General features: G+C 53.1%; 1 protein-coding gene across 1 annotated transcript; it reads left to right on the top strand.

The window, feature by feature from the left end:
- Positions 1-69,589: 69,589 nt before the first annotated feature.
- On the top strand, positions 69,590-138,762 carry SMAD6 (SMAD family member 6). Its single transcript, XM_036495590.2, has 4 exons — positions 69,590-70,926; positions 77,638-77,694; positions 80,752-80,829; positions 137,853-138,762. Exons 1-4 carry the CDS (start codon positions 70,125-70,127, stop codon positions 138,392-138,394), a joined length of 1,479 nt encoding a protein of 492 aa, XP_036351483.2. The 5' UTR covers positions 69,590-70,124; the 3' UTR covers positions 138,395-138,762.
- Positions 138,763-141,328: the final 2,566 nt, after the last annotated feature.

The raw sequence follows: 141,328 nt of genomic DNA, 5'->3' as shown, positions 1-141,328 counted from the left end.
TGATAAGTTCATTTTGGTGCCCAAAACTCTGGAATCCATGCATAATCTTTTCATCATGTTTCCATGAACATTTTTAAAAAATTTATTTGTATTTATTGGAAAGGCAGATCAGATTTACAGAGAGAAGGAAAGAGAGAAAGCTCTTCCATTCACTGGTCTACTTTCCAAATGACCACAGCAGCCAGAGCTGAGCTGATTTGAAGCTAGAAGCCAGGAACTTCTTCTGGGTCTCTCATGCACATACAGGGTCCCAAGGCTTTGGGCCGTCCTCAGCTGCTTTCGCAGGCCACAGGCAGGGAGTTGGATGGGAAGTGCAGCAGCCAGGACAGGAACCGGTATCCATATGGGATGCCGGTGCTTAGAGGTGGAGGATTAACCAGTTGAGCCGTCACTCTGGCCCTCCAATGAACTTTTTCAAGCCCTCCTGTGTTTTTCTGAGAGCTCCTGTCCACTCATGCAGTCCATTTCCTGCTGATGACAAAATGCTTTATGTGATCATATTCATCCTTTCTGTGGGTATCATTAACTGGCACATATTTTTTCCTCTTTAGCTTACGTTGTTCTATTTCTCTGTTTCTAAAATCTATGTAACAATGGCTATCAATATTCCCTTTTTAATGTCTGGTTTTCTTGCCTACTTGCCTTGGATTTTTAAGAAAATGGGTATGATTTTGAAAATAGAATTGGAGAGGCAGAGAGACAGAGACAAAAAGAGCTTGCAGTCACAGATCGCTTCCCAAAGTTTGGCCATAGCCAGAGCTGGGGGATGCCTGAGTCAGCAGCCTGGAACTCAGTCTGGATTTTATGGGCAGTAGGGATTAATCTGTGTGAGATTCCTCACCCAGGAAGCTGGGATCAGGAACTGGAGTTCAGAAAAAGTCAGGCAGTCTGCGAAGGGATGGAGGCCTCAGGACCAGTACCTCAGCTACCAGCAAAATGTCTGCCCTGGTGCTTGCATTTAAAAAACTTATAGAGATAAAGGAGGAGGCACACACACCTTCCGTCCATCGGTTTCTTCCTCACAGTTGGGCAGGGTCAGGCCAAGGCCTGGATCCAGGAACTTCTTCTGGGTGCAGGGATCCCAGGCACTTGGACCATCCTCCACTGCTTTCCCAGGCCCACTAACAGTAAAGCAGCCAGGACTCGAACCAGTGTCCATATGGGAAGCTGGTGCCATAGCTAGCAGCTTAACCCACGGCTCTACAATTTCAGCCCATTGCTTGCATTTCTCATCTTCAGCTCAGGGGACTGGAGATTTAGGGCAGAGTGGTTTTTACTGTTTGCCACTGATGAACGAGAGCCTCAGAGGGTCTGTCCTCGGCTGGGTCTGGTTATGCAGGTGCCACTGACGGACCATATGGGGTTGGAGAGAGAAGAACCAAGACCTTGCGCTCCTGACATTTGCCATGCCTTCCTCTTACCTCAGTCTCTCTAACTGTTGAGGGACGTTGGACTAAGTGCACTAATTCCCAGGTCACATCCTGCTTTAGCATTTGGCATGTCCAGACTATTCCTACATGGGGTGACCTCAGACAGGTGGCCACCACTCTCAGGCCTGATGCTGGGAGGAAGAAGAAGAGGCAGAGGTGAAGGGTCAGGTCCTGCCCAGCAAGAGGGATCAGGCTGAGCTTCCATACCTCTGGCAATCAGGCATGAATGGTGACTGATGCCTGGACCCTTCTAACGCCAGACTCCACCTTGGAGCTCCTAAACCAACACCAGAGGTTTAATAAGACCCAGGTCATCAACAAGACTCCTCGGGGGTCAAGACCTAACAGGGGTGAACATGGCCTGTGCCTTAGTCCCAGCCAAGGCAGCGCAGACTTGCCTGCATTCCTGGGCCAGCCTCTCTAGGGCTGCTCAGGCGAACACAGGCACTTTGAAAAGCCAGGATTGGTGGTGGGAGTGGGGTGGGGGTTGGGCACTGCTGCACCAGCTCTTTGATCATCCACTGATAGGATGGTTATGAGGTCACCAAGGCAAATCAAGACTGGGTCAGGTCACCCCCTCCCAGACCCCAATAAAGATGCTCCTTGAAATACAGACCCTGGCCCCCCCAGGTGATATCCGGGAGCAAATAGGATCACACTTTGGGGGTGCTGTTGCTTATACTTTGGAGATGCTTTCAGGGGGTAGGAAAGGGTGAAGGGGTCTGCCAATCTTGGTGAGGGCCCGTGAAGGATGGAAGTGGGCTTTGGATGGTGCCTGCTTCCTTGGCTTTATCACTGTGAGATTAAACAGCATGTAAGCCAAGTGACCAGGCTGGTACAGGTGTTCAAGCCAGTTTTGTCCGGCCCTTGCTGGGTCTGCCCGGGCAGGGAGGAGTGAGGAGATCTTAGTGCTGGGGTCTCATGTTGTATGTAGAGAGACCCACTCTGCTCCTTGTTAGCTGTGGAATGCATTGGTCAGTCTGTTTCATCAGGTGGTTCGACTGCACCAGCAGGGTTGCCACAAAGATGAAGCAAGGCCCAGAGTGTGAAGTTGGAGATAATCTCAGGTCCAAGTTCAGGCTGTGGGCAGTTGGTGAGGGGCAGGGACCCTGGTGCAGCAAGCAGGGTCACTTTGAGCCTGCCAGCCACTCAGCCAGCTTCCCGGTCTCCCATCCCTGAGAGCAGGCATTCCTGCGGGCTCTACCCATTTTGGGGGCAGCAGCCTCTTGGGACATCCAGGTTAGGGTTGGTGGGAGGGGCATGGCTGGGCTTTGATGTGAGAGTCTCCACGGTGGGCAGAGGAGTGAGGGAGCACTCTGCCTGTCTCGGAGCCTGGAGGACCTGGCAGCCTTTGGCCTCCCAAGATCCTCCCAAGATCCTCATGGCGTCCCCAAGTCATAGCATGCCTGTGATTCCCAGGGGAATGAGGGCTCCCTGACTCTGGTGACCCCCAGTAAGTGTGGCAAGACTGAGGTCCCTCCTGACCTGTTCTCATTGGAGTTTAAGGGGCAACCCCTTCCCTGGGACGAGCTTCACCTCTCGAAGGCCTGCTTCATGGGCGCAGCAGATTTCAGCAGAGTGAATGCAGGCTCATACGGATCAACTGGGTGTCTGTGCCCAAGCCAAGGGAGCAGGGATGATGAGTCAGCTCTTCACAGGCATGGGTTCAAATCCTGCCACTGGGCCTCCACTTCCCTATCTATGAGATGGGGGCATAGGAAGTTAGAATGCTGCCTGTGCCCTAGTGCATGCCAGGGAGGGGGTATGGACACCCTTGAGTGGTGTGGCCATTGTGGAAGCAGAGAAGGAGTGGGGATCTCTTTGGGATATTGGTGGTGGAATGCACCCCGATTGGAAGGCTGCAGGGGCAGGTGTGTTTGGCCCTTCATGATCCTTTTTCCAGATGGTGAGAAAAGCATCCAGGGGAGGGCCTTGCCCAGAGACTAGGGCAGCAGCAGCAGGGCTTGGCTCTAGCAGGCGCACCTGGTGTGGAGTCCTGCACAATCCAGGGAGCCTGCTTCACCCTCCCTGCATCTCGGCTTCTGCCTCTGTGGACTGAGGGGAGGAGTGGCTTCTGGACCAGGTGCACCATTTGTGTGCAACATGGTCCCTGTGAGGCAATGAGGCGACCCAAGGGTCCAAACAGGGGGGTCTGGTGGCTCTGGCCACATACTCAGCCTTTGAGGAAGGAGCCCCTTTGTCCCTTGTCCCTTTCTAGTTAGGATTCATCTTCCTCCAGGACCAGACATCAGCTGGGCTAGGCTAATGGGGGAGAGGTCAAACTGGGGAGTCCCTCTCAGCGAGTTCCAGGGGAATGAGAAGGTGGTGGGCTCTGGGGAGGGATAGTAGCCTTGTGCCTCTTGACTCCTGGAGACAAGGTGGTCTCAGGTCCTTGGCTTGAGAATTCCCCCAACCCCCTGATCAAGGCAACCAACCCCCAGGTGTTCTCTCAGGTGGGACCCGAGGCAAGGCAGGGCAGCCAGCCTGGTGGGAGGGGTGCCTGTGGTGGGGTAGAGGAGGAAGAGGAGGAGGGGGCAGGGACCGCTGCCAGCCAGGAAATGTCTGCGGGTTGGCATCAGCCATTCTCGAGCCAGCATGCTTCCTGCAGGCGGTACACACGGCCCCATGACCTCACCCCTCAGACATTCCAGGACAGCCCCCCATTTCGAGGAGCCCCATTGTCCCCAGGAGCGGCAACGACAGCGCCAACCTTTCTGCATGCAAACATCCATTCATAGCACAGTGTTTATTGAGCACCCACTCTGTGCGGGCACTCAGCCAGGCACTGCACGCGGGAGACTCTTGGAGCCGAGGAGGCTGATGGCATCTGCCCTGCCCCCCTCTGCTCCTGGGCCAGCTGCCATCCTGCCTGCTTACTGCTCTACTTGGGATTCTGAGATGGTTAGCATCGGGCCAGATGTGCCCCTATGGTCCTTGGATGCCGATGTGACCCCACTCACTCAGGGTTTGCAGTTAAGTTTTCCAGTTACTAAGACAGGGTCACCATCCCCCACTCACAGACAGGGAGGGGCCCTGAGTCTTGGGTACATGCTTCCTGCTGGTCTGTCTCAGGATTCAGACCCTGGTCTTTCCTGGACATCCAGTGAATGAGCACAGTGGCGTGAATGACCTCTGCTTGAATCTGTATTAAAAAGTTATTGGAGGGTAGTGTAGTAGACTAAGCCTCCACCTGCAGCACCAGCATCCCAGCTGCTTCACTTGCCATCTAACTCCTTGCCTGTGGCCTGGGAAAGTAGCAGAGGATGGCCCAAGTCCTTGGGACCCTGCACCCACATGGGAGACCTGGAAGAAATTACTGGCTTCGGACCAATCCAGCCTTGCCTGTTATAAACATTTGAGAAGTGAACCAGTAGGTGGAGGATCGCTATTTCTCTCCTTCTCTCTGTAACTCTGCCTTTCAAAAAAGAAATATTTATAATTAAAAAAAAAAAGTTACCGGAGAGGCAGGTAGACAGAGAGAGATGGCCTCCCTGCTGGTCACTCTCCAGTTGCCTGCAACAGCCAGGCCTGGGCCAGGCAGAAGCTTGTAACGAGGAACTCAGGCTGGGTCTCCCATATGGGACAGGGACCCAGGAGCTTGCGTTATCACATGCTGTTGCCTGCTCACCCACCACCACCACCCCAGGCCCACCACATTGTTTATCAGCAGAAAGTTGAAATTAAAAGCAGCACCGGTACTCGAACGCGGGCTTCTGGTGGGATGCAGGCAGCTCAAGCGGCATCTTAACCGTAGTGCCATATGCCTGGTCCACGTCTGCATCTTTTTTTTTTTTTTCAAAGATTCATTTGAAAGAGTTAAAGAGGTCTCCCATCTGCTTCTTCACTCTTCAGGTGATGGCAACAGCCAAGGCTGAATTTAGCTGAAGCCAGGAGCCAGGAGCTTCTTCTGGGTCCCCCATGTGGGCGCAGGAGGCCAAGGACTTGAGCTGTCTTCCATTGCTTTCCCAGGCACATTAGCAGGAAGCTGGCTCAGAAATGGAGCAGCCAAGACTCGAACTGGCCACCCCTATGGGGTGCTAGTAACACAGGTAACAATTTTACCTCCCCCTTGCATCTTTGTTTCAGCAGCCTAGTGGCTTTGAACATGCTACTTCCCGTTTCTCTCCTCTGGGCCTGTTTCCCATTCTGTACAATGTGGCTGATGGTTTCTCGTCCCTAAAGGGAATGTGGGAGGATGGAGGGAAAAATCCCTCCCTCGTGCCTTGGGAGGTTCCATTTCCCAGAATCCCTTGACCAGTCAGCACCTGGAGTGGGCCCTGTGCCTGGCCTCAGGGCATCATCCTGGGGCAGAAGCCGGAGAGGCCAGGGTACATTGCCCATGTGAGGGAAAGGCAGGGCAAGAGCCAGACACACCCCTTTCTCTCCTATACTCTAGGACCAGCTACTACCTTCGCACAGCTGCCGTGTGTGTGTGTGTGTGTGTGTGTGGGCACGTGTATATGTACACATGTGCACAGCCACACAGGCATCCAGGCTGCAGTGGACATCGACAACACTTCTGCCGCTGTGCCCCAGTGCCGCCGGTCACCAGGCTGGCTTCTCCGTGGGATCACAACAGCCAACCTGGGCACCTGCATGCTGAGAGTGCAGTGGGACCCTGTCAGAATCTTGGCTGCCGTCCTTAGGTTGGTGAGTTCAAGGCCACTGTGAGTATCTACTGTTCTCCAGGGAGGGCCAGGCGGATGGGATGGTGGCATGGGGGCCCAGTCTGGAACAGCCAGCATGGCGAGCTCGGCCTCCACATCCACCCACCCTCCTTCTGGGGAGGCACAACACTGTCCCACTCAGGGAGGGCATTGGAGAAAGAGAGGTAAGGAACAGACCTGGCTTTGTGAGGAAGGTCTGTGCACCAGCGGCAGAAAGCTGAGCTCAAAGTGGACTCTTTCTGGCCATGTGGTCCTCATCCAGTGAGGCTCCTCCTCTAAGCCGCAGTTGTCTCACCTGTAAAATGGGAACACAGTGCCAGCCTTCCAGGGTGAGGACCCTGCCCTCCCCAGGGGTGCCACTCACCTGCGAGGAGGGTCCTGTTCCCTGGGCAAAGGGAAGGGGGCTCCTGAGGAGGTGGGGCAGAGTTCTAAATAGTTCCAGACAGCAAATCAGCTGCCTTATCTCTTGCTCAGGGCACCAGTGGTTCAGACAGACCTGGAGAGAACCAGGCAGCTCTGCGAAGGGACAGGACTCCTTGGTTCTGGAGTGCCTAGGCCAGGACAGAAACAGGCCTACAGGTTGCAGCCAGGGCTCCTGCTGGTTGGCCTGCCTGCGTCCAGCTAGGTCAACGCGACCAAAATGCCCAGAGCTGCTGCTGCGTACAGGTGTTGTGCCTGGGACAGGGACACTGAGCCAGCACTGCAGATGCTCCCAGCTGCCAGAAGTGAACTAACGCTAACAAGCACACGCTGTCTCGGGAGCCAACACAGTTTGGTATGCAACAGGTGATCGGCCTGTCCCTGGACTCCACCCCTTCACTCCACAGAGGGCAAACTTGAAGCAGCAGGATGCTTTTATATGGGGTTTTGACGCCTGCCTAGAAGTCCCTTGCTCCCTCCATGGAGGCCAATAAAGACCATTGCAGACTAAGGTTGCAGCTTCTCCCCTCACAGTCTGAACACCCAGCCCTCGCAACCCTCACTGGAACTCTGAAGAGTCTACGGAAGTCAAGAGGAAGTGGCCGGGCTGAGGAAGACAGGCTCACTGCCAACTTCAGGGGGCGCGGGGCCGCCAGCACCGGGACCTGTTTACACGGCCGGGCAGACGGGCCGACAGAACTTGGCGGCAAACATGCTTCTGCCTCTGAGAACAGAAGGGGCTGGCCGAGCCGGGCTGGGTCGGGTGCCAAGGGGAAAGTCAAATCTAAAAAGTGCTTCCTCCCGGGCCAGGAGGCCCCGGCTTGCTGTCTGTGAGCAGTTCCTCCCGTGATTCATAATCAGCAGGAACTGAGACATAAACGGCACCTCGCTGACCTCCCAGCCCTGCTCTCCTGGGGGTCCTGGGGAGGGGATAGGCTGCAGGGGTGGGGGAAGAGCTGGGGAGACCTTGCAGGGACATGGGGCATCGAGCTGATGCTGGCAACAGGACAGGGGTGCTCTGGCCCATGGAGGGTTTGGAGCAATTGCCAGAAGTGAGTTTTTTTTAAACTAGAGAGAGCTCCAGACCAGAGCTGAGCCAGCCATCTGGAATGAGGCCGTGGCTGAAGCCTGAGTTTTCATTTGCTTCCCAGGACTGTAAGAGAGGACACCCGGAACAACTTAGAACCCACTGGAAATTTGAAATCACAGAACAGAGAATTCATGTACACCCTGCGGTCAGAATCGCAAACTGTTGATAGGGTGCTCCATGAGGCTTCGCAATTTTCTCTCATTCATGCAGCTATTTTTCCAGAACCATCTGCAAGTGGGCCTTCTGCATCCATGCCCCTGCAGTGTACGTTTCCAGAAACAGCCAGTGAGTGTTTGGATTTCTGCCTGCCCCCTTACTAAGCAGGTTGCAGGGCCCCCTGGTGCAGGCCCTCCCACCCTGCCCATCAGTGACATAGGTGAGGGTGCTCCTGGTGGGGAGGCCAAGAGAGGTCTGCTGTGGTAACAGTGATGGACACTGCTTACGGTAGGAAGCAAATAGCATATGTTATGGGTGATCCCCCTTCACGCCAGGTCCCCAGAAACCCTGTGGGAAGGAGCCCTTTCCGGGTCAGACCTGCAGCGGAGCTTTCTCGGAATTCTTCCCGCCACTTCTGGCTCCTGGCTCAGAACTCTTCTTGCAGGTTGTTTCTTGAAGTTCTGGAACCTGGAGGTCTCGAGAACTCCTGCAGTGGCAGGACGCCGTCACCAGATGGCGCCAGGCAGGCTGCGGGAAGGAGGTCCTGGTCGCCTCACCTCAACTGCTCCCCTCGGCGCACCCCCACAGCATCCTCCCCTCAGCCTAGGGTCCTGGCCAGGGAAACGAGCAGAAAGGCCTGCCACGGTTGCACGACCGCACTTGGCGCTTCCGAGGCGTTTACAGTCGTGGTTGAGCCAGGCTCCAGGTGAGATACATTCTGTTTTTGCTTTTGCCTGGGTGGGTTACAGAGGGCCTGGGTTTCCCGGGACTCAGTTTCCACTTTTGTATGTACAGGCAAGAGGGGAGCCTGGCTTTGTGCCTCTGCGTCCTCCTCTGCGAAGCTGCTCTCCTTAGGCCTGGGTCAGAATGTGTGGCTCAGCCCATCTCTGCGCATGGTGGGCTTCACACAGGGCATGAGCGGGAGGAGGCCCCAGGGCGCATTTCCCCTGAGCCTTCCCGGACTCCCAGAGAGGAAAGTAGGGTCCCTGCTGGATCCCTCCAGGAACCAGAATGCCAGCTCAGGAGCCAGCTGACCTTACCGCTGACAACAAGGAAGGTCCTGTGGGGGAAGGGCTCGTGTGGTAGGGCAGGTGTGGGCCCAGGAGTGACAAACAGTCCCTCCTTCTCCCCACACACCCCAAAGGTCACCCCTGGGCGCTCACTGGCCCACTCCCTGGGGGTTCTGTTTTTCCAAAGCAAACCCCCTCAGGGAACAGGCTGCATAGTGTTCCCACAGAGTCTCCAGGCTTATATTTACAGAATAAGCAGCCTTCTGTTCCCGGTTCATTAGTGGGCACCTATAAACCCTGCACCCCTAACTCAGGATGTAGGGGAGGGGTGGTGGGATGGGGGAATCAATAAAAATATAAAAATATGAAATTCCAAATACATTGGGTGGGCCTGCTTTCCTGCCTGGGACAAATGGCCCCACCTTAGTAACAGGTGCAGAGCCCTGGGCTGATTGACAAGGGTATTCTTGGAGGAGCAGGTCTGAAGGGGGGAGGAGAGAAGGGCAGGGCCCCGCTTGGCTGGGGGAAGGCAGAGGGTGGAGGAGAGGAGGAACAGGGCAGAGACCCCTGCCTGCCAGAGGAAGTGGTGGTGGGATTGCTGGTGTTTCTAGGGGAGGCTTGGGTTGTTGAGGTTGATAGACAATTCAGTTTCCTGGAGTTAGTCATGTAGGCGTCCCTGGAGAGAAAGCAAGGACCAAGTTGTTACCCAGTATTTCTGGTGAGGGGGCTGTCCTGTGAGCCCAGCTTTCCTATCTGTCTGCCAGCTTCCCTGGAGAAGGAACCCCATTTCTCTTTGGGCAGTCTGAGGTCCGGGAGAGAAAGGGATGTGTGTCACCAGGAGTTATTGCCAAATGCCTACAGGAACCAAGGCCTGCTAGTTCCTTTTTCATCCATGCTCTGTCCCTAACGGTAGAGTTACACAGAGAGAGAGAGAGAGGGAGAAAGATCTTCCATCTGCTGGCTCACTCCCCAAATGGCTGCAACAGCCAGGGCTGGGCAAGGCTAAAGTCAGGACCCAGGAGTTTTATCCCAGGCTCCGACGTGGGTGCAGTGGCCTAAGCATTTGACGCCATCTTCTGCTGCTTTCTCAGACACAATAGCAAAGAGCAGGATTGTTAGTGGAGCAGCCTGGACTCCAACTGGCAGCCACATGGGAATGCCCACTGGCTTCACCTGCTAGCTTCCACAGATGCCGACCTCATGGCACAGTTCTTCAACGATTTGGAGCCGTGAAGAATGGTGGGTGGGAGTCAGAAGCAGAAGCCAAGCCCGGCAGGGCATTGTAGGCCAAGCTGGGGCATCAGGCCCTGCTGGTCCATGGAGGGGCCTAACTGTGGCGGCCGGGCCTCGAGGGAGGCTCCCGGTGTCGCTGCTTCTGGCTGCCCCAGCGGCGCTGAGTTCTGTCCCCAGGGCCCCGGGCCTTCCTCAGGCCGCGTGCTCCACCCGCCTCTGTCTGGCGGCCAACTGAAGTAGATGTGGGGAATCTGAGGAATTCGAAAGGCAGAATGCAAATGCCACTCTCGCCTGCTGCTTTCCTGGAGAGCCTCCCACGGCCAGGCAGGCAGGGGGCGGTGGCGCGCCGGAGCCTCTGGGCCCCACACCCGCCGCGCTCGGGGCCCCACACTCGCCGGCCGGAGCCAGGCCCTGAGCCTCCGGGGAAGGCCGTCACCACCCGTCCGGAGCCCTGTGAGGGAGACCCCGGCCCCAGAGTGCGCCGCGGGCCCCGTCGCTGCCCGCCCGGTGCGCTCTATCTCCGCGGTCCGCGGCGTCTCCGAGTCACGGCCGCCTGAGCGCTGGGCGTTATCTGCGCCCGCCCGGCCTGGCCTCTTCCCGCCTGCCTGCCTGCCTGCCTGCCCGCTGGGCCGAGGCAGCTCCTGCCTTATCGGCCGCTCCTCGAGCCGGCGAGGGGCCCCGCGGGCGCCGGGGAGGAGCCGAGCCGGCCCGAGCCCTCAACCTCGGCCCGACCCCGACGGGGGGCCCAGGGCCGCCCCCTCCCCTGCAGCCTGCCCATCTCCTCAAACTACCTCGTGCACAGATGGCCTCTTCCTCCTGACAGGATTTCCCCTCCCGGAACTGTCCTCCACGACTCCCTGAGATGTCTCGAGCACCCCCTGCCCACAAGGTTCCTTCTCTGGCCAAGCTGCTGGGACCACTCACTGGGAAATATGTTTGGGATGTGTCCTTTCTTTAAAAGACAAGCCTAGCGACTCCTAATATCATCTTATTCGGCAGGGTTTCAACGATTTCACAAGAGAGGTGAAGTTTGGAGAAACAAAACACCCACGTGCCTCCCCCCCCCCCCCAGTGCAACACACATCCGCTGTGTGTCAGCTGACGGAAGGAGGAGCTGCCTGTCTGCCTAATCTCCCTAAGGTACTTCTGCCCCGGGGTTAGGATACCTGTCTGGGGACTGCTTGGACCTTCAGTGTCCTCCTCTGTGTCAATCTGCAGGACCTGACCCTCTGCACGGTGCCGCCCGCTGTGGAGAACAGGGGACAGGCCTTTGCAATAACAATTTGGCAATGGGGACCAGAGCGCATGAAAGTATTCATACCCTTTGTCTCCCTAATCCACTCTGGGAATGAATCCCAAGGAAACAGTTAAGGGACAGCAAAAAGAAAATACACACTACACACACACACACACACACACACACACACACACACACCTCTTCAGTAGGCTCTTGCACAGCCGGCCTGCCCACCTGCCCATCCTAACACCTTTCCAGGTGAAAGCGGGAGGGGTGACTCCTGGGAAATGGGCTTTGCACTCGGAGCAGTCATCTTCAAGTCCCCCTACCTCCTTCCCCCCAGTGGGCAGCTGTCCCGCCCCGCCTGGCCACCACCCAGTGTGGAAGGCAGACAGCTCCAGGGCACAGGCAGGGCAGCATTTAGCATGGAGGCTGGGCTGGACCTACCCCTGGCTCTGCCTCGATGCTTGTGGAACTGGGATGTGCTGGTTCTCACTGACGTATTTTGCACCAAAATAAACATTATCTTTGAATTTTATCTTTCATGAACTATTTAAAGGAATTTCATAGAACCTACCGAATACAGATTTTTTTTGTTGTTTTTGTTTGTTTGTTTTTGAAAGAAATGAGAGGCATCTTGCCATCTGCTGGTTTACTCCCCACATGCCTCTAGCAGCTGGGACAGGGCCAGGCCAAAGCCCAAAGCCAGTACTTCAGCTCGTCCACTCCGGTGGCAGGGGCTCCCGCACACCAGTGCCAACTGTAGCCTCGTCGAGGTGACCCCCAGTAACCCCCACGTGGCACAGCATTTAAAGAGAGATTTAGCCTCTGTGGAAACATGTATGAGGTATGTAGGGGGGAAAAAGCAAGTTGCAGCCATCTGGATAATGACCTATGGAGGAAAAGTTAGCTGGTCAAAGAACGTTTAAGGAAATCCCTGTTGCGTAGTCCTGAGAGCAGAGTGGACCTCCTTGGGCAGGTCAGAACCTAAGACCCTGTTGGATGGCCAGATGAACCTGCACAAAATGTGCAAATGTCCACTACAGCCAGGAGATTCCATAAATAAATGCTACAGGTGAGAAGAAATGTGTGTTATGCAGAAAAGGATGCTCACTAAAGTTCCTTCATGAAAAAGAAAAATGGAATTAAAATCATTCTATGTGGGGGGCAGGCATTCAGAGTGAAATTGCTATTTGGGTTAGCTGCATGCCAACCATATCCACATTACCTAGTCCGAGTCCTGGCCTAATGTCCCAGTTCCTGGGCCCCGTGTGGTAGCCTCATGCCTTGCATGAGCCAGCATCTCATATGCGCCAGTTTCATGTCCCAGAGACCCTGCTTCCCATCCAGCTCCCTGCTGTGGCCTGGGAAAGCAGTGGAGGATGACCCCAAACCCTTGGGACCCTGCACCCACATGGGGGATCCAGAAGAAGCTCCTGGCTTTGGATTGGCTCAGCTCTGGCCGTTATGGCCACTTGGGGAGTGAATCAGTGGACGGAAGATCTTCCTCTCTGTCTCTTCTCTCTGTATATCTGACTTTCCAATAAAAACAAATAAATCTTTTTTTAAAAAAAATTGCTCTCTCTGCCTTTCAAATAATTTTTTTGTGTGTGTCAAAAAATTTAAAAGCTATCCATAGGTTTCATATTCTATATTTTCTATGAATTATTTGAAGAGTCTTCATAGGTATGCCTTTTCTTCTTTTTTTTTTCCCAACAAATTAAATTTAACTTGGGGCTGGTACTGTGGCATGGCAGATTTGATTGTTGTTTGTGGTAGCTGTATGTCAGAATTCCTGGTGCTGTACTTCTGAGCCAGCTTCTACTGATAGGCCTGGGAATGGCCCAGATGCGCATGGGAGCCGTAGATGGAGTTCTAGGAGCCCGGCTTTGGCATGGCTCAGCCCCCACTGTTAAGGCATTTGGGGGAGTGCACCAGTGGATAGAAGATTTCTGTCTTTCTGTTTCACCCTTTTAAGGGAATACATCCTATTTCTTCGGCTGTGTCCTCTCTGTGTGCACCTGTAAGAGTGTGTGTGTGTGTGTGTGTGTGTGTGTGTGTGTGTTTGTTGGGCAGCAGGGAGTGGGCTCTGTCCTGTCCACCCTGGGAGTCATGGTGGGAGCGCAGGACTCATTGGATTAACATGCAGTGTTGGTAGAGCTGTCTGTGACGCCCTGGCAGAGAAAGGTGAAGAATGAGATTTTGTTTTAAGAAAAGTGGCCCGCCTTCAGGAAGGTAAATATGTTGGCTAGGTTTCTCTGTAGGATCCTAAAGAAAGGAGGATGCCTACAATGAATGAAAGCAGCAAGAGGTTTTGCTCATTCCCCACCCCCAAATTTATGTGTTTATATAACAGGCAGGAAGGAGAGGGAGAGAACCATATCTACTGAATCCCAAGATGTGCTCAGAGCTGAACCAAGGCTGAAACTGGGAGCTGGTCACTCAGTTCAAGTCTATGGGTGGACATGGGTGGCAGGAGCCCAGCAACTTGAGCATCACTGCTGCCGCCCCTTGACCTCACGGACAGGAAGCTGGAGTCAGGGGCCGCAGCTGGGACTTGAACTCAGCGCACAAGCATCTATATGTGGGTGCTTGCTTCTCACCTGCCTCCTGCCTGTTGTCTTGTCAGGCCACTTTCCCACACCTGATTGGGTGAGTACTGTGTACGGAGGATATGAGTTCTCTACTTCAAGATTGGCTCTGGCCAGGCCACCTTTCTCCCTACCCCTACTCCGTCCTTCCTTGGGTTGCCTGTCTGTCCCCACCTGTCTGTGATGTTGGGCTTACTGCAGTAGCACATGGGTTATGGGGTTTGGTGGGATGGGGCGCAGGATACAATTAGATAAAACTGATTATAGGTATCAAAGGCAGTGGCTCCCAGGAGTTTCTCGGTATTTGCAGACATGTGCGAAGGGCTGGGAGAGGTGTGTACCTGCTGGCCCCCTGGGTGTGCCTGGGCTGTGCTGTGTAGTAGACCACAGTGGGGCGAGAAGGGGAGGGGTGGGGAAGGGGGAGTTCAGGTTTTCACAGCTCCATTGTTGGTACTTTTCTCACAGTGAGCATTTTTTACTTCTGTAAGAGAACAAAACAATAGGCTATTTCCCCCTCAAGTATAAAGTGTGTTTGTGTGCTGGGATTGCCAGGAGGGAGTGTTGAGTAAAAACCAGGCGTCAGGTTAGTGTGAGGGCAGGATACGCCTTCCTGGCATTTTAAGGCCCCGGATTTCCTACCAAGTACATCCTGGGGACTGGCTGGGGTAAGCTGGGGTGGCAAGATGGGGTCCTCCCTTGGGGAGCACCTGTTAGAAAACAATGCACAGCTGACCCTGGCCCCAGCCCAACCCTGCCCAAACAAACCCTGTTTGTTCTTTCTGCTCTGTCTTCGGGGCCCCCTTCTTCTCCTCCCCTTCCCCACCCTCCTTCATATCCATCCTGGTGTTCCCCCTTTCTGCCTTCTCTTCTCTCCCCTCACCCCTATTCCGCCCCCTCCCCCATGTCTTCTTCTCTCCCTGCTTCCCTCCAACCCACCCAGGCCACATACCTAAAGCGACTTTGAAATGACATGGGGGCCCAGTCCTCCTGGCCCTGGTCCTTACAAAGGAGAAGAACGAAAGGGGGTAGCCTGTTGGGTCCCTGAGCAGGTGCCCTGTTCTGAGTGGTGGTGGCCCCCCGTTTCCTCCGATGGGCACACTGCAGCCTGGGAGGTGGGGTGGGTGGCGTACATCCAGCTGTGCTGCTCTGAGGTAGTAATTAGAGCTGGTGTGCCAGGAAGAAGTGCCTCCCATGGGTGTTCTAGAAGCATTCAACTTGCATCATAGTGAGGGTCATATTCAGTTACTCATTCTCCACACAGGAGCAGATGGCTCAAACTCAAAGGCACACGTGCTGTATGCCAGCCTGGCCCCTGCGCCCTGTGCAGGCTAGTGACTAAGTGTGCTGCCTGCCATTCTTTGTGCATGACAGCTAAGGCTGTGGTTTCTTTATTATAATTATCATTTTGTTATTTTTATTAGAAAGGCAGATTTGTAGACAGGAGGGACAGAGAAAGATCTTCCATCTGCTGGTTCACTCCCCAGGTGGCTATAACAGCTGGAGCTAAGATGGTCTGAAGCCAGGAGCGAGGAGATTCTTCTGGGTCTCCCACACGGGTGCCGGGTCCCAAGGCTTTGGGCCACCCTCCACTGCTTTCCCAGGCCACAAGCAGGGAGCTGGATGGGAAGTGGAGCAGCCGGGTTTAGAACTGGCGCTCATACCGGATGCTGGTGCTTGCAGGCAGAGGCTTAACCAGTTAGCCATCACACCTGCCCTCTAAGGCTGTGGCTTCTAAGGTGTCCCTGCTGCCTGCCCTCACAGGACTCCCACTGGGATTTCTGATACACATGGGGGACCGGACCATCCTGGGTGAGTCTGAGGGGCAGCGTAGCCTCCGACAACATCGCAGTGCACCCAATGCAAGGAAGGGCATTCCAGGGAGAAAGAGTGAACCAAGCATGAAGGTGACATCAGCTACCACAGCATCGGCTCAGCCTTAGAACTGCCAACGTAAGTAGGTGCTTCACTGAACCCTGTCCCCCCAAGTCCATGAGGCAGGCACCATTGTTACTTCCACCATCCAGGTGAGGTCGGTGAGGCTCGAAGAGGTTAGGTAAGCTGTGTGTAAGGACACACAGCCGGGGTGAGGACGGCGGTCTTGCCTGAGTCCTCCTTGGCCACAGGAGCTCTTTTCTCTTTTGTCTTAGAAGCTGGGCGGGGGTGGTGTGGTTAGGAGGGTCTTTTTCTGGTAAAAAGATAGCCCCTGGGGGATTGAGGGAAGAGGGCCTCTCCCAGATGTGTCTGTGAAATAACAACTCTGGTTAGTGTCCCTCCAGTTTGTCTCTGGAGATGACTACAGAAACTTCATAAGCTGAGCAACTGGGGCTGTTCCCAGCCAGCCCCTGGGTGGCTATGGTGGGCGGGTGTGGGCTTCTTGCTGCCTCGCTGTCCATCTCCAGGAGCTGCACAGATCAGCATGGGTGGGTGACCCGGGCAAAGAGCCCCTCCCTCACGACGTGGCCTTGGGCAAGTGGTTTACCCTCTTGGACCCATTTTACAGGTAGTTTGTGTGTGTGTGTGTGTGTGTGTGTAGCAACTGGCAGCAGGGCAAGGCTCACAGAGGAAACAACAAGTTTTACGATTCAACAAATCCTGGCAGATCCAGTAGGTGGCAGGTGCCATGTCACGTGCTGGGGAGAGCTGGATGGGTAAGTTACACCCCTTCTCTGCTCTCAGGTGCATGTGCTTGCTGTATCCTGAAGGCTTTTCAGGGCCACAGACCTGTTGGTGCCTAAGTGAGAATGTTGCAAACCACCTGGGACCACTGGGTCTCTCTGTTGTGTCTGGACACATAGCTAATTAAACAGGCCATGCCAGGAAGGTGAGGTGAAGAAATTGGGGGTGTCATAGATGGTGACTGGGGCTGTCCGGATTAACTCCTTATCCAGAGGGGTGGTGCTGTGTGACTTGGTCTCATGGTCTACAGTGCCAAAGCGCCCACCTGCCCATTGTACAGATGAGCAGACTGAGACCCAGTCTGCAAGCATCACATGGCTGCAGTGCTCTGCTTTGAGTGGCGAGGTCAGACCAGGTGTTCCTGCTTCTGCTCCAGGTGTCTGTGAGGAGGTGCTGCGTGTTTGTGTGCAGAGGGAGGAGGGCATGGGGGCTCGTCCTCCTGGGTCTTCCTCAAGCCACAGGGACTCTTGCTTGTAGTACAAGGTCTGCCAACACACCCCAGGGATCATTCCTCTTTAGCTGTCCCCTGGCTGTGTGCCCAGGGAGATTAGAATGGGCCTGCCTTGCAGCACTGGGGGCAGGGATGGTGGTGACACAGACTAGGGGGAAGGGAGATGAGGAGGGGCCTTGGCAAACACCTACTCCCCCCATATGTGTGGGATTCATCTGGACCAAGAAAGAGAGAAGCAGGGGTGGCAGAGGAAGATAGAGGGCAGGGCTGAGGCTAGGGCACACAGCTTCCCTCCTCCAAGCTGATCCCATATGCATCACCCCACCCCTGGGGCCTGTCCCTGCCTTGACACCTCCTCCTGGCCAGGCAAGGGAGCGCTCTGTCCTGTGAGTGCCTCTCTCGCAGGCAACCCAATTGCTGGGTCCAGGCACTACTGCCTGCCCACAGGGTGCCCCCTGTGCAGCTGGCTTGAATCTGGGACTCCTTTCTGGGAGGGGGAGTGTGGTTCTGGGAGCAGGACTTCACCGACCCCAGCCCAGAGCATCTCAGGGCAAGCCCAGCAGACAGGAATCTCTGCAGGGTTGGGCCTGGTTGGAGGTGGTGGGGGGACCTTGGCCTGCATAGCCTGTCCCTGGGGTGTTATCACCATTTGAAGATGTCCCAAGTGTTCATCTGGGGACACTCCCTGCCCCCAGAGTCTACACCTATTCTGTTCCAAGTCCTGGGGGGTCAGCCCCACCAAATAGAGACCCTGAGCTGCCTTCTGGGTACTGCCTCCTGCGGACATCCATGGACAGCACAGTGTGCAAGGAGAGAGCTGGGGTGGAAAGAGAAGCGGGCAGGCTGCAGGCAAGGGCCAGCCAGGAACTTCTTCCAGATCTCCCACATGGGGACAGGGGCCCAAGGTCCTGGGCCATCTTCTGCTGCTTTCCCAGGTACATTAGCAGAGGGCTGGATTGGAACTGGCCTAGGCCAGTTGGGATAAGAACTGGTCCTCATTTGGGATGCTGGTCTCAGGTGACAGCCTAATCCTCTATGCCACAATGCTGGTCCCATAATTTTATAATTTTGAAGCCTTTTTTATTTTTGAAACAATCCTGCATTACTTAGGTCACTGACAAAATATGCAGGCATGGCAGGCATTTAGAGCCCCTGTGTTGGGTCAGGAAAGTTTAATTCCGCAAAATATCACACCTGGCCTGTCCAGTCAATATCTGCCCTCCTCACCCAGTCACCCCTTGCCCAGGTCGCTGGGCTTAGTCCAGCTCCCAAAGCTTTGCTCCAAAATTAAGAATCAGAGGCTGGCGCCGTGGTGTAGCACAAAAAGCTGCTGCCTCCTGCAGCGGTATCCTAAATGGATACTGGTTCAAATCCCAGCTTCCCCACTTCCAATCCATCCCCCTGCTAATAATGTACCTGGGAAAGCAGCAGAGGCTGGCTCAAATTTTTGGGTCTCTTTACCCACATAAGAGACCCAGAAGAAGCTTCTGGCTCCTGGCTTTGGACTGGTCTTACTTCAGCCATTGTGGCCATTTGGGGAGTGACCTAGAGGATTGAAGATTCTCTCTCTTTCTCTCTCCCCTACCCCTAGTTTTTTCTGTTTTCTCTATAACTCTGCCTTTCCAATAAATAAATTAATTTAAAGGGAAAAGAAAGAAAATAAGGATCAAGACAGAAAGCTGATCCAGCCCAGCACTGCTGTGAGCTGACTGCTTTGTTTACTTAGGGGAGAGTAAGGGCCCTGGTCCAAAGATGCACAGCACACAGTGGCACTGCTGGGACAAGGGCTCAAGTCAGCACTCTTACCTATCAAATTCCCTGTTTGTCCTCTTGTCAGATTCCTCCCACCCATCAAATTTCCTGCCTCCCAGGAAGCCTTCCTGATGACCCTACAGGTTGCCTTCTCTCCCCTAAAGCTCACTGATAACAGACCTACTTGAACTGGGCACACTTCTTTCCTTTTAAAAAAATATTTAATTAAAAAAGATTTATTTATTTTTATTGGAAAATTGGATATACAGAGAGAAGAGACAGAGAGGAAGATCTGCCATCCACTGATTCACTCCTCAAGTGACTGCAACGGCTGGAGCTAAGCCGATCTGAAGCCAGAAGTCCAGAGCCTGGAGCCTCTTCTGGGTTTCCTATGTGAGTGCAGGGTTCCAGGAAGCTCCTGGTTTCTGGCTTCAGATCAGCTCAGCTCCAGCCAGTCTGGCCACTTGGGGAGTGAACCAGAGGATGGAAGACCTTTCTCCTGACTGTAACTTTGCCTTTCCAATAAAAATTAAATATCTAGGGGCCCAGTGAGGTAGCCTAGTGGCTAAAGTCCTCACCTTGAATGCGCCAGCATCCCATGTGGTCGCCGTTTCTAATCCTGGCTGCCCTGCTTCCCATCCTGCTCCCTGCTTGTGGTCTGGGAAAGCAGTGGAGGATGGCCCAAAGCCTTGGGACCCTACACCTGTGTGGGAGCCTTTAACAGGTTCCTGGCTCCTGACTTTGGGCTGACTCAGCTCTGGCTGTTGCAGCCATATGGGGAGTGAATCAGTGGATAGAAGACCTTTCTGTCTCTCTTTGACTCTGTCATACCTTCCTTTGTGGTAAAAATAATGAAATCTTAAACACACATACACAGAGTAAATTGCCCAAGATAAACAAGAATTACTTGGAACTGACCAGGTCCTGGCTACTGGCTTTAAAACTCAGGCCTTGGCCTTTTCTTGGCCCTCTGTCTCCCTGAGTGAGTAAGTCTCCAGGACCTCCCAGGAGTCTGGGCCATGACACCAGGAGCACTGGACTTAGAGTGACTCAGCTGGCTTCATGTTCCAGTCCTGCTGTTGTTGCTACTTGGTCCCAGGAGCTTGAGGGCACTGCGTCAGCACCTCTTTAGGCCTCGACTTTATCATGGGATAATGATGGGGGCTGGCGGCACCTGCAACACCAGCACTCCATATGAGTACTAGTTGGCATGCTGGCTGTTCCACTTCCAATCCAGCTCCCCACTAATGTGCTTTGGGAAAGCAGCAGAAGATGGACCAAGTCCTTGGAACTGCATCCCTGTGGGAGAACTGGAAAAAGCTCCTGGCTCTTGATCAGCCTGGTCCAGTTCTGGGGTTGTGGTCATTTGGGGAGTGAACCGGCAGATAGATTTCTCTCTCTGTCTCTTCTTCTCTTTGTAACTCTGCTTTGCAAGTAAATAAATCAAGAAATCTTGTTTTAAATGGGATCACATGTCTGTCTTGGCTGGGTCCCAGGCCTATGTGAAAACCGGGGAGGAAGGGTGTGTCAGACTGATGAAAGGGTTTGATCCCCAGTGGGAGGTCCTGGACTCCTGGCAGCACACAGCTTTGCCCAGGAAACAGGTTCAGTGTTGGCACGCAGTCTCTGCCCAGGGACCTGTTCCAGGACTTGGGAGTAGGCCCCCCCGCCAACCAGGTACCCTGAAGCCCCTCCTTCCCCTCCATGTCCCCACTGGGTGGGCCTACTCATGGTGGGCTCTGTGCTGGGTGCCAGGCCCAGATGGGGAAAGGGGGAGGGGTTGCTGTATCTGCTTGCCTCCTACTTGCAGGGCCTGGGGACTGACCCTGAACTTGGGGCAGGCACAGGCCTTTGCCCTCCAGAGGGGATTTTTGTGTGGTTTGGGAAAGACAAAGAATGCCGTTTGACAATGGGGCAGAAATTACACGGTGGGTATTCCTGGCAGGGGAGTGTGATGCTAGCCTACAGCCTGGCACAGGCTGCTCCGTGCCAGATAAATGTGCTTTTAATTACAGCATAGCCCACCCGCTGTTTTGTAGGATCCAGGCGGAAGGAATGTGAGCCAGCTCTTCTCACGGGGACCAGGGATGGGCTTGCAAGATTCTGACTGCCCAGGGACTGACCAACTGCTGGGTTTGAAGGGAGGGCTGGGAGTGGGGGACCAGGTTCCCCACCCCTCAGGGTGGAGGGAGGAGAATGTGTGATGTGAAGGAGGAGTTGGGGAGGGGAAGGGAGCAGGTGGACCTGCCCTGAGAGTATTCAGGTTGCCCTGGCCTTTGGCAACTGTTTCAGCCCCTGTGACTTCAAATGTGACAGAGCTCTGTGCTGGCCAGTACACAAGGCAAGCGTAGGTAACCTGCGCGAAGGATTGCCCCAGAACAGGAAAGAAAACCTCTATGCTCGGGGCAAGGAATCCAAAGGTGCATTTCTGTCATTTCTACAATTTTGGGACCAATTGCAATTTTGACTGCACAATAGTCATGGTCATGATACAAACACCAGCCTACAGAGATTTTTTTTTAAAACGTTACCGATAGTCTCTTTGCAAATGGTTTCTTATGATTGCCGTATATTGTCAGGGGTGGGACTTCTGGCCCCAGAAGTGGGCTGTTGGCCTCTGTCCTCTCCCACTACTCCCACTTGGCCACTGTGTGAGCTGCCACACTCCGCCACATGAGGGCGATGTAGAGGGAGGAGTTGCAGGTCCGCCCCAGACTTGGGGATGATGTGGGAAAGCTGTCTGTACTCCCAGGGGGCACTGGTCTCTGCCTGCAGGGGTGGCAGCGGCTGTTTCTGTGAGGCACAAGGAACTCAGGGTCTGGAGCCTCACAGGCAGACAAGTCACAGCTTTCAACCTGACTTTGACCCTGCTGGCACAGAGCATGTGAGGAGTGTTAAAAAAGAAAGGAGCTTTAAAAAGGATCAGAGCTTTGCCTGGCGTGGTAGCCTAATGGCTATGATTCTTGCCTTGCGTGCACCAGAATCCCATATAGGTGCTGGTTCTAATCCTAGTGGCCCCGCTTCCCATCCAGCTCCCTGCCTGTGGCCTGGGAAAGCAGTGGAGGGTGGCCTGGGAAAGCAGTGGAGGATGGCCCAAAGCCTTGGGATCCTGCACCCACATGGGAGACCTGGAGGAGGCACCAGGTTCCTGGCTTCGGATGGGTTCAGTTCCAGCTGTTGCGTCTGCTTGGGGAGTGAATCAATGGATGGAAGATCTTCCTCTCTGTCTCTCCTCCTCTTTGTATATCTGACTTTCCAATAAAAATAAAATAAATCTTAAAAAAAAAAAAAAGGATCAGAGCCAACTCCAGACCCTGCAGGCAGAGGCCACAGGGCTAAGTCGGTAGGAGGGGGCTTCCCTCCAGCCAGGCTCCAGCCAGCAGTGGGCGCATGTGTCTGTGCCCATGTCAGGGTGCCCTGGTAGGGTGAACCGTGGGACACCTAAGTGGAGCAGGGAAGAATGGAGCCACTGTGGACAGGACAGTGGGAGGTGGGTCTCCCCTGTGCAAACACGCTGAACTGTTCACCAGCGAGGCAGCATGGCTGAAGGGTGTTAGAGAGGCTTGGTTTTGAATCCTAGCCTGGGCATTCCAGCTACCTGGTAGGAGCCTGTTTTTCATGAGCCCCCTTTCCCCACATATTCTTTGCCTCATATTCCTCAATTATAAAACAGGACAGGACAGAAGCAGACCCTCCCTCACTGGGTCGCCTGGAGTTTAAATGAGCTCTTTCCTGTGCTGTCTGTTGCACAAGGGGCACAACGCACGCACACTGGGGCTCCGGGTGTTATCGTGGCTATCCTAACAACCAGCAGGGGCTGCTCCCAGGGCCACCGAAACAGCTTGGCCTGGTGGGCCTGGCCTCCGCTCTTTCACAGTCCCCTTTCTCTGGAGCTTTGCTGACCAACCTCACCCACCTTGCAGCGAGGGTTAAGGAAAGCAGCTGTCACCCTGGGTGTTTGGGGAGAAGGCATGAGAGGGCCGAGCCATGGTCCAGGTAAGCCAGCTGTCATCCTTGACCACCTCTGGTTTGTCACCCCCTTTCCAGCCAGAGCAGAGATGGAGAAACGGTTTTATCAACTGTTGGGTGGACCTTGCATCTCCTGGAAACAAGAGTACTACAGTGTGCGTCACTGTGCTACAGTGAAGTGAGGTGTTGTCGGCTGCTGCTGGAGGCTGGGCTGTGCCTCCTGGGGGTAACCCAGAGCATCTCCCTGACACAGGCAAGGCTCTGGCCACAAGCCCGGGTGCTGCAGCGCTGGAAACTTGCAGCACAGCCTCAGGCTCACCTGCCGCTCTTTCTAGAAGCTGCATGTCTGTGTAGAGGAGGAGCCTGAGGCCTAGAGAGAAGGGCTGGCTGCCCAGGGCCACATGGAGAGCCCCAGGCTCCCAGGGCCTGGCCTGACTGAGCCTCCCTGGCATCTCCATCCAGACTGTGCCCTGGCTGAGCAACTCCACAGAGGAACTGGAGCTGCTGGAGTCCCTGTGGGCAGGGAGAACCACAGCTGGGGAAATTGATTCAGCGAGCTTTGGAGAAAGTGACTCAGTGGGGGCCACATCTTCTGTTCTAAGCACCGAGACTTGTTTTGACTTTCTTCCCTCCCTCCTTCCCTTTCTTTCTCTCTCCCACCTCTTTCCCTTTCTTTCTTTCTTTCTTTCTTTCTTTCTTTCTTTCTTTCTTTCTTTCTTTCTTTCTTTCTTTCTTTCTTTCCTTCTTTCCTTCCTTCCTTCCTTCCTTCCTTCCTTCCTTCCTTCCTTCCTTCCTTCCTTCCTTCCTTCCTCCTTTCTTTCTTTCTCTCTTTTATTCTTGATAATGACCAGAGCTGGTCAAGGTCAGAGCTAGCAGCCAGGAGCTTCTTCCAAGTCTCCTACATGGGCACAGGGGCCGAAGAACTTGGAGTATCTTCTGCTGCTATCCTGGGTGCATTAGCAGGAAGCTGAATCAGAAGTACAGCAGTTGGTACTCAAGCCAGCACCCAAATGGGATGAGGCATTACAGATGGAGGCTTAATATACTCTGCCACAATACTGGTCCCCAGGGTAGGGATTTTTAACCCTGGGTTTTTGTTGTTTTGTTGTTGTTGTTAGAGATTTATTTATTTTTATTGGAAAGGCAGAGGTACAGAGAGCAAGATCTTCATTCACTGGTTGATTCACTCTCCAAGTGACGTAAATGGCCAGAGCTGAGTCCATTAGAAGCCAGGAGCCAGTAGCTTCTCTGGGTCTCCCATGTGGGTGCAGGGTTCCAAGGCTTTGGACCATCCTCTACTGCTTTCCCAGGCCACAAGCAGGGCTCTGGATGGGAAGAGAAGCAGCACCCATGTGGGATGTCAGCACTTGAAGGGGGAAGATTAGCCAACTGAACTATTGTGCTGGGCCCAACCCTGTTTTCCCTCCTGGGAAAGTGAGGCTCAGTACAGTCACTCCTCCCACCTGGGTGCCTGTTCCCAAACAGCAGGGGAAGACCTGGGACTCCAGAGGGAGCCAGAAAGGGCCCAGGCCCAGCCAGTGCGCCCTCCCCCAGCCCTCCTCTGCCTCTCTCTGTTGTTTCTGTGCAGAGCTGGCCCTGTTATCTTCCTCAGAGCCTGACGCCTAGAGCTTCCTGTTTAAAATCCACACTCTGGACTTTTCCTTTGGGGACGCTCTGTGTTTGTTTTATGTTTTGGATTCTCCATCAGCCCTCTATCTCCGCTATTTCAGGTCACCTCTGCTGTGCCCCAAACTTCTCAGGGCTCCAGAGCCCAAGGGAGTAAGGGGATGGGGTGCACCAAGCCCAGTGACCCCTTGATTGGCAGGAGACAGAGGCTGTCCTCCCTGGCACTCTGCTTCTGGCTGTAGCATCCAGAACCCACCAGCCCATGCTCCCTCTCTGGTCCCACCCCAAGCTGAAGGTCTTGGGGCTCCTAGCAGCACCTAGCTTTGAGCCCAGCACCACCCAAAGGATTTGCAGCTGGAGACCAGGGTCACCATGATGGTCACGCGTGGCCCATAGGGGAGTGAGTGCTGGATGCAGAGTCTGGAGTCCTGGCTGCCATCTTGTCCATCTACTTGGGCTGTGTGTGTTTGGGCACACTGCAGTCCTCTCTGAGCCTCTGCCTTCCAGGAGACTGGCCAGCTGACCCCCAGTGCCCTTCCAGCCTCAGATAAATTGTGATGGACAATTACTGTGAGAAGTGACTCGGGACTCCAGGTGGGGGCAACTGTAAGAGGTGTGTGAGTAGGGTGTGTTCAGACTTCCCACCCAATGCCCATACTGTTTTCTTTTCTTTTTTTTTTTTTCCAAAAAATTCAAAGGTTTTTTTTTTTTTGCATCAAAATAAACTTATATTTTAATCCCACTTTCTATGAACTTTCAAAAAAGATATTTATTTATGGAGACACAGAGAGACAGAGACTCCTAGCAAATGCCTGCCACAACAGGGAATGGGACAGAGCCAAAGTCAGGGCCAGGAATACAATTCACTCTCACATACGGGTGGCAGGAACCCCACTGCTTGAGCCCTTGCTTTTGCCTTGCGTGCAGGCAGGAGTCGGAGCCTGGAGCAGAGAGCGCCATGCAGCTCTCGCACGCAGGTGGCAGGCCTCAAGCCGTGGTGCTTCACCTGCGGCCTCCTGGATGCCTCAGCAGGCAGCTGTGTCACTCACAGAGGAGCCAACCCCTGAACGGGTGTTCTGAGGTGCAATGCAAACTTCTGGGGTGGTAGCCTCAGCTACTGCCACAGTGCCGTAAGAAAGTCATCTGAGCTGTGCCTTTTTTGTTTTCAAGAATTATTTATTTGAAAGGCAGAGTTAGAGAGATTGTCTATCCATTGGTTCTTTCTCCAAATGACTTCTTTTTGGGGCTGGGCCAAACTGAAGCCTAGAGCCAGGAACTCCATGCGAGTCTCCCACCCAGGCAATAGGGACCTGAGCCATCACCTGCGACCTCCTTGGGTGCCCATTAGCAGGGAGCTGAGATCAGAAGAGAGCTAGGACATACTGACATGGGGTACAGGCACCAAATGTCTGCCCCCTGTGCATGTTTCCATGTCTTTCCTCGTTACTCATTTTAGGACAAATCCAGCTGTTCTTTCCCTGTCTCTCAGGTCACAGAATTAGGTTTCAGTAGGACTTGGGAGAGGAATGGGGTTGAGGGTGGGAGGGTGGGCCTCGAGCTGGAGAATTGAATTTCAGCTTGACCTTGCTCATGGGCTGTGGAACACCGACTCTGCTCCCCTTCCAACTCCCCACCTCCTGCCATGCTCCCAGGAGGGTCCCTGAGACAACACCTGTCCTGGGGTGCATGGGGAGCCGAGAGGCCCCAGCGTGATGCAGGCTCCCATGGTGAGGCCTGTCTCCCGCTGACCAGGCCCTGCCACTGCCCCCAGCTGCCCCTGCTGCAGCCCCGCCGGCTGGGGCACTGGGCTCCCAGCAGCCTGCCGCCAGCTCCCCAGGCTGCCGTCTGCTCGCCCAGCCCAGCCCGCCAGGGTGGCTGAGGGCTGGAGCCGATGGAATCAGTGTGCCCTTCCCTCCTTTGTCTGTGGGCGCTTCCTTTCCTTCTCAGTGCACTAGCTTGTTTTCTGGTTTATCAGGCCCTGGGGAAAGCCGGGGGCCAGCCAGCCTCCCAGCCCAGCACCCTTGGGAGGCCGCCAGCCAGCCGGCCGGGAGGGAGCAGACATTCCTGTCCCCACCCCCTCCACCTGACACGGGCAGCTCCAGCCTGCCAGGCCAGGGCTTAACAACAACACAAGCTCTCTTTAGCATCAATGGTAGTGGTACTGGTGGGCACCTCAAAACCTCCCTGCTCCCCCTCCACCACCTCTTTCTTTTCAGGAGGGAGGAAACGGAGGCTCCGAGACAGGAAGTGCCTGGGAGAACCTGACCCCAGCGGGGGGGCTTCTTCACCACTTTTCATGGCCTGAAAGTTCAGCTGTGCTCTCCAGCCCTGAGTGAGGTGGCTCGGAGCTGGTCCTCACTTCATACATCTGTGCAATGGGAGCAGCAGCCTGTGTCATTGCCTGCCTTAGTGTGGTGGTTCTCAGTGGAAGTACTGTGACCCCTGAGAGGGCGTAGTTAGGAAGACAGTGTGAAAAGCCTTAAGTTACATGTGTATACATACACACACACTGCACAAAGTTCATGGAAATGTAAATGATGGATCAACTGTGCTGGGTTCGCAAACATTCCTGCACTAAAAATAAATCTCTCTTTGAAAAATTTATGCCTTTATTTATTTGTGAAGCAGAAGGAGAAAGGGACAGAGAGCTCATGTCTTCTGCAGATACCCTTGGGGCTGAGCCAGTGCCTCTGCCAGGAGCCGGGAGCTGCATCCAGGTTCCCCATAATGCGTGGGTGGCAGGGGCTGGGCTGCTTGAGTCATCACCACTGCCTCCCAGGGTGCACCTTAACGGGAAGCAGAATTGGGAACAGAGCTGGGACTGAAGTTAAGGCAACACTCGTGTGTGTGTGTGTGTGTGTGTGTGTGTGTGTGTGTGTGTGACATAGGTGGGTCCCATGGGCGCTTTGAGGTCTAGGCCAAATGCCTGCCTTGAATGTATCTTTAAACTTCATTTTCCTGAGGACTTGGGAAACATCCCATGCAGTCGTGCCAAGAGCTCTGCAGTGTGGCTGGAGGTTGCCATACCGGGAGCTGTCTACAAAGGCCCCTGTGGATGAGACAGTGGTTTGGGAAAGGCAGGGTGGGAGGCTGGCTACTCTGCCAGCTCAAGCTGTGCACTAAGATGGGCAGTCAAGTCAAAGTCTCCTAGAATGGGTGATGAAGTCATCCAAGTTGTTCATTTATTAGTTTATTTGCTGATATTGATCTGAGGTCACCATGCCACCTTTCAGCAGGATATAGGGTGAGTCCCCCCAGCCTCAGCTAAGTTTGCCCTGGAGGTGGGGCCAAGATATTTTGAGCAGGCCAGGTGGGGGTATGAGGCCACCAGAAGAAAGGCACACGGAGGCAGGCTTTGACAGACAGGTAGGAATTCTTGGGCACCATTTGGCAAGAGGCAGGCTCTGAGTAAAGATCCAGGAATGTGCACATGCGCCTTCCTGCCAAGGCACCTCATGGCTTCTGGAACAGGTGAACTTGGGGTGGGGTGGAGGGATGTCCTTGGACAGGGTGTGGACTTGTGGTTGGGTTTGTGTACTAAATCATATTCCTTTGGGCCTCCCAGGAGCCTCCCCAATCCTCCCGGTGGGAGACTCAAGTTCACTAGGGGGTGTGATTGTGGCCCTAGATGAGAGTGCAGAGTTGGAGAGAGCAGAGTGCCTTGGGGGGCCTCCTCTCTATATCTGGCTTGCCACATGCAGGGAGATTCGTGGCTTTGGCCTGGCTGTTACATCCATTTGTGGGAGTGAGCTAGCAGGTGGAAAGACCTCTCCTTTTCCCTCTATTTGTTTCTCCATCTTGAACATTTGATCAATAGTTTTAAGAAGAAGCTGATAGTGGGAATGTGCGGTGCCGTGTGAAGTGTTGTGAGCCCCTCTGTGTGCCCTGCCCCAGCCGGCCCCATGAGCTTCGGCTTCCTCTAGGGATGGATGATCACAACCTTCTCTCTCCACCATCCAGCTAACTCCAGAGCCCTCACCAACCCCATGCATTTGGAATGTGCCTAGACTTGTGTATCCAGGTCATACAGGGAAAGCCCTGGCCCATGGCGTGCTCTGGGACCCTGAGCAAGCCCACATCTGTCTGGAGGTCTCAGTTGCCTCATCTGTCACTGAAGGGGTGTGCCTGGCAAGAGGCGAGGACCCTCCATGTCTGCCTGTTTCTGTTGGTGGCATGTTTTGTCCTCCTTTGAGTCCAGGTCACATAGGCACATCAGGTGATCCCAGCTCTCTTTGAGGCCAGGGACTACTATCTTGGACAGGTGCACAGCAGGCCACCGCCCTGGGTCCCCACCTGCTCAGCTCCCCTGCCTTGTGTGTTAGGGAGGAGAGCCCAGGACTGTGCTGTATGTGCCAAGAGCAGGAAGCAGCAACACTCTCCCACCTTGCAAGCCCGCCAACCCGGAATGCCTCTTAGGTACTTGAGTTGGGGGGCCATGTCTTGAGGTCTTGTTTCTGGGGTGGGGTTGTAGCCAGAAGTTCCAATTCCAGGGGTGTCTCTGTTCTTGAAACGTTTTTGAAAGATTTATTTATTTCCTTTTTTTTTCTTATTTTATTTTTAATTTTATGGTACAATTCCATAGGGTCCTCCTCCCCAAATTCCCTCCCCCAACTGATTTCCCCATATTATTACAATAGTATACAGTTCTTCATAAGCGGTCATAAGACTTATGTTTTTGAAACTTTTGTAGGTCATCAGGGAAGACAGTGAGAGAGCTGGGGGTGTTGAGGAGGGACTCCCAGGGCACAAGATGGCAGAGCCCCTCCAGATCACTGCCACGTGGGTCTGCCCAGGTGGCATGAAGGTCTCTGGGCCCGTGGAGACAGTCCCATCATTCAAACAGGCCCCTCTGCTGCCCCAGCCTGGGATGATGCCACATTCTGTCCCTGAGCCAGAGGAGCCGGAAGTCAGGGGAGGCTTCCTGGAGGCGGGGGTGTCTCTGCACAGGACCAGTCCTTCTTCTTTTTCTTTCATTTTTTTAAAATTTCTTGGAAGGGAAGTTATTTATTTATTTTAAGACATATTATTTATTTGTCTTTTGATTTGAAAGAAAAAGAAACAGAAATGCATTTTCCATGTACTGCTGGTTTGCTGCCCAAATGCTAGTAACACAACAGCTAGGGCTGGGCCAGGCCAAATCCTGCAGCCAGGAACTGCATCCTGGTCTCCTGGTGCAGGGACTCCCACCCACCCCTTGCCTGCCTGTGGCTTCCCTGGGTGCATGTTGGCAGGAGGTGGGGTCAAGATTAAGTGGGGACACTAACGCAGATGCGCTGGTGTGGGATGTGGACCACACAGGCGGCCCCAGACTTGGTGCAGAGGCTGGTGGGGCACCTGGGACTCAGGTGGGAGAGGAGGTGCTGAGCAGGTGTGTGCTTAGAAAGGCAGTGGTTCTCTGCAAGGACCAGGAGCTTGGACCTTGGAATCTGAAGGAATCTCACATGGTCAGGTGCGAAGGAGAGGGGAGAAGGAGTTGAGGAAGACTCCCATGTTTGTGCCTGGGGAAAGGAGTAGCAAAGCTGAAATTGCTGTATTGGGGCAGGTGGCTGTCAGAGAGGCTAGGGCCAGCCAGGTGGGGTATCCACTAGCGGCCTTACAAAGATGTTTAGTGTCAAGGGCCATCTGTGTCTAGGGGGTGACTGAACCCGAGCAGGGGTGAGGCTGACTTGAGAGAGAGAGGTAAGAGCAGTCTGAAGTCCCATTGGGACTTGGGGAGGGGCAGGACTCTCCCCCAGGAGCCTCAGCGGAGGCAATCACACGGGCAGGGGAGGACACAGCATCATGAATTCCAGAATTGCTGTATAGAAAGGCGCATTAGAAAGCTTGCTGGGGGTCCAGTGTGGCAGCGTTGCAGCTAAAGTCCTTGCCTCGCATGTGCCAGGATCCCATATGGGCACCGGTTCTAATCCCAGCAGCCCCACTTTCCATCCAGCTCCCTGTTTGTGACCTGGGAAAGCAGTCGAGGACGGCCCAAAGCCTTGGGACCCTGTACTCATGTGGAAGACCCGGAAGAGTCTCCGGGCTCCTGGCTTTGGATCAGCACATCTCCAGCCATTGCAGCCACTTGGGGAGTGAATCATCAGATGGAAGATCTTCCTCTCTGTCTATCCTTCTCTCTGTATATCTGACTTTCCAATAAAAATAGATCTTAAAAAAAAAAAAAAGAAAGCTTGCTGGAAAAGTATATTATGAAAGCTATGAGTAGATTTCATATTTTCTTGCACCAAAATAAACCTCTGGCTCTGTCTTTCCATGAATTTTCTGGAGCATCTTTGCACAAGAGCATCTGAGGGCAGTGGCACCTGGCAGGGTACAGTGGCACAAAGGCCAGTGACCATGGGCGAGCATGCAGAAAGCAGGGCAGAGGAGGGAGGGCCAGTCCCCTGGCATGTCCTGCTCTGTCCCCCACACCTTAACCCATCACACTACATAATGAGCACAGGCCTCCTATAAGCACAGAGGGGTCTCTGCACCCCAGGATTTGTAATCTTCTATCTTGTACCCCACACCTGGCCCCTACTGCCGGTCCCTTCTCTTCCATACCTTACCCCCACCCCAGCTCTACACAAGAGGGTCCTCTTGAAGCTTCATTGGCCTGTGTGAGGCTCACATGAAAGACCCCATGACCATACCCTCACCCCTTCTCCTGGTCCTGACCCTCAGATCTCTGAGCCAATGGTGACCTCTGGTAGGGTCGGGGGTCTGGCTTTTCTCTGCATCCTCACTCAGCTCCCCTTCTCCTCAGCCCTCAATAAGTGTTAGACCCCTGCTCCTGGGTCTGTCCTTCTCATTAGAGTAAGCAGTAGACTGTGTCTTCCACCAGCTGCCACCAGGCCCAGTGCCCGTGCAGGGCAGGTGCTGTGGGAGTGTCAGGGAATGGGAGTGCTGGTACCTTAAGGCGGGTGGAAGAGGGGTCACACAGATATATTAAAGCAACATGGTCTTGAGACATTGGCAGTGGAAGGTGGGAAAGAGACACCTGCCATGGGCAGGAGGCTTTCCTGCAGCTGCCTGGATCCCCGCCTCTCCCATTTCCTGCCTATATAATAACGACCATGAGAAGCATCTTGTGGTTCCAAGTGCAGGTAAGCAGTCCTCAGCCCTCCCCTCCCAGCATTTCCAAGGGCAGCTGTAGCTAGCCGCTGGGCTGAGGGTTAGGTGTCTGGGATGGTGGAGTCCTAGGCCCAGGCAACCTCTTCCTCCTGACCCCAACCCAGTGGAAGCTGGCTGGCTTCAGGCTGCTCTGGGAGTTCTGGGCATGCCAGTTCCTAGACCTTTCAGTAGCCTTGTCCTGAAAGAGGAAGGACCCCCATCTCCCCATCTCAGTCCACACCTCTCCCCTCAGCCTGCTGAGAGACAAGCTGGGACCAGAGGGTGCTTCAGGGTCTCGCAGCCTCAGGGCACCCTGCCTGCCCCCTCCCAGCCACGGCCGGATGTTTGAGTTTGGTTTTGCCACACCGCGAGCCGGCTGGGAGGAGCCGCCAGCCTGCCGGCTTATCGGGTCTGTCTCCACGCTGTCTCCCGGGCCTCGCTCCTGGCGGGCCAGCTCCCCCACCACTCCCGGCGGCTCCACGCTGGCGGCGGCCCCGCGTCTGTGAGGGAAGGGGCCCCTTGGCTGCCGGCGTGGGAAGAACTGGAGGGCCTTTTGTCGGAAGGGGTGGTGGTGAGGGAGGGGGCGGCTGGTGGAAACTGTCCCGACTTGGGCCCCAAAGATGGACACTAATGGGTCAGGTTCATCAGCATGCTCCATCAGGGTGCCCTGTAGCCTCGACCTTTCCCGAGGTCCAGCGGGGCTGGATGTGGGTGGCACAGAGGCAGAGCCAGTGGTGCCAATCTCCAGTGAGGTCTGGGGTGGAGTGGAGGGGGGTTGATCCTTGCAGGAGCTTGGAGTGGGGCAGTTGCAGGTGCAATTCTCAGGGTTCCCTTGGGTAGAGTCTGAGCCCACATCTCAGCCACTCAACAGACCTCTCCCTGGATGCTGTAGGGCAACAGGTGCAGAGTTAAGAGGGTAGGGTACAGCAGGCACCACGAAGTCCTGGGGACACCCAGGAGGTAGCCTGCACCTCACTGTCGATAGTCAAGGTCAATGGTCAAGGCTGAGGTCAGCCCAGATGAAGAGACCTGGGTCAGGGGAGCAATGGAGTGGGAGGGAGGTGGGTGGTAGGAGGCACCTCTGTCACCTGGTTACTCCTTTGCCTCCTTTAAGACCTGCAAAATCAGTCAATAGAAGTTGCACCTATTTCACAGTCTAACAAACCGTAGCTGAGGGCGAGGACCTGGTCCTAGATTGCGCCAGGGACTGGGGACGACTGACATTTCACCAGAGAACATTTTGCTGCAGTAGACAAGGCTGCAGTCTTCCAACCTCACCTGGCCAGGGCAGCGCTAGGCACCTCCTGGAGGTTTTTAGGCCAGGTGCTGGCTTCTTACAGATCTCCTCCCACGTCCCTCCAGCTGCCCACCTGCCTGCTTAGTGGTCCCTGGGTAGGGCCTGGGAATCTGCATTTTGGCAAGCATCTCAGTGGTTTTGGTTTGTGGTTTGCCCTTGAGTGTCTGGAACCCCATAAATTTTTTTTCCCTCAAGCCTCACCCTGAGCCCCTTCTCCCACAGGGGCTTCTGCTTCTTCCTTAGCTCCATCTCCCCAATTCCATGTAAGGGCTCTTATCCCGCTCCCCCATTCCTTACCCTCATGCACCCTGGGGGGCTGCCTCCTCCACAGGCTCCTCTCTCCCCTCTCTCCTGGAAAAGTGAAAACACATGGTTTCCTAGGCAACCGCATCCCTCTGCCCAGCCTGCCTGAGACCTCCCAGAGTCTCTCCTTCCCTTCAGAAGAATATTTTAAATACCAGCCTCACCGGGCCAGGCTGAGGAAGGCTGTGGGCCCCTTCCACCCCTCCCTTCTGAGGGGAACAGCCTTGCTCCTCTCCAACCTGGAGGCTGGGCATCCCAGGGCCAAGTGCTAACCGTTGCCATGGTTACCATGCAGGCCTCTGCTCATCAGCTCCTAGAGGGGCAGCTCCTGGCTACTGGGGCTGAGATTCATCCAGACAGGGGATGAATGAGCACGCCAGCTCACTCGCCAGAACTGTGGGCTGACCCCAGGGCTGAAGGGCGAAGGAGGACAGCTGGCTGAGCTCTCACTACCCATCAGGCCCAGTTCTGGATGCCCTGGAAATGCCACCTTGCTATCCCCCCTTTCTACAACTCTGGGACGGCAGCTTTTATTCTTAGTCTCCCCTTTTTCTTAAAGACTTATCCATTATTTTATTGGAAAAGCAGATTTACAGTAATAAAGAAAGAGGGAGAAAGATCCTCCATCCACTGGTTCACTCCCCCAAATGGCTACAACGACCAGAGCTAAGCCAATCCAAAGTCAGGAATCAGGAGCTTCTCCTGGGTCTCCCATGTGTGTGATGGGACCCAAGGACTTTGGGCTATTATCCTCTGCTGCTTTCCCAGACCATACACAGAGAGCTGGTTTGAAAGTGGAACAGCCGGGACACGAACTGGTAATCTTCTGTCTGCTGGTTCCTTCTCCAAATGCCTGCAATGTTCAGAGTGGGGTCAGGAAACCAGAATCCAGGAACTCCACTCAGGTCTTCTGTGTGGGTGGCAGGGACCCACGCACATAGACCATTGTCCACTGCTTTTCTAGATACCTTAGCAGAGTACCCAAGGTTTGAACTGGCGATCCCAGCGTTGCAGGCAGAAGTTTCACTCACTGTGCCTCTACGCCAGCCCTGATGATTATTTATATTTCCTCACGAAAAGATTTTTGCCTGAAGTTCTTGGGGGCTTGGTTCCTGATGATTTGCTCTGTCTTACCTGCCGGATCCGAAGTTATCTTTCCAGTGAGAAAGGACAGGGCGATGCCACTTGGCATTTATGCTAGCTCTCTGGGCCTCAGTTTCCCACTGGTAGTGTGAAGAGGTTTGCAATAAACTATTCTGAAGATTCATCTTGGCTCAGATGTTTCTTGATTCTCTTACCAAGTTTTTGGGCATGGTTGTGTGAATAAGTATGTGATTCTTGGTGCCACAGTAAGTGATTGGGGTGTGTTTGTGTATGTGAGGGTGTGTGTGGAGTAGGTGTAGGTGACTGTGTACAAGGGGTGGTGTGGCGATGACTGTGACAAGTTGTGGATGAGTCTGTGGGAGGGGGATGGTGAACAGCTGGTGTAGGTGTTGGGAGTGAGTGTATGTCCGGGTGTGCAGGTGAAGGCTGTCTGAGTTCTGGGTGTGTGAGTGTATGGTTGGTGGGATTATGTGTGTGCAACTGTGGACAAGTGTGAGCATGCAGTGACTATGTTGTGGGGACACTGAGTGTCTTGAGGGTCTTGACTGGGTCCATTCAGGATCTAGGGTGGGTACCAACTCTGTTCCTTGCCAGGTGAGGTCAGAGGGTCCAGCAGGTGCCCGTGCTGTATGCAGTTGGGGAGTGGGCTCCAGGCACTGCCAGGTCGCGTCTCCCTGACTGGGGGCCTGGGAAGAAGCTGGAAAATGTGCTCAGGAACTTAGCCAAGTCTCCTTGGGGAAAAATTAGATGAAAAGGAAGAAAACTCCACAAGAGATATTTGTTGAAATGGTTCATGACATGCACACCAACTAATTGATTTCTTTATTAGTAGCAGATTTTTCTCTTGGCCTATCTTGCCTGAACTTACAGAAGTGATCAGCTTGGAGAGCTAGCTGGGTATCAAGCTTGGGACTAAGCCCGGTCCCATTCACCAATGGGGAAGGTCAGCTGGGCTCTCATCGGGCAGAGGGGGCAGCAATTGCTCATGGGGTTAGGTTTCCAAAGCAGGGGCGGAGTCCTGGTCATCTCTCATTCCTCTTGCCTTTCCTACTGGTCCCTGTCTGAGATGCCACATGTCTTATGCACTCTAAACTGTCCTTCAGGTCAAAACATAGACATGTGTGGGCAGGATCCCTAAGCCCCTGCCCACAGAACCCCCTCCTTCTTATCTGTAGAATGGAAGGTTCCTGGTCCCGATGCTGTAGGGCTGTTATGGAAATGATCAGATCTGTGGCTCCCAGCACCCACTGTGATTGATGATGACTGGCCAACTATGACAGAGACTGATAGTGTGATGGACAAGCGGATGGTAAAACCCAAGGGTGTGATTGGAGGCCAGAGTGTTCCCAGGGGAGAATGGGAGAGCCAGGAGGGGTTAGGTAGCAGCCAATTCTGGGTCTGTCTGCCACTTTGTCTGGGTCTGTGGCAGGTGCTGGCTGATTGGTAAAAAGGGGATGAGAAGACGTTGGACCCCAAAGATTCCCACAGATGCTGTGTGCACGCATCTTGACCCCCATTTGCCAGAAGGGGAAACTGAGGCACAAGAGGAATCCAAAGGATCCGGGAGAGGAGGGGCAGTGCCTGTTATTTGCTTAGCTGACAGGTGCAGCCGCTCCTATGGAGCTCTGGGTGGAGGAGACAGCTTGGGGTCTCTTCCAGGAAAACCACACATGCTCTGGGCATTATGGAATGATAAGCGTTGTGCCAAGCTCTGCAGGGCACCACCGAAGGCTCCTTCATCTTGGCTGGTGGGGCCTGTGGGGCTTCCTGGAGGGCTGACATCTGAGTAAGGCACCAAGGCTTGCCTTGCTGGTCCTCCTACTGGCATGCATGGACACGGCCACAGCCGTGGTCAGAACCTAGATGCGCTCCTGCACCTGTCACGCTCCTGGGCCTGCCAGCTCCCACCTCCCCAATCCAGGAAATCATGAAGATGTCTCCAGGGCATAGAGGACCCTGCTATACAGGTTGCAAGGGAGGGTGGACACAGAAAGCCACCTCCCCTCCCCCAGTGCCCATGCTGGGCTGTGTCCTTTGCTCCGCCTTGTTATATTTCTGGCATGAAGCTGGGAGGCGGGGGCAGCAGCTTGGAAGCCGGACTCCAGGCTGGGTGGACAGGCCTGCGGCTCGACACGTCCTGTCCATTCCAATGAGGACTTCCTGGGAATGGCCAGGGTTTCTAGGTAGTTCCTGTTCCCAGCGGCTCACAGTCGCCAGGCCCAGGGAGACAACACGTCCCCTGGATCCAATGGGACAGGGAACAATATGGGTCGGGTGGAGGAGGGCCACAGGAAGTGCTGCTGGGACAGCTGGGGAGCTGGCCACGGGGCTGGGGGTGACTCAGGGACTTGTGACTTGATAAGGTAAGATGACTCTGAAGGCAAACAGCCGGAGCCTGGGGAGGCGCCGACGGGACGGGCTTCCCAGCACACATCCAGACTTGAGTTGTGAGTGTTGCCGGTTCTCCCCTGAGCCAAGGTCTTTGAACGTCATCGAGCTCGACTGGCTATTGCCATTGACCCTGCAGGGCACGTGTTAGGACCCTGACATCACAGAAGGACTGGGAGGTTCAGAGAAGAACGTGCCTTCAGTCCCGGGGTTAACTCCAGCTCCTGTCCCCGCCCAACCCTGCAGCCTACACACCTCCTCGCCAAAGACCTGAAACAAACAGGATTCTTTTGGCCCTGGAGAACTTGGAGTGTAAGCAAATCTTTGAAACTGCCAACAAGAGCACATCGGGGCTCCAAGAGTGAATGAGAAAACTGCACATTAAATTAATAATCACTGTGAGAATCACAGTGATCTGTGGGTTTCCTAAGTTTGGCACGGAGGGGAGTGGGATCCCCCAATTTGGGAATGTCCAGGCCAGGAGACCCTCCTCCACAGCACCCCCACCACCCTCCAGACCTCTCACTTCTCGAAGCCTCAGTTTGTTTACCAGTGAAATGGGACGTGACAGCTATCTGAAGCTGGCTGGCTGGCTGGGAGGGCTACCCAGAACTCCACAGGCTGCCCTGCCCAATTTCCAGAAGTCCTCAGTGACTGGAAAATTCTTGGATGAAAGAATGTTGGAGACAGCAAGCCATGCTGATAAGCTGATAAGACAGAGCCAGCCTCTCCAGGGGAAGGGTGACTCCAGGAATCTTTTTTTTTTTTTTTTTTTTTTATTGGAAAGGCAGATTCACAGAGAGAAGAAGAGACAGAGAAAAATTTGTCGCCGTTTCATTCTTCCAATGGTCACAATGTTTGGAGCTGAGCTGATCTGAAGCCAGGAGCCAGGAGCTTCTTCTGAGTATCCCATGTGGATGCAGGGTCCCAAGGTATTGGGCAGTCCTCCACTGCTTTCCCAGGCCACAAGCAGGGAGCTAGATGGGAAGTGTAACTGCTGGGACATGAACCAGCGCACATATAGGATCCTGGTGTTTACAAGGGGAGGATTTAGCCATTGAGCCATTGTGCTGGGCCTGACTTCAGGAGTCTTAAGAGCCTTTGCACCTTTGCTCCAGGCTGAAGCTCAACTTTCTTTTTTTTTTTAAGATTTATTTATTTTATTGGAAAGACAGATATACAGAGAGGAAAATCTTCTGTCTGATGATTCACTCCCCAAGTGGCTGCAACAGCCGGTGCTGCACCAATCCGAAGTCAGGAGCCAGGAACTTCTTTCTGGGTCTCCCACGTGGGTGCAGGGTCCCAAGGCCTCGGGCCATCCTCGAGTGCTTTCCCAGGCCACAAGCAGGGAGCTGGATGGGAAGTGGAGCCGCCAGGATTAGAACTGGCATCCATATGGGATTCTGGCACTTTCAAGGCAAGGACCTTAACCATTACGCTATCGTTCCAGGTCCTAAAGCTCAACTTTGATTGGGTCACAGCGCACAGCCCTCCCACCCACACCCCCCAGGGTGATGGACGCAGACTCAACTTTTGCTTTTATTTCATTAAAAAGTCATTTATTTTAGTTTTAAAAATTCTATTTTAACATTGATTTTTATTTATCTAAAAGGCAGAGTTAGAGAAAGAGAGAATCCTCTGGCCACTGATGTACTCCCCAGATGGTCCCAATAGTCAGGGCTGTGCCAGACTGGTGCCAAGAACCAGGAGCCAGGAGCTTCTTATGGATGTCCCATGTAGGTACAGGGGTCCAAGCTCTTGGGCCATCTTCCTTTGCTTTTCCAGGCCAATAGCAGGAGTCAAATTGGAAGCAGAGCAGATGGGACTTGAACCTGAGCCCATATGGGAAACCAGGCTCCCAAGTGGTGGCTCAGGTAGCCCCTAAGCTGCTATGCCACAATGCTATCCCCCACACACCCCTGCCTTTTTAAAAAAACTAACTCTCCTAAGGTGTGGTTAATATACAATAACCCATAGTTATTTCAAGTGGTATGTTTTGACATGTTTACACTTCTGAATTCATTACCACAGTAAAGAATATGGATCTTGCACGGGGTTGCTTTGCAATCTTCCCCTCTCCTCCCCAGGGAGCCACTGATCTGCTTTAGGTCACAATGCATTCATTTGCATTGTTAACATTTTATGTGGATTTCTTATGTATACAGATTGTTTTACCAAATACAATTATTTTGAGAATCAATCATATCATAACTTTTTAAAATTTTTATTTATTTTTATCATAAAATCAGATATACAGAGAAGAGGAGGAGAGACAGAGAGGAAGATCTTCCGTCCGTTGATTCACTCCCTAAGTGACCGCAAAGGCCAGAGCTGTGTTAATCCGAAGCCAGGAGCCAGGTACTTCTTCCAGGTCTCCTATGCGTGTGCAGGGTCCCACGGCTTTGGGCCATCCTCGACTGCTTTCCCAGGCCACAAGCAGGGAGCTGGATGGGAAGCGGGGCTGCTGGGATTAGAACCGGTGCCCTTGTGGGATCCTGGAACGTTCAAGACGAGGACTTTAGCCACTAGGCTACCGTGCCAGGCCCAACATTATTTTAAAGATTTATTTATTAGAAAGGCAAATTTACAGAGAAGGAGAGACAGAGAAAGTTCTTCCATCCACTGGTTGACTCCCTAAAATGGTTGCAACAGCTAGAGATGAGCTGATCTGAAGCCAGAAGCCAGGAGCCTCCTATGGGTCTCTCATCTGGGTGCAGGGTCCCAAGGCTTTGGGCTATCTTCTACTGTTTTCCTAGCCCATAATCAGGGAACTAGATTGGAACCGTGCCCATAAGAGATGCAAGAACATGCAGATGGAGGATTAGCCAGCTGAGCCACTGAACTGGCCTAAGATTCAACCATTTCATACATTTGTCAATCAATAATAGCTCATCCCTTTTTCATTGCTGACTGATATTTCCTTAAATGAATATATCATGATTTATTTGTTCACTCACCCATGTTATTATTTGAAAAGCAGATTTACAGTGCCTGGCGTGGTGGCCTAGCGGTTGAAGCCCTCACCTTGAACGTGCCAGGATCCCATATGGGCACCAGTTCTAATCCCAGCAGCTCTGCTTCCCATCCAGCTCCCTGCTTGTGGCCCAGGACAGCAGTGAAGGACAGCCCAAAGCTTTGGGACCCTGCACCCTCGAGGGAGACCCAGAAGAAACTCCTGGCTCCTGGTTTCGGATTGGTGCAGCACCGGCAGTTGAGGTCACTTGGGGAGTGAATCATTGGATGGAAGATTTTCCTCTCAGTTTCTCCTCCTCTCTGTATATCTGACTTTGCAATAAAAATAAATAAATCTTTAAAAAGAAGCAGATTTAGAGAGAGAGAGAGAGAGATCTTCCATTTGCTGGTTTATTGTCCAAATGATTGTAATGACTGGAATTGAGTTGATCCAAAGTGAGGAGGCAGGAGTTGTTTCTGGATCTCCCACATGGATCCTGGGGCCTGAATCAGAAGTGGAGCAGTCAGGTCTTACACCAGTGCCCGTATGGGGTGCTGGGATCACAGGCAGTGGTTTTGCCTGCTGTGCCACAATGCCAGCCATGCTATGTGCTTCCTCTCCTGCTTCACCTGATGGGTATTTGGAGTGTTTCCAGGCTTTTTTTTTTTTTAGATTTATTTTTTTATTTTTATTACAAAGTCAGATATACTGAGAGGAGGAGAGATAGAGAGGAAGTGGAGCTGCTGGGATTAGAACCAGCGGCCACATGGGATCAAGGCGAGGACCTTAGCCACTAGGCCACGCTGCCAAGCCCAGTTTCCAGACTTTTAATGTTGAAAATAAAGCTGCCACAAACATTGTGTGTCAGCCTTTTCATGAACATAAATTCTCACTTCTCTTAGGTAAATCCCTACAGACAGGCGGTGGAATCATAACTTCTCAAAGAAACAGCTCCACTCTTTGCAGTAAAATGAGTCATTTTCATTTCCTACAGCAGAGTAGTCAATTTCTGTGGCTCCTTGTCCTTTCGGTTTTAAATATATATTTTAAATATTTATGTTTTTGAAAGTCAGGAAACAGTGAGCAAGAGCTAGAAAGAGAGAGGGAAAGAGAAGTCTTATCTTTTGGCTTGCTCTCCAAATGACTGCCAGGGCTGGCTGGGACTGGGCCAGGGGCAAGCTGGGACCTGGAAACTCAGTCTGGGGAGCAGGAACCGAGTGATCTGAGCTGTGCCCACTGCCTGCATCAGCAGGAAGATGGAGTCAGAAGTCAGGACTGCGGGTTCAGCCCAGTCCTTCTAATGTGGGATGCAGGTGTTCTAACTGCGTCTCAACCTGCAGGCTCAATGCGCACCGTGGCTTTCGGGTCTGTACTAGGGCTGTGGTGCTAGCTCATTGTGGTTTTAATGTACATTTCCCTACTGGGTATTTGCAATTGCTTATTCGTCATCTGATTTTCTTTGAAAATCTTTTGTCCATTCTAGGTTGGGTTGTTTGTTTACTTAAAAATTTGTCTACTTTTATTTGCAAGAAAGATTTACAGAGAGAAGGAAAGGCAGAGAGTGATAAAGAGGTCTTCTGTCCGCTGGTTTACTCCCCAAATGGCTGCAACTGCTGGAGCTGAGCTGATCCAAAGCCGGGAGCCAGGAGTTCGTTCCAGGTCTCCCTTGTGGATGCAGGGTCCCAAGCACTTGGGCCATCCTCTCATGGCCTTGCTAGACCACAAGCAGGGAGCTAGGAAGGAAATGGAGCAGCCAGGACATGAACCAGTGTGCATATGGCATGCCAGTGCTAGGAGGTGGAGAATTAATCTGTTGATTCCCCATAGCAGCCCTGTTTATTTTTCTCATGTTGCGTCTTGGGGGTTTTTAATATATTCTGGTTGAATTCTTCCTTAAAACACTTGGTTTGCTAGTATTTTCTGCCAGTCTGTCACTTATCTTTTTATTCTCTTAACTTTTTTTTTTTCTAAAGATTTATTTATCTCTGGCCCAGTGGCTAAAGTCCTTGCCTTGCACACTCCTGGATCCCAAATGGGCACCGGTTCATGTCCTGATGGCTCCACTTCCCATCCAGCTCCCTGCTTGTGGTCTGGGAAAGCAGCTGAGAATGGCCCAAAGCCTTGAGATCCTGCACCCACATGGGAGACCTGGAAGAGCACTTCTGGCTCCTGGCTTTGAATCAGCGTAGCTCTGGCCATTGCAACCATTTGGGGAGTGAATCAGCAGACAGAAGATCTTCCTCTCTGTCTCTCCTCCTCTCTGTATATCAGACTTTCCAATAAAATACATCAATCTTAAAAAAAAAGAGAGAGAGATTTATTTATTTCAAAGTAGAGTTACAGAGAGAGGGAGAGAGAGAGAGACAGAGAGGTCTTTTACCTGTTGGTTCACACTGCAGATGACTGTAACAGTTGGGGCTGGGCCACTCAGAAACCCAGGAGCCAGGAGCATTTTCTGGGTCTCCCACCTGGATGGAAGGGGCCCAAGCACCTGGGCCATCTTTTGCCGCTTTCCCAGGTCAGTAGTAGGGAGGTGGATTAGAAGCAGAGCAGCAGGACTTGAACTATTGCTCATATGGAATGCTGGAGACACAGGATTCTGATATACCTGCGATACTGGCCCACTTAATTACGTCATTCAATGAACAGAGCTCTTTTTGGTGATGAACTTCAACATATCTTTTTTTTTTTTTTAAATGGGATTCTTCAAAATAGTGTGGGATACTATAGTTAAAGTATAAATTATCTTGATGCAAAAAAATAATTGAAATTCATGTATGTTTTTTTTCCAAATACATTTTCTGCAAACCCCTTTGAGACTCTGTGCTGATTGCATTTTTGGTGTGTATCTAGGAAATCTTTGCTTATTTTTGGCCACAATGACTTTCTCCCATGTCTCCTTCCAAATCTTACGGTGTTAGGTTTTGCTTTAAGGCCCATGTCTGTTTTGAGTTAACATTTACATATAGTACAAAGCACTTCCTTTCTTCTTTATTTCTGCTCTCTCTCTTTCTCTTTTGTAAATGGTTTTTCAAAACCCCTGTCTGCCACTAAATTATTTTGGGATCTTTGTCAAAAATCAACTGGCCTTTTATATGTGGGTATATTTCTGGCTTCTATTCAGTTTCCTTGATTTGATTTTCTATCTGGAGGGCAATGCCACATTGTTTTGCTTAATAGAGCTTTATAATGTTTTGGCTTTTTCAATTCCTTTACATTGCCATATGGATTTTAGAGTCAGCTTGTCAATTTCCACAGAAATGTTTGTTGTGACTTTGGTATTTTAATTGCTTTGAATCTATTTGTTAGTCAGAACTGACCTTTATTTATTTATGTATGTATGTATTCATTTCCTTTTTGTTTTTTTAAAAATCCATCTATTTTTGTTGGAAAGGCACATTTTACATAGAGGAGAGACAGAGGGAGAGATCTTCCATCTGCTGGTTCACTCCCCAAATGGCCACAACACCTGGAGCTGAGCTGATCTGAAGCCAGGAGCCAGGAACCACTTCTGGGTTTCCCGCACAGATGCAGAGTCCTAAGGCTTTGGGCTGTCCTCCACTGTTTTCCCAGGCCATAAGCAGATTGCTAGAGGGGAAGTAGTACAACCAGGAAACGAATCAGCACCCAAATGGTTTCCTGGCACTTGCAAGGTAAGGGTTTAGCCGTTGAACCATTGTTCTGGGTCCTAATTCGTTGGTTTTTAGTATAGAGATCTTACTACCTTTAATAGCTTGGTCTATGAATACATATATCTTATTTATTAAAGGAGAGCAAGAGAGAAAGTGTGGAAAGAGTGAGCAATCTCCCATCCCAAGTGTGAGGAGCCAGGAACTCAGTCCAGGTCTACTCCATAAATGGCAGGAACCTAAGCCTTAGAGCCATCTCCACTAGCTCTCACAGTCCCATTAGCAGGAAGCTGGAGTCAATCACGAGCTGGGAATCCAAGTCTCACGTTTGCATGTGGGACACTGGCCATTTAACTGGTGTTTTAACTGCAGACAAGATGCCTGCCCTATAGGTGTTTAATACTTTAAAATGCTTTCGTATTGTTTTACTTTACATTGTATTTTTAAAAGATTTTTAAATAATAGCAATTTGATATACCTTGTTAACAAAAACAAATAAAACACCAGACACAAGAGAAGAATCAAAAATTTTGAAATGCTGGCTGTATCAAGCAATTGAAGACCCTGATGCCAGAAAGACAGACTACAAGTGGGAGGAGCTGCACCTCACTGCCTGGAGAGCATTTCCCGGCCACAGCCAAAGGGAGGTGAAGCCAGGTAGAGCCCAGCTGTGGTCCTTCCTTGAGAAGACAGAGCTGGGCCCCAAGGCATTCCCTGTACCTGGAATTCATAAGGAGAGTCCCTGGAGACTACAGAGTCATGCAGGGAGGGAATGTCAGAGCACTGTTTCCTATGCAGGTCAGTAATGATCAGCACACTTTCTGAGGCTTTCACGAGGTTGGAAAGAACCCGGAAAGAGTAGAAGGAGCAGTGCCTGGGGCAATCACAGAGCCCAGCATGTAAAATACTGACCACAGTATCAAACATCAGGACCCATGGGGCATTCAAGTACTAACTACAGAGTTTCCCATTCCACTAGTGGGAAGATGATAACCCTAGAGTAACTGCTATTATTATCCTTCTCAGTAAAACTTAAAAGCCAGACCTAAAAGGACTGAATTCTAAGTGATTTAACCACATCCAAGAATTAATTTTTAAAGATTTATTTTTATTAGAAAGGCAGATTTAGAGAGAAAAGGACAGACAGAAAGAGAAAGATCTTTGATCCACTGGTTCATTCCCCAAGTGGCTGCAATGGCTGGAGGGGAGTTGATTCAAAGCCAGGGTGGGGTGGGGTGCCCAGAGCCTCTTCCGGGTCTCCCATGCAGATGCAGAGTCCCAAGGCTCTGGCCATCCTCCACTGCTTTCCCAGGATATAAGCAGGGAGCTGGATGGGAAACAGAGCAGCCAGGACATGAACTGGAGCTCATATGTAACTGGAATTCTTGAAGCAAAGGAGTGAAAAGGCAGGGCCAAAGCAATATTTGAAGAAATAGCTACTGGGGATTTTCAAAATTGTATGATGACTATAAAGGTATAGATCCAAGAAGTTAAAAGAAAAAACCAAAAAAACAAAAACAAAAACAAAAACAAAAAAAACCAAAAGAACAAAGCCCAGCCAAAGGAACATGAAGTTACACTAAAGCACATTGTAACCAGATTGCTTGAAATCTGACTCTGAAATGTGCAAGCACCGGGCAAGGGGGCATTCCATGCAGAGATAGGAAGCAAGGATGACAGCAGACTTCTCATCGTAAGCAGTGCAAGACAGAAAGTGGTGGAACAATCCCAAACTACTGAAAGCAAAACATCATTCAAACCTAAAAATAAGGTTGGAGGTTTTTTCTCACATGTAAAGTGGATAGAATTCTTCAGTGCTAGATTTGCCCTGGGGAAGCTGTTGAAGGACATTGTTTCAGAGCCAAAGGAATATACTGCCTCATGAAAACCTAGATCTACACAAAGGACAAGAATATTGGGAGTGGAAATGTGTTTACCATGCAAATAACAAATATTAAGACTTTATTATTTCATATCTTCAAAATGCAATTGTTAAGATGAAACTAATAGTGGTTATTGTCAAATGCATAACTGTCTGGCAACAATGGCACAGTCTGGGAGTGGAAAAGTGTAAGCACAGATAGTTACTGACTTAGAATTTTTTAAACTTTTTGATAGTGTTAAATCATTGCACTTCAATTAAGCAGAAACTTAAAATGATATGAAATATAAAGTAGCCTTTGTGCTTTATATTTGGCCTGATCTAAGTGTTCCATGTGTTTCAGATAGGTTGTGCTAAGCTATGATGGGGGGTGGGGTAGGTGTTTTAAATGTGTTTTTAACTAAGGAGATGTATAGTTTCAGATGAAGTTATTGGATGAGGTCCATTGTAAGTCAAAGAGCATCTGTGAGGTGGAAGAGATCTATAATCTTGCCTGTAAGATTTATATTCCATGTGAAGTGATATCAGATCAATTGAACATGGACTGTAATAAAATCAAGTGGTTTCCCAAAGAAATAATGACCTAAAAAACACAAAAAGAGGTATGGCTAATCAGTAGCAAAAGAGATAAAGTGGAATCATAGAAGACTGCAGTTAATAAGAAAAAGAAACAGATGAGAACAAATAACAGATGGGACAAATATAAAGTGAACAGAAAAATGTTAGATTTAAAGCTAGCCATATTAATCATCATATTAAATGTTATTTAATATGTGTACCCCAAGTAATAGTAAAAAAATAAGTCAAATAAGACAAAGCTACATCCTGGGCCCGGCGCCATGGTCTAGCAGCTAAAGTCCTCGCCTTGAACGCCCCGGGATCCCATATGGGCGCCGGTTCATATCCCAGCAGCTCCACTTCGCATCCAGCTCCCTGCTTGTGGCTTGGGAAAGCAGTGGAGGACAACCCAAATCCTTGGGACCCTGCACCTGCATGGGATACCCAGAAGAGGGTTTGGGCTCCTGGCTTCGGATTGGCGCAGCACAGGCCGTTGTGGTCACTTGGGGAGTGGATCATCGGACGGAAGATCTTCCTCTCTGTCTCTCCTTCTCTCTGTTTATCTGACTTTGTAATAAAAATAAATAAGTCTTAAAAAAAAAAACCCAGAGAGATGGCAGTGGGAATGAGGGATGTTGCCACACACTCTACCCACACTAAAAGGACAATATGGGAATGTCCTGTACAATGTGTACTGCCAACACATTGACAACTGAGATGAAATGGACACAATTCTTGAAAGACACAAACTTGCAGAATTTACTCAAGTTATAGATGATCCCAGTAGCTAATAACTATGAAAAACATTGTGCTTGTAGGGAAAAGCTTCCCCAGGAAGAAAACTCTAGGCTAGATTCCCCCACCAAGCAGTACTAGACGTTTAAACAAAAGTCCTACCAAATACACCTCAAATCATCCAGCAAACTGAAGAGGAGGGAATGTTTTGTTAGGCCAGTATTCATTTCTTTTCTTCTTTCAAAGATTTGTTTTACTTGCAAGCCAGAGTTACAAAGACAAAGTAGAAGAGAAAGATTGAGAGATCCTCTATTGCTGGTTTACTCCCTAAGTGGCCAGAGCTGGACTGATCCAAAACCAGGAACCAGAAGCTTATTACGGGTCTCTCACGTGGGTGCAGGGGTCCCAGTACTGAGGGTGTCCTCCACTGCATTCCAAGGCTATTATCAGGGAGCTTGATTGGAAGTGGAGCAGCCCGCACAATAACCGGGTTTCCATATGGAATACTTATCGCCACAAGCAGAGGATTAGCCTATTACATCATCACACTGGCCTGTGCTAGCATTATTTTCACATCAAAACCAAACAAAGCTGCCCCACAAGGGGATAACAATAGACCAATATTGCTCACATAAGTAAACACAATAATTAAAAAAAAAGAAAAAAAACACAATAATTAATAACAAGATTTTAGCAAATTGAATCCAGCAACATGTGAAAAGATAACACATTATCTCAGGTGGCGTTTATTCCTAGAATGATGCAAAATTGGAGAGATGCTCAATGAATGTAATTTCCTGTATTGACAGATGAAACCTATCATGTCAATTACTGCAGAAAAGGCTGAAACAAATTTGATTTTTGTTCCTGATAAAAATTCTCAATAAAGTAGATACGCGAGGAATTTCTCAACCTGATAAAGCTGTGAAAAATCTACAGCTGTATTCCACTATCTTCTTAAATTACTTAATAAGAATTTATTTATTTATTTGAAAGAGTTACAAAGAGGGCAAGACACACACACACACACACACACACACACACACACAGGGAAAAAGAGGACTTTCCATCTGTTGGTCCACTCCCCAGGTTGCTGCAAAGACCAGGGATGGGTCAGGTGGAAGCCAATAGCAGGACCTCCATCCAGGTCTCCTATGTAGGCTGTAGGAGCCTAAGTACATGGGTTATGGTCTACCTCTTTTACCAGGCCATTAGAAGGGAGCTAGATGGGAAGTGAAGCAGCACAAACCAGTGACCATATGGGATGCCAACATTTCAGGCGGAGGCTTTACCTGTTTTACCACAATGCTGATCTCTACCATTTTTTTTTTGAGGGGTGGGGTGGGGGTTGGGGACAGAGAGAGAAACAGGGAAGCTCCTATATATAAATTTACTCCTCAAATACCTGCAACAGTCAAGGTTAGGTGAGGGCTGTAGCCAGGAGCTGGGAAGGCATTTCAAGTTTCCCTAATGGCAGGAAGCCAACTGCCTGAGCCTTTACTGTTGCTACCTAGAATCTGTATTGGTGGGGAGCTGGAGTTAGGGAGCCCAGTATTGTGGCAGGTGTGGCACGTAAAACTGCCTCCCACAATACCGGAATCCCATGCTGTGGCATGCTGGCATCCTGGTTGTACTGGAATCCCATACTGTGGCACGCTGGCGTCCTGGTTGTTCTTATAAACCAGGTCCCTGCTAGTGATGAGGATAGCTCAAGTCTTTGGACCCCTGCACCTACATGGAGATAGAGAGGAAGATTTTGGCTACAGGCTTCTCCCCGAACGAGCCGGCGGGGGCGGGGTGCATGGAGGGAAGTCAGTGGATGGAAGCCCTCTCTCTCTTTAGCTCTCTCTGTAACTTTTTCAAATAAATACCTGATTTTTTTTTAAAAAAGAAGCTGTAGTCAAACCTAGAGATGGAAATTGTATCCAGACACACCACTATGGCATGTATCTTTCATTGTCTTTTTAAAAAAGATTTTATTTATTTTTATCTGAAAGGCACAATACCTGCTCCCATAACCTATGGAAGAAGGAACTTCAGGCCAGAGGCAATGGTGGCAGTCAGGGGTGTCCAGGTCTTCCACCTGGAATCTTGGTTCTTGGGTGTCACAGCATCAGGTGCCCCATAGGGAGGCTCCCCCAGTACCTTCTGTGTCTCTGCCTCACCCAGGCCTTTCAACCCACGTTTTGACACATGGTTTTGGATGAAAAACAGACCCCAAAGGGCTGTCTCTCTAGAGCATATGCAGAAAGAAACAGAACAACATATGCAGAACAACAAAGCACAGCATGCAGAGAGCGGGGGTATGGTGTATGTGTGCCATGCCTACTCTGACCCTGCCATAAAAGCTACCCAACATCCCCATGTAAGCTTATGGTTCCAGAATCCTACCTCCTTCTATTGCTGAGTGCTATTGGGCAATTGCTCAGCCTCTCTGTGCCTCATTATCCTCTCCTGCAAATGAAGAGTGACATATTGTTCTGGGGTTAAATGAATGTATACTTGTAAAGTTCTAGGATACTGTCCAAAGTGCATTGTTAGCTTCTTTCTTAACTATGATTCATTTTTTAAAAGATTTACTTTTATTTGAAAGATAGTGTTACGGAGAGAAGGGGAGAGAGAGAAGGGGGTCTTCCACTCGTAGGTTCACTCCCCAAGAACCCAAATGGTTCTAACATCTGAAATTGGGTCTATTGGAAGCAAGAAACTAAGAGCTTCTTCTGGATCTCCTATGTGGGTGCAGGGGCCCAAGGACACCAAAATCCCAGGACTCTATCTCGGTTTGCCATGGGGCAGCAGGGGACCCACGTACTGAGGCCATCTGTAGCTGCCTCCGCGGGTGTGCACTGGCAGGAGGCTGGTTTGGAAGAGGAGAAGCCAGTTCTCAAATCACTCTGATATGGGATTCAAGTAGCCACTGCAAATGTTTTCCTCCTGTCATTTTCATGGGGACGTCCATCTGTCCTTATGGAGGCCATTCAGTGGGGTCCTCAGCTTAGAGAAGTCCCAGCACAGTGTGATTCCCGTTCTCACATCCCATGTCCCTCCTCTTCCTTCCCCGCTCTGCTTCAGTCCATATCTCCTCCCTCTGAGGACTGTGGATTGGTTTATGGTGAGTAGATCTGCCCTGGGGACTTGGATGAAGGACAAGTAGTGGCCAAGTCACAGATGCAGTAGGCTTGTGTTTTGGAGGAAAGCAGGTGGATGCCAAGGCCTGTTCCAGTGAGGAAGCATATCCAGTACAGAGACCCCTGGCCCGCCTTTGGTCTGCCAGCTATATGTGCGAAGCAGAAAACAAAGAACCCAAGTCCCCATGTGACCAAAGTAGAAATAAAATGGTTAGTGTGCTTAATCTTGAGAGAGGACGCTGGGCGGGGCCGTCAGGGCTACCTGCCTTGGAGGACGGTTGGATTCACATCTGGTCTGTTCTGGCTGGTCACTGAATTGCCCGTTCCCAGCCTGCTCACTTCAGTGTCTCAGAGCTTCCCACTGATATCCACGCAAGTCTTGGGCTCAAAGAACAGGCACAAGGGAGGCTTCTGTCAGCTGGATGAGGCCAAGCATCCTTTGTGATTATTTACTCTCCAGTCAGGAGTCAGTCACTGAGGCCTGCTCCATGTATGTGTGTGTGTGTGTGTGTGTGTGTCTAGACATGTGGCGTGGGGTAGCAATGACTCAGTCAGGAATCAGTCACCGAGGCCTGCTCCGTGTGTGTGTCTAGACATGTGGGGTTGGGTAGCGGTGACTCTAAAGTCGACTGTTGTATGCTCTCTGCCCCAGGGAGCCCCTGGTACAAGTAGCACGCATGAACCCTCCTGCATTCTGATAAGAGACAGATAAAGATAGGAGGAGTGAGGGCTGCAGAGGTGTCCAGGGGCGAGAGGGACAAAGAGAGTGAATCAGAGCACACACTGTCCCCTGAATGCTCTTCCCCAGGATCGTGGAGGCCCACCCCTTGCTCCTTTGAGCAGGTGCCACGTCACAGCCAGGCCTATTGCTCATACTTTATCCAATCTGCCCTCAGCACACCCAGCCTTGACTTGTAGCCAAAGCCTTGTCTTTCTATGATGGTAAAATTACTGACACTAAAGCTTATTTATTTATTTATTTATTTATTTATCTTGAGAGAATTCTTCCACCTGCTAGTTCACTCCCCAAATAGCTGCAACGACTGGAGCTGAACTGATCCAAAGCCAGGAGCCAGGAGCGTCTTCTGGGTCTCCAACATGGGTGCAGGGTCCCAAGGCTTTGGACCATCCTCTTACTGCTTTCCCAGGCCTCAAGCAGGGAGCTGGATGGGAAGCAGGGCCACCAGGACATGAACTAATATCCACATGGGATTCTGGTGTGTGCAAAGTGAGGATTTAGCCACCGAGTCATTGTGTTGGGCCCTAAAGCTAATTTTTGAAAGATCTATTAATTTATTAAACAGCCTGAGTGACAGACAGGGAGAGACCCAGAGGGAGAGGGAGAGAGAGAGAGAAAAAGAGAGAGACAGAGAAAGTCTTTCATGTGGTTCATTCCCTAAATGGCCACATGGCCAAGCTGAAGCTACAAACCAGGAGCTACTTTCTGATCTTCCGTGTGGGTACAAGGGCCCAAGAACTTGGGCCATCTTTTGTTTTCCCGGGTGCATTAGAGGGGAGCTGGATTAGAAGCAGAGCTGCTGGGTCTCAAACCAGGGCCCATATGGGATGCTTGCCACTGTAGGCAGTGGTTCCACACCCTTTTTCATAGTGCAGACTCATAAAGCAAATGCAAAATGTTAAGTGTCTTACTCATTTATTCTGTTGCTTCTTTCATCAAAATGAAAGCTCTGGGGGCAGAGGTGAGAGAGGCAGCAGCAGCAGTCCAGCAGGCATGGGCAAGAAGATGTGACCTGAGAGAAGCTCAGATACTATGGGGACCCTGCTGCAACACCCCACACCAAGCCCATCTCAGAGCCCAGCTTTGCAGCCTGCGATCCAGGGCCTATGGATGTGGGGACAGGGAAGATTCAGGGTGGGCCAGTACTGAAAGGCCCAGTATCCCTCGGCTACCTGTGCTTGTTTGAGGGGATGGTTAACCTGTTAATGAGAAGCGAAGCCTCCCCCACCCACTCCATGAGAGCCTTGCCAGGGGAGAGCTCCAGCAGCGGAAGAGATACCTCAAGTTCCTGTGCTGGATGAGGGGGTGGCAGGCAAGTTTCTCTGAGCATTGCAGAGCTGGAGAGGTAGGCCTGGACCACATGAAGCTGTTCAGACAGGGACTCAGAGAATGGGCTTGGCTGCAAGGGCCCTGAGTCAGGAAGGGATTCTGGGGTCCCTAGGAGCATGGGACAAGATGGCAAAGGCAGGGCGTTACATTCAGGAAGAATTGTTACTCTGCCTACGGGAGGGACTATCTCACGCACAAGCCTTTGTGGGCACCTAGAAGGGGGCAGAGACGGGATCTCACTTTTTAGTCCCTTCTTCCTCACTTTCTACTCCTCATTTTCTAGGGCATGCAGTGTGTGCTGGCTTCTACTCTGGGATCTGGGGTCACTACAAGAGGGACAGGGAGGGGTATGTCAGCTCCAAGAAGGCTGGGCAGGCTCCAGCGGAGAGACCAGGGAAGGCTTCTAGGAAGAAGGCATCTGACAGGCGCTATTCATCGGGACTCACCCAGCAACTGCTGCAGGTAGCCGTGGTGGACGAGGGGGGCTTGTTTTACGGATTAAGAAACAAGGACCTGGGACCCAAGCCCAGAATACGTGTCTATCTTTGGAAAGTCAACTGGAAAGCAGCCAAGACAGGACTGGAACCTGGAACTGTAGGACTGCTGTCGCAGGCTCACCCAGTGGGTTCCCAGAAGCCACGGGCTAGTTCAACATTCCAGTTACTTGCTGCTTTCCAGAAGGCTGTGGGCAAGCTGATCTCCAACACCCAGGATGTTGATCTGTTGCCTCCGTAACCCCAGCCAGACAGGATCCAGGACACTGTGGTTGGAGCCCACCCTGGCCCTTGAAGGTTGGTGGGGAGCAGATGAGCCTGGGGTGGAAAAGGGCGATCTGGACTTTAAAGAGGCACATTCTGGCTGTGGGGCCAGGTACTGGGAGCTCCTGGGGGCTTTTCTGTTGCGGGACAGTGCTGCAGCTCTGTAGGCAGACTCTCAGGACCCTCTGGATCCAGCAGGAAGGGTTTGATGAGCAGCGACTGATTTTGGGGAGTGTGGACTTGAAAGCACTTGGAGAAACAAGTGTCACAGAGCAATGTCATTAACGCAGCCAGGAGGTGGGCTTTGCGGTCTGTACCCTTGGTACCACTGAGCCCCCAAGATTCCTAGCCCCGGCTGCACCCTCCCGGGCAGGGCGGAGATAGGGGGTTCACCACGGGGCCAGCTTATCAGCTGGCCAGCTACTTCCCAGCGGGCAGACTGTCTCCGCTGCTGCCGCCCAGCGAGTCTGATAACACGGACAGCCCCCCTTGTGTTTACTGTGGCTGGGTCTGGGAAGAGCCGGGCCTCCCAGGGGGGCGGCCCTGTCTCCTCTGGGAACAGCCTGTCTGTGGGCCGAGATAGCATCGCATTCCTGCAGCCGGAGCCACCCCAGGATGGATGGGGGCAGGGGTGTGTGAGCAGGGAGACAAGCAAACGGGACAGCTGGGTGTTCTGGGGGGTTCTAGTTTCCCTTCTGTAAAGGTCATCGCAGCCCACGTGGGTACAGCCCTTCAGCATTTCCAAGGGCTTCTCTCAATGTTTAGCTCTGCAGCTCTTTCAGGTAACCATGCATGGAGGTGACGTTGGGAAGGGTGAGAATGAGGGGTACAGTTTCATTGTAGAGCAATGCCCAGGAGCCCTGAGTGGCCCTCGGTTGACCAGGCTGGCTCACGGTCATGGCTAATGCTTACAGGCTGCGTGGCAATGACTTGGGCCCATTAACTCATTCCCTGTGAGGGGTGTGCTGTCATTATGGCCGTCTGACAGGGGAGGAAATGGAGTCAGACACAGGTTAAGAGCTTCGGCTGGAGCCACACAAGCCGAGAATAGGAGGGCTGCAATTTGGGCACAGCATACTGGATCCAGATCCCTGATAGAACTGCTGTCCTGCACCTGCAGCCAGAAACAAGCTTCTTGCCCTCTACTGCCCTGCATACAAAGACTGTGGAGTGGGTGGGGAGAGAGGGAGGCTTGGCACAGGGGAAGAACTGACTTTGGAACTAGCCCTGTGTGTGTGTGTGTGTGTGTGGCTCCCGGCACTGGCACTAAGGAACCCGGTAGCAGAGTTTGAGTCTCTGATTGTTTCCACATCTGGAAAGTGGACACAGGCCCTGCCTCAGTAGTGATCCTAAGAGATGCTGTGCATGAAAGACCAGAGTCTGGAGTAGGTTCTCATTAAAGAATTACTGCAGGTGCTGGTGCTGCGGTATAGCACATTAATCATCTATCTGGGGTGCCAGAATCCCATATGGGTGCCAGTTCAAGTCGCAGCAGCTCTACTTCCATTCTGGCTCACTGTTAATGGCTTAGGAAAGCAGCAGAAGATGACTTAAGTCCTTGGACCCAGTGCACCCATATGGGAGACTCGTAAGAAGCTCCAGGCTCCTGGCTTTGGATTGGCCCAATTCAGGCTGTTGTGGTCATTTGGAGAGTGAACCAGCAGCTGGAAGATCTCTATCTCTCTCCTTCTCTCTATAATTCTGCTTTTCAAATAAAAAAAATAAATAACTCTTTAAAAGATTACTGCTTTGGGGTGGGCATTTGGTGTAACAGTTAAGACCCAACTTGGGATGCCTGTACCCCATGTCAGATGGGTTCAAGTCCAATCTCCTTGCTATTCACACGCTGGGAGACAGCAGGTGATGGCTAAAGTAGTTAGGTACCCAGTACCCAAATGACCCCTCTGAGTCTGCAAGATGAACCGACAAACAGGACCTTCGCCGTGGGTTGTGAAGCGTGGATGAAAGTGCTGAGCTTTCACAATTGGCTGGATTGTCACAGAGGACCTTGAGAATGGCAGATACAGGGTAGGACAGCACACCAGAAGGAAACAGTCTAGCCAAGGGCCCAGGGAGCACTGGCATTTGGGAGGTCAGTGGGGAAGCCTGTGTGGTCATCACTACCCATCCATACCCCCTTGTAACACAGCCACGCTACTATCCCCAGGAAGAAGAGATGGAGTCTGCCTCTCCCCAACCCCGACTCTTGAATCTGGGCTTGGCCCAATGTCTTGCTTTGAGTGCGGGCCTCTGCACACATCTGATCCTGTTCTTGCTGTTCTTGGGGCATGAAGCACAGAAGCAGGCCTGATGGGATGGGCGGCCCCAACATGAGCCCCCTTGATCCCTACCCTCTTGGCATTTATGTCCAGTGAGTTCTTACCCACTGAGTGTGGCCTGGACCTGGTGAGTGGCCTTTAACGAACAGCAGGCTGCAAGAACCACAGCGGGTACTTACAGTTTTGGGGGACACAATGGCTATAAACCTGCCCTCCTCGTCTCCCTTCTTCACCCCCTTGCGGACTGGCACTGAGGGCATCCAGCTCCAGGCTCTACTGCTCCGTGGAGTTGCCCAGTTGGCAAGGGCAGGACACTTCGAGTCAACAGCCAGTGGAGTCCTAACCAAGGAGTGAGCCAGGGTGCAGTGCCTCCCAATACAGCCTTGGGGGTACTACCCAAAACCAAACCAGCAGGGCTTTGATTGTAGCCTTTGGAGACCCTGGGCCAGAGACCCAGTGAAGCAACCCTCGGATTCTTGGCACACAGAAACCAGAAAAAGGAAGCACTGTAGTAGATAACCCATACATTTGCAAGCTAATCTGTGGGATGACAAGTGACAGGTGGCTAATCTATAAGATAGCCAGCCACCCAGACATGTGAGCCAGCCACGCCTGGCGCAGACCAGCAGAACTAGTGGCTAACCTAGCATATGTTTGTAATGATTTATGCTGTTTTCAGCTACTAGGTTTTCAGGTAATTGGTCAAAATTGGAAAGGCAAAGTGACAGAGATTGTCCTTGTGCAGTTTCCTCCTCCAATGGCTGTAACAGCCAGGGCTGAGCCAAGCTAAAGCCAGAAGCCAGGAGCTCCATTTGGTCTCCCACATCATGGGAAAGGGACGCTAGCACTTGGGCTATCATCTGCTGCTTTCCCAGGCACATTAGCAGGGAGCTGGGTTGGAAGTGGAGCTCACATGGCAAGCAGTAGTTTAACCTGCACACAGCTGCCCAGTATAGCCAGAGGTTTATGTCCTTATTAGGGGCTGAGACCATAAAATCTGGGTGCCTGCCTGAATGTAGAGGGCTTTGAGGCCACATTCAGGAATTTGGAGTTGACTTTGTAGGCAAAGGGAGTGGAAGTTGTTATGCTTTCATATTGTACATATGGGGGGGGGGAGAGAGAGAGAGAGAGAAAACACTTCCTTCTACTATTCACTTCTCAAATGTTGCAGTAGCTAGGATAGGGCCAGGTAGAGCTGGGAACTTAATCCAGGTTTCCCACATGGATGGCAGGGACCCCACTACTGGGGCCATCCCCACTGCCTCCCATGGTCTACCTAATAAGGGAACCGGAGTCGGCAGCTGCAGCCAGGAATCAAAGCCAAGCATTCAAATATGGGACGCGGGAGTCTTGTCTACTAACCCAACACCCATCTGTGGGAGCAGATGTTACAGCAGAAGATTGAGATCCAAGCTGTGGTTAAGGAAGTCTCCTGCAGGGAGGTGGCAGAGGGTGGGGAGGGAAGGGGCATAAAGTGGCATGAATGGGGAACAGGGACCATTTAGAGGTTGCCATGGGTAGCAGGTGAGTGACATCAAGAATCTAGCTGTTTCTGCAGGCAATGCCCTGTTTTCAGTGATCTTGGAGATCCCAGATGTGCTGGGCATGGCAGCTGGTTGGAGGCATGAGGGACAGCTACACAGGCCACACAGCCTTGGTGTCCAGAGCAGGGACAGTGGATTCGTCATGCCAGTGACAGTACTTCAGAGGGTGGTCATTTTGGCATGACTGCAGCCCTGGCCCTCAGTGCCTGCATTCTTCTCTGTCCATTCCTGGGCTGGATGTACTGGGCTCTTCTCAACCCAAGGGGTGTCACAGCCACGCTGGCTCTGCATCTTGCCATTGACCCTTTCCTAGATATGGGCAAAGTCACTGCTTGGCCCCGAGACGTGTTCCCTTGGCTGCCAAACAGGCTCCAATGCCCATCGCCAACTGTGAGTTTCAAATAAGACCACGACTCACATGAGGTAACTTGGAAACGATCAAGGGAGAGGCCTGTGTTGTGGTGTGATCAGCTGGGCTAATGTGTAAAATCGTTAGCCCACATGGGTGCAGGTTCAAGTCCCAGCTGCTCTATTGCTGATCCAGCTCCTTCCCAATGTGCCTGGGAAAGCACCAGAGGATGGGAGACCTGGAGGAAGTTCCTGGCTCCTGGCTCAGCTCTGGCTCAGCTCTGGCTGTTATAGTCAGTTGGGGAGTGAACTGGTAGATGGATGATTACTGTCTGTCTCCTTCAAATAAATAAATACTTTTAAAAAAAAAGAGTTAGGAGTCCAGTAAAAAGGACAGGCATTGAATTTCCTTGCTCCATGGTGAGTCCTGCCCTGTGCTGGGTAAATGAGGGAATGGCAAAATGAAGTGGCAATGCAGAGAGGGCTGGAGAGACAGAGAAACTGCTCACAGAGGCCATGGCTGCAAAGGGACAGGAGCACTGGCAGATCTGATGTCCCACATCATCTGCTGCCTTGGGAGGCTCCCATCCCATCCACGGGGTGGGTGGTAGAGGGGAATCTGCCTGTGTGCCGCAGCCACCCCTGCCCCCAGGGCCCTGCCTCCCAACACCTTCATATTGGGAAATGGGTTTCAGTGCTTGCGTTTGTGGACTTCGCTGTTAACAGGAAGCCCGATTATCTTAACCATGAAGAAATTGGGCAGATTGAAAACTCCATAGGACAGGAGCTTAACCAATACACACACACTCACACACAGGTTTCTCACACGAGGAGGTGGCAGAGACAAGGACCAGGCAGCCTGGGTCTGCCATGGTGACCTTATGCAGCCACCAAGAACCAGAGGGAGGCTTCCATGTTGCACAGGCTGCTTCAGAGTCCACAATGGCTTCCATGGCTCTGGCCATCACATCCAGCTTCTGGGCCAGACGAGGAAAGAGTAAACACACAATAGGTGCTCCCCCAGATGAAATTGTTCCCTTTCTGCAACTTGCCCAGGAGTCTCACGCTGAACAGTGACATAGCTATTCTACAGGCAATGTAGGGTGGGGACAGTCATGGGACTATAAATAGGCCAAGGCACTCATCTTCCATGTGACAGAATCTGCCCAGTTGAAAACAAACCGTGATGCTATTATCACAGAGAGAGGGGAAACTGAGGTCCTACCAGGCTCTCCTAGGGGTCAGCAGGCTGGACTGGAACTGAACAGAAAATCAGAAAATGCCTTGCCCAGTCTGAGCTTGAACACACCAATTAGCCCCAGACTCTACCACGCCCTAATGTTTCCCACTTTTTTATCATTGGGTGTGTACAGTTCCCCTCCACCCCCTTGGTGGAACTAACAGGGAGTATGTGTTTCAAGAATGGCTGCAGTAGCTAGGACTGGGCTAGGCAGAAGCCACGAGCTGCATCAGGGTCTCTAAGTGGGTAGAGGGGTCCAAGCACTTGGGACCCTCCTCTGCCTTCCCAGGTGCATTAGTAGGGAGCTGGATCAGAAATGCAGTGGCTGAGACTTGAACCAGTGTCCATATTGGATGCCAGCATTGCAGGTGGCGGCTTAATCTACTATGCCCCAACTCCAAGCCCCAGGAAGCATACTCTTTAAGAAAGAACTACTTCTCACTGTATGTTATGCAAACAGTGTACCATAAAACTGTAAGGAAACACACCATGGTGACACAGCTAATGGGCTTCGCTTGCCTCTCTGGTCCGATGGGTGGCAATTTTCTTGGGAAGACAGGGCCTCCCTGGCCCACCCAGTATACCCGCTTTCCTGGGAGAAACAACCCCTTTCTGTCAGGTCCCTTTCAACCCTCATTTGGAATGCTCTCAACAGTCTTTGTATTCCAGGCTTGCGTGGAGCAAGTTCAAAACTGCCTTGCAAAGTTCAAGATCATTAGGACAGGCAAACCACTGTCGGTTAAATCCTTTAATAGCTGACATTACCATAAATGACATACCCATCAGGGACAATCAGGAGCTGTTTTTCTTGCCCTGCATCGGACCCTCACACAATGCCATCCTGTTGAGCAGGATGACCTGGATGCCTTTGCAGGGAAGTGATGAGTTTATAGGGGCTACCTACGCTGACTGCAGGGGCCGTGGGCCTCAGAGGTGCCCCCTGCTCTGGCGTCGTCGCGACAAGGCAGCCACCAGACCAGGCTCGGAATCCACTTTCTCTGCACTCCCACCCTCCTCGTCTACACCACTACCAGCAGCCTCTGACTCATGCCTATCCCAACTTCCCTGGCCCCACCCACACGCCCCTCTCCTCTTCCAAGCAGCCTCTCCATACCCCAGCCACAGGGGTGGGGCAGTTTTGAGTAAGGTGCATAAAGTGCACACATGATCACTGCTCAAGGTGCACACCACACATCCTGCCTCTCAGACCAACAAGGGTCTGCTCTTCTCCCTGTAAGGGCATCCAGGCAGACAATTCTTGCGGGGCACCTGAAAGATGCAGTTTGGACCTCATTCCAACAGGCTGGTATGGCGCCTGCAGGTGCAGGCTGGTCTGAGAGCTGGTCTGTGTGGCTGGTCTCCCATGGGGCTGAGGTATGCCTTTAATATCTCAGGGAGGACCTAGCAAGATGTTGGCCTCATAGCAGCTCCCATAGGGTTAGGTCCAGGCCAGAGGCAGCTGGAAGATCACAGCTTGGGAGGTCATTTTTACAAAGACATTCTTTTTTTTAAAAAATGATTTATTTATTATTGGAAAGGCAGATTTACAGAGAGAAGGACAGACAAAGATCTTCCATTTGCTGGTTCATTCCCCAAGTGGCCACAACAGCCAGAGCTGAGCCGATTTGAAGTCAGGAGCCAGGAGCTTCTTCTGGGTCTCCCATGCAGGTACAGGGTCCCAAGACTTTGGCCCGTCTTTGACTGCTTTCCCAGGCCACAAGCAGGGAGCTGGATGGGAAGTGGAGCAGCTAGGATATGAAACAGTGCCCATATGGGATCCTGGCACATGCAAGGTGAGGACTTTAGCCACTAGACTCCATGCCACGCCTTTTTTTTTTCTTTGAAGATTTACTTATTTTTATTGGAAAGGCAGATTTACAGATAACGAGAGACAGACAGAAAGATCCTAGGACTCCCAACCAGCCATGCTGAGTTGAAGTCGTTTTAAAAAGTTCTCAAGGGACTGTAACCCACAATCAATGCCCAGGACCCTGAGCAGAAGACTGAGTTGGGATTGAACTCCTTTCTTATCTGTCCCAACACTTGGTCAGGTGTCTGTCTATCCTGGTGCTTACACCCTGGGGGTTAGGTCGCCCACCCCGTCCCACTCCCCACGCCTCCACCCTGGGGACAAATACACAATGGCAATGGGTACGGGTGCAGCAGCACACATGGTGTTTGACTTCACTGGCAGGCTCAGTGTCAGTGTTATGACATTTTCTAGAAAATGATAGCAAAAAAATAAAAATCAGTAACAGTCATGATTAAGTGCCAAAAGATCCAGCTTGGACCACATGGGCCCGCTGCTTTCCTACACACATTAGGAGGGAGCTGGATCAGAAGTGGAGCAGCCAGGACTCGAATGGGCATTTTTGTCCCAGGCTATGGCTTACCTCCCTAGATGGCGATACTAGCTTTGGAAGCATAAGGAAAGGGAATATTAAGATAGAAATGCTGACAACTGAAGGGATCCACAAGGAGGCCCAGGATCCTGGGTGCCCCACCCTTCGTGGGCTCCTGTCAGGAGGGACAAGCAAGCTGTGGTGATGTGGCATGTGCCGCACTCCTTGGCTGGTGGCCTAAGTGCTTGTGGCCTATCACCCATGTGGGAGTCTAGGATGCAGATGCTGGCTTTTGGGGCTAGCCTAGCTCAGATCTGGCTGTTGTAGCCATTTGTGGCATGAATCTCTAGATGGAGGCTCTCTCCTTGTCACTTCGCCTTTTGAGTAAATCTTCAAAAACAAAACATACACTTTGTCACATACTGTTCACTGCCATTAGCCACTGAATGGCTTGATTTTTTCTTTCCTTGATCTTTTCTTTTTAAAGCATTATGTATTTGTTTATTTTTCTGGAGAGGTAGATTTACAGAGAGGAGAGAAAGATCTTCCACCTGATGGTTCACTCTACAAATGACCTCCATGGCCAGAGTTGAGCTGATCTGAAGCCAGGAGCCAGGAGTTTCTTCTGGGTCTCGCCAGCAGGTGCAGGACTCTGAGACTTAGGGATGTCTTTCTCTGCTTGCCCAGGCCCTCTTAGGGAGGGAGCTGGGCCTGGTCTTTTTTATAGAGGGATGTTTCTTTTATCAATAACTGGATCATAGATCATAATTTCTTTAAATGGATCCTCTATTGATAAAGTTAAAGTTGTTTCAAATTTACTTTAACTAGAAAAATCACCTTATGGGGCTGGCGCTACAGTGTGGCATGTTAAGCCACAACCTGCAATGCCAGCAATCCCATATGGGCACCGCTTTGTGTCCCAGCTTCTCCACTTCCTGTCCAACTCCTTGCTAATGGCCTGGGAAAAGCAGCCGAGAATGGCTCAAGTCCCTGCCCCCATGTGGAAGACCTGAGGAAGCTCCTGGCTCCTTGCTTCAGATTATCCCAGCCCCGGCTGTTGTGGTCATTTGGGGAGTGAACCAGTGGATGGAAGGTCCCATTCTTTGTCTTGTCTTCTCTCTGTAACTTCGCCTTTCAAATAGATAAATCTTGTTAAAGAGTAACCTAATGGAGCCCAACTTCCCACTCTGAGTTATGCAATATCTGATGACATATATGTATCATGCCATGCACATGCCAGCACTTGGTATAGTCCATACATCACCCAGTTACACGTGTGGCACTACTGCAGGGAGGGCAGTGTGGCCAGCTCTACCAAAAATGAAAACCCACCCCTTCTCCCCTCCAGGTGCACTTCCTGGGTGCGGGGGAGGGGGGAAGGAGGACTCAGGCTTGGCTCCAGAGGGTCTCTGCCTGTTGACAAATCCCTGCCAGCCCAGGCGAGAAGGATTTATAAATACCAGTGCAGGGATAGCAGGACAGCCTGGGCCAAGCCATGAAGCAGCAGAGGAAGAGGAGGGAGGATGCTGCAGGCAGCAGGAGCAGCACGTGTTCATATCCACTGCGTTAGACAGCAGGGTGTTCTAGAGCGGGCATGCTCTTGTCCAGAAAGTGGGACAGCCGGGACTTGATCTGGTGCCCATGTGGGATGCTGGCACAGCAGGCAGAGGCTTAATCTGCCCTACAGTGCCTGCCCCAGCAGCTTTGATATTACAAAAATACATAATAAAATAAAGGAATATGTGAAGGCTGGCATTGTGGCACAGCAGGTTAAGTCATGTCTTAGGTACCCACATCCCACATCTGATTGAATCTTGGCTACTATGCTTCCAAATCAGCTTCCAGGTAGTATAACTGGGAAGGCAGTGGAGGGTGAACCAAGTGAAGCTCCTGGCTCCTGCCTTCAGCCTGGATCACCTGCTGTGGGCATTTGGGGAGTGAATCAGTGGGTGGAAGATCTCTTTTTTCCCCCTGTACCCCTTCAACCACCACCCAGCACACTGCATTCCTCTCACTCATGTATGTCTACACACGCAGTAGCAGAACACTGCCCAAGGTGCAAGGCGGTGCCCCCACTCGTGCCCAGCCTGGGGGTCGGCTCCCGTCTATCACCAGCTCCCCAGTAGGTAGATGCCTGACCCCAGCAGGGCCCTCTGGGCCAGGCACTCCTGCTTCCGAAGCTTATGGCCCAGCTCACTGAGCTGCTGCATCCTTCAGTGCGGCACAGCCTCCCTGGCTGAACTCCCCACCGTGGTCCAATCAGCCCATTTTATAGCTGAGCAGACTGAGTGTCCTGTGGCTGAGGAGTCAGCAGGCTTGTCATTAGTCTACGAGCTGACCTTGGCAATGGCTGACTCCATGCTCATCTTGCTAATGACAGCTACCAGTTAGCAAGCACTCATTAGGTGCCAGACACCGAGCTAAGTATTTTGATTTTCCAAATAACCTGTTGATATTATTAGGACGAGGTCAGCCACAGGTTCCCCAACTATAGTCTGTAAGGTAGGAGTGGGATTTCTCCTGGCAGCCCATGGGGGTGGGGGGTGTTGTAACAGGTAATGTGCCCAAGGCCACACAACTAAGAGGTGGCCAAACACGCATTCTTTTTCAAAAAAGATTTATCTATTTACTTTTATTAGAAATTCAGATTTACAGAGAGAAGGGAGACAAAGAGAAAGAATTTCCATTTGCTTGTTCACTCCCCAAGTGGGCACAGCTTAGCCAGTGCTAAGCTGACCTGAAGCCAGGAACCTCTTCCGGGTCTCCCACGTGGGTGCAGGGTCCCAAGGCTTTGGGCCATCCTCGATTGCTTTCCCAGGCCACAAGCAGGGAGCTGGATGGGAAGTGGAGCTGCCGGGACAGGCATTAGCAGCCATATGGGATCCTGACGTATGCAAGGCAAGGACTTTAGCCACTAGGCCACTGTGCCGGGCCCCAAACATGCATTCTAAGTCAGGCCTGTTGGGCCCTGTGGCCATAGCTAGTAGCTTGTGCTTCAGGCTGGTGATAGTTAAGCCAGCCATTGGGTTAGAGGAGTTCGGGTGAAGTATCCTCAGAAGCAGACCTGGGATCAGCAGACATTCTCTCAGAACAAGGTATAAGAAGCATGGAAGCAAAAGGCCAGGCAGGGTGAAGTTGGGAACTGGATTAAATGCGTCCCCAGGGTGCTGGAATAGATGGGTTCACCCACCTAACACACAGATTTATGTTCAATGAGAAAAGTGTCATTTTGTATGTGTTAAAATGTACTTATTATGGGGCAAAGAGAGAGAGCTGGAGAGGAAAGGAAAAGCAGAGAGGGAGAGAGTAAGAGCGTACCCGTCCACTGGTCATTGCCTGCCATGGCCAGGGCTGCCTGAGCCAGAGCCAGCGCTCAAACTCTGGCCTTCCTACTGGTATCTGAACAGCCAGCCAGGCCAAGTGCCATCTCTGTGCATGTAAAGTCACCGATACAACTGGAACAGCTGCAATACTACAGGTATTCTAAGAGCGCTTCAAACATTCATGGAAAATCAAAAAGTGTATTTTGGTGCAAATTACTTGAGATCCACACAGTTTTTTTTTTTTAAGAGGTATTCTTGAGGCCCAGTGTGATGGCTCAATAGCTAAAATTCTCACTTTGTATGCATTGGGATCCAATATGGGCACTGGTTCATGTCCCAGCAGCTCCACTTCCCACCCAGCTCCCTGCAGGTGGCCTGCGAAAGCACCAGAGGATGGCCCAACGACTTGGGACCCTGCACCCTCATGGGAGACCCAGGAGAAGCTGGCTTCGGATCAGCTGAGCTCTGGACATTGCAGTCACTTGGGGAGTGAATCAGCAGATGAAGATCTTTCTGTCTATCCTCTCCATAAATCTGATCTGCCTTTCCAATAAAATGATCTTTTTTTGTGAAAAATATGCATTTATTTAGCTATTTGAAAAGCAGAGCAACAGACAGCAAGAAAGAAATCCTCCATTCGCTGGTTTCTCATGTGGGTGCAGGGTCCCAAGGACTCAAGCCCTCCTCCTCTGCTTTCCCAGGTGCATTAGTAAGATCAGAAATGGAGCAGCTGGGCTAGAACCAGTACTCAGACAGGGGATGCTTAGCTGGATGCACTGCAAGACTGTCCCCAGTTTCCCTTAAAATCAGTTTTCTATGAACTTTCTGGAGATCCCCTGCATCACTTATGACTTATGATGTGCCAGTGTCCAGATGTTCTCTCACACTTTGAGAGGGATGTGACAAGCACTTGCTGTTAGTTTTATCCGCAGGACCTGAGCTTGGGTCTATTCTCCACACAGCAGCTAGAGGGCGCCTGTGACAACAGAAGGCAGGTCCAGGCCTGCACCTGTAGGGGTTCTCAAAGTTACTCTTACGCCACGCCAGACACTCACCGATTGCCTACAGGGACCCCTGTCAGCCTCCCACGTCATCAGTTCTTTGATGGTTCCAGAACAGGCTCTGAGCCCTTGGGCCTGCAGCTGCCCGTTTGCAACCTTCTCCCACCGGGGACTGTCACAGCTCAGGACTTCACCGCTGAGCTCTCTTTCCTGGGCAGCCTCCTCAGGGAAGCATTCCTCCAAACACTCTCTAAGCCAGAGCCTACCTCTTCCCAGCATCCCTCTCTCCTCTTCTCTGCATTTTACTCAGTCTTTGCATTTGCACTTTCTCCAAACACTGTGTGGTCTCTTCCACCTGAGCTCAGCAGTGTACTTTGCTTCCCACAGGGTCCCCTGGAAAAGGGCCTGGTACACGGCAGAAGCTCACTGGACTCTGTGTGCAACGAATGGACGCCAAGCATCTATCCTTCCTATGTGCACTCAAGTGAGAAATCCTTTGTCACATTCATTAGAGCTACCCAAGGGGTGGGGGACCTGGGCGACCCACACATACGGCCGCGTTCACCAGAGGGCTAGACAGTATCATTTGGCTGCCTATTGATGTTTTATCAAACTGTGGCCTAGAGACCTATGTTGTGGCACAGTGGATTAAATCACCACCTGCAGTGCTGGCATCCCATAGGAGCACCGGTTTGAGTGCTAGCTGCTCTGCTTCCTACCCAGCTCCCTGCAGAATGCATCTGGAAAAGCAGTGGAAGACAGCTCAAGTGCTTGGGTTCCTGCCATGTTGAAAAGCAGCATGAAGCGCCTAGCTCTCTGCTTTAGCATGGCCCAACCCTGGCTTCTGTCTCTCTCCCTGTAATTCTACTTTTCAAATAAATAAATATATAGTTTAAAAAGATGAAAAAAAAATTCTGGAGCCTTGAGTTGTTCTTCTTAGGAGTTTATCAGTGGGGACCCTGGCTTTATCCAGTGGGGACCCTGGCTTCACTCCTGTGAAGTGGGCTGTGATAAACCCATGCCCTGCTGGCTCATTTGGCCATTAAGCTGGAGGGGGCCCAAACTTCCTCCAAGACTCTTCACAGGCAGTATCCCCTAAGGGCCCCCTTTCCTTCCCAGCATCCAGGAGTAGGCTGTGCCTTGCAGGATCTCTGCTACCTCAGCCAGCAGAGAAACCTCCCTGGAGGCAAAGGAGCCTTCACTACATAGGAACAGGGTCTACAGGTGCACTCACACCACCTAGGGGTTTGGAGTCTCGGCTCCGCCACCTACCTGCTACCACGCTGGTAGTGCGCATTAGTGTCCTCATTCACCAGGGATGAGCACTCAACCACCCCACAACTCCATCTCCTGAGCACCGGGGGACAGGGTTTAGAGGAGGAGCCCCAGGCCCTCGCTGGCCTCAGATACCTGAGGAAGAGGACTGGCCTTTCTCCTTTCTCCCCAGGGAACCACAGGAGGGGTCCTGGGCCTGGGACTCCTGGCAGCCCTGCCCTTCTGCACCCTGCGCACTGACACCCTCTAGTGGTTGCACACCTGCTAGGCACAGGGTCTCCAGGGGTTGGCTAGGCCCTAGGACTCCCAACAGCACTGTCTCTGCTTTTTCTGTGCCTCTCTCCCATACAGTTGCCCTGCAGTGATGGGGCCGTTTCCTTGGGACAATCACTCCCATTTTACAGATGGGATGCCTGAGGCTGGGTTTTAGTGCTCTGCAGGGAAGTGCTGGGGGCCAGATTCGCACCCTGGGAAGAAGGCAGCCCTCCAACCACAGGAAGGTCCCCTCTGCAGGGTGGCCTTGGTCGAGGCTTTGGGAGCACTGGTCAAACACTTCTCAGGCCAGGGCTGGAAATGGGGGGAAAGGGGCCACCTGCAGGCAGCTCACAGATGTGTCCCCAGGAGATCTGCAGGCAACCCCTCTCTTTCCTCCACTTCTCAGTGTAAGCACACACCCACTCACCCCTTTCCCAGCCAAACCTGCTGCTTTCAATCCCGCCTTGGCCACTAATTACAAGCTGTGCAAGCCTTATAGCTCAGTGTCCTTATCTATAAAACAGTGCCAACAACTATGCCCTACTGACCCCCAGCTGTAATGGGGAGTCTGGGGGCCTCACCCCCCAACACCCTGACTCAGCACCACACACATATATACACCCCTCCAGAGCCTAGGGGTACCTCAACCAGGTGGTGGCTCCAGGTGTTAATGTGTTAGCACTGTCCACACACAGGTCCCGTGCCTCAGTTTCCCCAGTACAAACAGGGATAATCGCCACGTGTCAAGGTTGTGGCAAGAACCCAAGGATTGGGCCCGGTGGCGTGGCCTAGCGGCTAAAGTCCTCACCTTGAATGTCCTGGGATCCCATATGGGCACCAGTTCTAATCCCAGCAGCTCCACTTCCCATCCAGCTCCCTGCTTGTGGCCTGGGAAAGCAGTCGAGGACGGCCCAAAGCTTTGGGACCCTGCACCCATGTGGGAGACCTGGAAGAGGTTCCTGGTTTCCGGCTTCGGATCGGCGCAGCACCGGCCAATGCAGCTCACTTGGGGAGTGAATCATCGGATGGAAGATCTTCCTCTCTGTCTCTCCTCCTCTCTGTATATCCGGCTTTCCAATAAAATAAATAAATCTTAAAAAAAAAAGAACCCAAGGATTAATTTCCATGTGGAACACTGCAGGAAGCAACAGTTACTCCCATCAGAATCCACAGCAATAAACAGTGAATATCCTACAGAGGATTGGCACGGTGGCTCAACTGGCTGATCTTCAGCCTGCAAGTCCTGGCACCCCATAAGGGTGCCCGGTCACATCCTGCTGCTCCACTTCCCATCCAGCTCCCTCCTTGTGACCTGCAAAAGCAGTTGAAGACAGCCCAAAGCCTTGGAACCTCACCCCCATGTAGGAGACCTGGAAGAGACTCCTGGCTTCAGCTCCAGCCTTTGTGGCCACTTGGGGAGTGAACCAGCAGATGGAAGATAATTTCTCTCTCTCCCTAAAACTGCCTCCCCCCCCCAAATAAAGAAAATGGAAAATAATAAAACAAAATGGAAAATAATACCTCCTGATCTTTTTACATGATGAGACACATACATTTTCCCAGGGATAAGTGCCTGGAAGAGATCCCAGGACGGGCTTCTAGGGATTAGGGACAGGCAGTTTATGAGGTGCTGGCCACACGGGTGTTGCTCACTCGTGATGTGTGCACACGGGCCATGCCTTCTCCGAGGATTTTGCGGCAGGCTGTGAACAGACCCATCTACGCGTCCTCCAAGAAAAGAAATTGAAGACACGCTATTTCTCTTTGGCTGGTGGAGACGTTTCCCAGGTCAGTCCAGCACTGGGGCGAGCCGCGGGCTCTCCCCGAGCGGCCGCGCACGTGCGGGGCGCCAAAAGAACCTGACCGCAGGTAAATCCCAGTTAATGGTCCTGGGTCCTTCCTTGCAAAGCTCGCCCTTCTCCCAGCGCACGGCTCGACTCGTGACCGGAGGGGCCAGCGCACCCCGCACCCGCGGCCAATGCGCAGCGTCTGGGGAGACCCCCGCGCCTCGACGCCCCCGCGCGCGCGCCCGGGCTGGGTGGTAGTGGTGCTGGTCGCGGGAAGAGATGGCGCCCAGCCCCCCGGCCAATGAGAGTAGCGGAATTTCTTTCATTCAACGCGCGGGGGCCCGGCTCCTGCCCGGAAAGGGGCGGGACGCCGCGCGGGGGGTGGGGCCGCGGCGCGCAGGGGAGAGGGCGGGGTCGGTCCCGCGGCCCGGCCAATCGGCGCCGCGCCCGGGAGGGGGAGGGGGGCCCTGGCCTTTTTTCCCCCTGCGCGCGGGACCAATCCCGACTTTACTAGCTTGAACTTTTGCCACCCTCGGCCGAGCGAGCGCGCCCGAGGAGGTACCCCGCCGCGCCGGCTCCAGGGGCCGGAGCGGCCTTTAACCCTTCCAGCGCCGGGGCGGGCGCCGCACCCCCTCATCACCACCCTGCCGCAACTTCCCCGGCCCCCCGAAGTGCACCGTCCACAGGGAAAAGCGACCACCAACCCTCCCCACCCCACCACTCCTCCAGCAACACACTTAGCAAGTTGGCCACGAGCCGGTAGCGCCCGGCCTCGAGCGGGGCCCCGGGGTTGCCGGCGGCTCCCCTAGCCCCGAGGGAGAGCCCTGGCGACCGAAAGGAGCCGGCGAGGAGACACAGCACGCCTGGAACCCTCCTTCAGCTCCCCACCTCTGGCTGTTCTGGAAACTACCCCTCCCACATTGCCTCCCACTCCCGCCAAAAGCACTGGTCCGGCCGAGGACCCCAACTCTGCGCAGTGGCTGAGGAGTCCTGCAGTCTTCCTGGAAGATCCCACTCCCCAAATTAGCCGCTCTCCGCCCCCGGAGACGCAAGTCAGGCAGGCACTCACGGACACCCATTTTCACGAGCCCCCGGCCCTGCCTGGGGGTGGGGCTTAAACCGATTTTGGGGGTGCTACGCGTGTTTTTGAGTGGGTGTCCAAGCCAACGTACCGGGGGGGGTGTGCGCCCGCGTGGCGATGTGCCCCGCGTTCCGTCTTTAACCGCGTGTGCGCAAAAAAGAAAAAAAAAGCTGCGTGTGTTCGCTCGCTTCCGTGCCCGGGGGGCGCGACGCAAGCCACCGCAGAGAGGACGAGACGTGGGCGCTTGTCAAGCCCAAGGCGGAGGGGCGGGCGTGGGGCGTGGGCCCGGGACTCGTCGGCCCGCCCCGGGAAGCCGGCCCCGGCGAGCCTCGGGCCCCAGCGATGGGGACGTGTTCTCCTTTAAGAGTTAAGAAACTTGAAACCTTGTTTGCGCAACAATCAGCGCCGCGGAGCCGCCAAAGTGTCTAGACTGGCATATGATGGGAGGCAGCCAATGACTCCGCGGCGCTCCTCCGGGGGCCCTCCGTGTGCGTTTGAGGAGAACAAAAAAAGAGAGCGAGCCGAGCGGGGTAGCGAGCGAGGGGAGCCGAGCCGAGAGAAAGAGCCGCCGGGCGCTGCCTCGCCAGACCTCGCCGGGACCGCGGGGCCACCGGGAGGCACTTAGGCAGAGGGGGGAGGGGACACTCAGCCGCCGCGGCGCCCGGAGCGTCCGAGCGCACCGCGGGGCTGCGGCCTCGGCAGAGCGCGCTCCCACTCAGGATCCCCAGCAGCTCCGTGGGATTTTTTTTTCACAGCCTCTGCTCCCGTGTTGACACTCGCCTTCGGGAGAACTCACTCCAAGTGCATCTAGCGCGCCTGGGACCTGAGACGGAGTTGGCCTGCCGTGCTTGCAGACCTGGGCATTGAAGGGGGGCTGTTGTTTTGGGGGGATTTATTCTTTCCTTCCCCCCCTCCTCCCCCACTCCCGCCTGCCTCGCCCCTCTCCTCCCCCCCCCAACTTTTTTTTTCCTTTTGCAGGCAGTTTAAGAAGGGAGCTCAGGGTCTTAACACGTCTGCTTTTTTTCGGGTCGGGCAAGAGAAGCCCATGTAGTAGTGGGGCGCTTGAGTCTCAGGAGCGAGGGTTTCGCAGAGCAGCCTCGGGGTTCGGAGCGAGCGCTTTGTGCCCATGGACCAGCCGCGCGGCTCCTGAAGGCTCGCCGGCCCCTGCGGGGTCGTGGCCGCCGCGCGCCGCCCGCAGCCCTCCGGAGCGCGGGCGCTGGAGTGGCCGAGCGGCGCGGGCTGCGCCGGGACGCGCGCGTGTTCCCGGGCCAAGCTCCCTCATGTGGCAGCCCTGCGGCGCCCCTTCGACGACGGGCTGTGCGCGGTCTGCACTGCGCTCGGCGGCCGAGCTTCCTATGGGGCTGCGGCCCGCGCCTCGCTGAGGGAACGGACCCCTGGTAACTGGAGACCGCCTCCCATCCACCCCCCGGCGCCAAAGGATATCGTATGTTCAGGTCCAAACGCTCGGGGCTGGTGCGGCGACTTTGGCGAAGTCGTGTGGTCCCCGACCGGGAGGAAGGCGGCGACGAGGATGGGGGCTTGGGTAGCCGAGCTGAGGCAGCCCCGTGGGCACGAGAGGGCGCAGGCTGCGGGCGCTCCGAAGTCCTCACGGTAACCCCGCGGCGGCCCCGGGACGCGGTGGGACAACGAGGCGCCCAGAGCGTGGGCAGGCGCCGGCGCGCAGGGGGCCCCCCGAGGCCCGTGTCGGAGCCGGGGGCCGGCGCCGGGGGCTCCTTGCTGGACGTGGCGGAGCCGGGCGGCCCGGGCTGGCTGCCCGAGAGTGACTGCGAGACAGTGACCTGCTGTCTCTTCTCGGAGCGGGACGCCGCTGGCGCACCTCGGGACGCTGCCGCCGGCGACCCCCTGGCCGGGCCGGCGCTGGAGCCCGCGGGAGGCGGGCGGAGCCGTGAAGCGCGCTCGCGGCTGCTGTTGCTGGAGCAGGAACTGAAGACGGTCACGTACTCGCTGCTGAAGCGGCTCAAGGAGCGCTCGCTGGACACGCTGCTGGAGGCGGTGGAGTCCCGCGGCGGCGTGCCGGGCGGCTGCGTGCTGGTGCCGCGCGCCGACCTCCGCCTGGGTGGCCAGCCCGCGCCGCCGCAGCTGCTGCTCGGACGCCTCTTCCGCTGGCCCGACCTGCAGCACGCCGTGGAGCTGAAGCCCCTGTGCGGTTGTCACAGCTTCGCTGCTGCCGCCGACGGCCCCACTGTGTGCTGCAACCCGTACCACTTCAGCCGGCTCTGCGGGCCAGGTGAGCGCGCCGCGGGGCCCCGCGCTGCCCCCTCTTGCACGAGCCTTGCGTGGTGTGGGCACGGGAGCGTTCAGCGGCCTGTGTGTGTGTGTGTGTGTGTGTGTGTGTGCGTGCTAGTGGGGAGGGAGGTGCCCCGCCCGGGAAGGAGAGCCGGGTAGAGGGTATGCGAGTCACACGCGGTGCACTGGGTGCATCGCGACTTTGCCTGCAAACTTAAAAAGCAGTTCGGCTAGGGAGGGGGGCTTCTCCATGCAGGCTTTAGCGTACCTGACGGGAGGCTGCAGCTGCACAGACGGTGAAAGCGGAGGGCAGGCCGAGGAGAGGCCTAGGAATTGGGAGGTCCTATTGCTCTCCACCCCTAGCATTTAGGTATCTATGCCTTGAGCCCTACACAGTACTTTTGTCTCCCCGAAGCTGCAAGTTGTGAAACGGGGTGTAGACAGATCGCACCGCTCATCAGTCAAAGGTGTTCCTAAAATGTCCTACTTGGGCCTTTGTACACTGTGGCGCAAAGCGGTTGCAGGATAAGGTCGCTGGCATTCTCAACACGAGGTGGCTGTCATGCTAGCATCACTCCATCTTCCACTTTGTTGAGCTCTGGAGAGTGAAGGGTCTTGCATGAGTAGGAGAGGAAGATGGGTACTTACGATCTCTTCGAAGTGCCTCCCCTTTCCTTCTTTGTTCCTGGACACATGCCACCCACCCCTAGCCTCACTCCTGGCCAGTTCCTGGGTGCTAAAGCAGAGGTGAGGACAAGGGGAGGCCCCGCAGCTTAATGCCTCCACTTGCTCAAACCGTTTGAGCCTGTGGACAGTGTGTGTGTGTGTGTCCCTGTCTCCCTATTAGGCAGTACCAGGCAGCGTGGGGGTGAGGTGCTGGAGGGCTCCCTAAGTGAGTTAGCACCCACCCTAGGGACACCTGGAAGGTCATTTCCATCACTCACCACAGGTTCCTGACTGTCTGGGAGGGTGTGTGTGTGTAGGGGGGTGGCAGTGGCAGGGAAATGGGGCTGGGAGTTACTGAAGAGGGGCCACTGATGGGGCACTGGGGAGGCGCAGCCTGTGGGCAGCTCTCTGACCTGTTGCTCCTGCTGCCTCTTCTGGCAGCTTCTCTTAGAAGTGGATTTCTCCTCTCTGCAACGCCTGCCTTCCCTGTCTTGGGAACCTGGGGACCCTATGGTGGGGCCCGGTTCCCTCTTGTAGAAGCCCCACAGGTTTTTTCTCTCTCCGCGTGGCACCAGGTGCTTGTGGAGCGCTTGCGCTGGGCCAGGCCCTGGGCTGTGTGCTGGAGAATGGTAGAACCTAGGTAGAAGGGATGTGGGTAGAGTCAGGTCTGTGCCTCTGGCTGACTGGTAGTGCTGGGTGCGTGCGTGTGTGTGTGTGTACACGTGTGTGCATGTACCAGGATCACCTCTGGGAGTTTCACAGCTCTCACCTGCAGCCTGGTCTTGGAAGATGGATCAGAGAAGAGTTAGGGTGCCAGGCAAGCCCAAGTGGGTGGACAAGGGAGGACAGAGAGCAGGACCCGCCGCACTTCTGCTTTCTGGACTGGGAGTTGCCCTGGGTTTGACTTAGGTAGACTTGACGGGTACAGGTGAAGGCGACCTGGCAAGCTACAGCCCGGTGCTCCTTAGCTGGGGCCCCAGTTCTAGGCTCTGGCCAGCCAGTAACTGACAGCTCGCTGGCTGACTTGGGGCTAGTTAGCACCCCTCCTGGAGGTGCTAGTGCAAGCCTAGTGCCCTGCCTCTTTGCAAGCTATACTGGGCTGCGGGACCTCCTCCTTCCACTGCTTTACCCAGGCAGGCCCCGTTAGGGGCATCTGGGAGGACTGCTCATCTGCGTCTGCTTGACCCTCTGGCCGTTGGGGCCAAGCTCTGGGGAAGCCCTTGGCTGCCCACCCTACCCTCCACCCCCGGCCGCCTGGCCGCCAGCCTGGCTCCCTGTGGCTGGGCGGGTGCATAGCTGGGGCTCAGTGGGGCGCGTCCTGATAAGGATACTGCTCCTTCAGGACTCCAGGGCGAGAGGGCTGGGCATGGGGCAGACAGACAGACACCCTGAGCTGGGCACCCAGCTAAGAGAGAGGAAAGCATTGTGGCACACTAGGGCCGCCAGACTTGCAGCCGCCCAGGGCCAGGAGTGTGGACCCCACCCCCGCACCCATGTGGTGCCGCTGGCCCGGCTGGCTGGCCCGGCTGGCCCGGCCCGGTCATGCACTTGCTGGAGCCAGGCCCTTCTGTGAAGTGAGAGGGCTGATCTCAGCCACTGGGGGCCTCCTGGCCTGTGGGCTCCCGGCCTTGGGAGTCAGGCCATCACTCTGCATCCCTCGGGTGCGTCCTTCTGTCCCGGGAGAAGCCAGCACACCAGGCTCGGTTGGGTGCCTGTGTGGACGGAAATGTGGAGAAATGCTTTAATCACAGCTCTAACCTGTGTTTATAGAGAGCTCCTTTCTCCTGAAAGTACCCATTAACTTTGGAATAAATCTCCTGCTCTTTGCCTCACCACTTTTTTTTTCTATAATTATATTCAGTAAATTACTATTATCCAAATTGTGCCCGGGAAAGAGACAGAGTGAGACAGAGAAGTTCTGAACGACTGGAGGAGGCCGCCTTGGAAAACACAGGGTTCCCAGGCCGGGACTATAGGAATTAGAACGGGCTAGAAAGTTTTCCTTTTCTTTGGCCTGGCATTATCCCTTTGAAATGAGATCAATTTCAAGTTGGGCTTCCAAGCCCCCGCCCCTAGGCCTGCCTGTCTGCCCCTCCTGGAGGTGAGGAAGGGGTGATAATGTGCAGTTTGCCTCTTGCTGGCGCCAGCCGGCTGCGCTGTTTATCTGGCTGCCGGGGGAATCTGGGCAATTAGGCTCAAGCGGCCTTAAAGCGCCAGGAGCTCCATTTCTGTCTCTCCCATCCTGGGGCTTGGGGCCTGAGCTTTCAGTTTCTGGAGAGTTGAGGGGATGGATGCTGTGGTGAGGGTCGGGCGAGACCCCATGCCTACGCACACGCGGCGGCGGGGAGGAACTTGGAGGCCCCTAGGGGCTGGTGGATCTTTCTGTTAAGACGCTGGGCTGCGGAGGTCTGGGAGGCAAGGTAATGACCCCACTCTGAAGCTTTGCCAGGCTCTGGGAGAGGTGGGGAGAGTCTAGAACCACAAAGTCTGAGGACCCCCAGAGGCTAACCAGAGGTTCACCTGGGCTGGTGCTGACTGAGCACTCTGGTTTCTGGGGGAAGTTGGAAAAGATTCCTGGTGCCTGAGGGGCTGCCATGGCTGAGGGAGGGAAGTAGACAAGAGGGCCTGGAGGCAGCTGGGTTTCTCTCGGGAGCTTTTGTCCACTCCTCAGCGGAGGCACCTGTGACACGAGGCCTGGCCCCGTGAGAGTGGCAGTGAAGAATTACCCAATGGGATCAGGGATTGGTAATGTATGATCCAAGCACTGGATTGAATACCATCCCGCTACCTCAAGGAATGAAACAGTGGTCCATGCTCTGACATGGATGGACCCTGACCACACTGAGAAGCCAGTGACAGAGCCCACGTACTGTGATTGTGTTTATAAGAAATGTCCATGTGGTTGGGAAAGGGGGTGGGCGGTGCTGCTGCAGGCTCAGCTACCGCCTGCAACACCAGTACCCTGTATGAGTTCCGGCTGTAGTGGTTGGCTACTCTGCTTCTCATCCAGCTTCCTTCTAATGCTCCTGGGACAGCAGTAGAAGTTGGCCTAAGTGCTTGGGTGTCCACTCCTCCCTCCACTGCCACCCGTATGGGAAACTCAGATGGAATTTCAGGTTCCTGACTTACACCTGGCCCAACTCCAGCCATTGCAGTAGTTTAGACAGTGAACCAATGGGTGGAAGATTTCTTTCTCTCTATTCTTCACTTCCATCTCTGTTTCTCTCGCTCTGTCTTTCAAGTAAATACATAAATCTGAACACACACACACACACACACACACACAAAACGTCCAGAACAGACAAATCCACAGACTGGCTCAGTGGTGGCCTAAGATTTAGGGGATGGAGGTTTAGGAAGTGACTGCTAATGGGGATCAGGATTCTTTTTGCGGTGATGAAAATGACCTGTAATTAGATCGTGGTCAGTTGCATAGCTTTATGAATAAACTCAAAAACCACTGAATTGTATACTTTTAAAAGGGTGAGTTATGGTCGGCCGATTGTATCTCAGTTTTTTTAAGATGCACCTACTGGCACCCTTCAGGGTTGAGTTGAGAAGTAGAGGAACATCTTGTCTTGGGCAAGGGCTTCACTTGACTGTTAAAATGGTGTACCTATCAGGTTGCTTGTTAAAAGGAGTTGAGTTCCCAAGTCCCTATCTGTTTCTGCCATTACGGGTCTTTCTTGTGGCAGGGTGGAGGGGTCGGGGAGTGGCGTTAGTGAGTGAGCCTTCCCACTCTTAGGACCACCTCGCATAAAATTTAGGGATTGGCTGCCAGCCTCAGCTTCTGTGATCAACAGTTCTGGTCTCCAGAATCGCCCAGCTCAGCTGTGATCCTGTGTGGTGGGTTTGACAGCTCAAGGCCTCTGAAGTAGAGACATAGTGAACCATTCTGGCCCTTAATCTTTGGCGCCTTGGGGAGTTGGCCTCTAAAAGAGATGCTGGAACTGGTGACAGTGGCTTAATGTGAGCTGTCTTCCTTCAGTGTCACCAATAGGGGGCAGATGCCCAGAGCTTCCTACCGTGGGTATCATGGACCTCTGCTAGTCAGAGTGTAGAAGCAGCCCTCATCCACGAGTCTCAGGTCCTCCCCTCTTCCTCCAGGGTTTGTGGAGAGGCCAATGTTTCTCTTGGCCCATGGTCAGCTCGAAAGGGAAAGTCACTTACACTGGCTGGGCCCCCATCTCTGGACATGGGGAAGCGGTCTCAGTGCCCATCCCCTGAAGGCTAGCTCTCCATGACCCATGCCTCTTGTCCCAAGACCATGGGGCCACAATCCAGCCTGGCCTCTGGTCCCTTCTAGGCTCAAACCTGTACAGGTGACCCACCTCCTGAGTCTTGCTGAAGGTCTTCTGTGGGTGTCCCTGGGTCCCTCATGCCCTTGTCCATGGGTGTAGCCAACTTTGCCATTATGTTTGTGATGGCTTTGGTCCATATAAGAGTTTTAGTCCTGTCTGTGTTGAATTCACAACGGGACCAGAACCCAGCAGGGTGTGTAAAAGGGGGCATGTCAGGATTCCCTGTCAGGCCTGGGTACAAATGCCAGCTAAACCCTAATGGCCCTAGGGGATGTGAGGAAGTCAGTTTTTCTCATCTTTGAAACTGGGCTAATAGTGCTGTTCCATTGTATTGCTTTTTCATTTGAGAAAGGATGAAATAGGGGCTTCATGCAAAGGGCCTGGCTTGGAGTGGGATCCCTGGAGCAGGTGCTGAGCAAGCTTCCAGCTCTCTCCCAGGGCCTCTCCGTGGTTGACTCTTCCCTCTCGCTGATGTTGTCCACTTCACAGTGCCCGGGTGTAGACCTGTGAGCCTTCCACCTGGTGGAAGTCACTCCTGGCTGGAGAGGTCAGGGTGGGGAAGAGGTGAAGGCTCATTGGATGCGTGGAGCAAAACAAATGCTGCGAAGCCTAATTGTGCCTTATTATAATTACGACAAACACTTATTACCCCTTGTGTCATTACTGATACTCGCCTAATAATAGTTATTACCACTTTATTACCACTGCCAGTTTGTTTTAGTTTGCGATTTGGTGGTGTTTAGTTTCATTTAGAGAAGATGAAGGGCCATTTCATTCATGCAAATTGTTACTTAGTTTAGCAAATTGTTACTTCCCATAAGGCAAGAGGCTAAGGAATTCTTCTGAAGGCAAAATGTCTGTTTTTAAGCAGGAATATTCTAGGCAGATGAAAGGGAGCCCCAAGAAAAAGACTCATCGTCGACAGTCAGGAATCACAGACGCTGAGCTGCAAGGCTGGAGGGGGGCTTGTGTCTCACCCCAACCCTTCAGCACTGTGGAAACTGAGATCCTGGGAGCTGCAGGAGCTGGGGGTGAATGAAGCCTCCCATCCAGGTTGCTCTGAGCATCCCGGGGTTCCCATTGCTACGCCAGCCTCCTTGCACCCACGAGTGCTCCAGGGCAGCTTGTCGGCATGGCAGCACTCACAGTTAGTTCCGAATCAGGCTTGGCCCAGTTTGGCCAAGATGAGAAAACACAGGATGCCTGGTTCTGTTTCAGTGTCAGGGAAATAGCGTGTCATAGTATAGTATGTCCCAGATGTTGCCAGAGATTTAAAAAATAAAATAAAATCTACAAATCTGCTGTGTCTGCCTCCAATTCAAGGTGAAACAGGCATGCCTGGATGTTTATCTCTGCCTTCCCTCTGCCTCGGAGTTGTTATCACAGTTGGTGCTGCTGCTGGTAGAGGTATCTATCTCCACACCGCCCAGAGCTGTTCTAAGCATTTTCCCCAGCTCTATCTTTCTTTGGCTCTCCCCAGTCAAGCCTAGAGATCTAGATGATCATTATCGCCATCTCCAAGCTGAGGGAACAGGCCCAGAAAGGTGACAGAAATTGCCTGAGGTCACACAGCCAAAGGTGGCATGGTGGAATTTGAGCCCAGGTCTTTGCTATGCAATCCTGGAGAGGGGGGACTGGGGAGGGTTTGTAGGAGATTGAGTTTATTGTTTGAGGAAACCGTTCATTAGGAGCCCAGGTGTGAACACCCCCACCCCCAACGTGACATGTTGTCTCCTGTCTTCCAGAATCACCGCCACCCCCCTACTCTCGGCTGTCTCCTTGCGACGAATACAAGCCACTGGGTAAGTGTGCCCCCTTCCACAGGTCCTCCTCCTGTGGCAGCGTGTCCACTCTCCATTGCCCTGCAGCCCAGAGCTGGCAGGCTGGGCGGGAGCAAGCCTGGTTGCTTTGCAGTGGGGTGTAATTTCGCACACACTCCCACATTCAGGTCAAAGCAGAGCCAACTTCCCTGTTTACATCTTGACATTCCAGGGCTCATTGTTAACCTTTTGGTGACCTTTGGACATGGGCTTTTGGGGGGTGAAATGGGTTTGGACTGAATCATCTCCTCGGGAGGAGGGGGGTTTGGCTGTGCCTGCTCTTGACTTGCTCTCCCCCAGCCCCAGCCCTAGGGTTGGACCCTTTTAGTGGGTATTAATCAACACTGGGACAATTAGGTGCGACATGCAGTTTTTGTGGAAAGGAGTTATGCTTCCTTCTGCTCCCCACCTCAGTAGCTAGCTATAGTATTAGCAAGAGTGTGTTGGTCCGGAAAGGCCTGAGCGTGGTCTATCCCCAGGAGAGCTCAGTCGAGGTGGTGGTGTCCCCCACAACATGTACCCTGCAGAGGCAGGACACGTTTGCTGTTGAACCTCTTGGGGTGAGATGATCAGCTCGAATTCTGGGGTTTGCTGAAGGTGCTTGGCTAAGTAGAGATGGCTCATCCACCAGCTGTGCATATGGTGAGTCCTGAGCCTTGGCAAGGGTGGGCTGGGTTGCTCCCCCTCCCATGAGGGCAACTGTATGCTTGCAGCAGTGCCCAGGGGCTGCAGAAGAAGGCAGATGGCGTGGCAATGATGTTAGAACATTCCACCCCGCGACCGCAGGAAGGAGGGTTTGGTTTGTTTTCTTTTGGGTCTAGGCCTCGTCAGGGCATGTGTCAGCACCATGCTAGCTTTGCAGGCTCCGGCCTTCCTCCCAAACCTTCTCCTGGGAAAGCAGAGGCACCCAACGGGCCCCTTCAGGAGCCTGACCTCCCTCCGAGGGGACCATGTGAGTCAGTGGCTGGGATGCTGGTGACCTCCCCATTGTTTGTTCCAGAAGCATGATGGTCTCCTGGATGGAGAAGCTTTGTTGAATTCTTTGTAGGGGGAACTGGAGAGGTCAACTGGTGGGAACCCATCTCTTCACAGAGCAGGAGTCAGCCTGGGGGGAGGGACAACAGTAAGGCCTGTCTTTAAATTGTGGTGGACACCAGGATGCAACCCCAGCCCTCCAGAACAGCCATTCGGAAGCCCACAGATGTCTTGGTTATTTCGAGAGGGAAATAACCCCTGGAGGCCCAGGAAAAGCTATGCTCACTCCTGGAGGTAGCCCACCTTCTGTTTCCGCAGGGCTTGAGTTCTCATCCCAGCTTCAAAATCACAAGGAAATTGTCAGGTGAAATTGATGGGCTATTTGCCTATTTGCCTTTCTGTGTCGGGTGGTCCATTTTCTGCCTCCTTGGCCCACACACTGACACTGACATGGCTGAGTGGGTGCAGCAGAAATGAGGAGTGTGGTGGAGTCTCTAAGCTGGAGGGGCAGAGTAGATATGCTGCAGGAGAGGGTCTGCTATTCTGACTCCTCCTCCTCCTGAACCCTCCCAGGGCTGTGTGGGAGCCTTGGTTGCTCTCCAAGAAGTGGGATGCGCCTGGAGCGCCCCTGCAGAACTCGCTAGAGGGCTGGGGGTGCTGAGCACACGGAGCACATTCTGTATTCATAGCTAAGTCCTTGTAAGAGGTTCTCACCTGGACACCCAGCGCGCTGTAGTGTGTGTGCTTCCAGTATTCCAGGCGCCCTTATTGTCCTGCTCATTTTGTTTGCCCAGCAGGTTGTAATCTTTATGCCCTTGTAGATCATCTGCATTTTGGGGGGGGTCGTTAGTTTTTCTTTGCTTTGCATCGTTGCCTTTTCATAAACAAAGTCAGTTCACTTGTAAGTCTCTGCGATCACAGCATACCAAAAACCAAAATAAAACGCAGAACACCCAGTCAGCATCTGGCAACTGGGAAATGAGGGGGGGAAGAAAAGAAAGGCCAAACTGGTTTGTGTTTCATCTTCCCGCTCCCCAAGCCTTGTGGTTTAAAAAAACAAAAAAAAAACAAAAACAAAAAAAACCTGCAGAATCGAATGGAATTCCAGCTAGTGAGGAGGCCCTAGGCTTACGGTTTTGTCCCAGGAATCCCCCAGCTTGGAATGGTCCTACTGGGCCAGATGGGAGCAGCTGAGCCAGACCTGGGCCAGGGTGGGAGAGAAGAAGATGAAAATGCTACAGGCCTTCCAACTCCGGGACAGGGATGGGCACAGTTCCCTAGTACCAGTGGTAGGGGCACGGGCCAAGGAAAAATTTCCCAAGTCGGCCTGTCCTGAAAGGTATCAGCCTGTCCTTACTCAGAAGAACATGTGCAAAAGGATTTCCTATTCCCATCTCAGTGGCCTGCAGACATGGGAAAACAAATAGTAGGCGCTACATGAAGTGCTTAAGACTTCTTACCAAGAAAACAAAGAATTCTTTAAAAGGACAATACAGATGCAGCAAGCCACTCTCTGAGTAGATTTGGATCTTCGGACGTGGGGGAAGGGGAATGGGGAGGTGGAGAAGCTAATCTGGGAGCAAATGGTTGAGCCCTTAATTAGAGGGGTGTACACGGGACCGAGTGAGGGTGGCTGGTGACTTGTTAAAACAGTTTCCCCGGCTCCAGCGGGAGGAAGGGAGGAAGGAAGGAAGCAAGAAGGAACAGCTTCAAGAATTTTAATGGCTGTAATTAAGTACAGCCACGATGAATTGTGTAGGGGCTTAATTTCACCTTGCCCAGGGAAGGCTCCAAGCTGCTGCTTGCTTGGGTGGGCCCCCTCAACACCCCATTCCAACGGTGGTGGGTTCCTTTGGTGGTCAGAGCAGGTGTGCATGGGTCTGGGTCGCAGCATGGAGAGTTTCAGGGCTGGGCTGCTGGGCTGGGCAGGGTGTAGGGGGTGTCACAGAGTGACGTCGGGAAATAGCGAGGGGCACGCTGCCATGCCTGTGTGTGCATGTGAGATGTTCGGCGTGCTGAAGATGGTGTCCCACGGCTAAGTTGTCCTTGTCTTTGCCCCTGCAGATCTGTCTGATTCCACATTGTCTTACACTGAAACCGAGGCCACCAACTCCCTCCTCACTGCACCCGGAGAATTCTCAGGTGGGCTTCCTCGTGGGCTCCAAGGCTTCTCCTTGGGCACCTGGCTGGGGTGTTGAAGTGTGACTGGCAGGGACAGGTTGGGGTGGGGCCGGGGAGGTCGTTGCGCTGGCCTCCCCCTTTCCTCCCACCTTGAGGATGGGGAGCTTCCTCGGGGGGTGGAGAACAGCCTGTCTGAGTGAAATGTGAAGGTAGATGCTTTTAGAGTGCCCGTCCACCGTGGTGTCAGCGGGGTGTCTGCTTTGTCTTCTGTGGAAGCGAGGAGAGCACAGGTTCACCTCAGTTTTGCTCCTTCCCATCCAGGAGAGACCCCCGTGGGATGAGTGAGGCGAGGTCAGGCACTGGAGTGCGCTGAGGGAGCTTTGGCGGGGAGGCGCTGGCAAGTTTGGGTTTGCCCGGGGTCTGGGGTTCCTATGCCTTCTCCTGGGGTAGGGGCTACTGGGGTAGAAGCAGAGGATAGCCCTGGTTTGGAGCCCCTTACGCCTTTGCAATGAAAAGCTGACTTTCCCATGTGCCAGGAGGTTCCTAAATGAGAGGGCTGGGGGTCTTGGATGCTAAGAGGGACTCTGGTGGTGGTTATGTTCCGGGGACTGCCTGGGCAGGTGGCCTGCTATGCCAGGTGGGCCTGACGGCTCCTTTGGTGGACATGGATGGCTGGGTTTGTCTGCGTCAGAGCTGTTCTTTCCATATAGCCATGCAGCAGCAGGGACCACGGCGGTTGATAGAGGGTTGACTATGACCGTGGGCCAGGCCCCACTCCCAGCACCACCTTACATGCATCCTCTTGGAGTGGTCCTAGGCCTGAGAAATGGCTCCAGGGTCTGCGTTCCTAACCACTGTCTGTTCCCCACTTTTCTTCAAGGGTCAGTGGCAGCTCTCACACTTGTAGCTCCCACCACATTCTGCCATTCTTGCCCGTGATTCTAAGAGTCGCCCCACACTGGCTGCCTGTGGCTTCCCAGCCATTTCCCTTTTCCATGTGTTGCCTGTTCTGCCCGCAGCCATGGGAGGTCACATGAGTGTGGCTGTTTTGGAGGTGGAGACCCTGGAAGTATGGCCTCGGCCGGGACTGAAGTCTGGCTATCCTTGGTTTCACTACTGTCTGTCTGCTGGTCTCTGAGGGAGGAGAGGTTCTGATGGGGCCACTTCATTCCCTTCCCTGCCTCTTGATTTTGTCTGGTTTTGTGCTTCTGAGACCCAACCATATGGACCCACACGCCCCATGCAGTTTTGCAGCCGGAGGCTTGAGAGTCTGACTTTATGATTCTGCATTGTTGCCACCCCTCCGATAATTTAGGTGCATTGACAATGGTTAGTTAGATGAACAGGTCATTTTTTGACATTTCCTTTGCATGTGAGCTTGAACCTGCCATACTGTCTGCACATTGTGTTTCAAGCACAATCTCCCGTTGTGCTAGGCATTGTGAACAGGCCCAATGCTTGGTTCAGGCACCTGGATCAGGCTCCTGGAGCTGGCCCTGAACACCTGCAGAAATCCCTCCCACAATGTGGGTCCCAGGAGAGAGCGCCCTCTGCAGGTCAAAGGTCTCCGGGCTGTTACCTCCACACCTGCCTGTCTTTGTCGCCTGGTGGGCCAGTGTTTGGGACTTCCACCAGAGCAGCTTTTGGTTCTGGACAGTGAGAAGGCTCCTGTGACTCTTTAACGTGGATGTGGACTGCATGATTCTCACGAGAACACTGTGCCTCTAGTGGCTTGGGATTCTCAGGGGCTGACAGATTTGGGGAGATCATCTGTTGCTTCCTTTGGCAGGCAGATGGAGTAAGGTCTCAGTGGGTTTTGTGTGGGCTTGGGGTGGCTTCGAGTGAGTGGAGCAGGCATCTTCCAGAGATTATTTGTGTCCCCTCCATTTGTGGGACCCCTTTTCCCCTTTTCCGGATTGCTCTGTCATGAGGGATCTGAGGCCTGTAGGTGAGAGCTGTTCCTGCCCCCAGGTTGGGGGGCTGTGCTGGCTGTCATCCTGGAGGACAGACCCAGGAAGGGCGACTCCTGAGGGATGGCAGGCAGGGCCTGCAGGGGCCAGACTGGGGCATTTGGTGGTCAGGGACTGATGACCGTGGTGTGGGTGCTGTTGATGGCAACAGGTGGCATTTGTGGATACTTGTTACATGCCAGCCATCACACTCTCTTGGACTCCTTATCTCAACCTAGTGTGACCAGAGTAAGTGTCCTCTGCTGTAGGTGAGAGGGAGGCTGAGACTGTCGCCGGGCTCAGCTGCTCCAAGGACCAGATTATGCGTGGCAGGTGTGGGATGTGAGTCCCTGTCCAGCTCCCACCATGAGAGCACTGCCTGCTGTTCCCCAGTAAAACTCCCCATTCCCTTCCTCGAGTCAGACCCTGGCAGGGCCAAGTGATCCAGTCAGGCCTAGGTCTCTCTCCTGGCCTCTCTTCCTTCTGGATAAAATGGGAACAAATTAAATAATCCACAAGGAGTCTGGGACCAGCCCATCCTGATTTAAGGGGCTGACAAGGGAACTCCTCCAGGCTACCCAGGGAGCAGACTCCACAGACTGCCCCATGGACCACATGGGCCAGCTGCCCTTCATCTCCATATGGCACGGTCCTGTCTTGGTCAGGCAGCTGTCTGCAACCTCAAGATGGAGACCACCCTTGTCTATGTCCACAGGAACCATCCCAGGGTCTTGCCTGGAGCTACCGGCTTGTAGTCAGCTCCAAGCTCTCTACCTCACTCCCATGTGCCAAATCAGAGGAAGCAGAGGCTGGTATGGGGCCTGGTAGGAGTTCTGGCACTCTGTTACAAGCCCAGGCACACCGATGGGCATGGCAGCAGGAAAGGAGACTCTCAGTCTGTCTGATAATTGGTGACACAGCAGTCCTGTGACCTCCTCCATCAGCTCCAGGTTTGGATACCTGGTCCCCACTCAACAGATGGGCAAGCTGAGGGGGCAGGCGATTTCACCAAGAGGAGGCTGGAGTGCAGAGCATTTTTCAAAGGCTGTGTCTTCATTGGGGCATGGGTAAAAGTGTGGCCTGCAGGTGCCCCTTGGGTCTGGCAGGCACTCTGGGTGGTTTGCCCAACTCAGGGGCCCCTGTACTAGCCTCTGACCACATAACTCCCCCAACCTCCCCAACCCCCCCAACCATGCCCCAGGTTGTTTCCTTCTCTGCGACATGTCCATTCACTTGCCCATTTATTGAAAATTTATTTAGTTTGTGTTTTTTTTGACAAAGGAGAAAGAGAGACAGAAATCCTCTACCCACGGGTGCACTCTCCACATGGCCACATCACTTGGGGTGGGGCCAGGCTGAAGCCAGAAGCCAGGAACTTCATCCTGGTCCTCCACATGGGTGGTAGATGCCTAAGCACTTGGGTGGTAGATGCCCAAGCACTTGGCTCACCTGCTTTCCCAGGTGTGTTAGCAGGAAGCTGGATCAGAAGCAGAGCAGCTGGGGCTGGAACTGGTGTTAGAGGAGAATGATGCAGTAGGCGATAGCTTTAACCAGTGTGGCATTATGCGGGCCCCTCCTTTCCTGTTTTCTTGATTTCAGGGTAGGGAGTAAAGGAAGATGAGTTAGAGAAATTTGTACTAAGGTGTGCATGGCTGGTTGGCAGCCTTTTTTGTTTTTCTACTCAAAAATTATGCTGTGATTCGAGGGTTATGGAGGGGGGCTGTATGGGGAAGGGGGTTTCTGAGCAAGGCTGGGTTCTCTGGGCACCTCCTTGTTTGTGTTCTGGGTGAGAGCAGCAGCCCTGGCTAGGCCAGGCCGGGTGCTGGGGGCACTGGGGAGAGTTTCTTGAGAGCACAGGCCTGCCTGACTCCATGCTGTGGGGCAGGGGCATTGGTTCCTGGCTGGTGTCTTACTCTCATATCTGTTGGAGAACTGGTATGGTGCTTTACTCAGTGCCTGCTCTGTGCAAGATTGGTGTCAGCTGGGTCTGGTTTGGCTGTGCGCGTGCTGCTAGCTGAGCTTTCCCAGCAAGGGGGTAGGAAGGGCAACCATTTATGCAGGACTACAAGGAGAGTTGGGGACTGAGCCAGGCATGAGCTGTGAGAGCGCTGCTCATGATTCTGCTGGGTTTTGCCCTCTGGAGGACTGGGCGATTGTGGCGGAGTCTGACCAATCTGCTATTGTCAACAAGCAGCATGGGTAGCAGGTGAGTGGGGTGCCAGTGTGGGCCAGTGTGGGTGCCATTGCCCCTCTGTAACCTCAGGTGGGATTCTGCCTTCTCTGGTTTCCATTTGCTCAGCTGTACCTGGGGCCATTGGATCACTAGTTTGGTACAGATGTGTACCAGACTGTGGTGTGGAGATCTTGGGTTCTAGAGGATAGGCAGGGAGCTAGGGCCTTCTGGCCTGTGGTCTCTTAGATTGTGTTGTCATCATTGTTCCATAGTACAGTGTGGCCTGGGACAAAGGCATTTGGAGGGAGGAGATGAGCGTTCGTGTTCAGAGTCAGAGCACCGAAGGCCAGGGATGGGAGAGGGATTGCACTTGGCAGTGAAGAATCCAGGGCCCACTCACCAGAGGCCACGGCACTTGAAGATTCCCCAGGACGGTGTTGTCTGCTGACTAGGCATTTGAGTGATGTGTCAACACTAAACACTCCTGGGGAAACCTACCATGTACAAACAGGTGATCTAGAAGGGGAGATACACAGTAAGTGATGGTGCCGAGTATTGCCCTTGAGATGTCAGAGCAGGGAGTTCTATCCTGGGAAATGGGGTATTCAGAGAACACCACATGAAGATGATGATTCTGAACTGGGTTTTATAGGGGACTAGAAGCTCACTAGGAAGACAGGAGACCATAGCGATTCCAAAGGAGAGTGGCCTGCAACAAGAAGCACTCTGTGTTCCAAGAGTTTGTGGCTGAAGGGGAAAGAGGTGCATAATGAAAGAGGTGCATCAACGAGTTTGTTGTGAATGCTAGGGGAGGGAGCTTGAAGACAGTGATCCTGGTCCCTGGTGCCAGGGACCCTTGGGATCCACTTGGTCCTAAAGGATCTTGCCTGGCATCTAGCATTGGCCACACCCAAGCAGGGGTCACTGTGGAATTAATGCCTGAATAAATGAGTTTGTGCCTGGGGTGGAAGGGTCTGGGGAAGTCCACTGCACACATGGAATCCCAGAGAGTGCTAAGCTGTGTGTTGTCTCTACACAGACTATATATGAATTTGCTTGTGTGTGTCCAGTTAGAGAAGAAAGTCCCCAAGGCCCAGAGAAGTCAAGCAGCTTGCACAGAGTCACCCAGCTGGAACCAGAGCCCAGGCTAGGTCTGGTTCTCCCATGTTTGTCCCCAGGAGATACAGGATTCAAACGGGGGCCATGGGTATTAGGCCTTCCATGTCCTTGGGTACCTGAGGAGACTCAGAGGGAGCAGCTGTCACCCAGGTCCCAGCCCAGCTCTGCTCACCCTCTGGCTGGCTGCTGAGGGAGCTGGCAGGTGGGTGGGCCCAGGGCGAATGGCGAGTGTCTGTCCAGCTAGATGTCCCTACCCATTATCACTGCACCTTGGTTGCCCGCATCCTCTGGTGAATGGGCAGGTTCTGCGTGGGGACCTGAAATTCTAGAAAGTACACGTGCTTGCACACAGCATGATCACATCCATGTGTGTGCGCTGGGGGCTCTGTGGCCCGTCCTCCCGCTGTCCCCCTGGCACGTGCTCCCTGGGTGTCTGTAACCATCGGGAGCCATGCTTGAGTGCTTGCTTGTCGGGGCGGGCGGCTGTTGCCAAGAGCTACTTCTTTGATGCAGAAAATATATCCTGAAGGTACTTTGTCAGATGTTTTTATATTAAACATTTTCCTTCCCTGGCCCTTTGCCTCTGGGAGAGGCAGAGAAGCGTCGCGTTCCCAGTTGCCCTGGGTGGAAAGAATTCCTGATATTTGTGGCCCGTCCCCTACCCCTACTCTCCAGTCAGAGGATCTGCCCCCATTTTAGAGAAAGCCAGGCGTTGGGGGCGAGGGAGGGATCCTTCCGTCCCCACGTGGTGGAAATCTCTGGGTTTGGAAAATCCTAGGTCTCGCGTCTGGAATGGACATCAAAGCCATTGGTCCAGACTGCGAAGGTGACCTTGCCAAGACTTTAATTGATCTCCAAGCAGAGGTCTCGAAGCTCCCAGGTCTGGGCCTGGATGTTGTTGCTTTGGTCTGTCTGAGAGCCTGCTGGGCCAGGGTCAGTGCTAGGCTGAGGAGGGAGAAGCTGGGCTGTGCAGCCATTGGTGCCACAGTGGGGATGGGGGGAAGGCAGGGAGGTGAGTCCTTATACACAGCCTGTGGTTGGAGGGGCTGTCCTGGGCTTGGGACAGTCAAGGTGTGAGGCCTTGCTAGGTGGATATGGTCAGTGGCGGTGGGGAGAAGGACGGGGGTAGGGCTCAGCCGCCCTACCCTCCACAGGTGTCTGGCAGGGGTGTAGGCTCAGGACACTTTTTTCTTAGTCTTTGGCCCTCCAGTCCCCACTGCCTTACTGGAGAGGTAGTCACTGGCACAGGTGCCAGGTGCCATCCCTGCCATTCAATGACTGTGAAGTCTCCAAGTCTTTTGGGGCAGGGAGCGAACCCACCTTGTTCTTACTGGATGCCTGTGTCTTGGCTGTCCCTTCTCTCACGGAGTCAAGGCTACAGGAAGCCCCCTGTATAGGCAGCATCTACCCTGGCTGAATGCCAGGAAACCCACTATTTTTTTTTTTTTTAATTTTTTTCTGAAACCCACTATTAGTCCTGGCTCGGTGCCACCTTACTTAGTGATCTGTTAACTGCATCTGCTTGGCTTCCCCATCTGTAACATGGATGCATTGGTGCGACCATTGGTGTGATTCTGTGGTTGTCCACTGCCAGTCTCCCAAGACCTATTGGAAAGGGCTGACCTCATTCCAGGAATAACTGGAGTGGGTCTGCCTGGGCTAGGCATTGGAACTTCTGGGTTTTAATTCTCCAGGGAATTGGAAGGTGCAGCCTGGGCTAGGGACCAGCTCTAGAAGAACCTGGAAGGTCCTTCAGTGGAGCCAGGTTACCTCCTCCAGGCAGGGCGATGTGTGTGGTGTGTAAAGCAGCCTGTTCCGTGTGTTTCATCTTGGCTGGGGGTTGTGTTCTGGAAGTGGCTGTGCGAGTTCTGCCAGCACCTGGTGTAGTAGGTGTGGTAACAGTAGTTTGGGAGTGAGTGAAGCGACCCTTGCACACTGGCTTGGAGATGCTCGGCTGGAGCCAAAACCAAGGCCCACGCTCCCCGAGGCTGTGGCTATTTGCATCTTCTGCAGCTGAGTGTGTTTTCTGTGACATTCAGGAAAGCTAGGGACAGCCTGCTGCTATAGCCCTGATGTAACCCTGGTTGTCCTCACGCCCCACTTGGATTCTTAACTACTTGGCTAAAAGATGGTGAAAAAATCTTACAGCTCTGCCCCATCCTGCTTGAGACCTTACAGGGGTGTGGGGAGAGAGGGGGCAATGGCTAGTGGGTATCAGAAGCACCTACCCCCTGAAACTCTCTCAGCTTCCCTGTGCACCTGCCTGTTCCTGCCTACAGCGTGTGGCACCATGTGCTGGCCGATGGGGTGATCACTGAGTTGGGAATCCAGTGTTAGCATGAAGGACAGGATGGTGCAAAGGAGGGGAGACCTTCCCTGGCGAGTATCTGGGGGAAGTCAGATGGTGATAGCAAAGACCAGCAGGGTCCACACGTGCGTGGTGTGCGCTGGGAGAAAGCCGCTGCCCAAGCAGCCGCAGGGCGTGCTGGGACCAGGGCTGAGCTCCAAGGAGGTGGAGGCTGGGGTAGGGAGGGACATCACAGGCTGAGAGAAGTGGTGGGTCCAGGCAGGCAGAGGCAAAGATGCTGACGCTGGACCTGGTCTGATCTTGGCTGGGCTTTTGCTGGTGCTGGACCCAAGTCTGGTCCTGGTGGACTCGCAGATGGGGGTCTTGAATGCTACCTCCTGCACTGGGCTTCTCTTCCCTGGGTTGGCTCCCAGGGTGGGTGTCTCAGAAATACTTTTGGTGGATGGGTGGATGGGCTATCACCTTGGAGAACAGGTTTGGATGGCCCTGGAGTGTAGAGGTGTTTGCTTGTTGAATGTGTGCTGGTGCCTAATGTGCAGTTTACAGAGTAGGTGTTCTTGTATAATGCCACCCTGATAATTAGCAGCAGTGCCCCACAGGCCCCTTTGCGGCTGTTCCCTTCTAGCCTCTCCTCTTTCTCCCAGGTACCTGAGCTCTGTCCTGACTTGTTAGCACTGTAGACTACTGCTTTTCTAGTTTTGAATTTGATGCAAATGGAGGCATGTGCTGAAGGCTTTAAAGACACTTAGCTGCTTAAAAAAAAAATAATTTATTTTGATTTATTTGGGAGACAGAGAAATAGTCTATTCTCCACCATTTCCCTCTGCAGATGTTTGCAGTAGCTGGGGGTGAAGGAGCTCAAAACTCAATCTTGGGGCCGGCATGGTGGCTAACACAGATTAATCCTCCACCTGCAAGTGCTAGCATCCCATGAGGGTGCTGGTTCATGTCCTAGGTGTTCTACTTTCCATCCAGCTCTCTACTTCTGGCCTGGGAAACCAGTGGAGGGTGGCCCAAATTCTTGGGCCCCTGCACCCACATAGGAGACCCAGAGGAGACTGCTGGCTCCTGGCTTTGGATTGGTTCAGCTCTGGTTGTTGTGGCTGCTTGGGGAGTGAACCAGCAGATGGAAAATCTATCTTCTTCTCTCTGTAAATCTGCCTTTCAAATAAAAATTACTAAATCTAAAAAAAATTAACAAACCAAAAACTCCAAAACCAATCTGTGTTTCCCTTGCGGGTGGCAGGGGTCCATGAGCAGGGAGCTGGCATAAGAAATGGAGCTGGGGTTTGAGTCCAATCACTCCAAGAAGAGGCTGTGGGTGTCCAAGGTGGCATCTTAATTGCTTAGCCAAGTGCCCACCCCGTGGAAGACTTGTTTCTTTAACTTAACAGGATGTGTGTGGAGATTGGGCTGTACTGTTGGGAGTGGTTGCAGAGGGCTCCCTCTCCTTGGGGATAGTTTTGTGTGAGAAGGTGGCATAATGCTGAGGTCTGGTGTATTCATTCTATTGGCTCCTGCCTAGGGGCGTCTACTGCTGATATCACAGTAAGACCCCAGGCCACATTTCTCCTGGGTGCATATCTGGGAGTGGGCATGCCAGGGGGTGCGCCATATGCATGGTCAACTTTGAGGCCCCACCAGACTCTTTGATTGACCCTGCGTTTCTTTTAGGAGCATCTTTGTGGGGAGGAGTTTTCATTCATTCTATCCACTTAGAGAGGACAGGCAGGGCCCTGCTGAGACCTGGGCTGTCCTTGCTATGCACACACAGAGGTGGCCACTGAGACCCAAGGGGGTCCCAGAGCCCTGCCACTACCCCTTCCCTCACCCTGAGACAGGACAGTGCGTTTGCTCTGGAATCGTCCTGACACCCTGGGCAGTGCGCTGTGGGAAAAGCAAAAAAGAGGAAAAAGAGAGGAGAAAAGAGTGAAAGGAAACTAAACATTGGAAAAGAAGTGTGTTTCCAATAAACTGGGCCTTTCACCGGTAGCCAAAACATTACATTCCTGTACCTCGGGAGCAGCCTGCAAGTTGGCCTCTCCTGGCTGTAAATCTTGCCGGAACTTGGGTCAGGATTGTCCCCGGGACACACAGAGGGGCAGTGTCCTTCAGGGCTTTGCATCTCTGGGCTTTGGCAGAAGGGGGACACGGTCCCTTTTTTCTGTGGCCTGGCTGTGCCTCAGGCTGGGGGAGGGGTTCAAGATCTGCTCTCCCTCTGTGGGGCAGGGTGGGGTGGGGTGGGGGAACCCTGAGCCCTTCTGAAGGCATGGTGTGTGAGTTACCGTAAGGGGTTCTGCTTCGCGTGCCCCCACCTCCCCACCCCTTTCTTGGGTGCTTTGATGGGTTGGAGGTGTTTATAGGCTTGATTCACGACCGAGTTACCAGGGTTTTCCACGGAAATAACGTATTAAAGGGGCCGTGCACACAGCGACATTGAAGTCTGGAGGGTGGTGTGCATCAAAGGCGGCCCCGGGGGCTTGGCCAGTCAGCATTTCAGTGGCCCAGGCCCAGGCTGGGGCCAGCGCCGCAGACCAGGGCCAGGCCCACGGGGGGCAGGGCGGGGCAGCCTGGGCTGCAGGAAAAACAGTTGGGTTTAAGAAAACACTTCCCAGACAAACCCAAATTCAGCTTCATGGAAAAAAGCAATTGGTGGGAGAGGAAGCAGTGAGAGCCCATGGTCCCAGACCAGACCTCCGTCTACACCTCTTGCCCAGATGCGGGGGCACAAAGAGGTGCCTGGATTCTCTGCTCTTGTGCCCCGTGCCAACCCCTTGGCGCAGGGCCGTCGTCAGAGGGACAGGCCAAGTCTGTGGGCTGCCCACCGTCTCTTGCCAGGGCTGGATGGAAGCTGGGCTGGGCCAGAGAGGAGAAGTCGGGAGTAGAAGGATTTTTCTGGTTCTTCCTTTGTTGAGAATTTCTGTCCTTCGTTTTCATGGCCTCTTGTTTGTCTGGAGGGTCGCTGTGAGCCATCCTCTTCCAGGAAGCCCTTAGAGGACACAGCCCCCCGTGGTGTCTGGCCTTGCTTCCCTGCTCTAGTTCCTTTACCCCAGTTGATTTTGTTCCGAGTGTAACTGATGTCCCCAGGCACACTGTGGGTGACTTCTGGGCAGGCCCTGGGTCTGCCCGTGTCCTGTCAGCTGGCCCTGGTACCTGGCATGACCCAGCTGTGCTATAGAAGGACGTGATTGGGAGTCCTGGCCCGGAACTCAGCCCTGCTGCTTACATAGTAAACATAACGGCAGAAGGAGTATGGTAGGAGTGGCTGGCATTTGAGGGCAACGCAGGTGGCAGGCGCTGGGCTACGCGTCTTACTCCTTAAGCTCATTTCATTCTAATGAGGCAAGTTCTTCACAGAGTGTTCCTTATCTCCACTTACTTTTTTTTTTTTTTTTTTTAAACAAAGAGTTCTTTTCATGTACCGGTTCACTTCCCCATATGCCCTTAAACAGACAGGAATGGGCCAGGCCAAAGCCAAGAGGCTGAAATTTCTGTGACAGGGCCCCAAACCTTTTGGTCATCACCTGCTGTCCTTCAGGTGCTCATTAGCAGGAAACTGGATGCAAAGCAGAGTACCCAGGGTTTGAACCTGGCACATCCATAGAGGGTGTAGACATTGCATGAGAAGGCTTATTGCTGTGCCACACACCTGCCCCCTCTTCACTTTATAAAAGAGATGAAAAGCTCAGAGGTGAGAAATAATTAACTTGCTCAGGGGCAGTAAGCCAGTTAGTGGCAGAGCAAAGAGCTGAACCCAGCTCTGACTCCAGAACTTGTGTCCTTAAGTAAGTCCTTCACCTCTGTGGTCCAAAGTGTTCTGTTAGGAGTTTACAGGCTGTAGCAACAAGACAAGCTGTAAAAAATGTGTAAGGGGTCTGTGTCGCGGGTTTTGGTTTATTAAGATGCGATCCACAAGAACTTTTTTTTTTTTTAAGGTATCCTGTTATTCTATGTTGTCACACAGTCGAGAGAACTTTTTCATCACCCTGGGAATTTTCTTGGTACATGTTTGTGGTCAGCTCCTATACCAGCCATCTTTAGTCTGATTTCCATCTCTGTTTCTGCCCTTCCCAGAAAACTCTACAAATGTAATTCAACAGCAGGTAGCCTTTGGTCCTTTTTTCTTCACTCAAGGATACTGCTTTGAGGATCTACCATATTGTTGGATGAAAAGATCTTTATGGCTTTTGTTCAGGCTTTTGTGTATAGCATGTTTTCTGTTTCCTTTGGTAAGTGCCCAGGTGCAGGGCTGTTGGGCTGGTGGTGGAAGGTGTGTTGAACCCTGGAAACTGCCACGCTGTTCCCCAAAGGAGTTGTACCACTTGGCAGTCCCAGTAGCATTGTCTGAATCTAGTGGCTTCCCATCCTTAGCAGCGTTTGCACTGATCAGTTCATGGTTGAGTTGTTCTAGCAGGTACACAGTGGTATCTTGTGGTGGTTTTCACTCACACTCTCCTAACAACTAATGATCTTGTTCAACATCTTCTGATGTGCTTGTTTTTGCATCTTTGCTGTCCAGATGTTGGCACATTTAAAAAATATTGGGTTATTTATGTTCGTATTACTGAATGTTGAGAGTTCTTCATGCATTCTGTTATCAGACATTTACAAGATACGTATTGTGCCAATGTTTTTTCACCATTTCAGTTTGTCATTTGTTTTTAATGTAATCAAAATAGAGGGTTTTAGTTTTGCTAGAGATAGGTTTATCAGTCATGTCTTTTCATGCTTTTCCGGTTGTATGGAGAACTGCCAAGCCCACAGTCACATTTTCTTCCATGTTTTCTTCCAGAAGTTTTCTAGCTTTAGGTCATCCTGTGCGTTTCTAAGCCAAGTTGGGCTGGTTTTTATATAAGGTGCAACTGTGCGCCCTCATGTCCTAGTATCATTTGTTGTAAAAACTGTTGAATGCTAGCCATCCCTTTGTCAGAAATCTGCTGATCATGTATGAGTGTGTGCGGTTCTCCCTTCTGGCGGCTTTCTTCTGTTGCATTACATGGGTGTCTGTCCTTTTACCAACACCCTGCTGCGTTGATTGCTATGGCTTACTGTGCTGTGAATTTTGAAACCAGGTAGGGTGTAAGTTATCCAACATTTTTTTTCCCACAGTTGTTATGGCTGTTCTCTCCATTTTCATCACTATGTAAGTTGTATAGTTAGCTGTTGGTTTTTACCAGAAGATATTTTGTGGTTATTTTCATTTGGATTACATTGAATTTGCAGGTCAGTTTAGGTAGAAATATTTTTCTGACAACATGAAATCTTCTAGTGAATGAGCATGGTATAACCCCTGTAGGCATGGATTTCAAATGTTTTTGCAACAAAATAAACTTTTTAAAAAGGTTTTATTTTGGGCCTAGGGCGCTAGCCTAGTGGGTAAAGTCCTCGCCTTATATGCACCATAATCCAATGTGGGCACTGGTTCGTATCCCAGCTGTTCCACTTCCCATCCAGCTCCCTGCTTGTGGCCTGGGAAAGCAGTGGAGGACGGCCCAAAGCCTTGAGATCCTGCACCCGTGTGGGAGGCACAGAAGAGGCTCCTGGCTTCGAATCAGCTTAGTTGTAGCTGTTGCAGATACTTGGGAGTAAATCAGCAGTTGGACGATCTTTTTTTCTCCTTCTCTATGTAAAAATTCTGCCTTTCCAATAATAATAAGTAAATCTTACTGCTCCCAACATTCTTGCAACAGTCAGAGCTAGGCCAAGCCAAGAGCCAGGAGACTCATCTGGGTCTCTAACATGCATGACCGGGCCCTCAGCATTTGGATTATCACCTGCCACAGGGAGCTGGGATGGAAGTGCAGGCAGGACTCCATCCCAGACACTGATTCGGGATGCAACTGTCCCAAGCAGCGGCTTACCTTGGTGCTGCACTACAGCGTCTGCCTCACTGACTTATCTTTTTGTCCCATTTCCAAGTTCTGTTGTATTGGGGTTTGATTTCTCCCATCAATGTTTGGTAGTTTTCAACATACCGATCTTGGATTGTTCACTTCATAGGTACGTAGTTGGAGTTCCCTGGTGCTGTTGTAAATGTAACTATAACAACACTTTCCCACTGACTTATTGCTACTGTGTGGAGCTGCAGGGATCTGTCTGTGTGGATGCCCTGTGACTCAGGTGCATGGTGCTGGGTGCTGTGCTTTGGAGGAAGGAATGCAAACACTTTACCCCATGCATCATGTTTCCTGCAATCATCAAGTGTGTTTGTCTTAAGGAGACAGGTGTGGCACCTTGGGAAGTGTCACCGCAGCCTCATGGGGAGGGGGTCTGTCTCCACCTTGCAAGGCGATGGCCACAGAGCCCATTGTACTGGGTCACCTCCTGTGAGCCATGCCCCTTGACCTGAACTTTCACACAGGCGCAGGGTGGCGGAGTGCATTGAGAGCTGAGACCTAAGAGGAAGCCTCTCCATTGGCCACACCAGGGAGGACAGGGAGTGTGACTGAGGCTGCACCTCTGAGCTGGGGCCTGGGAAGGGACTCCCCAGCCAAGGAGGGAAGGAGCGAGAGAGGGAGGGGGAGATCACAGAAGTGGCCCATGCTGCTTCTGGGAGCTGTGAGCCTTGAACTTGGCCAGGTGGCCTTCGTCTGTTCTCAGAGTCCGAAAGCTCCGTGCTTGGAAGTAAAGGCTCTGGCTGACCTCACCTGAGGGCCCAACAGTGGAGTTTAAAGGCTTTTGTGACTTTTGAGTTTGGCATTGGCACTGGGCATGGCCGGGGAAAACACTGGGCCTGCTAGTGCTTGCTCCGCTTGCTGTGTGTGCCTGTGGGAGCAGCCAGCAGCCTCCTGTGTCCTGAGTCACCTCATGCAGCCCAGGCAGCGAAGAGGAGGGGAGCAGGAATCTTCCCCCCAACCTTCCTCGGAAGCTCCAGGCTGGCCCCTGAGTAACAGGCTGGGACAGCTCTCGATTGGTAGCCAGATCCATGCCTTGGGTTATCATGGTAGCCGGAGAGCTCTTGTCCTATCTAACAGATGACGAAAGCAAGGCCCGGAGGTTCCTCTTACCTACCAGAGTCATGCAGGAAGCAGGGGAAGAGGCTGTGATTCAAGCCCAAATTTGCTCTGAACTGAAAAGCCAGTGTGATAGGCAGGAACTGCCCATTGGGTTCTGGGTTTCCATTTGGGATGTTGAAAACTGGGTGCGGGCCCAGCGGCTTGGCCTAACGGCTAAAGTCCTCACCTTGAACGCCCTGGGATCCCATATGGGCGCCGGTTCTAATCCCGGCAGCTCCACTTCCCATCCAGCTCCCTGCTTGTGGCCTGGGAAAGCAGTCGAGGACGGCCCAAAGCTTTGGGACCCTGCACCTGCGTGGGAGACCCAGAAGAGGTTCCTGGTTCCCGGCATCGGATCGGCGTGCACTGGCCCATTGCGGCTCACTTGGGGAGTGAATCATCGGATGGAAGATCTTCCTCTCTGTCTCTCCTCCTCTCTGTATATCCGGCTTTCCAAAAACAATAACAATCTTTAAAAAAAAAAAAAAAAAAAAACAAACTTGGTGCTAGGCCGTGGTGGAGACTGTACAATATTGGAAATGCTCTTTTTAGAAAAGATTCTTTTACACATATTCACACAGAAAGAAACAGATCTCTCATCACTGTTTTACTCCCCAGGTGGCTACAACAGTCAAGACTAGGCCAAGTTGAAGCTAGGAACTTCATTGAGATCTCCAGTGTGGATGCAGGGGCCCAGGCACTTGAGCCATCCTCTGCTGCTTTCCCAAACATATTAACAGGCAGCTGGATCACCTACATGGGATGCTGGCATCACAGACAGAGAGTTAGCTTGCTATGCCATGGCACTGGCACTGGAAAAGTTCTTTTTTAAAAAGATGCACTTATTTATTTGAAAGGCACCTTTATGCAGAGTGGGAAAGAGCTTTTCCATCCCCTGGTTCATTCACCAGGTGGCTGTTAAGAGCCAGGGCTATGCCAGGTTGAAGCCAGGAGTTTCTTCGGGGTCTCCCACATGCGTGCAGAGGTCCAAGCACTGGAGTTATCCTCTGCTGCTTTCTCAGATTCATTATCATGAGCTGGACTGGAAGTAGAGCATCCAGGACTCCAGCACTCATGGCATTACAGGCAGTGACTTAACATGCTATGCCACAGTGCGGACCTGGGGGTGTTCTTAATGCCACCCAACAGTCCACTTTAAAAATGGATGGGATGGCAAATGAGGGATGGACTTCACTATCACATGCCAAGCTGCCATGCTCTCTGCACAGTATGTCCAGCCTCTCACCAGAGCTGGCCCCTTGGATAGGCGAGTCTCCCAGAGAGCCCAGGCAGGAGAGAAGGCAGGGCTTTGCAGGTTGGCCGAGGGCAGTGTGGCCTTTCTGTGTTTCTCCCTTCTGCCAGGACAGAGAGACCCTCAGGCCCTGGCTGCCTCCCCACAAGAATGCCCACCTCTGTCCAGAGCTCTTGATCCCCATGGGAGAGGTGGGAGCCGGGGTGACTGGCCTGCTGGTCACCCCAGCTGCACCATGGTCCAGGGCTGGGTTGGAGCCCCAGGAGCTGGCCTGGTGCCTGCCAGCTTGGCCTCTGGTCTCTGCCCATTGGCATTGCTAAGGGTTCTGATACTGTCTCCCATGGGAGTCTTCCTCCTGCAGAAAGGCTGCCAAGGTTTCCTTTTAGAGATACAGAATGAAGGTGGGAGAGGGCTGTGAAGGTAGTCCAGCCCAAACAAGCAAGCAAATCACTAAACAGAAGTGGCTCGCAGAAGCCAGGGTGGGAAAAGGCCCAGGTGATGGTCAGAGCTGCTTTCCTTCAGTTTGGATTCTGTAACAGCAGAGACTGGGATGGGGATGCTGAGGTTTGGGGCTTCCTGAGGGCTGGGGATGGGTGTTCCCTGGAGCAGGGAGGGAGGGAACCAAGGACAGGAGGGAAGGAGCGGGAGAGGGAGGACAAGGCGGCCAGCATGTGGCTCACTCACACCCACTGGCCTGATCCAGGACATAGTTCTTTGCATAGAGGGGCATCTGTGATCTATTAGCTCTGAACACCAAGTAGCTTGGGATAAAGGATTTGGGCGGGGTGGGGGCATGTCGGAGGGGCGGAACGTGGCGGTGTCCACTGCAAGGCTCACCAGAGTGCATTGTCACTGGGGCTCCACGTGAAATGTTCCATAATGAGAAAAAGGAGTCTCTATTTACTGAACCAGGGTTCTGCAAAGGAAGGAAGAAAGGGGGACACTCCCCGCCACCCCCGCCCCTGCATCAAGAGCTGGCTGGCCACCGTCTCCCACCTGCTACTTCCCTGATGCAGAAGGGCACATGCAGACTAGGGGATTCTAATGCCCTGTGGTGGATTTGGGCTGGCCAGATCCCACGGATCAGAATGCAGGATGCTCACTTGGGTTTGAGTTTCTGACGAGCATTGGAAAGCTCTTAGTGTAGGTATATCCCGTGCAATAGTGGGGGTATACTCATACTGAAAAGCCCTTGGTTGTGTATGTGAATCCCAGATTTTTACCTGGGCCTCCCATGTAGTAGTGGATAACCCCAGCTAGGTCATACATGAAGGTGTTGCAAGAAATGAAGAAGCATGCGTGGCTAGGGCTGACACCGCAGCTCACGTTTTCCAGCCTGAATAGCTGTAATGTGGGAAAAAGATTATTTTCTTTTCAGGGCCACGCTAGGACATTGCCTGACAGCAGAAACCATTGGCGTCTTCTCGATGGTTGTGGGGGAGAAAAAACCAAAAACACTGATGTCTAGAATGTACTCCAGACCGGCACATTCAGCATCGCCGCTGGACACTTTCCCCACCCCCTCTCTGTCCCTCATGTGCTGTAGGCAAACTTGACATTGAAGCCTGGCCTGCTGTTCTTGAATGTGATTAGAATAAACCAGGGAACAAGAGGGTACCCTTGGGCCCCCAGGAATGTGCAGGGTGAAGGAAAGGGGTGGGGCTTGCATTCCCTTCCACAGTTTGGGATGTGGGGCCCACTCCAGTCGTCTCAAATCCCTTTCCTTGGAAGGCCTGCCATGCTCTTGTGGTCCTCACCCCCACACACCCCAAACATGCCCCCAAGCTAGATCCTCCTGTGCCATCTGCCCATATCCCCTTCCCTCTGGAACCCGCCCTGACTCATCGCTGCAGTAGGTCTTGTCACCACCTCCTCCATTGCATCAGAGACCCTCGGTGCCAGGAGTTCTACTTCTGTGCAGAAGCAAGCGAGGGACTTTAGGCGGGGTGGGGACGGGGTGCTAGCACTAGCTGGCACAGGGCAGGCATTTGGCAAACGGATACTGAATTGGAGGGGAAAGGAAGGGTTTTGTTGGGAGAGTGGGGTCCAGTCTTTCCATTGTCACAAGGAGGATCCGCCTTTCTTACTCCTGCCCCTCCTAGCTGTCACTTAAGTCCTAGCTGGGTCCTTTCAGATTAAAGGTAAACCGATTTCTAATAACTTGAATAAAAAGAGAGAGAAAAAGAAAAAGCAAGTGAGCCAGGAGGTCAGGCACTGCCAGCTCGAGGCCTGGGTGAGTGGAAAAAGGCCCCTGTGGCAAACCCAGAGCCCTGGAGCCAGGCCCCAGCCAGTCCAGGTTGAGCCTCCACTTCTCAGAACTCCAGTCTGAATCAACATGCAAGTGAAGAACAACCCTGCTGTTTCTGGGGACTGTGGAGGGGCACGGGTCTAGTTTAATGATTCATTTGTTCATTCATTTATGGGCCCGGAGCAATGGCTCAGTGGCTAAATCCTCACCTTGGAAGCACCAGGATTCCATATGTGTCCCAGCTACTCTACTTCTCATTCGGCTTCCTGCTTGTGGCCTGCAAAAGCAATAGAGGATGGCCTAAAAAAACCCTTGGGACCCTGCACCCATGTGGGAGACCCGGAAGAAGATCCTGGATCCTGGCTTCACATTGGCACAACTACAGCTGTTGAGACCATTTTGGGAGTGAGCCAGTGGACAGATTTTTCTCTTTGTCTCTCCTTCTCTCTGTAAATCTGACTTTCCAAGAGAAATAAATAAATATTAAGGGAAAAAATTTATTTATTTATTTATTTATTTAAAAGTCAGAATGTCCTCCAGCCACTGGTTTACTGCCCAAATAGCTGCAGTGGTTGGGGCTGAAGCCAGGAGTCAGGTGCTCCACCCGGGTCTCCCATTTGGGTGTAGGGCCCCAAGCACTTGGGCCATCTTCTGCTGCTTTCTCAGGCATATTATCAGGGAGTTATGTTGGCAGAATAGCTGGCACTTGAATCTGCTCTCCTATATAGGATGGTGCTTATATAGGTGGTGGCTTAATGCATTGTGCCACAATGCCGACCACTTGGCATTAACTTTTGGGGTTAGTATATTTGGTATAGTCCAGTGGCGTCCAGTGCATTCACCCTGTGCTGTCCAAGCATCATCATCTGTAGAACTCTTCCTCTTGCAAAAAGGAAAATGGACTTTAAGAACCTTGCTTGTTTTCCTGTTGAAAATTGTAGACTGTGAGATTATTTTTTTGTATGGGCAGCTCCATGCCCTTGGGGACCTCTTGTGCTTCTGAGGCCAACTGTCACAGGCCTGGTAGGATGAGGAGGGCCAAGGCTGAGAGAGTGTGAGGTCACAGCTGCATGTGCTCAGTGTGGCCTGGGACCCAGGAGTGTGCGTAGAGGTTGCTGTTGTAAGTAGGTCTGATCATGTCACCGTGAACTTGAGGTAGGCATGTAAAAGCAGTGGGCACTGCCTACCCTACACCTGCCATGCTCCGTTTCCCCGGGGTGCCTCAGTTTCCCCCGAGCATGCATTGCCAACTGATCACAAGGCACCTGCTGAGGCGCTCACCTTGTCCCGCCTGCACTTCTTCCCACTGTCCTCTGAGGAGTCTCCAGAAAGTTCACAGGAAAAAAATGTGCATTATGACCATGCTGCCTGGATTTCAAAATTGCTTTGCACAGAAACAGTGTCCCCTCTTTAAAAAAACAAACAAACTTTCTTTTTTAACTTAAAAGGCAGATATATATAGAGAGAGACCTCCATCTGCTGGGTCACTCCCCAAATGGCTACAGTGGCTAGAAATGGACTGGTTTGAAGCCAGGAGCCAGGATCTTCCTCTGGGTCTCTCATACGAGTACAGGGGTCCACCCTCTGCTGCCTTCCCATGTGGGGAGTAGGGTGCTAAAGCCGCTCCTGGGACTGGGAGGGGCCATTGCAAGATGGCGGCTAGCCCAGGGCCAGGAGGCGGAGCTGGTCTTGCCAGCAGGTAAACAGGATAGGCTAGTTCCCCCGCGGTGATTACTGGCCTATCATGTAGCGCTAAGTGGACCCACGGGGAGAAGTGATTGGTAGAGAACTATATAAAAGTAGCGGGTAAAAGCTAGTGGGAGGACAGACGGACGAAGATGGACAGAGGACGGATGGACAGAACAGAGGAAGAGGACGAAGAAAGACTGGGAGGGGGCGACGTGGAGACAGACTGAGGGGCGACGCGGAGACAGACGGGGGAATGAAGCAGAGAGTACGGGAAGAAATGTGGGAAGAAGGGTGGCGGAAGAAACGGGTAGGAAAGCTTAGACCAATGGGTTCAGGAGCAGCAAAGAGAAGGTTTTAAACGCAGCCGCTTTTGGCAGTGAAGGGTCTGGATGCCAGCTTTTCTCGGACCCCCAAGAGTATGCCTCAGTGTTTTTAGTGTCCCGCTGCTGTGCGACAGCGACATTCCCAGGCACTAGCATGGAGCTGGATTGAAAGTGAAGCCACTGAGACTTGAACTGGTGTCCATATTGGGTGCTGGTAGGTGTCTCCCCTGTTAGGGCTCTGACAGGTGTCTTTTGGAAAAGGGGGAGACATAATTGTAAAAGTTGACATTCAGTTCACGTAGCATGTGGTTCACCATGGAGTATGCCACAGCCCTAACTTACCTTTTAATTCCATTTCTTCACAAGTCTTCCCATTAGAAACACTACCGTGTTGGACCCTCAGCCCCACTGCCCTCCAAGTGGAAGTGGCTGCCATCGGGGGGCCAGAGGGCAAACTGAAACGGAGGAGTAAGGTGGGAACACAGTGGGGCAGCTTTTTGGAGCATGGCTGGGCAGGAGCTGTGAATCTTTGAGTCCTTGTGCTCACTGGAGTCCTTCTCTGGGTCCTGTATGACCTGTGGCCCTTACCTGGCTGCACATGGATAACTCCGCATTGTGTGATGCCTTTTGGGTGTAGGAAGTGGCTTTGGACATCTGGTGTGGCGTATCCATCTTCCAGAGCTTCTGGAGAGAGAGAGAAATAGAGGGGGATAGAGAGAAAGAGAAAGAAAGAGAGGAGGAGAGAGAACTTACACAAGTCTTCTAAAACTGCTTGCCCAGCATCTCCCCTTTCTGCACAGCAGGCTGGGAGGAGCCACTCAGGAACTCAGGTGGGCAGTGCCACAGACCACTGAGGGCAGGTGCAGGGACCTCATTGGCACCATTCTTGTTTACTCAAGTACATCTGTTTGCTTTTGTTTTTCAAAGGCGCATATGGCTCATGGAATATTTGGAAAGCATAGAAAATTCTAGGAGATGCAGGCAGAGAACTCCCTCACTGAGTCTCCAGGGAAAGTCACCATTGTAGATGTTGACTTAGATTTTTTTCTTGTTAAAAAAAAAAAAGTGTAGTTTGCATCCTGCCCTTTCACTGCAGCATCACATAAATATTTTCACCATGTATAAATACAGTTGCTAATGGCTTCGTTCTGTTTTAGTCTCTGCATCTACCAGGGCTGGCCTCTCAGCTCGAGTTGGACACCTGGCTTCCTAGGTGGGATGGGAAAGCCAGGTTGGAGCTGGGCTCTGCCCACAGGCAGGCCGGTGCAGGTTCATCCCTGGAGTCCCCTGCCTGCTGCCCTGGCCTTGCCCCCGGGGAAGGCAACACCCACTGTGGGTGGGTGGCATCCCCTTTCTTGCTGGAGAGGCCGTTGGGCATTAGTCCTCCTCTGTGCCTCCCCTACAGGGTCTCATTCTGTGCCCTGGAGTGGGGCATGGGCATTGGTTCTGCTGTCTTTGGCCTCTGTCTTGTTGGTTTTACAGAGTGCTGGTCTTGCGAGTCAGGCCTGGCATGACCTGGGGCAAGTCCCTTACCGTCTCTGACTCTGGGTTTCTCTTCTGTAAGATGACGAGGTTCTTCATGACCTATTGGCCTGGCTGTGTGGAAAACCAAGAGAGGGAATCCTTACCAAGTGCCTTGTTCTTGGCCATAGACATGGTGGGGGCTTGCTCTGCTGTGGGGCTTGCTTCAAGTTCTAGCTGGGGAGCCTGTGCTGTGATGGTCCAGTGGACCCCAACTGACCCATGTTCGAGATGCCTCTGCTACTGTCCAGCAGGCTGTCCTTGATGCTTTTCCTTCTGCCCCCACTCTGGTCAGGGAGGGAAACTGAGGCCACCCTGGAGTTCGGCCCACACTGCCGGGCTTTCACATCTCCCTCGCTCCCCCAGTGTGGTTTCGGAAGGGTCTTTGGAGCTCCAGGCACATGCTGGATGCATCAGTGGGTGAGCCAGGGAAATTAGCAGGAACGAGCTCATTTTGATAGCAATGAACTGAGTCTCCCTGCAGCTGCCAGAAGTTTACGAGGCTGGCTGGGTGCCGGCGGCCAGAGGCCTCTGGTGGCCCTCATCCCTCTGCCTTCCGGCTGGAAATCATTCCTATTTGAAAAATAACAATAATAATAATAATGAAAAAAAACCAGACTTCCATCTCCTGGCCTAGTGGGGAGATGGTGGACATCTTGGTTGGGACACACAGGTGGGAAAGTTCTGCTGCCCACAGACTCTTCCCAGCCACCCCTCTCATCTGCACCCACCCTGTCGGGGCTCGATCGAGGTGCTGCAGACCCTGTAGGCAAGCACAGTTTGCATGTTCTTAGAATCCTGCAGGAGCTTCTAGGCCTTTTCCTGCTGTGTGGGGGGTGGGGGTAGGGAGGATAGGGGGTGGGAGGGAGGTGGAGGGGGTGGACTGAACTCTCCCATGTGTCCAAGGAGGGGGGCATCTATAACAGGCAGAACCTATGATTATATGAAGACCAGGGTCCTGGGGCCGAGAGTTTCCAACATTGGATGGGAACCTTCATCTCCTTTAAGAAAAAAAAAAGAGAGAGAGTGTGCTAAATGAGGTTTCCAGGCCCACAACTACTAAAGCAGAATCTTCCTGGTAGGGCCATGGCAGGTGTCTTTTGGAAAAAGGGGAGACATAAATGTAAAAGTTGACATTCAGTTCATATAGCATCTGGTTTACCACTCCAGTGGTTCTGGGCATGTTTGTAGTCTTGGGCCCTTGGCTACCTCTCCCTCTGGGATCTCAGTACGTGACAGCCCCCTCTCCCCCTAGATGCTGCTGTCTCAGACCCCCAGCTTCCCAGTGGGGAGGCTGCCCTCCAGGTTGGGGTTTCCTGCTGAGGCAATCAGCACCTTTGTGAAATCAGAGGAGGAGGCCGCACAAACGGACAGGATGCCAGTTTTCCCTTGACATGAGAGGCCCTTTCCCCTTTCCCTGTCCTGCATGACTCCTGACAGGCAGGTACTGGCCTAGACCCGCTGACGCCTGGGGACAGCTTGAGCAGCTCACAGCTGGGACACACGTCTGGGGATGTTCCCAGGGGAGCCCACCCCCATGGCCCCAGTGACTAGTGGCTAGTCACTGTAGTCTCCATTGCTGGGATCACCACTGGCCTGTCTGATGCTGTCTGTAGTCCTGAGTCCCTCTCCCCAGTCCCCAACCTTATCTTAGGAAGCCAGGTGGGTTGTGCCAGCCCCTGGGCTCATGGCCTGAGGCCCGGCCATTTCTGGGTCTGTGTGTTCTTACTGGGTTCTTACTGGAATCGGTTCCTGGGAGTGCCCTACCTGGAGTCCGGCCTGCCAGGGTGGCTGCCTGTGCTAGTGGCTCACACCCTGGCAGTGACCTTTTCCTTGTGCGGCCTCAGTTTCCATGTCTATGAAATAGCAAGGCTTTTCTAGCTCTGCCCTCCAGTGAGTCACCCCTGCCCTTGATGTGGAAACTGCCAGGGGAGAAATGAATGAAGAGGCCGATGCAGCCACCATCCTCAGACCCTACAGGGCCTTGTTCCCTGGGGGATTCTTAGAGGCCACAGTGGTTTGTAGGTGCCCGAGCAGCAGCTGAAGGTCAGCCTCTTAGGAGGGTTGGTGCTTCTGGCATGGGGGAGTCCCCCAGGCAACAACCATCTTATAAGGCTTGTTTGAACTGTATTCTCTTGGGGTGGGGGACCTCTGTTTCAGCCTCTGTGAAATGAGCTTGATTCTTTCTAGCTACCATCACTGATAAGAGCAGAAATCTCCCCAAGACAGCAAGTAATGCTTGTCCCTGCAGCAGAGTGAAGGAGCCCCAGGCTTAGCCACAGAATCTCTTTTTTTCTCTTTCTTTCCTCTCCAAAGAATAGATCTGTAATGAACACAGAACATTGAGAAAATAAGAAAAGCACAACAGAGGAATCATGAGCTTGAACTCTATCATCTGGAAATAAAATAATTCTATGATTATTATAGTTATTGGAGTCTTATTTTTCTTGTCATTATTTTTAGCAAAATAAAGCGAAAAACAATGGAAGTGTGAACTAGGAAGACTTTGTCCTTGTAAAAGGGTGTGTAAAAAGTACATTACATATGGAGTGGTTGAGAATCCCACAGACCATGTGCAGGGGCTTGGATTCAAGTCCCAGACCACTCCTGCTAACATGTACCCTTGGAGGCGGCAGGGCTGGGTCACCTGGATGGATCTCTGCCCTTCGCTTAGGAGACCTTGACTGGTTTCCCCACTTCCGCCTGATCCCACACTGGTGGTTATGGACACTTCGGGGAGTGAATCAGTGGATGAGTGCTCTCTGTCTCTCCAATTGAATGAAATCGATGAATAAACAAAGATTTCAAAAAGGACCTATCGCTGTGGGGTAGCTCCCAACTTTTCTCATAGCAGTGTTGAGAACATTTCTTTAATCCAGCGAGCCCTCCAATTTTTTTTTTTTTTTTTTTTTAATGACTGCTCAGTATTCCAACTCGTGGCTTGAGCCCTGTTTACTCAAGCCAATCCCTGGGGCTGGCTGTTGAGGTCATCGTTGTGATTTTTTTTTTCCCCTTTAATTGTAAACATTACCGCTTGGCATGTATCCTTTGTGTGTCCGTCTTGGTGCACTTGGCCGGTTATTTCCTCAGGTTTAGTTCCTAGATGTGGGTTGGCTGGGTCAGAGGCCACGTACATTAAAGGTCAAAGAACCCTCCGGAAAGGCTGTATCCGTTTTCTGTCGCAGCGCTAGAAGTGGAGGAGCAGGCCCGGATCCTGTAGCTCACAGCTCTTTGCTGTTTCCAAACCACGAGCCCAGAAAGAGTTTGGGGGAAAAAAAAAAACACAAAAAAACAAAAACCACTGCTCTGGGAGCGACTTCCTGCCAGAGGAAGCTAGGCATTTGGTAAATAGGCCACTCCCAGGTTTTGAGTGAATGCTGTGGGCCTCCTGGGTCCCAGCTCCTGGGAAGCCTACCCCAGAACCCAGACTTGGTCTGTGTCCTGGGGTGGGAAGGTGACCAGCTTTGGGATGGCTGGCGAATGCCTCTCAAGCCAACAGGAAGCCCGGAGGGACGTACAGGGTGGAGGGATGGTCCTGGAGGCCCAGTCTAGTTGATCCACCTCCTTCCTGGGGTTGCGGGCATCACTGCACACACTGGACATGGGCACGGCTTCAAAAGCAAGGTCTCTAGTGACAGAAGCTTGAGCCTGTCTCACTCAAGACTGGTGACGTCCTCCAAGCCCAGAGCTGTGTTCCATGCCTTCATCCTCCATTAGTACTGGCTCTGTCAAGGAACTGGGCTCTGTGAGAAAATGAACCCAAGAAGGCCATGAAGAGTGTGCTCCAGGGCCCTGTGGGGCATGGCCATTTTGCTCCTCTGGTGGGGAGCCTGGGCTTGGGTTTCATGCTCACGGCCTCCTGGGAGCCTCCTGGTTATGCAGACAGGAGTCCTTGCCTGTGGTCAGAGAGGAGGCTGGGAAGAGCCAGAGGGACTGGGATGCCCCCCACCCAGCTCTGCCTAGACAGCAGGGCTCTTGGAGATGGCTGGTGGCATCCCCTGGATGGCCCCTCCCCATCCCACCCCACCTCCCTATGAAAATCAGGTGACCCAGTGCTCCACAGCATGCCCCTGTGTTTAGAATAAGGTTGTAGATTGTTTATTTGAGAGGAGAGAGGCCTCAGCCAAACATCCTGCTTTTAAGATCCAGATCTCCGTCCCAGCCCTGCAGCACCTCAACCCTCCCAAGCTGCACTTTCACAGACTGGGACACCCACCTGTGCACCACCCCCAAACCCTGCCAGCCCCACCCCTGAACATTAAAACAGTTCTCAGGGGTTCCTTCTTCTTCCCTGCTATTCGCCTTCACCCCTTTCCCTTGAAGCCAGCGGGAGGGGAGGCACCTGTACAACACTGCTACTTTCTCATGCTGGCTTACATCCTTAAGATCGGTGGTGTGCTGTGTCCATTTGGTTGACACCAAGTATGGGAAGGGCAGTTGATGTCCTTGATGCCACTTAGGGTGCCTGGAGCAGCAGCCTAGCTTGAAAGTCAGCGCCTACCTGGCCTCTGCCCACAGTGGGCTGTGTGGCCCTGGATGAGTCCCATCTCCTTGCTGGCCACGGCTGGCTTAGCCACTGAATGTGCTCTGTTCAGCTCTGCTTCTCTGCCCGCAAAGGCTTTGGGCACAGAAGACCCTCAAGTAGCCCTGTGGCCAGTGTAGGATGTATGTTGGTGCCTGGCTGGCGGGCCCTACTGAGAGGCTGGGGCTCTCTGAGCACCAGCTGGAGAGGATGCTGAGGGCTCCCCAGCCTCAGCCTACCCCCTCTTGGACCTCCCAAGGTGAGAGAAAGCTTTGTGACAGGATGCTAGACTTGGCACAAGAAGGAGGCCCAGGAGCTGTGCAACTTTGGTGACTCCTCTCTTGTTTGTGCATTGGCCAGAATGGGCCTTTTCAAGTTTTCATGACCCAGGGGCCATCCTCCTGCATGGGAGAGGACGTGCCTGGTACCTGGAAGTGGAAGGTCTCCCTCCTGGGCCAGCCAGCTCTTTGTTCCACATCCTCAAGGAACCTGACTTGAGTCTTTGGTTCCCCCAGCTGACGCAGAAACTCCACGTCCTCTCAGGATTTGCACTGTGGTTGGGGAAGCGGTGTGGAGGACTGTAGGTCCCTACTTCATCAGTGTCACACTGGCTTGTTCAGGGAACATGCTGGTTTTGAACACCATTGTCCACAGGGGAGGGCTGAGCCAGGGACTGTCGCCATTGTTGAATGTTTGTCAAATTGAAGTTGGCTGCTTGTGGCCACAGCTGATGGATACCCTGGGATGGAGCTATGGTTCAACCCCTCAGGCCTGCATCACTGGTGAGACTGGATTTGACACAGTTACAGGGCCCCTCCTAGTAAATCCAGCAGGTGGCTCCCATCAGATGTAGATGGAAGACTGGTATTTCCTCTGACTGGAAGGGCATGGTTGGGAATGCAGAAACATTGGCTCCAAAGGATTAATTTCATTTTGGAGTAAAAGTCAGGCCAGGATCCTGTACATTGAGACATTTAGCATGTCAATTACTGGTCTAACAGAACAAATACACAAAATTCCTTCTGGCCTGATTTTCATTCTACAAAACATAATCCAGTTAATTTAATTGATCCAATTGATCCTTCCTGGGAGGGCCCAATCAGGAGGACACAAACTCTTACCTCTACTTGATAAGTGGGGACAACGAGGCTCGGCTAGTGATGGCCTGGTTTGCTGGGCTCACACAGCCAGGTCAGTGGGTGATGAATGGGTCACAGGCCTCTGGCTGCCCAAGCCCAGCCTTGCTTTCCCAGGCCCTAACCCCTGTCCCTTGCAGTGGGTGCCCTACCTGTGGCACTGCCACATCTTGCCATCGAAGGCCCTGGCTGGACTCCTGTCTTCCCCCATGAAGACACTAAGGCTTCCTGTCCTCAGACCTCTCCTTTCTGGAGTCTTTCTGGGGGGTTAGGGACTATGGTCAGGGGTTGTTGGAACCCACCTAGCCACTGGCAGCTTGGAATTTATTCGTAGGGAGGTTTTCAAATGCCAGGTTGCTTTTCCTCCCATCCAAAATTTGGTTTTCCCCCTTAGTCATAGAAGAAGTTATTTTTAAAAAATAAGCTGGAAAAAGCTGCATGTATTAGATGGGTGTCTAGCAAACCACCTCCACTTAGAGTGTACATGTGCAAGGGGTTTGGAGCTGGCTGGACCCCAAGTTTTTTTTTTTTTTAATTTAGTTTATTTTTTATTGGAAAGTCAGATATACAGAGAGGAGGAGAGACAGAGAGGAAGATCTTCCGTCTGCTGATTCACTTCCCAAGTGGCCGCAGCAGCTGGAGCTGAGCCGATCCAGAGCCAGGAGCCAGGAGCCTCCACTGGGTCTCCCACGTGGGTGCAGGGTCCCAAGTCCTTGGGCTGTCCTTGACTGCTTTCCCAGGCCACAAGCAGGGAGCTGGATGGGCTGCTGGGATTAGAACTGATGTCCATATGGATTCCCGGCCGGGCCCCCCAGGGGTTATTTGTAGTGGCAACCATGTCTTGGGTAGGAACTTACACCCTGCTCTTGGCCTGGACACTTCCCTGAGAGCTTTGCTCTGGTCCCCTGCAGTGGTGGGTGCACATAGCCACTCCCATCCCAGCCCCACTGTTCCACTGGCAGCCTGGGCGGGGTGCACACAGCCACTCCCACACTCCCCCCACTTGTTCCATGGCAGCCAGACCCCCTCCCCCAATCACGAGCCTCACTGGCTTCCATAAATCACCCTAAGAGCACATTCCTTGGGGGATTTGTAAAATAATCAAAATATTTGGGGAAAAGACCTTAAGATTACTTATGGCTATTAGTGGGATCCATATATTTTGGCACCAACCATGGCTTAATTGAAAAAATATGTGTGCTTGGTGATTTCTTTCTTCTTTCTTCTTTTTTTTTAATAAGGAGTAGGCTCAGAAGAGTGGTTAGGGGAGAAAAAAAAGGCAGAGAAGAATTAAATATCAAAAGAGGTTGTGTGGAAGAGCTGTTTACAGACTTGTGGAAAATCTAATGCTAAATGGAAAGTCGGTGCTGCCTGTACAGTCCGAGATTGTGAATAGAACCCAGGTACCACGCACATAATGAGCCTTTTAAGAGACCCGGGACAACTTGCCCCATTGCAAAACAAGTTTCCTTCGAATAGCCCCATTCACGCTTGCCGAGGGCATTGGGTTACAACAATAAATAAAAATGAACAGTGCCCTGAGAAATCTAAGGAATGCACAAGCGTTTCAGTGATTTAGGATGAGAAAACACGATTTCAGCATTTAATTGAGTCGCATACTTTCATCTTGGAAATGTTGGTATTGGAACTGCCACCACCTGAATCTCACTTGCTGCTTCCTTAGATGGCCAGGCTCTCAGCAGGGGGCTGAGGGGCTGCACTCCCAGTCCTGCCCCGGGAACCTGGGCGTGCTTTTGCTCCTTCACTATGTCAGAATAAAGAGACTGGGAATTTCCTCGCCAAGCTGTAGGGAGAAGCTTGGAGGATTGGAGGAGATATGCTCAGTGACATGCTGGGACTCTGTGGGAGCTATGTTTCCCCGGGGCAGCTGCTGACCCTCTCTGAGACTTGTCTTAGCGCCTGGGAGAGCTGCTACCCCATGTCTGGCTGAGTGGGCACCCTGGTTGTTCTGGGATACCTTCTTGATTCCAAAACTTGGTCTTGGGGCAAGTCCCCAGAAGGGTTTTTTTTTTTTTTTTTTTCTTAAAGATTTATTTATTTTTTATTGGAAAGTCAGATATACAGAGAGGAGGAGAGACAGAGAGGAAGATTTTCCATCCAATGATTCACTCCCCACGTGAGCTGCAATGGCTGATGCTATGCCGATCCGAAGCCAGGAGACAGGAACTTCTTCCAGGTCTCCCACACGGGTGCAGAGTCCCAAGGCATTGGGCCGTCCTCGACTGCTTTCCCAGGCCACAAGCAGGGAGCTGGATGGGAAGTGGAGCTACCGGGACTGGAACTGGCGCCCATATGGGATCCCGGGGCGTTCAAGGCGAGGACTTTAGCCGCTAGGCCACGCTGCCGGGCCCCCCAGAAGGACTTTTACAGATGCTGTAAGGTCAGGGGCCGAGGTCACTGTGATCCTTGGCCACCCATTAACTCAGTGTGGTGGAAGGTGTCTGGTAGAAGGGACTCTGGGATGTTCATCCGGATAGTGGTGGAGGGGTCTGTAGAGGCCGGCCCCACGTGACACCTGCTCCTATGAACTGTGTGAAAAGTTGTTCACAGTGGCCAGGACAGCCAAATGGCAAGGGCCTGCTGACAGATGAGGTCTGGCTCCGCAGAGAGCATGGCAAAGGCAGGCATCGATAGCTCCATTGGCCACTGTTTGTCCTTTGAGGTTAACGTGTACGCATGGGGGTTGGATGGAATGTGCACAGTCCTCACCACCGGGAATACTGCCATTGGCCCTTTGTTGAGTGCCTGCATTGCAGCCACTGCAGGGGGCTTCTGCACAGCTCTGTCCTGGAGGGGCTTGGAAGCCGTGTCACATGGGGACCCAGACACCGGGGACAACATTTGCTGCCAAGTCAGGCTGTCTCCATGGGTGTCTTTCATAAACTGGTGACCGTCCTATCTCCTGGAGGACAAGGACAAGTGCCTGTCTGTCTTTGCAGAAGATGGGGACATGCCCTGTGGCCACCAAATACTCGACGAGTGACTCATTCCAAGTGCATTTGCTCCATTTATGGGCACCTCCTAGGAGCCCAGCCCTGTGCCTGGTGCAGGGTTCAAAGCAGATAAGATTCGGTCCTTGTTCCCGCGGTACTTCCCGTCTCTCGAGGAACTTGGCCTTGGCTATGATACTATTCGTTCGGTGCCAAGAGGAGGTTTTCCTAGTTTGGGTGTTGCAAGGAGCAGGTCCTGAGACGAAACCCTGTTTATTGTGGTGGGGAGGAGAGAGAGGGAGGGAAGGAGGTGGCAGCTGGGGAGTGGGGATGGGAAGGGAAGAGGTGAGGAGGAGGAGGCCAGGGTGAAGAGCAGGAAGCCTGTTACCTGTGTGGGTAGCTGGGGCTGGAATCCAGCAGGAGCCCCGGGAAGCAGTGAGCACCTGCCACAGACGAGGGAGCTGGGCCCACCACTCTAGGTGATTGCTGGTGCTGAATGGAGCTGGCCTTCATATCCAGGACAAGTCCTCAGACAGCAGCAGGAGCTGCACCAGCACCCAGTCAGGGATAGCTCAACTTGGACTGCCCTCCGTTGTTTTCCCAGGCACATTAACGAGGAACTGGATTAGAAGTGGCGTAGTTGGGACTGGAAGTGATGCCCACATGGGATGTCGGCACAGCAAGTAGAGGTTTAGCCTGCCTTTGTCCCTTCTTACTGGAGCGAGAGAAGAGAGCCACCAGCCCAAGCTCGGCCTCTCCATAGCATGTGACTCTACCAGCTGATTGGGTTGGACCCAGTGGCAGCCCAGTGCCCAGTGCCTGGCATGGACAGATGGGCAAGGAGAGTCTATTCCCTTAGAGCTGCTGGCTCCACCCCTCCAGTGACCCTGCAAGGCTGGGTGGGGTCTCTGGCCATCTCTGCTTAGGACAGTCAGGCCAATAGGAGCTAAGGGCGAGACCCAGGCCTCTCCCAAGGCCCTCCCATGCTCACTGCTTTCCTGATGCATGTGGCAGGCGTGTGTCAAGGTCAAAGTGAATTGCAGAGGCAGCGGTAGCGGGGGCAGGGGAGGGCAAAGTAACTGGGCCACACTCTGGCAGTGGCCTTTGGTGGCTTGTCTGCAGGTCATTGTGTCAGGAGCAGAGACTTCTTGGAGCCCCCTACTGTAAGCCCCCCATCCCCCACAACCCCCTCACTTCCAGCTCTGCACAGAGCCGGACATGGCGCGGGATGTCAGAACTGGAGGGGCTTTGGCGCTTGGCCAGACCCAGCCTTTGTTTTCTGGAGAGCGGAAACAGCCCCAGAAGACACCAGTGACTTCCCTCAGTCACACAGTGACTTCCAGGGACGGCCAGAACTAGAACCGGGCCCTGCCAGGCCTCCTTGATTTTCCCACTCCTTCCGTAGGAGCCTAGACATAAAGTACTTTTTATTATGGTTGCTGGTCAACATAATAAGAAGTCTTTGTGTTTAGCGATGCCTCTTTTTTTTTTTTTTTTTTTAGCAATTTGCAACCTGGTTTTTTACTTGTTTCTCAGGAAAGCCATGGCAGGAGGCCAAATGGGCGTGATCTGTGTTTGAGCTGGACTCACCGAGGCCCAGGAAGCCTAGCCAGGGCTCATGCTTGCACAGAGGTGCTCTCTTTCTCAACCAACCTTGATGCTCTCAGTGGTGGGGGCGGGTATCAGGACTGGCAGATACGTTGCTGGAAGCCTCGGTGATGCTGTGCCTGCCCACAGACCTTGCTGGAGGTCAACTCTATGGAAAGCCCCAGTTTGGGGCTCTGAAAGTTTGCACTGGGAAGGGCCGAGTCCTTCCCCTGTAACAGGTGCCCTTGTGTCACCCCATTGGCCCCAGCATGGTCTCCTGGAGGCAGACACCTGCGATTGCAGGGCACCGCACAGACTGCAGCAGGGTCGCAGACAGAGGTTCCTGGGTGAGTGTGGGTGGGCTTCCTGGAGGAGGTGCAGAGGATGACTGCAGTGTCTTCCATGGGCTGTGTGTTGAGTTCTTGCACCCAGCAATCCTGGGAAAGGCGGCTTAGTCCTTGCCATTCTGTAGGAGGGCCCCAGTGAGGAGGGCAGGGGTGGTTCACAGGTCCAACTCCAAAGCCTCTGCCTGCCTCTCCTGCACCTCCTACCAAACCCTGAGGCCTATTGAGGACTTCTGGGCACTTTTAAGATCTAGGATGTGGGAAAGGTGATGGAGGCTGGGGATCCTGAGAGAGGCTGTGATCCGAGAAGGGACGCACATCCCTCTCACTCCCCAGCCTGCAGCAGGAAGGGCAGATCTGAGCTTTGCACAAGGCAGGTCACTTGCAAAGACTCCAGTGATACCTCCTTGTCCCCATGACTCCGGACACTGCTACTCTGGGCCCCATGTTTTCTCTCCCCTCTTCCTTGGCTTTCTTTGGCTCTCTTGTGTGATCTTCAACAGCTTGAAGCAGGAGTTGGCTGCGGTGGCCTTGGGGACTGAAGCCCATTTTACAGATGGGGAAACCAAGGCCCAGAGCAGGGATGTAACTGGCTCAGTCATCCTGCGTTATGGGTGACCCTGGGCAGGAGTGGCCCTCATGTCTCCTGCAGCCCCGGTGGTCCCTCCTGTCCTTGCATAGCCAGGGCTTCCCCAGCCCCATGTCTGTGATGAGCTCCAAGAGGAAACGTTAAACCTCATCCGCTCCTCTCAGCTGGGCTTCACCACTCCTGGAGGTCATGGGGTCATGGGGGGGAGCCTCAGAAGGGAGGCTGGGATACCTTAGTCCTCGGGCCATTTTGGGTCCCCCAGCTGGTACCTCCGGCTTCACATTGCTGTGCTGCCTCCCCGTACTGCCCGAGTGGGTGAGGTGCCTGGGGGAGCAGGTGGCTCTGGGTTCTGAGGATAGGTTGACCATGTACACATCGGAATGGGAAGGGGAGTACCCCTTAGCGGGTACTGTTGATTCTCATCTCTCCCTACCCTGGCATGCCCTCGGACTTCCCTCAGCCCCTGCTACTCTCACCAAGTGGAAGGACCTCAGTCACAGGTTTGCTAGACTGCCTGGGGAATGGGGTGGGCTCCTCCCCTACTGCTCAGAAACGGGACTGCCGTTGGCACCCTTGCCTGTTTGCTGACCACATTCTGCCTGCCTACAGGCATGCACACTTCACTCAGATGAGGTCGGTGGCATCCAGTGGGTGTGGCTTGCTTGTTCTTGTTGCCATCCCACCGAGTGGAATGACTGTGCATTGACTGTCGAGTTCGGAGCTGGGTTGTGCACAGAGGGGCTTCCACAGTCTTGAAAGTTCTGGGAGGCAGTTGTGGTGTGAGTAATTCTCACACCCCATTTACAGGGGCATCCACTGAGGCTCAGAGAAAAGGCACCTGCCCAACTCAGGTAACCTCATAAAAGTTACAAATTCATTAAAATGTATTTATCTATTTTATTAACAATGTAGAGAAGCAGAGTTTTTTCCCATATACTGATTCACTTTCCAAATGCCTGCAGCAGTGGAGCTGGCCCGGGTTGAACCTGGAATCCAGGAGCTCAGTCCACATTTCCCTTGTGTGTAGTGGGGACCCAACATTTGGAACCTTCTCTATTACCTCCCAGGGGACGCATGAACAGGACACTGGTATCAAGACTATAGCTGGGGCTCAAATCTGGACCCTCCAGCGTGAGCTTCAGGTGTCCCAAGCAGTGTCTTAGGCAGCAGGTGCGATGCACAGGTGAGTGCTGTGCGTAGCAGGTGAGGAAGGTGGGTAAGGAGAGCCTGCTGGATGGGGCTGCATCTCGCCTCACCAGGGAGCTAAGACTGCACTTGAGGCTGGGGGCTCCTGGCGTGAATACAGAGCTGTACTTTCCAAGATGCTGCCCTGCACTGGGAAATGCACAAACCATGGGGCCAGTCGCCATCTGGGCTAGGCCTCCACGTCTCTGTTTTTCCCAGGAGAGGAAGGGAGACAGACCAAGTGCAGGTTCTCACATTCTTCCAGGCACAGCTGGATGTGTGGCTTAGCTCGATCTCATCTACTTCAGGTGTTGGGGTTAACAGGAAGGCTGTTCATGAGCGACTGAGACAAGTGTGTCTTCCCTTAGAGAAGAATGAGCTACAAGGTCCTGCCCTGCTTTGCAGCTCCCCATCCTCCTCAACCCTGTTACAGGGTGACCTGTGGGGACAGTGGGATGCAGGGTAGAGGCTCTGGCCATCACTCCCAGGTCCCTCACATGGTTCCCCCTCAGCCATACCTCCTGCTCCAGGGTGGAGGTTCTCACTCCACCCTTGGTCTTACCACCACTCTTGTGTTTTGCAAGGTGTTTTCCTCTCTTCCTCTGCCCTGGTCCTGTCCCCACCCCACACTCCCTCCCAACCCCTGCTCCGGCTCTCAAGCGGGGGTGAGCAGGCTGGTTGTGGGCATCACCCCATTTTACAGATGAGTCACTGAGGCTCCCGGAGGGAGGGAGCCACTTGGGGTGAACTGCAGGGTCATCCCTGCAAGTGGGGAGGGCACCACCCCCAGCCTGATGAGGGCACCCACTGTGGGGTTAAACAGAAGGGCCTCCTGCAGGACAGAAGAGAATCCCAGAGTTCTGTGCTTCAAGCCATTTTGGTACCAGTGGGGGGTGGGAGTGGGGGCAGGACCTAATTAGAGGTGACAATGGTGACTGTGTTCACTTTTTCCTCCCACACCCCCCTTCCTGGTCCCTCATTTGTTGTGTCCGTGGGAAAAAGAAGGTAACCTTATAATTACTGAAAATATTGCGGGTCTGTGGAAGCCAGCGGGAGAGGGCGCCAGCATGAAAGAGGCACCCCCCCACACACACACTTTACTTTTTTTTTTTTTTAAGTTTGATTTTATTTTTTCCCTTTCGTTTGGAAAGGGAGCCCTTTGCAGTCACGCTGTCACAGTTAAAATGAGGTTTAAATTACAGGCCAGCCCGTGGCTTTTCCCCTTTCTTTCAGAATTTTTGCCAACTTGCAATTTACTTAATGAAATCCTGCTATTCCGTTTAACGGGGATATTTTTTGCAGATGTTGGTTTAACTTAGCTTTGCAAAATATGTGAACTGCACCGTTGCTTTTCCTATTTTTAACGGTTTTGGGATTCTCGTTCAGCAACTCCGCCGGCCCTGCCATGCCAAGCAGCAATGTTTACTCCTAAGCCCTTGCAAATCTTTGTTTTTCCATTGCCTTGGCAGCCTGCCCCTCCCCCCTACATCCAGCCAAGGGAGGGGTCCCCAACACAGGGCACAGTCTTCCGGTGGAGCCTCCTCCTCCATTGGGTTTAGTAATTGGGAGGGACTGCCGCCCACAACCCCACAGAGCTGGACAGGACAGTGTCACCTATGGTCCAGTCCCATGGGACTGAACGCAGCATGGCCCAGAGTGGGGCAGTAAGTTGCCCTGAGTCACACAGAGAATTAGCAACAGAATAATTTGTCCCCCAGACTGAGGGGCAGGTGGCAGTGTAGCTGGAGCCTTCCTTTTCAGATTCAGCTTTCTGTCTGCCTGAGGCAGTTGTGCATTCTAGGGGTGCCCAGACCCGGATTCCTCAGATTTGGGGGTGGAGGTTAATGCTGCTGACTGCCTGTCTTCGGGGTCCTGGCTTTGGCATGCCTTGCCTCAGTTTCCCCATCTACACAGCGTCAGTCAGTAGACCCCAAGGCTGCTGTGAGACAGTTGGGGTGAAGGGGGTGTCCAGGAATCATTTTGCAAAATTCCTTGAAAATCCTGACTCCAACAGCAGGGCATGTAGGGCAGACCTGGCTCTAAAGGAAGGGCTCTATAGTTGAGGGGAAGCTGAGACACATTCCCCACAGTGACGGAGACCCCTTGTGAACCCCACAAAGTGGATGCAATAGCCTGGGGCAGTGGGCAGATACCTGGGGACAGTAGGGGGCTGGCAAGGGGCAGAGAGCTGAGCCAGAGCTGAGCTCCTGCTACTGGGTGGGCTCCAATGTCCAGGCCGCTCCTGGTGGGTTTCCCATGGGACCCATGAGGCCGGGGCTTGCTCCCCTCTGGAGATCTTGGTGGTTCTCTGGGGCTCTTGCATTCTGGAACAGGCTAAAGGAAATTCTGAAGGTGGGACCAGCCGGGAGGGCACGCAGGGGCAGACAGGCCTGCCCTGAGCCACATTCTGCACACACACCCTGAATGTCAGCATGCCCACCATTGCAAAGGAAGTGCTGGCAGCACAACAGAGAGGCAGGCGGACTCAATGGCTTGGGTACTGGGGTCCAGGCTCCTCCCAGACTCTGTGGTGGCAGGGTGACGGGCCAGGGAGGAGGGGCGGGGCACTTTTACGTGGCCCCAGCCCCGAGGGACCTTGTTAGCCTGCCTGGGAGGGGCGTGGGAAGCCTCTATGAAGCAAACTCCACAGTCGTTTCACTTCCATAAAGTTGTCTTTGTGTGCCTGGTTGCAGGTGGAGGCGCTGGGTAGCAGAGTGTGACTGTGTGACCAGACCCTTTATGGCATGACTATTCTGTCATCATTGATCCTTGTATGTGTGGAAACTCTTGCTTCTTTAAAATTAGTCTCTGCCTTATTATTATTGTAAGAGTTATGTATTTGGAAGGCCAAGTGACAGAGAGAGAGAGAGATACCGACCGTCCGCTGATCCATTCCCCAAATGCCCTCAGCAGCCAGGACTGGGTTAGGATGGAGCCAGGAGCCAGGAATTCCAGCTCAGGTCTCCCACTTGGGTGCAGGGACCCTAATACTTGGGCTGTCATCTGCCACCTCATAGGTGCATGAACAGAAATGTAGGTTGAAAGTGCCAAGGAGCAGGGGCTTGAACCAGGCACCCCCTTATAGGGTGTGGGTCTCAAGCTGCAGGTTAACTACAATACCTACCACTCTTTTTCATTGTTGGCTATGAAGTAACAGGTGATTAAATAAGTTCTGTAAGTTCTAACAGTTCTGTCCTGTTTATAGAGGTTCAGAACATACTGATAAGACAGAAGTCTCCCTTTGCAAAGTTCCTTCACCATGCCAAGTTCAGCAGAATGGAAACAATAAAACATGATACATTTAGAAAATATGTAACAATATGGCAAGGACAATCATATAGAATAAATGTGAGTGTCTTAAATTAGCTATTAAAGGGGAAAAGCTCTCCCATTGTGCTTTTATAAATTTGGCTACATTGGTAATCTCTAGGACACATGAAAACAAAATTGTATCAAAGTTAAAACTAAAGAGAATTGGAGTTGGGAGAAAGACAGGATGTGCAGGTTAAATATCTCTACCCCTCTGCCTCCTGAAATCTAGAATCCAAAAGCTGCTGAGTGCGGACATGATGCTTAAGTGGAAAATTTAACAGCTGGCCACGTGCAGTGGGTCATGGTTACTCAAAATATTGCCTCACATTGCCAACAGACTATGTGTAGAAAGTGCACAGGAAACATAAATGAATTTCCTGTTTAGACTTGGGTTCTGGCTCCAAGATGCCTCATTACATATATGCAAATGTTCCAAAATTGGAAGCACTTCTGATCCTAAGTATTTTGGATTAGAGAGACTCAGCCGGTAGTCCCGCCGTGCTGTGTGGAGAGAGAGCAGGTCAGGCAGTGTTACCATGCGGTAATAGTCCAGGTCAGGCAGTTTCTGTCAACCATTCAGGTCTGCCTGTAGCCTAGAAGCATCCATTAACAGATGATACAATAGAAGACTGAGCACAGCTGTTACCAAAAAACCAACCAAACAAACAAAACCAAAAAAGCGTTGTTTACAGAAGGAAGAAGCAATCCAAAATGGCTTTGCTGACCCTTCACATGGGTTGAAGTTAAAATTAGTAGGATAGTCATAGAGAATGATACATACCTGGCAACGTAATTGTGAGATATCTAAATCACAGAAGAATACAAACAAAAGAATGTGATAAAACTTCAGAATAGTGCACACAAAAAAGAAAGAGGGGATAAGTGAATTATAAACACCATACCAGACTTGTGTATCTATGTGCTTCAGCCAGCCAGCCACCTACCTGTAGATGCTTGTCCCCTTGTGCTGTGCTACACCTTTATTCACCCTTGGGATTTAAAAACAAAAAAATTCTTTTTAACTATAGCAGTGAATGTGACTTCACATCTAAAGAGAAAGATCAGGAGAAAAAGCTCTGTACCTTTGGTACTGGGGACTTCACACCCTCCTAGATTTTGCAGTTGCAGAATCCAGCTGTCTTCTAGTACCTGTCATGTCCACTTGTTGGCATAGAAGGCATGAGGTATGCATGGGATACAGTATCTCCTGCTCTGCTGAGCTGCTGGCCTTTTGGGGGTTCACAACCATAAAACTAGGTAGGGGAAGCCTATCTGGGCCTCATCCTGCTCCTGGGTCAGCACCCAACCAAGGCTCCTTGTGCCCACAGCACCCTCCTGCTCAGAGACGCCCTGGTCCCTAGGCTGCCTCTGCAGACTCTTCTTCTCCATTCCCTTTTGGGGGGTTCTGTGACCTGGTTGGAGGACACACACATGGCTTTGTCCCCTGCCTGTGTGTCTGCCCCGTACTACCTCCTCCCCTGTACCTGCACGTCCTTGCCCCACCCCCTGCCCTGTATCCTTTTCTCCTGGATGAGTCTGCTGTCCCTCTACTCCTTGCCTCCATGTAGCTCCCATGTCATGCTCTTTTGTATCCTTTCTTCCTGCTGGCTGTGGAGCTTTACAGGTGGATATGAGCTGCAGCCTCCTGAAGCCCATGCAGAATGCTGTTGTGCACATCTTGGGTGCTGGGCAGTGCCTGTACCACTCGGGGAAGGGGCAGGAAGGTACCAGCAGGGTGTGGGCCTCCCTGTGTGTATCATGTGGTGGGTAAGAGCAGAAGGCTCCAGCTGGATGTTGGCGAGCGCCTGGCTCCTCCCTGTACCACTGGCGACCTGTTTCCTTCTGTGAATGTCATCCATCTGTAAAATGGCTCAGTTAGCATCTGCCAGGTAGGGTTGATGGGAGGACGGTGAGTGCCTGGTGCTGGTGCGCTCGGAGGACACATGAGCAGTTTCAATACTGCAGTCCTCTTGCTTGCTGTCCTGGGAGGTCTTGGGCCCATTTCACAAATGGGCAACTGAGGCCGCTTGTCCCAGGCAACACAGCCTGGGAGGTATCAGCACTGAAATGTGAACCGTGGACCTTGGTTCCAAATCCCTTGGGGAGGTCTTCCACCTCCTCCCCTTGGGGAGGGGGCTGTCCTCAAACACACCCGAGATGCACTGAGTCAGGGCCATCCGTGGTGGCTCCAGAATGTCGCCTTCCCGGCCGGCTCCCAGGCTTGGCGCTGGGGCTGACCATCCTTGTCTCATGCTAGGAAGTAGGTTTGGTTTGCTGTCCTTCCTGCTCCTGTCATTCCTTGCTCAAGGATCACCTCCCCCTCACACACACACACACACACACACACATACACACTCACCCCAACCCCGTGCCAGGCCACAGAACCCTGTGCTCGGGATAGCCATGTATTAGAGCCAGACAGAGAGGAGGGGGGCCTCGGAAATTGGCTGGAAAGCATAAGATTCCCGGGCCCCACCCAGATCCCATGAATCACAACCTCCAGGGGCGGGGCCTGGGAATGTGGATGTGGGGGAGCCGAAGGAGGAGAGATCAAGGGCTTTTGTAACCCTTTTAGGTTGTGACTGAGCCTGCCCTGGGGTGGCCTGGAAAGTGCCTCCTCAGACTCTTACCTGGGCCTTGGCTGCTGCCACTTCCCAGCAGTGGGCCCCCTCTCCCCCTCTCTCTCCCACCTCCCCTCAGCCTTAAAATCTTCAGAATGTACAATGGAAGTGGTGGCGGCGCTTGGCGGTGGTGCACGGCAGCCTTCTGGCAACACAGGCTCCGCTCACAGACTTCCTGTGTCTTACAATGTTATCTTCAGAATAGGAAACTTTGCCCCATTTTTGCAACGCACATCCTTTGCCTGAGAGTGACTGGCGGTGCCGTCCAGCCGGGGCAGGTCACTTCTCTGGCTCCGGCGGGGGAGCTGCAAAGGGAGGTGTGTGTGTGTGTGTCTGCTGCCGCCCACGAGAACAAACAAACAGGCCGTTTTGCCAAAATAATTCATGTGGCCTCAATTCACCAGGATTCATCAGGGGCCCCAGGAAGACAAAAGGGTTCTTGCTCAGAAACAGGAGCCGTGGGGCCAGGACCTAGGGGTGACCTGGGACAAGGGCTCTCTGCTCTCCGAACCTCAATTTCTTCTGTAACAGGGTTGCTGGCAGCAGTTTCCCAGGAATCCTTTAATCCCACCTCCTCAGCCCTCCCTCCTGCTTCCAAGTTCCATTTGGAAATTTGCATGAAGTTGCTATCACACAGAATATTCCACTGCCCCCCTGTCATTGTCTACCAGTGCCAGAATGGTGAATCCCCTCATCCTGAGAGACCTACATGGCCCTCCAGGGGCTGGGCATGTCCCTGAGGCCACAGTCCCTTTTGGAGCTGGGAGCAGGAGCCGAAAGAAGTGGAACTCCCCAGAGTGGGGCTTTTTCCGGCTTGCAATTAGGCCACGCTCAGCCAGGTTCACCTACAAGGCCAGCAGCAAAGAATATGTGTGTTGTTCTTCCAGTCTGAGAGACAGCTATTTTGGTTGACGTGTGTGTGTGTATGTGTGTGTGTGGTGTGGCTTACTACATTACTTGGGGCTGACCAGAGCGAACGATGCTTGCAAAAATAAGTCACCCTGTTTGCCCACGACGTACCTGTAATTTCCACCACTCGGCAACCTCCAGAATTCCCTCACACCGCAGAATTATGAAAAACTCCAGGAAGCCTGGGTTGGCACAGCCTGGCACCCAGTAGGCACTGAGCAAGCACGGGGTACAGGCCTCCTGGGCAGATGCCCGTCTTGCATCCCTGTGGCCCTTCTGTTGGCTGGGTCCCAAACCCACAATGAGTGGTTCTTGAAAACATCCTACCCACACCTTCCCTTCAGGGAATTAGCTTCCAGGATTTCCGGGTGGAGCACCACATGTTCAAGGCCTGGGCAGGGCTGTGCTTGCTGCGCTAGCTGGGGGGCACCCAGGAGGTGGCTGCTGGGGAAGGAGGTGACCACTGGACCTTAGGCATGTCTGAACTGCAAGGCAGCAGTTCTTTAAAGCAAGACCCTATTTTAGGATGAACATCCTGAGGAGGGATAAGGTTGAGCCAAGTGAACACTTAGGTGACCAGTGGATGCATGGTCATTCAGGTGACCAGGGGCCAGCATTAGGCAGTGAGTTAAGCTGCCACCTGCAATGCTAACATCCCATATGAGTGCCAGTTGGGGTCCTCGCTGCTTCATTTCTGATCCAGCTCCCTGCTCATTTACCTGGGAAAGCAGTGGAGGATGGCTCAAATACTTAGAGTCTTGCACCCATGTGGGAGACCCAAAAGAAGCTCCTGGATCCTAGTTTCAAAAAGGCCTGGCTCAGGCCATTGCTGCCATTTTGGGGAATGAATCAGCAGGTGGAAGATCTTTCTCTGTCTTTTCCCCTGCTGCTCTATAACTCTGCCTTTGAACTAATTGAGAAAGATGGCTTGATGGAGACCACTTTTCATCATACTTCACCATTAACCAGGGTCAACTCTGGAAGCCCTGGTGTCCAAGGCAACGTGCCCATCTCCTGGCCAAGAGCCTGCTCTGTGGCGAGGCCCTGTCCCGTGTTATTGTTGGCTTTCCCTGATAGTGAGTCATTTGTTTTTATTTTATTTGAGAGAGCTCCCTTGTGTTGGTCCATCCTCTGAATATCTACAACCATTGTCTTTGGGTCAGAGTCTGGAACTGGGAGCATCCTCAGGCCTCCTCCTTGGGTGGCAGGAACCCACTCCCTGAACCCTTACCCCAGCTCCCGAGGGCTGTGGTGGTGGGAAGCTGAAGTCAGGAACACAGTGGCTGGGAGTCAAACTCGGGCACTGCAATCTGGAACTCGGGCGCCTTAACCGCCGTGTTCTAAACACCTGTTCGCTAGAGCCAGTTAGGAAGGCCCAGAGAAGCTGGTGGGAGAGGGAGAAGACAGCAGCTGATACACCTGACCTTCCTGACAGGAAGGATGTATCCCCAGCAGCAGAGGGAGCCCTCTGCACTAGCAGGGGCTGTTGGTATGGCACTGTAGTTTCAGTGGGTGCTGCAAGGCACTTCGGAACTGGGAGTTGGGGGATAGAGAGGGGAGGACAGTCTGCCGGCCTGTTGGGCAATGCCAACCCAGGGCACCCCAGGGAGACCGGCGACGCTAGGTCTCCCTGGCCTGGCTCCAGTCCCCACGTGCCCAGAGACATAGGCACTTGCTCCTGACTCGGTGCCCTTGGGGACCCGCCCGGCCGGAACCTGCCAGGGCCCCGTCAGTGCCGCCTTCCCGACTTGGCAGCACCGTGTCCTCTAGCTGGAGCCGCCCTCGGTATTTCCAGCTTGGCCCCCTGCCCGCCTCGCTGGGGCCTCGCAGTCTGTCCCTCTCAGGCCAGGTCTAAGGCAGTCTTTCAGCTTGGTGACCTCATGACCTCACCCAGGCTGCTTCACCACTTGGCCTGCTTCACCACTTGGCCTGCCCTGGTCTGGGGGCCCCTTACCTGCCTGTTATTACTGACCGACCCAGGCAGGCAGGGGTAAGGGAAGTGGGCGGTGCTGGGACCTAGCTAATTTGGAAACCACCAAGGAGGCCACAGAGCAGCCACCCTTGGCTCACCTGCTGCCCTCAGTGCCTGCCTGCCCTCACGTGGAGACGCCTGCATCTGTAGGGCCCCCGGCTGAATGCCCTAGGAAACATGGCTTCTTTAAGATGGGCACAGATAACTGGGTGACATGGGAGCATGTTCAGGCCAGGGGCTGCTGCTCCTCCTGGGCAGCCATTGGCTACCTTGGCCCTCCAGGAAGTCTGGGTGGCTTGCTTTTCCAGTGCCGCAGAGAGCTCCTGACAGCACCCAAAGTCCTCGCTAGTCCTGGCCCACAGGGTGGTGGGTGATTACAAAGGACTGTGTCTGAGGACTCAGGTTTTGCAATGTTTTCCAATACCCTCGGCTGTGATGCTGACCAGATAATGTTTCCTGTGGGAGGTACTTTGGAGATGTGCTTTGGTGGATAGATAAGAGCGATTTGTAATTGGTATGCCAGTTGTTTATACAGGGCGAGTAGCATAAACAGTTCTCCTAAGCCTTATTTATATTTTGCATTTGTTTATCAACCCCCCCACTCCACCCCAACTTCAGCCCAGCTGCTTGCAGAATTATTACAAACTCTAGATTTATGAGTCCTAATTAATGGTACTTTATTGTGTGCACACAATAATTTATCTTGGCAGTATGCGTGCTTTCTCCAAAAGCTTTGGTGTTTAGGGATAAGTGTCCCCTCTCCCTACCCCCAAGGAGACCAATGCGATGTGGAGTTGAGGGGAGGGGTCACATCGTTTGCCTTATTAGACCAAAAGCAGACCTGGCTGGCTCAGGGCATGGGCCGAGTGAGGCTAAGATGTTGTGGCGAAGAGGAGCACACGGTGGGGAAGGCGATGACCAAAGTTACTTCATGGCAGTGACCAGCAATGACAAGTAACTACCCTTGCTTATTAGCCACTGTGCTGTTGTCATTGTGGTCGCTCTCTGGTCCCCTGGCCTTGTTTTTTTTTTTTTTAAATTTTATTTTAAATTCATTAATTACTTTGCATTATGTGACACAGTTTCATAGATACTTGGATTCTCCCCAACCCTCCCCATACCCTCCCACCATGGTGGATTCCTCCACCTTGTTGCATAACCACAGTTCAAGTTCAGTTGAGATTCCCCCATTGCAAGCATATACTAAACATAGAATCCAGCATCTTATTGTCTAGTCAAGTTCAACGGCTTCTTAGGTATACCCTCTCTGGTCTGACGACAGAGCCAGCAGAGTATCATCCCGATCAATTAAAAGCTCCAACATACCATCAGCAAAAATTTACATAATTATGGAATTAATTGACATAGTAATGAGTAACCAATATCCCTGGCCTTGTTTTGATATGCATCCAACTGGCGCCAACCAGGCAGCAGAGTTCCCACTGACCTGAAGTGCTCGTCCTAATGTGGAACTTCAGGGAGGAACAGGCCTTGGTTACATGGAGGGATTCAAGATACAGCTTTGCCAAGGGTCTAGCACTAGGCTAAAAGGGTGCAGGGGGTGGAAGGAGGACAGAAGTTGGGTTCTGATTGTCACCATCGTGGGGTCATATTGCACACCAAGGCTGGTGGCCTTGTCTCAAGGTGTCCATCCACACAAGACCCCTCCCACCTAAGATTTAACCTAGACCAGGAGGAGCCTCACGTCCTGTTCTCTTGGTCATGACTCCAAAAGATGCTTAGATGACTTTAGGAAACATGGGTGCTGCTCTCGCCTCTGCTCCATCCCAAGTCCCCGGTTGCAGTGGAGGGGACTCTTGATTTCCTGTGGGGATGGGACAGCCCCTTCCCCCGTCGGTTTGCAGGCTCCACTCCCTCTGCTCCCTGAGATTAACCCCTTTGCTACACTAGGGCGCAGCCAGGAGCAGCCTTGCGTGGTGGTGTCACAGGCGGGAACTCAAGGCAGATGGTGCCTTTGTAATGACCAAGCCACCCTGCCCAGATTGGCACAGATGGGGCAGGAGACAGAGGGACTGTGGGGTTAGGAAAGGAGACGGATGGATGTTTGGGTTTTCTGCTGGTTATTTTTAACTCCAGTTTGTGAGCGGTGGCCACAAAACAGGGCCGGGATGTTGGGAGATGCCTGATGTAACGCAAAGGGCTTGGCCTGCCCGTGCCCCGCCAACCCAGGAAGAGGAGGAGGAAGTGGTTAGGTGGCCAGGAATGCAACCTGCGCCTCCCAGATTAATTAATAATTGAGAGCTGGCCCCCAGCCAGGCGGAGCCCCAGGAGATACAGCGAACAAAGACTGGTTCACTACAGTGTTTGGGGGGGTGGGAGGGAAGGAAAAGTTTGACTTTGCCTGTGGCTAAAAGGGAAATACACAACGGTCATGATTTATGGGCCGAATAGCTTGGGATCCTCCTCAGTAAGCCGACTTGGGCTTGTCTTCTAGCAGTGCAGACGCCAGTGGCCTGCAGGGCCACTTGTGCCCACGGGGAAGGAAGGGGGGGTGAGCCTTGTGGCAGGCCAGCCTTGAGAAAAACTCACAGCTGTGGGAGACAGAAGGCCGGAAGTTGAGTGCCTCCCTGACACACTCTGGGAGGAGGTGTGACTGCTGAGTGTGGCTGCTCTGGGTTCAAGTGCAGATGCTTGGGCTGTGTGATCTCGGGCAGGGGCTGGGTCTCTGTGAGCCCCCAGTTCCTCTTAAGAATGAGATGGGCTACACGGAACAATGGGTGCTTAGTGGGTGTCCATGGGATGACTGCAAATGAGATCTCAGCAGCCACCCAGCTAAGACCAAGGGTGCCCGCTGCGGCCAGCCAGTCCTGCACTTGTCTTGCTGGGCTCACACATGCCATGTGCTGGCTACCTGCTAGGATCAAGTCCCCAGGATCCCCTTCTGGCTTCCCTGTGTCTCAGGAAAGGCACCAGTTCCCCTGCTTCCATGAGTGCACACAGAGTGGGATGTAGTTCTAGAAGGCTTTGAGGCGTTGCCATCTGTGGGGTTCAACCTGAACATCTCCCTTGGTCTCCTGTCTTTCCAAGGAGAAGTTGAAGATGAGAAACTGGGTCCTGGACAGCAGGGCAGCAAGGCAGACACCCCTCGGAGTTGAAAGTCAGCCTTGGCACTCCAAGAGCAAAGATAACCCTGGGGACACTGCCCTCCTGGTATTGTTGCTCTGGCTTGGGTCACATGGCGTGCATCCAGACATAAGGGAAGAATTCCTGTAAGACAAGACTCTCAGGTGTCACCGCCCCCAGCCGGTGTGGCAGAAGGCTGTTCTTCAGGTTGCTCTGTCCTTGACCTTATGGCCTTTATACAGGAATAGGCTTGGAGAACTGGGCAACCTGGCACCTCACTGTCGGGGTAGGGACGGGTGGTGGTAAAAACTGTTTGGTAGTGTGAGCCCTCGGGACTGTGGCTATGGGGCTTGGTCTCCTTCTGCCTTGAACTTAGAGTTGAGGCATGGTTTCTGGCATCTCTTAGCAGACTGCTTCCCTCCGTTTCACCTCACACCCCACACCAGGCTAGCCAGCTCTTTGCAGGTGGCTTGGACATGCACAACCCACAAAACAGCTTTAGCCTGTCATACAGACCATGGTAGAGCCGGGAGCAGTGTGTGCCAAGCCCTGGGGTCACTCGGCCCCATTTTTGTAGGGAATGTTTAAATCTCATGTTACTGCTTTCTCTACAGTAGATACCAGCATTTCATTGGATTAATGAAGGATTAATGACCTCTCGTCAATATTAGCTTCTGGCTTTTTATAAGATAGCTCCTGTTTGTCCCAGGAATGTGCAGGAATGGTCAAAGCAACTGTTGCTTAGAGAAAAGTCCAGCATGGTGTGTGTGTGTGTGTGTGTAGCCTTGTAGTCCAGAAGGGTGTTTCAGAGGAAAGGTTTTAACAGGAGAATTTTGCTAAAATTGAATGCCCCACCTCCGGTACTATAACTTCATTTATTTATTTTTTAGTCAGAGGGAGCTATTTATCTCATACTGCATTATTAGTATGAATCAAGGCAGGTGTATTTGACCTGTCAAGGTCACAAGGTAGGCTTGTTGGAACCTTACAAAGACACAGATTCTTTGTTGTGGGTCAGGAGCAACAGGTTGGTGTTAGATGAGGCTAATTTCTGAGAGGTTTGAGGTTAGTAGTCTGGCACCCCCACCCCCTCTGGCTCTTGCATTCAAAGCTGTATTCTGTCTTCCCATTCCCCTCACAGACTTAACAGCAAGAGTCCATCCACGGCCACTGCCACGCGCAGTGACTAGGGACTTCAGGTGATTTTTTTTTTCCATACCATTGCAGCCCACCTTATGTTTAGGACCCTGTGAGCACCCCATTGCCCGCCCAGGCCACCATGTCATAGGGATAGGCACAGAAATACAGTGCTCCTCCCTGCTGTCTAAATGTCCTGGCCCCTGGGCGCCAGCCGTTATCACCTGCTAAATGGGGACAGTGTCATCCCTTTTCAATGGGCCGGGGAGGCCAACTGATGTCCCAAGAGCTCTACCAGTCCTTGAATGTAAAATTCCACTCCACAGCCATCCCTGAGAGCACCCTCGTAAGGCTGCACGGTGCCAGGCCTTGGTAGGTAGAGATGAGATCCGCAGCATCCCAGGCCAACCTGCTCCCAGGTGAGCAGGGTGGAGAGACATGTCTCATCCTCCTTGCAGAGGGCGTGACCCTAGGGGTCTGGATGGGGAAACAAGATTCTGACAAATGGTAGGAGACAGTGAGGAAACTGAGTCATCAAGTGCCAGACAGCTGTTGCTAGGCCCTTCTTGAAACCCTCTCCCTGATCCCCCCAAGCCAGGGACTGCTCTAGAGAACCCCCATTCTTGGCAGGATTGGCTTTATGGTGTAAGTGGTGGGTGGGTGCAATTACTGTCTTGAGATTCCCAATGTGTGTGTGGGGAGTGTGGAGGGGGTAGAGGCTTCCAGCTTTAAAAAAGCAGAGAAAAAGTAAAACCAAGGTCTGCATTTTTATAAAATTTGATTCGAAGCAGTACTTCACACTGTGCAGGTACCAGAAGTACACATTTATCCAGCACGCACACGCCTGGCAGCTTTAACCCCTGTGAGCTTCCCGTGCTGGGTGTGCGTGGGCCTCTCCCATCCTGGCTGGCATCTGCCATTCCCTTCTCCCCTCTGGGTGCCGCCTTGCCCCGCTTGGCAGGCTTTGTGAGTTTGGGTTCTGCTGCTTCACAGACAGCTCTGTAGGTCTTGTCTGTGACCTGTCCTTCACTGGGGCCTAATCTTCGGCACACCTTACAGCTTTTCTTCTGGGCACGGGGGTGGCAAGAGTATACTGGATTTGGTTGACTCAAGGGCCGTTCTCACCCTGCTCTGAGATTCTTGTTTTGGCAGCACAGGGTCCTTCCATGGCCACTTTACACTGGGCTGCCCAGTGATGTGCTTATCCCTGACATTCAGGTGAACTCACCTGCCCAAAGTGACACATGGATTAGAATTCCTGCTACTTCACCTCTCTGCCAGCTGTGGTCTCAGGAAGGAGGGGATGGTCTAGGATCACAAGCAGGCTGACCAAAAGCCTGGGGAGCTAGATGATCCTAAATGGCAGATGGCAAACAGGTCAAGATTTTGAGGACCTCTGCTTTCATGGTTTTTTCCATTGGGTCCAGCCAGAAGTCTGAGGCAGGAGATTTATCAGTGAAGCTCAAATTGTATTCAGGAAATACAAGGAAAAGTACAGGTGCCCTGAACTTGGCCAGCTGTGGGAGCCTGCAGGGGTAGAATGTGCTCAGACATAGGCTTCCCTTGAACCATGCTGCTGCCTGCTGCCAGCCAGCACCCGTGCACCTCTGATGTGTACCCGGGCTGTCCCCATCTGAACCCCCAAAGGGCTGATTTTGTTCTCTTTTGGTCTCAGATTCATCAGGGAAGTCAGGTCGGGGTCAGTGCACAAACTTGGGCAGTTCCACCTGAGACTTTGGCACAACCAGGAAGACCAGCAATGAGTGTGGTTTCTGGATGTCATAGGTGGTGGCAGACCCCCCAGGCCAGGAAGATTGTTGAGCCCCAAAGGTCATTCATCAGGGCACAGGTGTCCTTCCAGGGGGCAGCATTGCAAGCAAAGCTTTCCCACCACAGGTGGCCTCTGAGTAGGAAAACAAACAAACATACTCCAGCTCTGACTTGGTGGGAAAACAAAAGAAGACTTGGAATGGGAGCAAAGTTCAGAGCCTTTTGTTGCAGACTCTAGTTCCTGCTCCAAACTGGGCTGGTTTTATAAGTTGCCTATCTCCAGCTTCTCTCCCTCCCCTCCCAGACCCTTGGTACCTGGGCGCCCCCTGCCTTCCGAGGACAGCAACTTGGGCTCACTGCGTTCTTAGTGTCCCTGGGGCCTTGGTTCCTAGGTGGTCCTTTGCAGGCTGAAGTGACCAGGTCTCCTTTGGGAGGACAGTGTGTGGGACAGTGAGATGGAGGACAGAGCTCTGACACCTGCTGTCTGGCAGCTCTTCGAATATAGGGGACTCCCTGGGGATGGGCCTCTGGCATCGTAGTTAAGGTGCAACTTGGCGTCAGTCATGTCAGAGTGCCTGGCTCCCAGTCCCAGCTCGACTTCAGATTGTAGCTTAATGCATAATCCATGGGGATGGCTCAAGTCTTTATGTCCCTCCCATTCACGTAGGAGACCCAGATTGAATTCCCAGGTAGGTATAGCCATTGATGAGTGGTTGCTGGGGACTGCAAGGGGAGGACAGGTAGAGACGGTGGTGGAAGCAGGGCCTGTGGGACCCATTGCTCTGTCTGCCCCACAGCATGGGGCTGGGCGGGGTCTAGCCACTGAGCACGCCAGTGTCTCAGGGCCTCGAGCAGAAGCTTGCTTTGTGTGAGGGTTGCAAGGCAAGAGTACATCGTTTCAGGATTTGTTTGACTGCTGTGCGAGATGAAAGAACAGAAACCTTACCCGTGTCAACCCAGGCCGCCGCTTTGGCCCAGGCCAGACAGAGCAGCCGGGCGGGCTAGGGTCAGGCGCCGAGGCTGAGAGAAGGGCCTTTCTACAGGGCCAGGCAGACTGCTCCCTGGAGAAGGCGCCTGCAGCCCAGCCAAGTGGCTGCTGCCTGTGAGAGCCTAACCCCTGGGGCTGCTCAAGTCCACAGTGGGAAGGCTGGGGAGGACCCGGAAGAACAGAGAGGGTGGGTGCAGGGCCTGGCTGGCTGGCTGGATTGCCCCGCCGCGCTGTGTCGCCTGTCTGACCTACGTGAGAATAGGGGTGCTTGTACCTCCAGGACCTGTAGGATTATAATGTGGACTGTGAAGGAAGAACATGGGGCACCAGGCGCCTGCCAACCTTCAGGCTAGGCAGCCCTCTGCTAAGACCAGTGTTTGCTACTGCAGCACAGCTAGAAAACACTTGCTTTTTGGTTTGGAGGGAGTGGAATATTTGAATGTGAGACAGACTGTATGGTTAAGATCCAAGCAGGGCATGTGTGTGCAGGGCCACATTGGAGGATATAGAAGGTGATGTTTAAAATACCCCATGGCCTGCCAAGGAAGGTGGATAGCACATGGTAGGGCAGTTGGGCCAACAGTGCTGTATACGAGGGCCCCTTTTAATGCCCCGCATTTTTTAAACACTTATTTACTAATTGGGGAAGTCAGAGATACAGAGAGAGTGGGAGACGCAAAGAGAGACAGATCTTCCATACTCCAGTTCACTGCCTGAGATGTGCACAGTAATCAGCACTGGGCCAGGTCTCTGAGACAGGTGCCGAGAGCTTCTTCCAAGGTCTGCCACGTGGGTGCAGGGGGCCAAGCATTTGGGCCATTCTTTGCTGCTTTCTCAGGTACATGCGCAAGGGAGCTAGATTGGAAGCAAAACAGGCAGGACTTGAACCAGCGCCTATGTGGGATGCTGGCATTGCAGGCAGCCTCTCAACCCACTGGGCCACAGTGCCCACCCATAATGGCTGGCCTTCACAGAGCTCCCCCAGGGCAGCTTGGCATGGACATGGCTGTCCCTGTACCACTACAGTGCAGTCCTCTGAAATCTCATAGCCCGGAGACTGCATCATGGGAACAGTGCTAAGGATGCCCTGTCTCAGCTGGATCCTGGGAGTCCTGCTGTGCCACACTCCCAGCTGCCTGCATTGGGCATGCTCCCTGACCTGCAGGCCTCATTTTCTTATCTTAACACAGAGCTGAGTGACGGCATGGGGCGGAATGTCAACCTAGTACTTTCGGAACTGCTTCATGCTCTGCCTGGCGTTTGGTCAGATTTGTTCAGGGTTGGCTGGTTATGCAGGCGCTTCAGAAAGTTCATGGAAAAGACATATCATGACACAATTATTTCACCTTTTGAGGGGGGGCACCAAAATAAACTTACCTTTTACTTTTTCATGGACTTTTTTTGGTAGCTCTTGGCATTATTACCACTTTTATCATTTTCCTTTGATTCTTTCTATTCCATTGACAAATCTTATCTTCATAGATGTTATTACCTAATGAACTATATAGGCTAAGTCAATCTATTATTATTTAGACAAATAATATATAAGAGATAAGACTGGCTGTGTAGTCATAATCATATGGGGAATAGTAACCATTGTTAGCTTATGGAGTGCTTATCTTTAGCACTACTTGGCATGACACATTTGTAGTTAATCCCAACACCCTGAGGAAGTAGCCTCTGGTTGCACCCTCCCCCCATTTTGCAGATTAACAAACTGAGGTCCAGAGACATGAAATTGCCTCAGATTTCACAGCCTGAGGGTGGCAGAACTGGGGGTTCCCAAGCAGGCAGCTTTCTTGACTGCTTGAGATTCCCTTGCCCAGCCGAGCTGCTCATTTTCTAGGGTGACCTGGGCAAGTCAGTTCACCTCTCGGGGCCTCTGCTTTTTGCACCCTGGCCACATAGATCCAATGTTGCTGTGCAGCCTCCCTCTTGGAGATCTTGCTGTCATTATCGCTGCTACCACCCCCCGCTCCCTCACCCCCCGCCCACACACAGACACACTCCCTTGTCTCAGGAGTCAGCTCCGCAGAGAATGGCTGAGTGACTCAGGAGGGGGTGGTGGCCAGCACAGTCCTGGGCTCCCCTTACGTCCCCCACCAACCCATGGCAGCAGCCGAGATGGAGTCCCTGAGGTGGGCCCTGCACAGGCAGCCGCGGCAGCAGCCAAGGAGGTGGTGGCCAGACCGCCCGTGATGTAATGACCGATTAGGAACTTCCTCTTGGAAGCCGGGCTTCCTGCAGGAGCCAGAGGTGCTGGAGCCGAGGTGGGGGGTGTGAAGGGGTCGGGGGAGTGAAGAAGAGGAAACTCCTGTCAGCTGGGCCCAGCTTTTGGAAAGAGTTCAGCAGAGGCTCACTCTAAGCCGTTGGCCATTAACATGGCCCTGTGCACATTCCTTCTCTGCTTTTACTGCTGCAGTCCAGTGGATAGAGGACTGTTCCTCCCCCTCCCTTAAGGAAGCGGGGAGAAAGTCCCCTAATTAAATGCGGCATCTCTGGTCTCTCTCTCCCCGTGCAGCAAATGACAAAGCAGGGTTAAGTGGAAACGCCTTTTTCCCTCTACGTTTGATAACAAAAACTACTTATCTAATGGGCAAACAAGGCTTTAAAAGGGGTGTTAGGTTAACCAGATGCAGGGCCAGGTAATTACTCCCAGGCCTGGGAGCCACAGATGAAAAGCTGCTAGCTGGATGGGAACTTGAAGCCACAGGCTTGACATGGGACAGGAGGTGGACAGGAGGCCCCAGTGCAGAGGGGCTTGGAAAAGGCTGGGCTCTGGCTCCTCTCGGGCCTGGTCCCCCAGGCCTATAAAGGACCCACCCCCTCCTACAGGTGCCCCCTTTCCCACCTCCCTGTGAGGTCTGGACCCTGTCTGCCTGTTGATGTGAGTATGCGGGTCCTTGTGCTCCAGTCCCAGAGAGGCGGGTAGGTGGCTGCAGCCAAGACTTGGAACATGGAAGGAGGTTGGGCCCCCTGTGAATGCTATACACCTCCCAAGTTCAAGACACATTTCTGGTTCCTTCGTGGGCTGGCCACAGCCAGGCAGCTTGGCCCAAAGGATAAGACAGCACAGGAGGGATGCAAGCCTCAGTGTGTGCACTGAGCTCTGGGGCACGCGGCCCATGGGGAGCACGCAGCAACCTCACCACCCTTTGTTCTGGAAGGAAGGCTGCTAAGGTTTTTGTTTGGGCTTTCAACCTTTCCTCACCTCTCCCAGAATGTAGCAGGCCCCCAGGCTGTCCCAGCAACACACAAACACACACACTTACACATTGGGCTCCAGGCACCCTGGCAGGGCAGGGAGGCCAAGAGAAAGGAATGCCAGCCATTCCAGGGACTGGCCCCTGTGCACGGGAGGCCCATTGTCCAGCCCCTTGCCTCCTGCCCAGCACGGGCAGCCACCACCCTCTGGTGGCAGGAATGTGGGAGCCACCAGGAGGTAACCAGACCTGTCCTCGTGGACCAACACAGAGCCCTACTGAGGCTGTGCAGGACAGCCACTGGGACAAGGGGGATGCTGCCTGTGGGGCACCTGGCATTGGCTTTTTTAAAATCTTCTGGAAACTACAAGGAGGAAATGCTCAGCCTGTGCATGGAGATTGTGGACAGCATACATAAGTAAGCCTGAGGTTCTGGCTTTGCAATCGAGATTTTGAACATCCTGTTACTGCGGCTAATTCCCCAAGCCCCTTCCCATTCTTCCTGTTCCCTGGGGGGGTTCCTCACCTGATTCCTGTCGCTGGTGAGCTGGCTGGCCTCCTAGCAATGGAAACACGGTATGTGTCATTTTCTCTGCCTGGCTCCTGCCCCACAGCAGTATGCACCTGCAAGCCACCCTTGTTGCCTGGGTCAGTGACTTGTTCTTTGGCAAGTAGTAATCCAGCTGATGCTGAGTCTGTTTCTGGCATTGGGTGGTATTACAGGGTGTCTGAATGTTCCCAAATTAGGTGCCAGATCATAGATTCAGAGCAAGGCAGAGTACTGACTGCACTGTTCAGAGGGGAAGGTGAGGGCCAGAGGATAGAGTGAGAGGGCCTGAGGGAGGGAACTAGGGAGGCAGGATCCCTGACTCCCAGGCTAGCATTGCTGTCCATGTCCATGCCGGCTGGACCCAGCCCTGCTCCTCCTTCCTCTGCCCCAGCCCTCCCAGCGGGACCCAGAGTCTGGCTGGGAAGCAGGCCAGGCCTGGAGCAGGGGGCAGTGAGCGGGGAGTTTCGGTCAGAGCTCGGTCATCTTTGATGTTGTTCACTCGGGTCTGACTCCCCAGGATTTATTTGCAATTAAAGAACCAGGTCCTAATTAGGCTGATGGCTGTGGGAGATGGCGGGCCACAGCCTTGGAGCCACGAGGAGAAAAAAGATCCCTCTGCAAGACACTGTCCCCTTGTACCCTAAGTGGCAGCCAGGCTGCAGACGCGAGGCCCGATCAGGAGGTGGGGGGAAGAAGGGCGGCTGTAAGGGGTACAGGGGAAGGGGCTGTGGGTTTTGGAGCTTCTGCCTTCATGCTCGCTGGGCAGCGAAGACTATGGAGGCTGGTGCCACACGTACCACGTGAAACCCGAGTGCACACGTGCACATGCGAACAAGCACCACCAGCTACAGCCCAGCTCGTCTTTGCTCTGGTCTTTCAGTTGTTTAATTTCGTTATGTATCAAGTACTCCTTTCATGGTAGGTCCTAGACTCAGTGCAAATGCTGAGCACCTGTAAGGTATTTTAGCATTTGTAAAGGGTCCTGTCACCCATCATCCCTATGAACTCCTCTGCGATGCTGACCCCTGGGCCATTACCCCACCCTAGCCCAGCCCCCTCCAGTAAAGACAGTGCTGGAACTGACTACGACACAGTGGATTTTTCTGTGTTCAGTTGATTCCTTGCTTGGGTTTCTGGAAAAGGCAGGAATGGGCCATATGCAGAGCCACTCAGCAGTGTCATTTGATGGTAGGGATAAGGGGCTTGGGGACACTCAGCAGTTTGTCCACAGCTATACCGCTGGTCAGGCTGTGGGTCTGTCTTGCTGTGGACAAGGATGAAAAGAACATTCTGGGGTCTCAAGGTCTGATCCCAGCTCTGTCAGGGCTGCCAGGCTTCCCTGGACAGGTCACTCTGCACCCCCAGGGGTACCTTCCCCAAGCCACACAGCAAGCCACTGGACTCAGTAGTGGTTTCTGAAAGTTTGCTTTGGTCCACAATGAAAGAAACTTAGGGCAGAAGAGTGTATGAGAAAAGGCTACAGTGGTAACCCCACTGTGACCCAGCGCCCCTTTTAGAAGTGCCTTGGTGTGTGGAAGCCCAGCGTGTGAGGTGCCCTGGGCACTGTCTGGCTCAAATTCAGACCTAGGACCTCCAACCAGCAGTGTGCTTATTGGGCGGGATCCCCGTGGAGCTGCTGTGTTCTGCTGCAGCTTTGGGCAAGAGCTTTGCAGGCCACTGTGCAGTCCCATAGGAAAGCACTGGGCTGCAGCATGGGGACTCTTCAGGCCAAGGAAGGAGCCCCAGGAGAGAGAGGTGGGCAGGGTGGGCTTCCCAAAGGTGGCAGTCTCTCTCCTGGAATGAGGGAGACTTAGCCAGACTGGAAAAAGGGGAGGGACTTGCCCATTCCCCAAGATGTAGGCAGCAGCTTGGCCAAGGATCCATCTGGGAGTTCTATGAACGCTGCTTACTCAGCTTTGGGGAGCCTCTGTGCCTGCACCAGATGGATGGGTACAGAGAGGGGCAGTGACTGGCCCAGTGCCAACAGCCTGATCGCCTACCGTGGGAGGTGGCCTGTCAGTCAAAGTCAGGTGGCAGGGTGTCTTTTTTTCTCTCCCAACTCAACCATCAGCTGGCACCCAGAGAGGCTAAGATAGAGACAGTGAGGCAAAGTATCCCAAGTTCTAGGCTGTCTGGACTTGGATTTCCCCTGCAGACCTAGGGGACTGGGACTGGAACCTCCATGCTAGGCAGAGGGCAAGAGGCCCTGCCCAGGGTCACAGAGGAGCGGCAGCTCAGAGGAGGCCCATAGGCAGATAGTCAGTCCATGCTGAGTGGCCAGACAAGCCTCCTGGTGTGTACTAGGCTGTCAGAGGGCCCTGTCACCCATTCATCTGGAACCAAGACAGATCTGGTCTTACCTGGGCTCCCAGGTGAAGCTGTGTTGTCCCTCTTGGGTTTGGTTGGGCATGGACTGGTCTCTCTATGGAGCTTTTGCTTTGCATTGTTCTGCCCAGGCCTCCAGGGCAAAATTTTGCCCTGCGCCTGGACCCCAGCCAGGGGACTACATGGAAGCAGGCGTGCAAGTCACGTCCCCTCAGTGCCTGCCCACTGCCCCAGAGCTGCAAGCTCAAAGCAGAGATGATGGCAGGAGGCTTCAGGATACGAGAAGCTGGTCGTGCCCGACAGCAGGGAGCAGGCGGCTGCCCTGTGAGATGGACTCCTGCCCCTGCCCCTCGATTGTGCTTAGTTTTGGGCTCAGAAAACTGTTAGATCTTCCAGACGATGCACAGATGGCACTGAAGGTGTGGTGGGGAGGCGTTTCAGTACCGTCTAGGCTACTGCTTGGCTGTGCAAAGTGGGGAGGCCCGGGAACAGCAGCACACATCCCAGCCCAGCTCCTCTGGGGTACCCAGATGGCTACCGCGTGAGTGCATGCATGTGCGGTGCAACCAGGAACCCCACAGCTCCAGGCTGGCGAGTAGACAGGATAGGGAGTGGGGGAGGGGTGGTGGTGACGCTCCTAGTCCCACCCCTTGCCATGCTTGAGTCTCCTCCCCGTGGGGATTTATGCGGAGCAGTCCTGCTCTGTGCAGGCTGGATGTGGGCAGATGACGTTCTTGTCCTGGCTGTGCCCCTTGCTGGCCTGGGGTGGGGAACAGGTGGTCTGCCCAAAAAGTGAGTCCCGTGTGTGCACACTAAGGAGCATGGTGTAGAAAGAGCTCCCATCTGCTGGTTTACTCCCCAAAGGCCTGCGCAGGACCTGGCTGGGTCAGATCAAAGCCTGGAGCTGAGAACTCAGTTTGGGTCTTGCCTGAGGAGTAGCAGATACCCCACTGCTGGAGTCTTCACCTTGTTGCCTCCTGCCCCCCCCCCCGGGGCCTGCTGGCACACGCAGCCCAGATGTGGGCATCTCAGCTGCTGAGCCAAATGCTAGCTCCTGTGCATTGTGTCTGTGGCACCAGCTGACGGTCTGTGTGTGGTTCAGGCTGGCACATCCACAGAACATGACACCACCTGGCATCATTATGTATAGGTTCTCTCCTGAGGCTGCATATATGGGAACGACAGGTCCTACTGTGCTTGGAGACCCCCGCTCTCCTCCCCCGCCCCAACAGGCCCGCCTGCCACCCCAGTAACCCGCCCCTGCCCTGTGTTTGTCCCACAGACGCCAGCATGTCTCCGGACGCCACCAAGCCGAGCCACTGGTGCAGCGTAGCGTACTGGGAGCACCGCACGCGCGTGGGCCGCCTCTACGCCGTGCACGACCAGGCGGTGAGCATCTTCTACGACCTACCTCAGGGCAGCGGCTTCTGCCTGGGCCAGCTCAACCTGGAGCCGCGCAGCGAGTCGGTGCGGCGCACACGCAGCAAGATCGGCTTCGGCATCGTGCTGAGCAAGGAGCCGGATGGCGTGTGGGCGTACAACCGCGGCGAGCACCCCATCTTCGTCAACTCCCCGACGCTGGAGGCGCCCGGCGGCCGTGCCTTGGTCGTGCGCAAGGTGCCGCCCGGCTACTCCATCAAGGTGTTCGACTTCGAGCGCTCAGGCCTGCTGCAGCACGCCACTGAGCCCGATGCCGCCGACGGCCCCTACGACCCCAACAGTGTGCGCATCAGCTTCGCCAAGGGCTGGGGGCCCTGCTACTCGCGGCAGTTCATCACTTCTTGCCCTTGCTGGCTGGAGATCCTCCTCAACAACCACAGATAGCGGCGGCCACCCTAGGCCCAGAGACGCAGTGCTCTCCCCTCCCCCACGGACGAAAACCACCCCTGCCCCAACCCCGGCCCCAAATATCATCTACCTAGATTTAATATAAAGTTTTATATATTATATGGAAATATATATATTATACTTGTAATTATGGAGTCATTTTTACAATGTAATTATTTATGTATGGTGCAATGTGTGTATATGGACAAAACAAGAAAGACGCACTTTGGCTTATAATTCTTTGAATACAGATATATTTTCTTTCTTCTCCTTCCTCTTTTTTTTTTTTTTAAAGAAAATAACATCAAAACTGGGTGGAAAAAGCTCGGTTTGATCTACGGTTTTTAAAATGTTAATGCCCAGACACCCCCCCCCCAAAAAAAACAACTAATAGCAGTCACTCATTGATAATAAAGTATTCGCATTGTAGTGTTTTTTTTTTTTTTTTTAACTGTCTTCTTTTTACAAAGAGGGGCGAGCAGGCTTTCAGCTGGTTTGTGACCCATCAGGGCACCCTGAAACCTTTAGTTTCTTTTCTTTTCTTTTTTACTGCATAAAGTAGAATGGTTAAGGGGCACATCACTGGACAAGAGGGTGCTGTTGCTTCCTCCTAGTGGCTGTGGGGTACCCAGCCACACAGGAATGGGGGTGAGGGAAGGGAGAGTACACAGGCCAGCCCAATCTGCTGGGGGGAGGCGCGTGCTCTGGCCTGGAGGAGCCACAGGGACCGGCCTCCAGCTCCAAGAGGAGCACCAAAGAGGGCTCTGTTTCCCACCATGCTGAGGGAAACGACCCTACCTCACTCAGCAACCTGCCCTGGGGGTGGGGGTGGTGGGGACAGGCAGGCCACCCCACCAGCGGCAGCAGCTCAGGGTCTGCTCCACTGGGGCTGTGTGGATGATTTGCTGAGCTGTATAGTTCAGCTTAGATGTTGAGTTTCTAGAAGGATGCCTGCCTTTTGCGCAGAAGACAAAACCAAGGTTAGAAGTAAACATTAAGCAGTCGGACCAGGATCCAGGACCATGTCTTTTGATTTGAGTTTTTTCCAGAAGATGTTTAAAAAAAAATGGCCACTTGGCCAAAGGGAAATGGTAACCTTGTATATCTTCTGGAGATTTATACTCACAAGTGCTCTGAGAAGTCCTGCGTATTATCTGTCACTGAGTCATCCGTGAGCCCAAGTCTCAGCAGCTGGAAACAACTGCTGCTGCTTACCTTCCCACGGTTTCTGTGCCCACAAGCCCCACAGCAGCTTCGTCTAAGGCTTACGTTTTGGGAGCTTGCAGTCAAGCTGTTTGCCAGGGGCTGGGGCTGGGCACCTGCCCCATGTTTGCTCACATGGTTGCTGGCTACAAACCACTGTTCCTCTGCATTGGGCCACTTGGTGACGTGACTGCCCTACAGCAAGCGATCTAAAGGAGGGCTCACAGGTGATGCTGCCACCATCCCCTGTCCCCCCCATACCTGGGGCGTGGCCACCATCACTAGTACTGCCATTCTCTGTGTCAGTCATGTTGACTCCGTGGGTGAGGCGGTACAAGGATAGGAACACAGGGGACAACACTCCTGGCCAACACGTCTTCTTAGTAACACACCCTGAAAATTGCCATCCCCAAGTGGCCCAGAGACTAATCCTGTCCCTGTATACCAGCTGTGGGCTGACTGTATAACCTGGCAGTCACAGGTTCTGCCTCAAGTCACTCACTGGGGCCTATAGAGGACTCTATCCTTGGTATGGGGTCAGGGAGGGTGCCCAGCAGGCAGGAGCACAGGAGCCAGTTCTGGGGGCAGGATCAGCAGGACTCTGTGCTGGAGCCCTGTTTCTCACAGATAAATGAGAGGGCAGGCTGGCAGGTAGTGGGGTGGCAGAGACCAGGCAAACAGGAGAGGGCAGATGTACATGCGCTGAAGCCAGGCTACCTAAGTTCAAATCCCAGCTCTGCCCCTCAGCAGAGCTATAGAAGGCTCAACCTCAGTGTTCCCATCTGTAAGTTGGGCATGTATCTGGGCCCTCTTCAGGGGTGGGCGCAAATTGGGAGAGGGAAGCACTGGTCTGCTGTCAACACACAGCAGGTGTGACTTAATATGGGCCAGGGCCAGGAAGGGAGCCCCAAAGGGAAGCAGGGGCAGGGTTCTGAGTGGAAGTCATGGAGATGATAGGAACTGGGCTTTCATACAGGCCTGGAGCGGGTATCCCAGGGGCTGCAGGCAGAAGTGCTGCCCTGAGCCCCAAAGCTGCCCTGGCTCTCTGGGGCTACAAACTCCAGGCCCCAGAGAGAGGCTGCTCGCCCTAGGTGTGTCAGTGACCAATCTGTTTCGTAAGCAGGGGGCCAGAGACTGGGGTCAGTAACCCCATTTTATAGATGAGGAAGCTGAGGCCCGGAGCAGAGTGCCTTCAAGCTTGGTCCCATGCTTCCTGCCTCCCCACTACACAGACCCAAAGACAATTTCCCTTGCCCCCAGGTCTTGCTAGCTGGATTGGTTCTTGAAGGAGAATCTTCTGGTTCTCACGGCCAGCAGACTATTCAACCCCTTCACACTGCCACTCACTCCTGCCTGAGCCAACAAGAGGGTCCCCTGTGCCCCCAAGTTACTATGGTACTACTACTTGCTGAGCAGTGGGGCGCTCCTCCAGGTGACCTGAGCCTTGGGCAATGACTTCTGCTGCTGGCATTGCCTGTAAGGTCCTTTACTGATGGACAATGCATGCTGGCATCCGTGCTGTTCCCGTAAGTTCACCAGGGGGAAAGACAAGCCCTCTCTGTCTCAGAGGCCAGACCATGTATACTGGTAATGACTGATGTTGCCACGATGGGCCTATTTGCAAGCCAGAAGCACCATGTGCTGGGAAGCCAGGACAGAGACATCAAACCCTTCCCCATGCTCCCCAAAGCCACCTTGCTGGGAGTGCCTGGTGCCAGCCCCAGCCCA

Source organism: Ochotona princeps, chromosome 6 (assembly GCF_030435755.1).
Source record: "Ochotona princeps isolate mOchPri1 chromosome 6, mOchPri1.hap1, whole genome shotgun sequence".
Lineage (NCBI taxonomy): Eukaryota > Metazoa > Chordata > Mammalia > Lagomorpha > Ochotonidae > Ochotona > Ochotona princeps.
Note: the sequence above shows the minus strand (reverse complement) of the source record. Positions and strands in the feature narration are given on the sequence as shown.

Excerpts from the sequence above, each read along its gene's own strand:
- SMAD6 (XM_036495590.2), top strand. The coding sequence starts at position 70,125 with ATGTTCAGGTCCAAACGCTCGGGGCTGGTGCGGCGACTTTGGCGAAGT. Across the intron at positions 70,927-77,637 it reads CAGCCGGCTCTGCGGGCCAG|AATCACCGCCACCCCCCTAC; the intron begins GTGAGCGCGCCG and ends CCTGTCTTCCAG. Across the intron at positions 80,830-137,852 it reads TGCACCCGGAGAATTCTCAG|ACGCCAGCATGTCTCCGGAC; the intron begins GTGGGCTTCCTC and ends TTTGTCCCACAG.